Below are 144,179 nucleotides of genomic sequence, written 5' to 3'. Positions count from 1 at the left end.
CAGATTTACCTACTTCAGGAGAACCACTACATAACTGTGAAACATTAGTGTCCATGGCAGAAAAGCCTCGAGATAATCTCTTGGACACTCCCTTAGACAATGCAGATCTGATCTTATTTACCGATGGTTCCTCTTTTATGAGGGATGGCATACGTTACACTGGAGCTGCCGTAGTCTCAGAATTTGCCACTGAATGGTCAGCTTCACTACCTTCTAACATTAGCGCTCAAGGAGCAGAACTCATAGCTCTAAAACAAGCTTGTATAATTGCCAAGGATAAAAAGGCAACTATTTATACAGATTCTAGATATGCTTTCGGCATTTGTCACTCAGTCGGGATGCTATGGCTCCAAAGAGGATTTTTAACCTCAGCTGGAAAATCCATAGCTAATGCAGAAATTATTAATGAAGTTCTTTCTGCTCTCAAACTGCCTAAAGCCCTAGCTGTAGTTCATTGCTCTGCCCATACAGGTGGCTCTGACCCTGTCTCTAGAGGAAATGACCGAGCAGATGCCGCTGCAAAACTAGCAGCCATAGAAGGACCTGGATTAATTTTAACATTAACAACCACTGATAATTTAAATTTATCACTCTCCTATAATGAAAAGGAAGTGGAAAAATGGAAACAAAAATTTAAAGCAAAACAAATTAATGGAGTATGGGTGTCATCTGAAGGAAAACCCCTGCTCCCTAGAAGTTTCTATAACCAAATTTGCCAATCTATTCATAAAAATGGTCATTTTGGCACCCAGGGCATCGTGGACTCTGTCAAGAGAGTATGGATAGCCCCTGGTATAACTACTGTAGCCTCTAAAGTATGTTCAGCCTGCCCTATTTGCCAGGCATATAACCAACATGCATATCGTGGAAAAGCCTTTGGGGGACGTCCTCTGGCTTACACACCTTTTGAACACCTACAGATAGATTTCATAACAATGCCAAAGGCTGGACGTTATAAATTTTGTCTAGTAATTGTAGATCAACTAACCAGATGGCCGGAAGCATTTCCTACAACCCGAGCCACAGCAGATTTTGTTGCAAAGATACTTTTAAAAGAAATTATCCCTCGTTTTGGCCTACCAGCACGTATTGACTCCGATAGAGGGAGTCATTTTACCGATTCTGTCTTAAATCAAATATATTCTTGCTTGGGGATAACTCCAAAATTCCATGTTCCATATCACCCCCAGAGCTCAGGCCAAGTGGAGAGGATGAATAAAGAACTTAAGACTATGATTGGCAAATTATGCACTGAGACCCATTTAAAATGGCCTGAAATTCTCCCTCTGGCCCTATTTTATCTTAGAAGCAGGCCTAGAGGAGACTTACATATTTCACCATTTGAGATGCTTTTTGGACATCCGCCTATACAGGCTAAGCCTTTCTCCCCGGCTTATACATCGCTATTAGGGGGAGATATTACTATTGCTTCCTATATACAGGAGTTACAGCACAAACTACGCGAACTTCATGAATCCGGAGCTGCAGTACAAGCTGGACCATTAGACTTTTCTCTGCATGACCTGAACCCAGGAGATAAAGTTTATATCAAGAATTTCAAGCGAACTGGAGCAACTCAACCTTCATGGGAAGGACCATTCCAAATATTATTAACTACTCCAACATCTATAAAGATTGGAGAAAGAGACTCTTGGATTCACTGCTCACATGTGAAGAAAGCATCTTCTGCTGAGACTGATTGACTCTATCCTATCATATGAATTGTGACTCTATCTTATCATATGAATTGGAGATAATAATCCATAGACAAATGGATGTTTTTTTTTCAAGAATATATTGAATTACTGATTTTTTTTCCTTATTTTTTCTTATTTCTTTTTATTTTTTGATCAGAATATTTGATTTTTTTTTCTCATTTTTTTGTACTGAAGGTACACATAATTAATATTAATATTATTTTTTTCCCTGCAGTAATACAAGTTAATATATATACTCTTGCTATAATATCAATATATGCCTAAAAGCTTTAAACTATGGGAACCTGCCATTTATTGATAAAATATTATAGGACTGTGATTAATGTTTGTGTCTGATTCCAGGAAAAGGGATAAAAACAAGGAGCACAGACTAAACCTGAATAGTGACAATAGAGCACACATGAAATATTAAAGTGAGACTCAAGGTTGCGACGCTTAACTTATGTTTAAGTCGTAGGACTTCCTTGTATCTACACTCCTTTCGAAGTACTCAAACAAGTACAAAGCTTGACTATCATGCTGGCTCCCTATATCTCTGAAGGAAAAAAAATCAGACAAGGGAATGACATTTCCCCATCAAAATAGAATTCTAATTCTTTCCTTCTTATATTATGGCAACTTCCTGTAGTCTTGGCTACAAATGGCTAAGTGAAATATTACTGCATTCTGTCCTACATACTTGTGGGATAGAAATTACTTTAAACTGGACCTATACAAGGTCTATTTTGAATTTTTCTTATGTTTTTGATTATTTTTCTATTCTTTTGATAATTGACACATACACCCCCATAACTGAACATTGCATTCTGAGCTAAACTTGATATATTTTTTTTAAAATACTTACTTCAGGGGGGATTGTATTTTAATTTAAAATCTAAGAATTTTTGAATTTTTTTGTTTGAGATTTTATTTTTATAAAAATCCAAGACTTTTGTTTAAGATTTTACTTTTATAAAAAATTCAAAGATTTTGATTTTGTTCAAGAAAAGATCTTCAAGAAAGAAGCTTGAAACTTTTATATCCAGAGAATGAACTGTTGCAGAAAGATGCCAAAAACCTACACTTCATCAAGAAGATCAAGAATGAACTTTGGATGTGATTGATTGGACTGAACTTTTGATTGAACATTTATTGTAACATTTATGCCAAAAGGGACTGCCCCTAATTTGGCTTTCTGTCAATGCGCCTAGCAAACATTGGTTTTGCTTTCTTTTCTTTTCTATTTCCTCTCTCACTATTCTAATTTCTCTTAGAAAATTGAATATTGTGTATATCTTTAGTTAGAAGTGAATTTAGAACTACAAAATGATTATGTTAAATGATCAATGGGGAGACTAGTCTCCCAATGATCATCAGGGGGGATTGTAAACCTCAAAATTTCCTTAGACTTATAAATGTTGGAAATTTCACCATTGGGATATTTCATACTTGGAAAATTTCTTACTGGTAGTCTATTGGAATGGGAACTCCATTGGCATGGGAGGTTCCTTCTCTTCCCTTCTTAAGATTACTTTAGGACAGAAAACCTTTGCTGAACAATGGAAAGGACTTTGACCTATGCTTGAGCATAGAACAGGAATTTCTTTGAGTCTTGATTGATTTTAGAATTGATACAATGGAGATACTTGGAATAAATCTCCACCCTATTCAGTCCTAACAGGATTGAGTAAGGGCTGCAGCCTAGATCAAAATTTAATTATTCCAATCTCTACCATACTCAAGTTAACAGGATTTAGAAAGGGCTGGAACAAAGGAGTAAAGATTTAATCATTTGAAAAATATGACCTTCAACAGACATGTGCAAAAGCCAGAAGCCTCTGGGCGGTCCTGGGTTAAGCGAGAGCCTCCATTGACAGGGAAATTGATGAAGAGTGATTGGTAGATGTGAGGACTGAGGGGAGGCAACTTGGATGGTGTCCTTAAAGATAGGAGGGTCTGGAGACTCGAGAGGGAGAGAGGTGGTTGTTGAGTTTTTGGGTCGGTGTGGTTGCTGGGCTCTGGGGAAGTTTGCTCTGAAGGAAGCTGAAGGTGGGGGCCTCTGAGACTGTTTCTCCATTTTGGACACGTGAGTAATAGGGACTGATCTCCTTTCTTTGCCCCAGCTATCTAAGGGCTTGGGCCTTTTGGCCCAGCCTAAACAGAAGGGGTATTTAAGCCCTATTCCCTTCTCTCCCCTCCCTCTCTCTATATATATCTCTAATTCCCTTCTTACTCCTATTGTAATTAAACTCCAAAAAAGGCTGACGGCTGACTTGAGTTTTTCATTTAGGAATTACATAGCTGATTCCTGGGCGACCTTAAATTAATATATATCAGTCTTTAAAGTGATTCCCTTGTAACACACCAGGCTGGGGAGGGAGCCTGACTCACGGCGGGCCATTGGGGGAGTCCTGGGAAAGGCCGGGTCACTCTCGGCGGCTCTCCTCAGCCCTCTGTGCACATCATGGCCCGCGGCGCTCTGCCAGGGCTCGTCCTCATCTTCCCGGGCATCTTCCTGCCAAGGCCTGGCACAGCCAATGCGGGACCTGAGAAGCAGCCCCCCAGGACACGGGCCAGCCAGGGAAGCAGAGTCGGGTCCGAGGCTGGGAAGTTTGTTGGAGCGGGAGGTTCGGGGGAGCCGTAAAGAGCTTCTCCAGGCCAGCTTGGTTTCATTCTGTGCCTGAGCTGAGCAGCAGAGCCTTGAGTGGTGATGGGTCTGTTGCTGGATCTCCTCACTGTGATAAGAGCCCCCAAACATGTTCAGAGCCTGCTCTGGGGCTGAGTGGCGTCTACAGGTTCCTCCTGATTTTCTCCACTGGGGAGGCACCCATCGTGGCCAGTCCTGTGTTCAGGTACTTTGGGCTCTTCTGGTCTACCAGGACCACCCTCAGCCCTGAGACAACAAGGACGCCCGCCTGGCTCCGATGCTCTTCTGGCCTAGTAGGGGGACACGAGACAGACTCAGGAAAACACATCAAAATCAGTACGAACTGGGGCCAGCTGGGGGGCTCAGTGCATGGAGACTCGGGCCCAGAGACAGCAGGTTCTAGGTTCAAATCTGCCCTCAGATACACACTGGCTGGGAGACCCTGGGCAAGTCACTGAACTCCCTTAGCTCGCCTTCCTCCTCTGCTCCACACGACTGCTTCTAAGGCAGAGTTTAAAGAAAGGAGCCCAGAGTCACTTGGGGAGAGGAGAGGAGGCCCTGGGAGCCGGGATTGTCTTGTAGGAGGGGGTGTTTGAGCTGAACTTTGAGGGCAACAGGGAGCTATAGAGTCAGGGCTGCAGAGGGACAGCATGGAAGGCAGAGGCGACAGCCAGGGCAGGAGACAGGAGAATGCTGTGTGTGAGGAATGGCAAGAAGGTTCAATGGGCTGCTATGTGAGGGCCAGCTAGGCGGTGCAGTGGGCAGAAGGCCAGGCCTGGAGTCACGGAGATCCCCCTTTTGGAGTTCAAATCATGCCTCAGATACTGATTGGCTTTGTGACCCTGGGCATGTCACTTCACCCTGCTTGCCTCAGTTTCCTCATCTGTCAAATGCGTTGGAGAAGGAAATGGCCAATTCTCCAGTGTCTGCCAAGAAAACCCTGAATGAGGTTGTGAGGAGTCGGGCAGGACTGAAGAAGGGAACAAGGAAAGCCGGAAGGAGTCCCGGCTGGGCCCCCGGTGTCTCAGCCCCTCTCATTTCAGGGTGCTGCTCCTCCCCCTGTGCTCGGGATCCCCAATCCTTTCACAGGGAGCCCGATCCTCCTTCCCCTTGCCCGGGGCCCTCTTGGGGGGGGGTATGGGGGCGGCGGCCGCCCGCACGTCTGACGCGGCAGGGATAACCTTAGCAAGGGGCGGCCGCCACCCGGTGGCTGGAGACCCAACCCAGCAGGGAGGGACAGCAAGGATCCCTCCCTCAGCCTCAGGATGGTTCTAGACTTTTACCTCCTGCCTCAGTGGCACCCCGCCCCCCCCCCAGGGGGAAAGCTATAAAGGGGGAGGGGAGGGGGCTCCCGCAGCCGCCCCCCCCTGGCTCTCAGGGAGGCCGCCCCGCCTCATCTTTCTCATGGTGCTATAGCTCCGGTGCCTCCCGGGGAGTGAGGGGAGCGGGGGCCAGCACAGCCAGCCGGGGCCCTCGGCCTCCCCACCCCGGTCCCAGGGATTGCGGACACTGGGTGACGGGCAGTTTGCAACTGGTTTTTTAATAAAAGTCTTCTTGTTAAGCCTGCCGGCTGCGAGGATTTTTCGGGGGGCCCCTCAGATCTTCCCGGGGAACGTCCCCTCCCGGATCTGGTCCGTCCAGCGCTGCAGCTACGGGGAGGCAGGCAGGGACTGAGGCAGGCGGCCCTCCAGAACCTGGGCCCGCCCCTCCGCAGCCCCGCCCCTTCCCCCTCCTCACCCAGCTGAGCGGCCACAGGGAGTGGTAGACCTTGCGGTAGTAGTCGCAGGGGCTCGAGTCCTTGCCGGGCCTCTTCAGGATCTTGGTACAGCGGTGAAAGTCTGGGAGGAGGCGCCGGGGTCACGCCGGGGTCACGCCGCGGAGCCCCGCCCCCGCCTCCCCTGCTGCGGGTTCCGGCCCCGGATGCCCCCCCACCAACCCCGGAAGTTCTGGTAGCAGTTGCGGGTCAGGTTCTGGTAGGGAAAGCGAGGGTCGAAGGGCGGGGTCGAATGATTGCTAATCGCGCTCTCTCGATCCTGGGAGGAGGCAGAGACCGCCGGTAGCCTGGCAACCCCGCCCCTAAAGGCAGCCCCGCCCACCCCTAACGGCAACCCCGCCCACCCCTAACCGCCGTCCCTCCCCTGTACCGCTCCACCCCGAACTGCAGGCCGGGACCCTTTCTGGGACCTCCCCCCGGCAGCTCCACCTCTCGGGGGGCCGCGCTTCCCTCCTCGCCCCCCATAGGCAGCCTCACCTGGTACCCTCACCCGCGCTGTCCCACCAACCCTGCTGGTGCCCGCCGGCAGTCTTCCAGTCCCTGCTTTGAGATCTCTAGGTAGGAGGGACTCCATTCCACTCCCAGCCAGAAAGGGAGAGCCCCCGGGATTCGGGGAGGCCTGGGCCCTTGAGCCCCTGCAGCGGGTGCCGCCCCTCTTCTGCGGCCGCCCGCCTCTGTGGCTAAGTGCCCCGGCAGCTCTCAGGGTGGCCAGCTCCCCTGGCCTTTCCTCCGCCGCATACCGCCCCCCCCCCCCCACACCTTTGCACCCCCCTTCGCCTGGTTTCCATGGCAACGCCCTCGCTCCTCGCCCCTCCCCGCCCCCCTTGATATTCTCAGGGTCTTTGGCTTCATCTTCAGCGGTTAGACCAGATGGACGTGGTCAGGCCCGAGCCTCTCAAACTCTCCGCCGTGCCCCTCCCTCTCTCCCTCCCTTCCCCGTTCCTGTGGCTCCCCCCGGGGCCCATCTTCTCTGCCCACTCGCTCCAGCCGTCCCAGGGACTTCTCTGGCTTCCAGGTCTCTGGGTTCAAGAGAGAACCTGCCCCCTCCCGGGCCTCCGCTGCGCGCGTCCTCCAAGGGCCCCCTGTGGCAGCCCTCCGGGCTCTCCTCGCCCTTCCCCCATTCCTGGCAGCCTGAGCTGCGCCTGCGAACCCACAGGCCGCTTTCTCCTCCTGGGCCTGAGTCCCGGGCCTCCTCCAACCTCTTGGGACAGGCCATTCCCAGCACCCTCAGCCCCAGCGGGCTGTTCGGGTCCCCAAACTGCCTGAGCCTTTGGTTCCTCTTCTCTACCTTTGGAGGGGTCATCCACGCTCACTTGTGAAACACCTACTGGGCGCCAGGGCTGGGCGAACAAGCAGATACTTGTCTTCAAGTGGCGGACCTTCTGGGGAGAGAACCAGCCTCTCTCCGTCTCTCCGTCTCTCCGTCTCCCCACCCCTGCCCCTGCGTCCCTGCGTCCTTCCGTCCTTCCGCCCCTCCATCCCTCCTTCCCTCTGTCTCTCCTCTCCATCTCTCCATCTCTCGGTCCCTCCTACTCTCCCTCTCTCTGTTGCTCTGTCTGTCTGAAATGTACACTATTCTGTTCGCCTAATTTTCTTAAAGTTTCCTTCTTTCTGTTCGTCATTCACCCATTCTGAGTTCATCTTGGTGTAGGCTGTGAGGTGTTGATCCAAACCCAATCTTTCCCACACTGTCCTCCAATTTTCCCAGCAGTTTTTATGAAATAGTGGATTTTTGTCCCCAAAGCTGGGTTCTCTGGCTTGGTAGTATACTGTCCTGCTGAGGTCACTTACCCAGCCAGTACCAAATTGTTTTGATGACCGCTGCTTTATAGTATAGTTTGAGATCTGGGACTGCAAGGCCCCCTTCCTTATTTCCCTGGATATCCTTGATCTTTTGTTCTTCCAAATGAGCTTTGTTTTGATGTTTTCTAAATCAGTAAAAAAAAATTTTGGAAGTTCCACGGGTATGGCACTAAACAGATAGATGAGTTTGGGTAGGCTGTTCATTTTTATTATATTGGCTCGTCCTACCCATGAGCAGTTAATGTTCTTCCAATTGTTCAAGTCTAGTTTTAGTTGTGTGGAGAGTGTTTTGTAGTTGTGTTCATATAGTTCCTGTGTTTGTCTCGGGAGGTAGATTCCTAGGTATTTTATTTTGTCTGACGTGATTTTGAATGGGATTTCTCTTTCTAGTTTTTGATGCTGAGCTGTGTTGGAGATATATAGAAATGCTGATGACTTATGTGGGTTTATTTTGTATCCTGCAATTTTGCTAAAGTTGTTGATTATTTCCATTAGCTTTTTGGTTGAATCTCTAGGATTCTTTAGTTAGACCATCATGTCATTTGCAAAGAGTGATAACTTGGTCTCCTCCTTGCCTATTTTGATGCCTTCAATTTCTTTTTCTTCTCTAATTGCTACTGCTAGTGTTTCTAGTACAATGTCAAATAGTAGAGGTGATAATGGGCATCCTTGTTTCACTCCTGATCTTATTGGTAATGCATCTAGTTTATCCCCATTGCAGATGATATTAGGTGATGGTTTTAGATATATACTGTTTATTATCTTTAGGAATGACCCTTCTATTCCTATGCTTTCTAGTGTTTTTAATAGGAATGGGTGTTGTATTTTATCAAAGGCTTTTTCTGCGTCTATTGAGATAATCATGTGGTTCTTGCTGGTTTGCTTGTTGATGTGGTCAATTATGTGGATGGTTTTCCTAATATTGAAGCAGCCCTGCATCCCTGGTATATATCCTACTCGATCATGGTGGATGATCCTTCTGATCACTTGCTGGAGTCTTTTTGCTAGTATCCTATTTAAGATTTTTGCATCTATATTCATTAGGGAGATTGGCCTATAGTTTTCTTTCTCTGTTTTTGACCTGCCTGGTTTTGGAATCAATACCATGCTTGTGTCATAAAAGGAGTTTGGTAGAACTCCCTCTTTGCTTATTATGTCAAATAGTTTATATAGTATTGGAGTTAGCTGTTCTCTGAATGTTTGATAGAATTCACTGGTGAATCCATCAGGTTCTGGGGATTTTTTTGTTTGGAAGTTCTTTGATGGCCTTTTGGATTTCTTTTTCTGATACGGGATTATTTAAGAAATTTATTTCTTCTTCTGTTAGTCTAGACAATTTATATTTTTGTAAATATTCATCCATATCACCTAGGTTGGTATATTTATTGCCATATAATTGGGCAAAGTAGTTTTTAATGGTTGCCTCAATTTCCTCTTCATCAGAGGTGACCCTCCCCCTTTTCATCTTTGATGCTGTTAATTTGCTTTTCTTCTGTCCTTTTTTTTCTCTCCTCAGAATCCTCTTTTTCTCTTTTTTTTTATTTATTTTTTTTAAATATTATTTTATTTGGTCGTTTTCATACATTATTCACTGGAAACAAAGATCGTTTTCTTTTCCTCCCCTCCCCTTCCCCCCCCCCCCCCGCCTTTCCCCCTCCCATAGCCGCCGCATGATTCCACTGGTTATCACATGTGTTCTTGACTCGAACCCATTTCCCTGTTGTTGGAGTTTGCATTATAGTGTTCATTTAGAGTCTCTCCTCAGTCTTATCTCCTCCAACCCTGTAGTCAAGCAGTTGCTTTTCAGCGGTGTTTTTACTCCCACAGTTTATCCTCTGCTTGTGGATAGTATTTTTTTTTTAGATCCCTGCAGATTGTTCAGGGAAATTGCATTGATACTAATGGAGACATCCATCACCTTCGATTGTACCACAATGTATCAGTCTCTGTGTACAATGTTTTCCTGGTTCTGCTCCTTTCGCTCTGCATCACTTCGTGGAGGTTGTTCCAGTCTCCATGGAATTCCTCCACTTTATTATTCCTTTGAGCACAATAGTATTCCATCACCAACATATACCACAATTTGTTCAGCCATCCCCCAATTGAAGGGCATCCCCTCATTTTCCAATTTTTGGCCACCACAAAGAGAGCAGCTATGAATATTTTTGTACAAGTCTTTTTGTCCATTATCTCTTTGGGGTACAGGCCCAGCAGTGCTATGGCTGGATCAAAGGGCAAACAATCTTTTATCGCCCTTTGGACATAGTTCCAAATTGCCCTCCAGAATGGTTGGATCAATTCACAACTCCACCAACAATGAATTAATGTCCCCACTTTGCCACATCCCCTCCAGTATTCATTACTTTCCATAGCTGTCATGTTAGCCAATCTGCTAGGTGTGAGATGATACCTCAGAGTTGTTTTGATTTGCATCTCTCTGATTATAAGAGATGTAGAGCACTTTTTCATGTGCTTATTAATAGTTTTGATTTCTTTGGCTGAGAACTGCTTGTTCATGTCCCTTGCCCATTTGTCAATTGGAGAATGGCTTGATTTTTTGTACAATTGATTTAGTTCTTTATAAATTATAGTAATTGAACCTTTGTCAGAGGTTTTTATGAAGATTTTTTCCCAATTTGTTGCTACCCTTCTGATTTTGGTTACATTGGTTTTGTTTGTACAAAAACTTTTTTAGAATTAATAGACATATGGAGAAAAATAAATAGGGACAAAAAAGAATACACCTTCTTTTCAGCACCACATGGCACATTCACAAAAATAGATCATACACTCTGGTCATAGAAACATGGCACTCAAATGCAGAAAAGCAGAAATATTAACTGCAGCCTTTTCAGATCACAAGGCAATTAAAATATTGATCGGCAAGGGTACATGGAGACCCAAATCACAAATTAATTGGAAATTAAATAACATGATACTCCAAAATCGGATAGTTAGAGAAGAAATCATAGAAACAATTAACAATTTCGTTGAAGAAAATAACAACGGCGAAACATCCTTTCAAACCGTATGGGATGCAGCCAAGGCAGTACTTAGAGGAAAATTCATATCCCTGAGTGCATATATTAACAAATTAGGGAGGACAGAGACCAAGGAATTGGAAATGCAAATCAAAAAACTTCAGAATGAACAAATTAAAAACCCCCAGAAGAAAACCATACTAGAGATCCTAAAAATTAAGGGAGAAATTAATAAAATAGAAAGTGACAGAACTATTGAGCTAATAAACAAGACTAGAAGCTGGTACTTTGAAAAAACAGACAAAATAGACAAAGTACTGGTTAATTTAATTAAAAAAAGGAAAGAAGAAAGGCAAGTTAATAGCATCAAGGATGAAAAGGGGGATCTCACCTCCAATGAAGAGGAAATTAAGGCAATCATTAAAAACTATTTTGCCCAACTATATGGCAATAAATATACCAACCTAGGTGATATGGATGAATATTTACAAAAATACAAATTGCCTAGACTAACAGAAGAAGAAATAGTTTTCTTAAATAATCCCATATCAGAAAAAGAAATCCAACAGGCCATCACAGAACTTCCTAAGAAAAAATCCCCAGGGCCTGATGGATTCACCAGCGAATTCTATCAACATTCAGAGAAGAGTTAATACCAATACTATACAAACTATTTGACATAATAAGCAAAGAGGGAGTCCTACCAAACTCCTTTTATGACTCAAGCATGGTACTGATTCCAAAACCAGGCAGGCCAAAAACAGAGAAAGAAAATTATAGACCAATCTCCCTAATGAATATAGATGCAAAAATCTTAAATAGGATACTAGCAAAAAGACTCCAGCAAGTGATTAGAAGGGTCATCCACCATGATCAAGTAGGATTTATACCAGGGATGCAGGGCTGCTTCAATATTAGGAAAACCATCCACATAATTGACCACATCAACAAGCAAACCAACAAGAACCACATGATTATCTCAATAGATGCAGAAAAAGCATTTGATAAAATACAACACCCATTCATATTAAAACACTATAAAGCATAGGAATAGAAGGGTCATTCCTAAAAATAATAAACAGTATATATCTAAAACCATCACCTAATATCATCTGCAATGGGGATAAACTAAATCCATTCCCATTAAGATCAGGAGTGAAACAAGGATGCCCATTATCACCTCTATTATTTGACATTCTACTAGAAACACTAGCAGTAGCAATTAGAGAAGAAAAAGAAATTTAAGGCATCAAAATAGGCAAGGAGGAGACCAAATTATCGCTCTTTGCAGATGACATGATGGTCTACTTAAAGAATCCTAGAGACTCAACCAAAAAGCTAATTGAAATAATCAACAACTTTAGCAAATTTGCAGGATACAAAATAAACCCACATAAGTCATCAGCATTTCTATATAATTCCAACACAGCTCAGCAGCAAGAACTAGAAAGAGAAATCCCATTCAAAATTACCCAAGACAAAATAAAATACTTAGGAATTCTGTCCTTTTTTAAATTAGATTGACCAGTACTTTGTCTATTTTGTCTATTTTTTCAAAGTACCGGCTTCTAGTCTTGTTTATTAGTGTAATACTTCTATCACCCTTGATTTTATTAATTTCTCCCTTAATTTTTAGGATCTCTAGTTTGGTTTTCTTCTGGGGGGTTTTAATTTTTCTTTTCAAGTTTTTTGATTTGCATTTCCAATTCATGGATCACTGCCCCCCTCCCTAATTTGTTAATATATGCACTCATGGATATGAATTTTCCTCTACGTACTGCTTTGGCTGCATCCCTTAGGGTTTGAAAGGATGTCTCACCATTGACATTTTCCTGAATGAAATTATTAATTGTTTCTATGATTTCTTTTCTAACTAACTGATTTTGGAGTATCATATTATTTGATTTCTAATTACTTTTTGATTTGGCTCTCTCCATATACCCATACTGATCAATATTTTTATTGCTTTATGATTTGAAAAGGTTGCATTTATTATTTCTGCTTTTCTGCATTTGAGTGCCATGTTTCTGTGACCTAGTGTATGGTCTATTTTTCTGAAGGTGCCATGTGGTGCTGAGAAGATGTATTCCTTTTTGTCCCTATTTATTTTTCTTCATATGTCTATGAACTCTAATTTTTCTAAGATTTCATTCACCTCTTTTACCTCTTTCTTATTTATTTTTTGGTTTGATTTATCTAAATTTGATAGTGGTTGGTTCAAGTCTACCACTAATATGGTTTTACTGTCTATTACCTCCTTCAATTCTCTTAATTTCTCCATTAGAAATGTGGATGCTATTCCGTTTGGTGCATACATGTTGATTAATGATATTTCCTCATTGTCTAGAGTCCCTTTTAACTGAATATATTTACCTTCCCTCTCCCTTTTGATCAGGTCTATTTGTGCTTTGGCTTTGTCAGATATCATGATTGCAACCCCTGCCTTCTTTCTATCAGTTGAGGCCCAAAAGGTCGTACTCCATCCTTTAATTCTAACCTTGTAAGTGTCAACCCGCCTCATATGTGTTTCTTGAAGACAACGTATGGTAACGTTTAGGGTTCTAATCCAATCTGCTATTTGTCTACGTTTTATGGGTGAGTACATCCCATTCACGCTCAAAGTTATGATTGTCACTTGTGGATTCCCTGGCATTTTGATATCTTCCCCTAGTTCTGACATTTCTTCCCTAGCTATATCCTTTTGAACCAGTGATTTACTTTAGGTCAGTCCCCCTAGTCCCCTCCCTTGGTATGCTTCCCTTTCTAGCTCCTCCCTTTTTGTCCTCCCTTCCCCTCCCCCCTCTTTTTCCCTCCCTTTTTATACTCCCTCCCCCTCCTCCTCCTTAATTTCCCTTTCTTTCTTACTCTGGTGGATAAGGTAGTATTCAGGATCCCACTGGATATAGATGTTCTTCCCTCTCAGAGTTGATTTCACTGAGAGTAAGGTTTAAGTAATACCACTTCATGCTCTCTTCCTCTCCTTCTCATATGAGAGATCTTCCCCTCCCCTTCCAATGTATATCTTTGTATGGGAAAGGTTATTCTATTTAGGTCCCCCTCCTATTTCTTGAACAAATCTTAGTATTGTCGACACTTCCCCCCCCTTCCCTTTTCCTTTCTTTGTCCCCCCTTTCACCAAATCGTCTTGATGCCCCAATCTTTCCCTATGCATGATTCTTCTAACTACTCTTATGGTGCATACAATTTTTGACAGTTACACAATACATTTTCCCCACATATTAATATATATAATTTGATGTAAATGTAGTCCTTATAGAAGAGAGTTTGACTTAAAGAAAAAGATAAGATTTATCTCCTTTTCCCTTTCTTTCATATTTCCCTTTTTATGTTTCTCTTGCTTTCTGTGATTGGATATCAAATTTTCCACTAAGTTCTGGACTTTTCATAGCAAATGCTTGGAAGTCTTCTATTTTGTTGACTTCCAATACTTTCCCCTGGAAGTATATAGTCAGTTTTTCTGGGTAGTTGATTCTTGGTTGGAGACCCCGCTCTCTTGCCTTCCTAAATATTGTGTTCCATGCTCTGCGGTCTCTTAGTGTGTTAGCCGCCAAGTCATGTGTGATCCTTATGGGAGCCCCCCTATATCTGAAGCTCCTCTTCTTGGCTTCTTGTTGGATATTCTCCTTTTCTTAGAAGCTCTCGAATTTGGCGATTATATTCCTGGGGGGTTGTCTTTTGGGAATTTAGCATAGAGGGTGTTGTATGAACCCTTTCTATTACTATTTTTCCCCCTTGCTCCAGAACTTGTGGGCAATTTTCTTCTATAACCACCTGTAGTATAGCATCAAGGTTTTTGTTTATCTCTGATTTTACAGGCAGACCAATAATTCTCACATTATCTCTTCTTCCTCTGTTTTCCAGGTCTGTGACCTTTTTAGTGAGATATTTTGTCTTTTCTTCTAATTCATAAATTTTTTGGCTTTGCTTTATTAATTCTTGCTGTGTTGCATGCTCACTGTCTTCCAGTTCCTTAATTCTGGTCATTAGGGACTGGTTTTGCTTTTCAGCTTTGTCTGCCCTTCTATTAGATGCTTCCAGCTCTTTCTCCAATTGTGAAGTCTTGTCTCTCAGACTGCTCTCCCATTTTTCTTTCCAGAAGTTTTCCATCTTTTGGGTAAGCTCCAATTTGAGTTCTTCCAGAGCTTGTGGATAATTTCCATTTTGGGAGGCATATTTTGATTTTGTTTGGGTTTCATCCTCTTTTTCTTCTTTTCCTTGGGTACTACCTCCATAAAGTTTTCAATAGTCAGACCCCTAGAGGTACTACACTCCTTTCTTTTGATGCCTGACTCCCCTTTAAATTTGCTGGGGAGGGACCTTCTATGCAAACTCAGAGCCACCATAACCTGCTCCCCAGATGGCTCATTATCATTAGAAGTACCAGAGGAATCTTTAAATTTACTCCCTGTACTTCTCTCCGAAAACCAGGAGGCAAAAGTGCCTTCCACTTTTGAAATACCTAAAGATATACTGGAGTCTCTTTGGGCCACATCTTCTTTTGATGTAGGGTTACTAAAATCTGCTGTTCCTGTGCAGATAAAAACTAAATCTAGCCCACCTCCTTCTATCCTTCAGTATCCCCTCTCAAAGGAGGCAATTGAGGGTATTACACCAGTTATTAACTCACTAATAGAACAGGGAATAATAATCCCTTGCAAATCTGAATACAACACGCCCATCCTGCCAATTAAAAAACCAAAAAGAGGGCCCGATGGCAAGCACCTCTATAGATTCGTACAGGATCTAAGGGCAGTGAATAATCACGTTATAAAGAGACACTCCGTAGTTTCTAACATACATACTATTATTTCATCTATTCCCAGCACAGCTACATACTTTACAGTAGTAGACTTGTGTTCAGCTTTCTTTTCCATACCAATACATGAAAACTCCAGACATATTTTTGCTTTCACCTGGAAGGGCTCACAATATACCTGGTGTCGGCTGCCACAGGGTTATGTCGAAAGTCCGAGCTTATTTGAGCAAATTTTGAGCCAAGACACAGACAATATAACATTTAAAAAGAGCAAATTAATCAAATGTGTAGATGATCTACTCTTGGCTTCAACAGATGCAAAAACATGTCAAGAAGATAGCAAAGACCTTCTTTTGGAATTGCACAAAAGAGGACATAAAATCTCTAAGGATAAAGTTCAATGGTGTCCCCAAAAAGTAGAATATTTGGGATTCATCTTGACTGCGGGTGCTCGTTATATTTCTCCAAAACGAATTGAGAACATTCAAAAATTGAGTGCTCCTACCACTAAGAAACAGCTGAGAGCAATTTTAGGAGCAACAGGGTTTTGTAGACAATGGATTCCTTGCTATGGGGAAATCACTAAACCCCTTATAGCATTAACAAAGGATTCGGTTCCTGAACCCCTCAAATTAGAGCCTGAACACTTGTCAGCTCTATCAGATCTAAAAAAGGCTATCATGTCTGCCCCTGCTCTAGGCATCCCATCTTACAACAAGCCATTTACTTTATATGTGCATGAGCGAAGAGGAGTGGCCTCTGGTGTGTTAACTCAGACTTTGGGACCTTCTCAGCGCCCAATTGCTTATTATTCTGCCCAACTAGACCCAGTAGCAGCAGGAGCACCACCATGCCTTAGAGGAGTAGCTGCTACAGCCTTACTAGTAACAAAAACCGTTGATTTAGTATTGGGATGTCCATTAACAATAACGTGACCACATGAGATAGAAGCATTATTGATAAAACATAGAACACAGGCATTCTCGGATCAGAGAATTACAAGGTATGAAATAACCTTATTAAATAGTGAAAATATTACCTTGAAAAGCTGTTCAACTCTTAACCCTGCCACCTTGCTTCCAGATTTACCTACTTCAGGAGAACCATTACATAACTGTGAAACATTAGTGTCCATGGCAGAAAAGCCTCGAGATAATCTCTTGGACACTCCCTTAGACAATGCAGATCTGATTTTATTTACCGATGGTTCCTCTTTTATGAGGGATGGCATACGTTATACTGGAGCTGCCGTAGTCTCAGAATTTGCCACTGAATGGTCAGCTTCACTACCTTCTAACATTAGCGCTCAAGGAGCAGAACTCATAGCTCTAAAACAAGCTTGTATAATTGACAAGGATAAAAAGGCAACAATTTATACAGATGCTAGATATGCTTTCGGCATTTGTCACTCAGTCGGGATGCTATGGCTCCAAAGAGGATTTTTAACCTCAGCTGGAAAATCCATAGCTAATGCAGAAATTATTAATGAAGTTCATTCTGCTCTCAAACTGCCTAAAGCCCTAGCTGTAGTTCATTGTTCACCCATACAGGTGGCTCTGACCCTGTCTCTAGAGGAAATGACCGAGCAGATGCCGCTGCAAAACTAGCAGCCATAGGAGGACCTGGATTAATTTTAACATTAACTACCACTGATAATTTAAATTTATCACTCTCCTATAATGAAAAGGAAGTGGAAAAATGGAAACAAAAATTTAAAGCAAAACAAATTAATGGAGTATGGGTGTTATCTGAAGGAAAACCCCTGCTCCCTAGAAGTTTCTATAACCAAATTTGCCAATCTATTCATAAAAATGGTCATTTTGGCACCCAGGGCATTGTGGACTCTGTCAAGAGTGTATGGATAGCCCCTGGTATAACTACTATAGCCTCTAACATATGTTCAGCCTGCCATATCTGCCAGGCATATAACCAACATGCATATCGTGGAAAAGCTTTTGGGGGACGTCCTCTGGCTTACACACCTTTTGAACATCTACAGATAGATTTCATAACAATGCCAAAGGCTGGACGTTATAAATTTTGTCTAGTAATTGTAGATCAACTAACCAGATGGCCGGAAGCATTTCCTACGGCCCGAGCCACAGCAGATTTTGTTGGAAAGATACTTTTAAAGGAAATTATTCCTCGTTTTGGCCTGCCAGCACGTATTGACTCCGATAGAGGGAGTCATTTTACTGATTCTGTCTTAAACCAAATATATTCTTGCTTGGGGATAACTCCAAAATTCCATGTTCCATATCACCCCCAGAGCTCAGGCCAAGTGGAGAGGATGAATAAAGAACTTAAGACTATGATTGGCAAATTATGCATTGAGACCCATTTAAAATGGCCTGAAATTCTCCCTCTGGCCCTATTTTATCTTAGAAGCAGGCCTAGAGGAGACTTACATATTTCACCATTTGAGATGCTTTTTGGACATCCGCCTATACAGGCTAAGCCTTTCTCCCCGGCTTATACATCACTATTAGGGGGAGATATTACTATTGCTTCCTATATACAGGAGTTACAGCACAAACTACGTGAACTTCATGAATCCGGAGCTGCAGTACAAGCTAGACCATTAGACTTTTCTCTGCATGACCTGAACCCAGGAGATAAAGTTTATATCAAGAATTTCAAGCGAACTGGAGCAACTCAACCTTCATGGGAAGGACCATTCCAAATATTATTAACTACTCCAACATCCATAAAGATTGGAGAAAAGGACTCTTGGATTCACTGCTCACATGTGAAGAAAGCATCTTCTGCTGAGACTGATTGACTCTAATCATATGAACTGATTGACTGTATCTTATCATATGAATTGGAGATAATAATCCATAGACAAATGGATGCTGTTTTTTTCAAGAATATATTGAATTACTGATTTTTTTCTTATTTTTCTTATTTCTTTTCTTTTATTTTTATTTTTTGATCAGAATATTTGATTTTTTTTCTCATTTTTTTGTACTGAAGGTACACATAATTAATATTAATATTATTTTTCCCTGCAGTAATACAAGTTAATATATATATTCTTGCTATAATATCAATATATGCCTAAAAGCTTTAAACTATGGGAACCTGCCATTTATTGATAAAATATTATAGGACTGTGATTAATGTTTGTGTCTGATTCCAGGAAAAGCGATAAAAACAAGGAGCACCGACTAAACCTGAATAGTGCCAATAGAGCACACAAGAAATATTAAAGTGAGCCTCGAGGTTGCGACGCTTAACTTATGTTTAAGTCGTAGGACTTCCTTGTATCTACACTCTTTTCGAAGTACTCAAACAAGTACAAAGCTTGACTATCATGCTGGCTCCCTATATCTCTGAAGAAAAACAAAATCAGACAAGGGAATGACATTTCCCCATCAAAATAGAATTCTAATTCTTTTCTTCTTATATTATGGCAACTTCCTGTAGTCTTGGCTACAAATGGCTAAGTGAAATATTACTGCATTCTGTCCTACATACTTGTGGGATAGAAATTACTTTAAACTGGACCTATACAAGTCCTATTTTGAATTTTTCTTATGTTTTTGATTATTTTTCTATTCTTTTGATAATTGACACATACACCCCATGACTGAACATTGCATTCTGAGCTAAACTTGATATTTTTTTAAATACTTACTTCAGGGGGGATTGTATTTTAATTTAAAATCTAAGAATTTTTGAATTTTTTTTGTTTGAGATTGTATTTTTATAAAAATCCAAGAATTTTGTTTAAGATTTTACTTTTATAAAAAAATTCAAAGATTTTGATTCTGTTTGAGGAAAGATCTTCAAGAAAGAAGCTTGAAACTTTTATATCCAGAGAATGAACTGTTGCAGAAAGATGCCAAAAACCTACACTTCATCAAGAAGATCAAGAATGAACTTTGGATGTGATTGATTGGACTGAACTTTTGATTGAACATTTATTGTAACTGTACACATTTATGCCAAAAGGGACTGCCCCTAATTTGGCTTTCAATAGTCACCTTTTTCCCTTTCTTCCTGGAGGCTTGATTTTGGGCCATGTGAGCCATGCCATGGTGGTTTTATTCCCCTTTCCTTTTTGGTCTGGGGTCTGGGTGATATGGGCGGGTTTTTTGTGAATTTAGGTTGCCTCAGACTAGTTCTTCCCAGCCTCCGAGGTTTCTTAGAGTGCAGGCACCTTTGCTCAGCGCGGCCTCCCCTTTCCTCAGCACAGCCTCTCAGCGGGGCTGTCCCTTTGCTCAGTGCAGGATTTTCCTGAGAAACGCCCTGAGAGTTCGTTTCATTGCAGTATTTAGATCCCAATGACCCTGGTGTGCACCCCCAGACAGAGATGCTCCTGACTCACTTGCTGTCCCATTGAGAGCTCTGATACCTTACTCTGGTTTGGGGGGGGGGGGAGAGGGGTGGCTCAGTTCATGTTTTTGTGCAAGCCTTTCCTCCTCCTTATAGTGTGGAAATGTTCAAGCCCCACGTACCTTCATTTCTGTGGGATACTGGAGAGTCCCGCTGTTCTTCCAAAGGTGATTTTTATGCTCTTTTGAGGTACTCTATTTCGTTTGGTGCTGAGGAGAGGAAGAGATTCACGTCTAGATTGCAGCCATGTTAACCCGGAAGTTCGCTCACAGCCTTCTAATAGGTAAATCCAGGGGCCACGAGCCCTTCAGCAGTTCCAAACGAGTGTCTGATTCTTTTCTTCCAGTGAGCTGACAGGGAAAGGAGGCATTTCCCCAACACCAAGGAACCTATATGGAGAGGAGAGGGAGAGGGAGCGGGTCTGGATGCCCAGGTCCTTCAGGAAGACCAAGACTCTGGACACTGGAAGGGAGTAAAGGCCTGGGGACCTGGATACCTGGGCCCTAATGGGGTTTAAACCCTGGGTGTCTGTCAGGATGGTTAAGTAGCACAGTGACTTGGGAGGACCTGGATTCCAATATGGTCTCAGACACTTCCTAGATGGGTGACCGTGGGCAAGTCCCTTCACCCCCATTGCCCAGCCCTTGTTACTCTTCTGTCTTAGAATCAATAAGAAAACAGAGTCTCCAAGGGGACAAAAGGATGGAGACTTGGCATCCTGGGATCATGATCACTCTTTCCTTAATTCCGGTTCCTACTATGGACTCGGTGACAATGAGTCCTGGGTCTGAGCTAGGGTGCACTGGGGAGGGAGAGAGGCAGAGAGGAGCCTTGATGGGCTGGGGATTTGGGGAGAGGTATTTGGTGTCAGAGACAAGTGAGAACCGAAGAGGGGGAAGCTGAAATGCTGTGGGGGTGGGATGGATACCTGGGCGCAACTCTTACCAGCACTCCTGGAGGCTGGTCTCCAAACTCACTCTTGCCTTGCATTTTAAGGCAGGGCCTGCCCAGAGATCCTGGCCAAGATGGACAAAAAGGAGATGGGGCAGCTATGAGTTCACCATTCAGATCCAGCTTCCTCCTCGGCTGGATTCTGAACGGAAAGATAATCCCGAAATGTGGGACCCTTTGAAACTGACAACTCTCCTGTGCTTCCCGCTCGCTATTAGGGTCCTCCTCTGGTGCTTTGTTCCACGATGGTGATTGCATACATGTGTGGGTTTGCAAAAGGACACCCCAATTGTAGTCAGGCTTGTGGGTCAGGGAAGTCTCAGTCTGTATGGAAACGCGAAGAAGAAGAAGGAGGAGGAGGAGGAGGAGGAAGGAGGAAGGAGGAAGGAGGAAGAAGGAAGAAGGAAGTAAGAAGAAGAAGAGGAGGAGGAGGAGGAGGAGGAAGAGAAGGAAGAGGAGGAAGAGGAGGAAAAGGAGGAGGAGGAGGAGGAAGAGGAAGAAGAGGAAGAAGAAGAGGAAGAGGAAGAAGAAGAAGAAAGAAGAAAGAAAGGCAAAGAAGAAGAAGGCTATTTCCATCCTTATCTACCTTCCCATCATAACAGGTTCAAGAAAAAAAATGGCTTTAAGTGTTTAAACTTACCTAAAATGGTTTTTTATAAAAAATTGATCATAAGTGGTTTGCTCCTTCGCCTGTCCAAAGGCTGGCTTTAAGGTTTACTGCACTTACAGGGCTTTCCATCTCAGCATTGCAAATAGACCCTGGAATACTCAATGCTCCATGAAATTCTTTTGGAATATGTTACTTGAGCTGCTGCTAAAACATGTTTTTTAAGTATCGTTTGGATGTAAACAAAAGCTCATTTTCAACCTGAATGTACCTTAGATTCTTGTTCAATCCCCAGTGGTTACCTCAGTTTACCAATTTGTTCCATAAACTGAAATGTACTGATGAGTACTAGCCTAAGATCCAGTGATTCCATGATGGAGTCCTTGCAATCCTGATTCCTTTGGGTTATGTGACATGGAAATCACTTTAAAAGACTGATATATATTAATTTAAGGTCGCCAAGGAATTCAGCTATGTAATTCCTAAATGAAAACTCAAGTCAGCAGTCAACCTTTTGGAGTTTTTATTTACAAACAGGAGGAAGAAAGGTGAGAGAGAGAGAGAGAGAGAGAGAGAGAGAGAGAGAGAGAGAGAGAGAGAGAGAGAGAGAGAGAGAGAGAAAGAGAGAGAGAGAAAGGGGAGAGAAGGGAATAGGACTTAAATACCCCCTCTCCTTAGCTGGGCCAAAGGCCCAAGCCCTTAGATAGCTGAGGCAAAGAAAAGAGATCAGTCCCTATCACTCACGTGACCAAAATGGAGAAACAGTCTCAGGGTCCTCCACTTCCAGACTCCTTCAGAGCAAAACCTCTCAGAGCAAAACCTCTCAGAGCAAAAATCTCTCTTCCCTCTGTCCTCAGACCCCGCTATATGTAAGGAAACCATCTAAGTTCCCTCCCCTCAGTTCTCACATCTACCAATCACTGTCGATGTCTCCCCTGTGCCAATGGTGGCTCTAGTTTAACCTAGGACTGCCCAGAGGTCTGTGGCTTTGCACATGTCTGTTGAAGGTCATATTCTCAAATAATTAAATCTTGATCTTTGCTGCAGCCCTTCCTAAATCCTGTTATTTTAAGTAGGGTGGAGATTGTATTTTCCAAGACCTGGTTCTGTCATTCCAAGTATCTCTATTGTATCAATTCTAAAATCAATCATGACTCAAAGAACTTCCTGTTCTATGCTTAAGCATAGGTCAAAGCCCTTTCCATTGTTTAGCAAAAGGTTTCTGTCCTAAAGTAGTCTTAAGTAGGGAGGAGAAGGATCCTCCCATGCCAAGGGTTTTCACATTCCAATAAAGTTCTTACTATCAGTAGGAAATTTTTTCCAGTATGAAATTTCGCAATGGGGAAATTTCCAACATTCTTAAGTCTAAGAAATTTTAAGGTTTACAGTTACCAATTAGCAATTCAAGTGATACCAAATGGAAAAGGAAAAGCAAGTCAGAGAAGAAAGAGGGACTTTGATCTAAAGTCCATAGTGCTTGAGTATGCAAAGGGAGAGGCAGAGAGAGATAGAGACACTGACAGAGAGGGAGAGAGACAGAGACACAGAGAGACAGAGAGAGAGGGGAGAGAGGGAGAGAGAGAAGAAAGAGAGAGAGAAGGAAAGAGAGAGAGGAAGGGAGAGGGGAGGAAGGAGAGAGAGGGAGAGAGAAAGAGAGAGAGGGAGGAAGAGGGAGAGAGAGGAGAGAGAGAGGAGAGAAAGAGAAGGAGAGGGATAGATAGCAAAATAGAGGAGGGAGAGAGAGAGGGAGGGAGAGGGTGAGAGAGAGGGAGAAAGGGGGAGAGAGAGAGAGAAGGAAAAAGGGAGAGAGAGACAGAGAGGGAGGGAGAGACAGAGAGAGAGACAGAGAAATCGAGAGGGGGGAGGGAGAGATCAGATAGAGATTCTCCTCTCATCATTGGATCTTTAACTGAGGCATAACTTCTAGAATGGCTGAAGGTGGCTTTGGAAAATCACAGAGGATTCTGGGATGGCTCTGGAAAGTTGCCCTTCAGAGATTCCAAACTGACCTGTCTACGCGCTTTCAGATGGCCAGGGGACAGGATAGGGTCCAGCCCTGACGGCGGGCCATGAGGGACCACAGCCCAGAGCTCTCCGGATCTGCCCCAGGATCCGGGGAAAGAGAGTCGCCTGTAAACTGCGGTCGCTCCAGCGAGCCTGGATGCCACACTGAGCTGGACGTTGCCAAAGGATCAACGGAGGAAGCCGGCGCGAAGAGGCGCTCTGGAGATGGCGGCTGCGGCTGAGACCCCCAGATGCTGATGCTGAATGGCGCATCTGCTGGACTGATCTCTGTTCATGGCTGTTGCCCCAGTCCTGCTTTCTCTGCTTCTGCCTTCGGGACTGACTGTCCTCTTTGTGACGGGTCAGCCGGTTACAGGAAGCAGCGGCTCGATGTCCTTCAGCTCCCCACATTCCCTGAGGATGTGCCCCTGAAGACCCCCCTCCCTGTTATCTTTTTTTTAAACTCTTACCTTCCATCCTGGAATCAATACTGTGTATTGGCTCCAAGGCAGAGGAGTGGTAAGGGCTAGGCAAGGGGGGTCAAGTGACTTGCCCAGGATCACACATGTAGCAAGTGTCTGAGGCCATATTTGAACCCAGGACCTCCTGCCCAGGCCTGGCTCTGAGTCCACTGAGCCACCCAGCTCCCCCTCCCTGTTATCTGAGCCCCTCTTTTGTTAGCTCAACTACCTGCCCCATAACTATCCCTTTCCTTACATTCTGGGCCTTTTCCTGTGTTTTAAATCACGGATGGCCAGCCATCCAGACAGATAACTCTCTGATCCAGCACAGGGAAGCAGCCCCCAAAGCAGAGAGAACCCCAGGCCTCTATCCCAAGGACTCAGTGCCTTCGGGGCTTACCCCAAACCTGAGGCTTCCAGGAGATTCCATCCACCCCAGTTCTGGCTACTCCCCTGTGAGATGCTATCCCAGCCCCCGCAGCCAGGCCTCCCCCTCTGCTGAGGACAGGCAGGGACAGCCTTGAAGAAACTACAGAAGACTGAGGAGGTCATCACCCCCATTCCCTTAGATATTTGGGGGGGAGAGATGGTGGGGCATTGCACCCCCAGCACTCAGGCAGACTGTCAGCAGGGAAGTTCTTCTGCTCCCTCACACCCTTGGGACCCCCAACCCCAAAGTCTGACCTGGAGGATCCACCTCCTTGGATTGTCCTGTTGGTTTGAGATGGACCAAGAGACACCCCTCGTCCATCTGTCCACCGCCCTGCCCTGTGGGAAACCTTCTGCCACCCCCTGCTCCAGTCACACCCTCACCATTGTAGAGTATAAAATCCCCAGAACTGATGGCCTGGAAGGGGGGGGGGGGGGAGACACAGCTCTTATACCCAGGCTCTTCCCCCTAGGAAGCAGGCTTCCGCCTAGGCTGCCCTCCTGGCCACATGCAACATTTCTCTTTTTTTAAGTTAAGTTTTGGGGTCTTGTATTCTTGCAAAAGGCCTCCTTCATGTCTGCATCACAGCCCAAGCACGGATGGCTACCTGGGCACTTTAGGTGCCCAGCCTACCTCAGGGAGTGCCAACTCGATTTAACATTGGTTAGAGCCAAGCCCTTCTTCATGCCCTGGTAAGTGGGGATGAAGGAACTGTTTCATTTCATAGGCCATTGACTCAAGCTCAGAGAAATGAGAGGAGATGTTTGCCATCAAAACCTCCAGGGCAGGGGTCCCCAAACTTTTTACACAGGTGGCCAGTTCACTGTCCCTCAGAGCATTGGAGGGCCAGACTATAAAAACAACCCAAACTCTAAGCCTAACCCTAACCCCAACCCTAATGCTAACCCTAAAACTCTAAGCCTAACCCTAACCCTAACCCCAACCCTAATGCTAACCCTAAAACTCTAAGCCTAACCCTAACCCCAACCCTAATGCTAACCCTAAAACTCTAAGCCTAACTCTAACCCTAACCCCAACCCTAACGCTAACCCTAAAACTCTAAGCCAACCCTAACCCTAACCCCAAAACTCTAACTCTAACCCTAAAACTCTAAGCCTAACCCTAACTCTAACCCCAACCCTAATGCTAACCCTAAAACTCTAAGCCTAACCCTAACCCTAACCCCAACCCTAATGCTAACCCTAAAACTCTAAGCCTAACCCTAACCCCAACAATAATGCTAACCCTAAAACTCTAAGCCTAACTCTAACCCTAACACTAACCCTAAAACTCTAAGCCAACCCTAACCCTAACCCCAAAACTCTAACTCTAACCCTAAAACTCTAAGCCTAACCCTAACTCTAACCCCAACCCTAACGCTAACCCTAAAACTCTAAGCCTAACCCTAACCCTAACCCCAAAACTCTAACTAACTAACTAACTAACTAACTAACCCTAAAACTTTAAGCCTAACCTGTAGCATACAGGACAAGGGAAAGAAAAGAATTTGCTCTCATCTCATGCGTGATATAGTACTTTTCTTTATTAAAGGTCTGACAACTTCTTATAGTTCTGACTGTACATGGGTAAAATGACATATTAATGTACATGTCCTGTGGACTATGGAACTGATATCACATTAATTCAGGATCACTAAAGAGTGAAGATCATTTTATTATTATTTTTTTATTGATGTTTGATAAACTTTTTACATTTGACTTTGCCAGATGAGGTAAAAATTCATTTTTATCTTCTCATTTTTACAGGATTATTTCTAAGTTAAGATAATTTTTATTTTTATTATTGGTCTTTCATAATTTTTAATTTTAATTTGGCTATTCTATTTGGAATTCATTTTGATTAATTAATTTTACTCCACTCACTACCATTTTTGTTTTCGATTGAGTTTATAATTTTTATTTTTCTGTTAACATAATATAGTCTTGCTTTAATTTTTAAACAAAAAGGGGATATGTAGCACACCAGGCATCTTAGCATCTTGGAAGTATGATTGATGTACATATGTAAATAATCTCTGTAAATAATATATATACTATAAGAAGGTTAGTAATGTAGTGGGAGGGCCTATAAATATGTAACATAGCATGTATATACATTGTACATAAGATTAGGTTATAGACTAAGGACTTAGAGAATAGTTATAATAAGTAGGGAATAGATTAGGAGTAAGATAAATTAAGCATAGCATACACAGTTATACTTAGGAATAGATTGAAGCTACATTTGCAGATAGTGCACTTTTAATTGTTTATTGTAAAGCTGATACTGAAATTGTGTTTAATGGACAGATATAGAGATAAAATAGTTTGCAAATAATTATAGGTAAATAAAACAGGAAAAATGTTTGTACTAGTTTAACTTAGCAAGAGTAAGTAATATTAGCATTGCAATTCAAATTTCTTTGTAATGGTTTTGTTCAAACATTTATTGTACTGAATTTATTGTAAAACCCCCAAACTACCCACTTACCCAAAACTTTCCTGCATAAAATTCCTTAGATTAGATAAGATTAGCATAGAATAGATATAAAGGGAAGTTTATTGTTTGGGGAGGGGGGAGTAGGTAGAAAGTAGATTTAGTAGCTTGGTAAGCATAATAAATATAAGTGACCTTGGGACGGTCACAACAAAAAAAAGGGGATTGTGGAAAGGAAAACTGAATTAAGCTTTGGCATTTCTGTCACTGAGGTGGAGCAGACAGAAGTTGGAATGTTAGAGTGAAGATATTGACAGCGAAGGCAGTTGGTGGGGGTTGGGGGAGACTTGGAGAGTGACAGTTGCTCTTGAGGGGACTCTTTCCTGGCCATTGGACTAGAAAGAATGCTTTCTCCATGTCTCGGGGTAGAAGTACCTCTATTCGTAGATTTTTCCCAACTGTGTACTCTACCTGGATTCCTATGGATCGTGTCATCAAGCAAAGGGATTTAAGGGGAGCAGCTTGAACTTAAGGCCGGTCTTTAGGGGTGCTAGCCTGAAGAGACAGGCCCAACCAGCTCTGAAAGTCAGAATATTTTCTTCCTCTTGCTGTCTATTGCTAAAGACTTTGAACTTAAGAAACCTAGCATAGATGAGCATAGACAGGAATAAAAGAAACCCTCCACCAGCCTGCGAGGCCTGACCTCAGTTCAAAAGCTGAGAGAGACTCAAACCCAATCTGTGACAAAGTATAGGGAAATCCCTATTCCCTCTACCCTGATACCTTCCCAATCTAAACTTGTTATTAAATTCATCTTTAGTTAAATAATGCAGTCAGATATCTTTGTAAGAGTGAGAGGCCCCGGAAGAGAGTATGGGTTTTTGGGGGGAGGTTCTCTGTAACCTCAAGTACCCCAAATTTTGAGGTGCCCATCTTTGCCTCTCCCCACTTTCACCTCTGGTATATTATCTGTCATCAGAGGGTTTTCTTACAGGGTGAAGTGACTTGCCCAGGGTCACATAGCTAGGAAGTGTCTGAGGCCAGATTTGAACCTAGGACCTCCAGCCTAGTCTAGGCTTGACTCTATCTACTGTGCTATCTAGCTCGAAACTTTGCTAATCTTAATAAATTTAACACTCTGTGAAGCAGTTAGCTGACCAAATGCACTAGCTCCATCTTATAAGTGCAAGGACAGAAGCAAAGAAACATGCTAGATGGAGTATCTATTCTAAGGCAGAAGGTAAAAAAATTTTTTAAAACCCACAACGGGATTCCATCACCATAATTTACCACAATTAGTTCAGCCATTTCCCAGTTGATGGACACCCCTTCAGTTTCCAGTTCTTTGCCACCACAAAAAGAGCTGCTAGAAATATTTGTGTCCACATGTGTTCCATTCTCTCTGATGTCTTTGGGATACAGACCCAGGAGTGGTATCACTGGGTCAAAGGATATGCTGTTTGATGGCCCTTTGGGCCTGGTTTCAAACTGTTCTCCAAATTGGTTAGATCCGTTGGCTCCTTCATCAGCAGTTCCTTAGTTTACCTATTTTTCCATTACTCCTTCCAGTGTTTGTCATTTCTGTTAAGTGTGAGGTGATACCTCAGAGGTGTTTTAATGTGCATTTCTCAAATCAGCAGTGATTGAGGAACAGTTTTCCCCATGATTCTAGATCACTTGGAGTTCTTCCAAACCTCCCTGACCTTCTTCTTTGACCATTTAACATTTGGGGAATGACTTGTCTTCTTGTATGTTTTGTGTCAAGGAAGTTCATTCCCTCCCCCTTCTGAGTCACTTGACCCGTCCATCAAACATTCCTGAGATAATACAGTTGTGCCAGGTTCGGGCCCTCTACATGCTAGGGTAGGTCAAGAAAAGTCGAGGCTTTGGGGCTTGAGAGGGAGAGAACTGAGAAGAGAAGGAGTTAGGAAGAAGCCGGGAACAGGTGAAGGGAAGGAGGAAGAGGCTTGCAGGCTAGGGCGCACGTGGTCAGGTTACTTAGAGGAATGGCTGTCTACCCTTTCCAATAAACCTTATAAAATATATAATATCTGGGTAGAAAGATGAGGCACTCGCCCGCGAATGGCTCAAGAAGAGAGAAAGGAGAGTAGTTTGAATTCCGCCGGGGCGAGACGAATTGAGTCAGAAAGCATGCCGGATTGATTTTGATGGAGCCCACAGCACCCCTCCCACCACTGAAAATCTCAAAGGAAAGAACCATCCAGGCGTCCACAATTAACACCACTCAGGTCAGAGGAATGCTAAAGCTTAGCTGAGAAATTAGCCTAGGTTCCTTGGGCTAGTTGCCAAGCAGGAACCCTATGGCTGAGAGAATAGGGTGTAGATAATAGGATGAATTAGAAAGAGCTAGGTATTAGCATTGGAAAAGGAAAGTGCCTGGCCAAAGGCCAGGTCCCAGGTGAGAGAGAAGAGGAGGAGAGAGAGAGACAGTGTTGCGCAAGGCCTGAGATCCAAGAGAGAGAGGGAGGTGCCTGTGGGCTGCTGCTTTTAATGTCTTTGATATGCAAAGATGTGGAATGCATAATCAGGAATACAGAGTGCACTGATTGGTAGATTGGAACAAGGTAAAGGTGGAGTTTATCCCAGGGTGGATAAGACAAAGGGATCTAAGTTTCACTCCTTAACCTTAGCAATGCTGGGATGGGAATTCATTGCCATGCACAAGAATGGCCATGTGTCCACACGCAAGCCTTACATCTTAATTATATATATGGCCTGGACTGCTACAAAAGAGTATTCAGTCCTTACAGTTTGCAAACCAATTCTCTCGTCATTTGAGACACGAGACCTTTCTAGGTCTAAGAGGCAGGCTGTTCTGTGCTCCCCTAATCTGCGTGTCGTGTCCCCTTTTCTGTCTAAGTCATGCCTACACAAGTTCCAACCTGTGGACTCTGGACTGCTGTTCTTATTGCTGCTCCAAATGACCCAGGTCAGTGGAGCTGCCTCTGGTGCTTCTGGGAAATGTGACTTTCTCTCTCTGTCTCACACACACACACACACACTGGTGGGAGTGGGAGGAGACACACGCATGGGCCTCTCCTTTGTTCTCATTCACAGCCTTTTAATAGGTGAATCCAGGGGCCACGAGCCCCTCAGCAGTTCCAAACGAGTGTCTGATTCTTTTCTTCCAGTGAGCTAACAGGGAGAGGAGGCATTTCCCCAACACCAAGGAACCTATATGGAGAGGAGAGGGAGAGGGAGCGGGTCTGGATGCCCAGGTCCTTCAGGAAGGCCAAGACTCTGGACACTGGAAGGGAGTAAAGGCCTGGGGACCTGGATACCTGGGTCCTAATGGGGTTTAAAGCCTGGGTGTCTGTCAGGATGGTTAGGTAGCACAGTGACCTGGGAGGACATGGATTCCAATATGGTCTCAGACACTTCCTAGATGGGTGACCGTGGGCAAGTCCCTTCACCCCCATTGCCCAGCCCTTGTTACTCTTCTGTCTTAGAATCAATAAGAAAACAGAGTCTCCAAGGGGACAAAAGGATGGAGACTTGGCATCCTGGGATCATGATCACTCTTTCCTTAATTCCGGTTCCTACTATGGACTCGGTGACTATGAGTCCTGGGTCTGAGCTAGGGTGCACTGGGGAGGGAGAGAGGCAAAGAGGAGCCTTGATGGGCTGGGGATTTGGGAAGAGGTATTTGGTGTCAGAGACAAGTGAGACCCGAAGAGGGGGAAGCTGAAATGCCGTGGGGGTAGGATGGATGCCTGGGCGCAACTCTTACCAGCACTCCTGGAGGCGGTCCTTCGGGTAGGCCTAAAGCCATTGGGCAGAGAGCTCTCCAGGCTGGCCAGGCTTCACGAGGCCAGAGTGGAGTACAGCCTTGGTGGCAGGGGAGGAGGAGGCTCTGCTGGGCGGTAAGGAGAAGGGTGAGGTGGAGCTCTTGCTCTTTGGGCTCCCAGGAGGCTGCTCCCAGGAGGCTGCTCGGGGGAGGCCTTGGCAGGGGTGGGGGAGGAAGACTTTTTGGGGTGTTTGTGCCTGGGGTACACTGTGCACATGAGCGAGCAGTTGTAAACCTTAAAATTTCTTAGACTTATGAATGTTGGAAATTTCACCATTGGGAAATTTCATACTTGGAAAAAATTTCCTACTGATAGTAAGAACTTTATTGGAATGTGAAAACCCTTGCCATGGGAGGGTCCTTCTCCTCCCTACTTAAGGCTACTTTAGGACAGAAACCTTTTGCTAAATAATGGAAAGGGCTTTGACCTATGCTTAAGCATAGAACAGGAAGTTCTTTGAGTCATGATTGATTTTAGAATTGATCCAATAGAGATACTTGGAATGACAGAACCAGGTCTTGGAACTTACAATCTCCACCCTACTCAGAGTAACAGGATTTAGGAAGGGCTGCAGCAAAGATCAAGATTTAATTATTTGAGAATATGACCTACAACAGACATGTGCAAAGTAAACAGACCTCTGGGTGGTCCTGGGTTAAGCTAGAGCCACCATTGGCACAGGGGAGACATCGACAGTGATGGTAGATGTCAGAACTGAGGGGAGGGGACTTAGATGGTGTCCTTAAAGATAGCAGAGTCTGAGGACAGGAGGGGGCCAGAGGAGAGTTTTTTGCTCTGAGAGGTTTTGCTCTAAGGAGAGGTTTTGCTCTGAGTGAGGTGGCTCTGAAGGAGGACTGAGGAGGTTGCTCTGTGGGAGGACCAGGAGAGAAGGCTGGCTCTGAAGGAGAAGAATTCTCTGGAAACATTTCTTGAAAGGAGGCTCTCTTGAAGGTGGAGCCTGAAGTTGGCATGAGAAGCCTTACCTAGAGAGATCTTGGGTGAGTGATAAAACCAACTGACTGATTTATTCATTCATTCCTTTCTTACTTTCTCTCTTTTTCTATTGATTAATCAGTGTATTATATATTAGATTTCTCTATAAAACCAGTTGGCTTGGGCATATTCATAAATTGGGAATATATTCCCTGGCGACCATCTTATATTTATATAAAACCAAGACACAGTAGAAAACATATTTCAGCGGTCATAATTGATATATATATTTCCCTTGCTCCCAAACATTTTAATTATCACAGTTTATGGCTCCCACTCTCTTATCTACAACTATTTAACACAAAACTATTTTAAATCTAACGCAGTGGGGACTTCCAGTCAAGATGGCGGCTTAGAGAAAGCTAAAGTTCAGATCTCCGGAAAACCCTTTCCGACCGATCCTAAACTATAAGCTTCTAAGGAGCCGAAATTCAAAACGATCAACAGCATAGACCCTGGGAATCCTCCTCCTGGACCCGGACCTGGATCAAAAGGTAAGACCCCCCTCAAAAGCCAGAACCCGAGATCACTCGGACCTAAGGGGTAGGAGCGCAGAGTCCAAGGCTCCGGGAAGCCGCAGCCCCTCCCCGCTCAGAGAGCAGGGTCGTCTGAAACAACAGCAACCCTCAGGGCGGGCAAGACAGCCTCACCAGCTGGACCCTGCTATCCAGGTCTCAGTGAAAGTCACTGCCCTCGGAGCTCCGGGAAGCTGCGACTCCTTCCCCCGCAAAGAGCAGGGTCCTCTGATACAACAGCAACCCTCAGGGCCGAGAAAAGAGCCTCACGGCCAGCTATTCTGAAGGCAACTTCCGGAAAGCAACCCGACCCAGAAAGCCGGGGGAGAGTGTGGCCCCCTGGTCCGACCCTTCCATTCCAGTTCCAGTGAGGCATACTCAATTTAACCCAGGGAAACCTCATAGAACCGACAATCTGCCCAGGACTAAAGCCTCTGAACACCAGACAGAGATAAGAAAAGCTAATCCTCCCCATTCAGAGATGGCAAACTCCACAGAAGCACAGAAGCCCCAAAATCCCAAGAAAAATAAGAAGAAAGGGGCGACCTTGGACACATTCTATGGAGCCAAAATACAAAATACAGAAGAGATAGAGGACGATATGCAAGAAAATGCTCCGAAACCTTCCAAAGGAAATGGAAACTCTCCACAAACCCATGAAGAATTTGAATCGGAAATGACCAAAAAGATGGAAGCCTTCTGGGAGGAAAAGTGGGAGATAATGCAAAAGAATTTCACACATCTACAAAACTGGTGTGACCAAACTGAAAAGGAAAACCAGGCTTTAAAAAGGCCAGAATCAGGCAGCTGGAAGGCAACGATCGTGTAAAAGAGCAAGAATTAATAAAGCAAAGCCAAAATACCAAGAAATTAGAAGAGAACATAAAATATCTCACCGACAAGGTGACAGATCTGGAAAATAGAGGGAGAAGAGATAATTTAAGAATAATTGGACTTCCAGAAAAGCCAGAAATAAACAACAAACTCGACATTGTGATACAAGATATAATCAAAGAAAATTGCCCAGAGATTCTAGAACAAGGGGGCAATACAGCCACTGACACAGCTCACAGAACACCTTCTACACTAAACCCCCAAAAGACAACTCCCAGGAATGTAATTGCCAAATTCCAAAGCTATCAAACAAAAGAAAAAATCCTACAGGAAGCCAGAAAAAGACAATTTAGATATAAAGGAATGCCAATCAGGGTCACACAAGACCTTGCAAGTTCTACTCTGAATGATCGTAAGGCATGGAACATGATCTTCAGAAAGGCAAGAGAGCTGGGTCTCCAACCAAGAATCAGCTACCCAGCAAAACTGACTATATACTTCCAAGGGAAAGTATGGGCATTCAACAAAATAGAAGATTTCCAACTTTTTGCAAAGAAAAGACCAGAGCTCTGTGGAAAGTTTGATACCAAAAATCAAAGAGCAAGGAATACCTGAAAAGGTAAATATTAATGAAAGGGGGAAAAATGTTATCTTCTTCTTTTACTCAAACTCTCTTCTATAAGGACTACATTTCTATCAATCTATGTATACTAATATGTGGGGAAAATGTAATGTATAAATAGGGGGTAAAGAAAGACCAAATAGAATAAGCTTTCTCACACAAAGATTCACATGGGAAGGGGAGGGGAAGAAAACTCCTATAAGGAGAGGAAGAGAGGGGTTTTTTACTTAAACCTTAATCTCAGGGAAATCAACTCTGAGAGGGAAAAACATCCAGATCCATTGGGATCATGAATTCTATCTTACCCAACAAGGGTAGGAAGAAGAGAAAACCAAGGGGGAGATGGGGGAGAGGGTAAACAAAAAGGGAGGGAAAGAGAGGGGGGAGGGGGAGGGAACAAAAAGGGAGGGACTAAAAAGGGAAACATCAAGGGAGGGGACAAGGGGGACTGATTCAAAGTAAATCACTGGACTAAAAGGTAGAGCCGAAGAAGAAAAGGTTAGAATTAGGGAAGGATATCAAAATGCCAGGGAGTCCACAAATGACAACCATAACTTTGAACATGAATGGGATGAACTCACCCATAAAACGTAGACGAATAGCAGAATGGATTAGAATCCAAAACCCTACCATATGTTGTCTTCAAGAAACACACATGAGGCGGGTTGACACCCACAAGGTCAGAATTAAAGGATGGAGTAAGACCTTCTGGGCCTCAACTGATAGAAAGAAGGCAGGAGTGTTAATCACGATATCTGATAAAGCCAAAGCAAAATTAGACCTGATCAAAAGGGATAGAGAAGGTAATTATATTTTGTTAAAAGGGACTCTAGACAATGAGGAAATATCATTAATCAACATGTATGCACCAAATAACATAGCACCCAAATTTCTAATGGAGAAACTAGGAGAATTGAAGGAAGAAATAGACAGTAAAACCATATTAGTGGGAGACTTAAACCAACCATTATCAAATTTAGATAAATCAAATCAAAAAATAAATAAGAAAGAGGTAAAAGAAGTGAATGAAATCTTAGAAAAATTAGAATTAATAGACATATGGAGAAAAATAAATAGGGATAAAAAGGAATACACCTTCTTCTCAGCACCACATGGCACATTCACAAAAATTGACCATACATTAGGTCACAGAAACATAGCACACAAATGCAGGAAAGCAGAAATAATGAATGCAGCCTTCTCAGATCACAAGGCAATAAAAATAATGATTAGTAATGGTACATGGAAAACCAAATCTAAAACCAATTGGAAATTAAACAATATGATACTCCAAAACCGTTTAGTTAAAGAAGAAATCATAGAAACAATTAATAATTTCATCAAGGAAAATGACAATGGCGAGACATCCTTTCAAACCTTTTGGGATGCACCCAAAGCGGTAATCAGAGGTAAATTCATATCCCTGAATGCTTATATTAACAAACAAGGGAGAGCAGAGATCAATCAACTGGAAATGCAAATGAAAAAACTCGAAAGCGATCAAAACCAAACTAGAAATCCTAAAAATTAAGGGAGAAATTAATAAAATCAAAAGTGATAGAACTATTGATTTAATAAATAAGACAAGAAGCTGGTACTTTGAAAAAACAAACAAAATAGACAAAGTACTGGTCAATCTAATTAAAAAAGGGAAGGAAGAAAAGCAAATTAACAGCATTAAAGGTGAAAAGGGGGACAGCACCTCCGATGAAGAGGAAAGTAAGGCAATCATTAGAAATTACTTTGCCCAATTATATGGCAATAAATACACCAATTTAGGAGAAATGGATGAATATATACAAAAACACAAACTGCCTAGACTAACAGAAGAGGAAATAGAATTCTTAAATAATCCCATATCAGAAAATGAAATCCAACAAGCCATCAAAGAACTTCCTAAGAAAAAATCCCCAGGGCCTGATGAATTCACCAGTGAATTCTATCAAACATTCAGAGAACAGTTAATCCCAATACTATACAAACTATTTGACATAATAAGCAAAGAGGGAGTTCTACCAAACTCCTTTTACGACACAAACATGGTACTGATTCCAAAACCAGGCAGGCCAAAAACAGAGAAAGAAAACTATAGGCCAATCTCCCTAATGAATATAGATGCAAAAATCTTAAATAGGATACTAGCAAAAAGACTCCAGCAAGTAATCAGAAGGATCATTCACCATGATCAAGTAGGATTCATACCAGGGATGCAGGGCTGGTTGAACATTAGGAAAACCATCCACATAATTGACCACATCAACAAGCAAACTACCAAGAACCACATGATTATCTCAATAGATGCAGAAAAAGCCTTTGATAAAATACAACACCCATTCCTATTAAAAACACTAGAAAGCATAGGAATAAAAGGGTCATTCCTAAAAATAATAAACAGTATATATCTAAAACCATCAGCTAATATCATCTGCAACGGGGATAAACCAGATGCATTCCCAGTAAGATCAGGAGTGAAACAAGGATGCCCATTATCACCTCTACTATTTGACATTGTACTAGAAACACTAGCAGTAGCAATTAGAGAAGATAAAGGAATTGAAGGCATCAAAATAGGCAAGGAGGAGACCAAGTTATCACTCTTTGCGGATGACATGATGGTCTACTTAAAGAATCCTAGAGATTCAACCAAAAAGCTAATGGAAATAATCAACAACTTTAGCAAAGTTGCAGGATACAAAATAAACCCACATAAATCATCAGCTTTTCTATATATCTCCAACACAGCTCAGCAGCAAGAACTAGAAAGAGAAATCCCATTCAAAATCACCTTAGACAAAATAAAATACCTAGGAATCTACCTCCCAAGACAAACACAGGAACTATATGAACACAACTACAAAACACTCGCCACACAACTAAAACTAGACTTGAGCAAATGGAAAAACATTAACTGCTCATGGATAGGACGAGCCAATATAATAAAAATGACCATCCTACCCAAACTTATTTATCTATTTAGTGCCATACCCATTGAACTACCAAAATACTTCTTCACTGATTTAGAAAAAACCATAACAAAGTTCATTTGGAAGAACAAAAGATCAAGGATATCCAGGGAAATAATGAAAAAAAACACATATGATGGGGGCCTTGCTATATTACAAAGCATCAGTCATCAAAACAATTTGGTACTGGCTAAGAAACAGAAAGGAAGATCAGTGGAATAGACTGGGGGAAAGTGACCTCAGCAAGACAGTATACGATAAACCCAAAGATCCCAGCTTTTGGGACAAAAATCCACTATTCGATAAAATCTGCTGGGAAAGTTGGAAGACAGTGTGGGAGAGACTAGGAATAGCTCAACACCTCACACCCTACACCAAGATAAATTCAAAATGGGTGAGTGACTTAAACATAAAGAAGGAAACCATAAGTAAATTGGGTAAACACAGAATAGTATACATGTCAGACCTCTGGGAGGGGAAAGGCTTTAAAACCAAGCAAGACATAGAAAGAATCACAAAATGTAAAATAAATAATTTTGACTACATCAAACTAAAAAGCTTTTGTACAAACAAAACCAATGTAACTAAAATCAGAAGGGAAACAACAAATTGGGAAAAAATCTTCATAGAAACCTCTGACAAAGGTTTAATTACTCATATTTATAAAGAGCTAAATCAATTGTACAAAAAATCAAGCCATTCTCCAATTGATAAATGGGCAAGGGACATGGATAGGCAGTTCTCAGATAAAGAAATCAAAACTATTAACAAGCACATGAAGAAGTGCTCCACATCTCTTATAATCAGAGACATGCAAATCAAAACAACTCTGTGGTATCACCTCACACCAAGCAGATTGGCTAAGATAACAGCAAAGGAAAGTAATGAATGCTGGGGGGGATGTGGCAAAGTAGGGACATTAATTTATTGCTGGTGGAGTTGTGAACTGATCCAACCATTCTGGAGGGCAATTTGGAATGATGCCCAAAGGGAGCTAATAGACTGTCTGCCCTTTGATCCAGCCATAGCACTGCTGGGTCTGTACCCCAAAGAGATAATGGACACAAAGACTTGTACAAGAACATTCATAGCTGCGCTCTTTGTGGTGGCCAAAAACTGGAAAACGAGGGGATGCCCATCAATTGGGGAATGGCTGAACAAACTGTGGTATATGTTGGTGATGGAATACCATTGTGCTAAAAGGAATAATAAAGTGGAGAAGTTCCATGGAGACTGGAACAACCTCCAGGAAGTGATGCAGAGCGAGAGGAGCAGAACCAGGAGAACATTGTACACAGAGACAAACACACTGTGGTATAATCGAACGTAATGGACGTCTCCATTAATGGCGTTGTAATGTCCCTGAACAATCTGCAGGGATCCAGGAGAAAAAACACTATTCATAAGCAGAGGACAAACTGTGGGAGTGGAAACACCGAGGAAAAGCAACTGCCTGAATACAGTGGCTGAGGGGACATGACAGAGGAGAGACTCTAAACGAACACTCTAATGCAAATATTATCAACATGGAAATGGGTTCGAATCAAGAAAACATGTAATGCCCAGTGGATTTACGCGTCAGCCATGGGGGCGGTGAGGGGGAGGAAAATGATCAATGTCTTTAATGAATAATGCTTGGAAATAATCAAATAAAATATATTTTTAAAAAATTAAAAAAAATTAAAAAAAAATCTAATGCAGTTAGGTGGCCTGGGCAGGGGATTAGCTGGAGCCCCTGGTACAGGTGCAGACCACCTTTTTGCCCTGTTGCCATGCTCTGGTGAGCCAGCTCGGTGGCTTCTGGATAGCCTTCCTCAGAGCCTTGAAACTGGCGCAGGGCTGTGAGGCCTGGGTGGGCTCCGGCCCGTCCCTCGGTTTGTCCTTGGGCTGCTCTGTGGCGACCCGGGACCAGGCCGACGCTGCTTCTCGAGGCAGGCAGAGAACCCACCCGTGATGCCTGGCATCCCAGGCCTCTAATTTTTTAAATATAACTTCGGCCAGGGTTCTGGGCTCCCATGAGGAGTCACGCTCCTTAGGCCGGCTGGTCCCCTGCAGCTGGTCTTGGGAGAGCTCCTGGGGCTTCAGCTGGTCTTGGGGGAGCTCCTGGGGCTGCGGCTGCTCTTGGGGGAGCTCCTGGGGCTGCGGCTGCTCTTGGGGGAGCGGCAGCTTGTTGGCAGTGCCCGGCTCCTGGGGGTGCTCTTGGGAGGGTGGCCTGGAGGGCCCTGAAGAGGACGTCTCCGCTGGTGAGGCAGCCTGGCAAGGGCAGGGGGGAGGAGTCACGCCGGGCCTCTGGGCCGGGCCCAGCTGGCCTGACAGTCAGTCCCAGCCTCCCTAGTACCTTAGACAGGTGAGACCCGGAAATTGTGGAGAACAGGGTCCGGATGGTGACTCTCGGCTGCCCTGGGGGGTTTGGGACCGGGTTAGGCCTCTGGAAGAGCCCCGAGCCAGAGAGCAGGGGAGCAGGGGGGAGGGGGGCGTCCTTTACCTTCCACTTCCACTAGGCTCCCCGGGGTGCTCCTCCTGAAAAGGGTGGGCTCTGATCTAAGGAAGCAACCCACCGCACTCTGGCCTGCTGGGTGTCCAGGACCAGCCCTCCCTCTCCTCCAGGCCCTTGTGCCCGCCCCCGCCCCCGCCCCCGCCCCTTCCCCCCACCCCCGCACGCTTGGGGCCACGCCCACTTCTGCTCCTCTTCTCTCCTGACTGGGAGCTTCTGCTGGGACCGGAAGGGCATGGGGGCGGCTTCCGCTCTCGACATCACTTCCGACATCACTTCCGACATCACTTCCGGGAGGGCCGGGGCGCTCTGCTGGTCCATCAGTTGGGAGAGCGGCCCAGGGTAGTGCAGTGCTTTGTCCCAGGTCCAGCCCGGGCTCCCCTTGGTCCTCGGGACGGGGTACTGGGGAGGGAAGGCCACCTCCTTCCGTTTGGGGGGGGCCTCTGTGGAGGGACCAGAAGGGCCTCAGAAACCCAGAGCCAGGCGGAGGCGCCGGGGCAGGAGGCAGGAGGAGGGTTTTCTCACCCGCTGCGGACATCGGGGCGCTCTCGTCCTGGGGGAGAGGAAGAGTGGGGGTCACGGGCCGCCCGCGCCGCCTCCCGGCGTCAGAGGGGGCTCCGGGCGGCCCTCACCTGGGCGGCCTGCTCGTCGGGGCTCCGGGCCCAGGCCGGGATGGGCCCCTGCATCAGGTAGATCAGGAAGCGCCAGCGGTTGAAAAGGAGGGCGGCGGCGGGGGGGGCGGGGGGGGGCGCCAGGCGGAGGTCAGGGTGCTCCCGGCTGCCCCGCCCCGCCCTCCCCAGGTCACCAACAAGGGGGAGCCTGTCTTCCTGCACAAGAAGGAGAACCCGGTGACCATGGCGGTGGCCTCCTTCTTCCCGGGGCTCCTGCTCCCGGACCTCGTCCTGCTGGACCGGCCCGTCCCCTGCTGCTCATCGCGCTCTCTCGATCCTGGGAGGAGGCAGAGATCGCCGGTAGCCTGGCAACCCCGCCCCTAAAGGCAGCCCCGCCCACCCCTAACAGCCATCCCTCCCCTGGACGGCTCCACCCCGAACGGCGGGCCGGGACCCTCCCCGGGACCTCCCCCCGGCAGCTCCACCCCCGCGGAGGGCCGGGCTTCCCTCCCCGCCCCCCATGGGCAGCCTCACCTGGTACCCGCACCCGCGCTGTCCCACCAACAGCCCTGGTGCCCAAGGAGGAAATGCGGCCCCTGGCGGCCCCGGGGCCGGAGGTATTCCTCGATTGGCTCTGCCCGCGGCCGTCCCGCCAATGGGATCCCACCACACGCGGGGAACTTTCTAGAATAGTGGCCTCCCCTGCCGCCCCCTTTAGGCAGGCGCACCCCGAGGCAGCGGTGCCCAGCCCGGGCGGCCACCTCGCCGGGTCTTCCCGTCGGTGCTTTGAGACCTCTAGGTAGGAGGGACTCCATTCCACTCCCAGCCAGAAAGGGAGAGGCCCCGGGATTCGGGGAGGCCTGGGCCCTTGAGCCCCCGCAGCGGATGCCGTCCCTCTTCTTTGGCCGACCGCCTCTGTGGCTAAGTGCCCGGGCGGCTCTCAGGGCGGCCAGCTCCCCTGGCCTTTCCTCCGCCGCATCCCGCCCCCCCCACATCTGCACCCCCCTTCTCCTGGTTTCCATGGCAACGCCCTCGCTCCTCGCCCCTCCCCCCCCTTGATATTCTCAGGGTCTTTGGCTTCATCTTCAGCCGCTAGACCAGATGGACGTGGTCAGGCCCGAGCCTCTTAAACTCTCCTCCGTGCCCCTCCCTCTCTCCGTCCCTTCCCCGTTCCTGTGGCTCCCCCCGGGGGCTATCTTCTCTGCCCACTCGCTCCAGCTGTCCCAGGGACTTCTCTGGCTTCCAGGTCTCTGGGTTCAAGAGAGAACCTGCCCCCTCCCGGGCCTCGGCTGTGGGCGTCCTCCGAGGGCCCCCTGTGGCAGCCCTCCTGGCTCTCCTCGCCCTTCCCCCATTCCTGGCAGCCTGAGCTGCGCCTGTGCACCCACAGGCCGCTTTCTCCTCTTGGGCCCGAGTCCCGGGCCTCCTCCAACCTCTTGGGACCCAAACAGCGAAAGCAGGCCATTCCCAGCACCCTCAGCCCCAGCGGGCTGTGCGAGTCCCCAAACCGCCCAGCCCTTTGGTCCCTCTTCTCAGCTTTTGGAGGGGTCATCCACACTCGCTTGTGAAACACCTACTGGGCGCCAGGGCTGGGCGAACAAGCAGATACTTCAAGTATCCGACCTTCTGGGGAGAGGACCAGCCTCTCTCCGTCTCTCCCTCTCTCCGTCTCTCCCTCTCTCCGTTTCTCCATCTCTCTTGGTCTCTCCCTCTCTGTCTCTCTCCCTTTCTCCCTCTCTCTCCCTCTGTCTCTGTCTCTCCTCTCTCTTTCTCTGTCTCCCTCTCTCTCTCCCTCTCTGTCTTTCCCTTTCTCTCTCTCTCTGTCTCTATGTCTCTGTCTCTCCTCTCTCTTTCTCTGTCTCCCTCTCTGTCTTTCCCTATCTCTCTCTCTGTCTCTATGTCTCTGTCTCTCCCTCTCTCCGTCTCTCTCTGTGTCTCTATGTCTCTGTCTCTCCTCTCTCTTTCTCTGTCTCCCTCTCTCTCTCCCTCTCTGTCTTTCCCTATCTCTCTCTCTCTCTATGTCTCTGTCTCTCCCTCTCTCCGTCTCTCTCTCTCTGTCTCTATGTCTCTGTCTCTTTGTCTCACTCTCTCAAAGACTTTTGGCCTTACTGATTTTTCCCACTTTCCACTATAGCTGGGATTTTAGAACCCCGTTGGAGATCTTTAAGGCAAAGGTTTTTATATTCCAAATTATCTGCTCCTATTTTTATGCTAAGATACATCCCTCTTAATGCAGCCCCAATACCCTCAGCGCCCAGACCCTCGGGATACCTGGGCACACACATTTACGTATATACTGTAAATCTTGAAATTTCTCAGACTTGTGAATGTTAAAAATTTCCCCATTGGACTGGAAACATTCCCCATTTTGATGAGAAAACTCCTTGCTATGGGAGGACCTCTACTCCACCCGTACTTAAGACTGCTTTAGGGGAGAAAACTCCTTGCTAAACAATGACATGCTTAGGTGGGCCAAGGAGTTCTTTGAGCCAGGCCTGTTTTTAGAATTGATACAATGGGATGCTAGGTACCTGAAAGGGTCGGGCAAGTTTTCTCTTAATGAGATTAGTTGACTCAGCTGTGTTTTCTCTAGTTCAGACTTACTGAGGAGATTAGTCGACTTAGCAGGACTTCATATGGACTGTCCTTTTAGAAATCATCTACGGTGATTGGTAGTTGGAAGAACTTAGGGGAGGTGACATAGGAGAAAAACCCCTATATAAGAAAAAGCAGAATCTCTTGAAAAGGAATCCTTTTGGAGGATCTCTGATGAGTATCGCTTGGGAAGAATCTCTTGAAGAGAGGCTCTGGAGAAGGGAAGCTCTTGGAGGACAAGCTCTAAGGAGGTCTCGCTGGAGCTCCTCTGAGGGGACTCTGTCCCTCTGGAGGCTCTGGAGAGAGGCCCTTTGGAACAGTCTCTGACTGGAAGGCTCTTTGAGGAGGACTCTCTCTTTGAGGAGGACTTTGAGGCTGGAACTCTCTCTGGTGAAGTCAGCTGAGATGGAGCTGGCCTGGTGTCACTAGACATCCTTGCTTAAGACAAATCTTGTGGTGAGTGATAAAAAACTGACTGATTCTCTCTCTCTTAAGACTCAGGTCTAGGCCATGTTGGCTTAAGGCCCTTCATACTTATACTTTTCTCTCTCTCTCTCTTTCTTTGATTACTCATTGTATTGTTAATTAAAATCTCTATAAAACCCAATTGACTTGGGTATATTCATAATTGGGACTTGTGAATTTTAAAAGTCTCCATCTTGGTCTAGCACCCAAAAATTGTGCACACCCACACTACACGGGTATGTGCTAGTCAATGACAAATCAGAAATAACTGACTGACCACCTGGGTTGTCCTAAGCCAAGCTAGAGCCAACCATTGGCACTTGTGAGACACAGGAAGTGAGGTAGAGAACAGCCTCTGGAATTCGCTCACTTCCTGTGGAGAGAGCTAGACGCGAGTTGGTGTTAGGAGCTTGGATAGGGAGGACGCCCGCAGACAGCTTTCCTTCAGATCACTCACGTGAGTTAAGGACTGATTCTTTCCACCTTGGCCCTTTGGGCCTAAAACTCCCTCTGCCTTGGTCAGAGGTTGAGTAGCCCCTTTCCTTTTTCTCCTCTCTCCTTCTCTCCCTCTCCTTTCCCTACTCCCATTGTGATTAAACCTCCATAAACTCTATTCTGACTTGAGTGTTTCATTTTAGGAATTTCATAAGTAAATTCCTTGGCGGCCATTGTTCAATATTACATCAATCTTAAAAAGGTGACATTTTCACCATTACAGACTATATTCCCTGGCAACCACCTTATATTTGATTTAAAAACCAAGACACTGTAGTGAAACATATTTTCTGCGGTCAAATTTACTCACCCTCTCTTATATCTATCACAATTTATATCTTCCACCATTTTAACTCACTACAGTTTACAACATCAACCATTTTAAATCTGACAGTTTATGGCTCCCACTCTTTTAAATGCCACAATACATAGATATAGTGTTCAGGTCTACACGTTTAAATTTGGCTCAAGAATTTCTTTCCCAATTACACAACAGTTTTAACATTTGTTTAATACAATTTCAAATTCCAAATTCTCTCCCCCTCCTCCCCATCATCCCATTTGATATAGCTTGTACACGTCCAGTTGGTCCTGTCATGGAAGAAGACTCATTTCTAAAATCCCCCAAAGAAAATCAAGTGGAAGATGGCCTGCTTCTGTCCACAGTCACACTCCATCAGTTCTTTCAGCAGAGGTCGGTAGCATTTATCCTCTTGCATGCTTTGGAGGGGCTCGGATCATTGGATTTTTGCTGTCATTCACAGCGATTCATCCTACGGTTGCTTTTACTGGGTACTGCGATGCATTCCTGCTTTTGCTGACTTCACTTCTCATCAGTTCATGGCATTCTTTGGAGGTTTTTTCTGAAATCATCCTATTGGTCCTTTGTTATGGCACAACCATAAACCACCAGGTATTTAGCCATTCTCCAATGAATAGGCATCTTGCTAATTTCCAGTTCTTTTCCATCACAAAAAGAGCTGCTGTAAATATTTTTGTACACCTTGATCCTTCCCCTTATTTTGAAAATCTCTTTGGAACCCAGAACCAGCGGTGGTTTGGTCAGAATAAAGAGTGTAGTAGTGGTAGTCTCTCGGTGATCGAGAATGACTATTGTCTTTGTGCAGTTTCATCTACGGTGTATCCTCATGTGGCTTTGGAGTTCAAAGGCTGAGGCGCAAAGTTTGTGGCACATGGGGCATGGGACTCCAGTTGTTATGGGAGGTGCAGTTGTGGCCTGGTGTCGGCATTCAAGCGCAGCGGCAAGACGTCGACGTCGCTCATCTTCAAAGGTGGTGGCCGCATGGTTAATATGGGTTCGCCAGCTGCTTCTGTCAGAGGCAGCGAGTTCTAGTTGCTTTGGTGTAATGCCAGCCCACTTCAAGTTGAACTTTAGCTGATCCTTGAATCTTTTCTTTGGTCGGCCTTGTTTCCAGAGTCCAGCTGACAGTTCCCCATAGAATACCTGTCTTGGTATTCGCTGTGGGTCTGTGGGGATGACGTGTCCAGACCATCATAGCTGGGTTTTGAGGACCATAACTTCAATGCTGGTGGAGTTGGCTCTTTCAAGGACTTCCTGATTGGTGATTCGGTCCTGCCATCGGATCTTCATGATTGACCGGAGAGAACGTTGGTGGAATTGCTCCAACTGCTTCATGTGCTTCCAGTACAGTGTCCATGTCTGACAACCGTGCAGGATCAAGCTGAGGACCGCTGCATTATATTATACACTTTGAGCTTCGTCGCAGTGCTTACACCTCTGTGTTGGAGGACTTTGCAGCGCAGCCGCCCAAGTGCTTGGCTAGCCTTTTGTATCCTGGCATTGATCTCATGGTCTAGGGACCCGTCGTTGGCGATGGTGCTGCCCAGGTACTTGAAAGTGTTGATGTTAGAAAGCTGTGTGCCATCGATTGTAATGCACAGCTGGTTCGTTGGCCTCCCTGGTGCAGGTTGGAACAGTACCTCTGTTTTGCTGAGGCTGATAGTCAGGCCAAACAGTTTTGTTGCGGTGGAGAACCTGTCCACAATGGCTTGGAGATGATTTTCTTGGTAGGCCATGAGAGCACAGTCATCTGCAAAGAGAGCTTCCAGGATGAGTGTCTCTGTTGTCTTTGTTTTTGCAGTCAGGCGGCGAAGGTCAAATAGTGAGCCATCCAGTCAGATTTTGATGTAGACGCCCAGGTCTAGATCCATCACAGCATGTCGTAATACTTGGGTGAAAAATAGGTTGAATAGTACCGGAGCGAGGACACAGCCTTGTTTCACGCCATTGGAGATGTTGAAGCAATCAGAAGTCTCTCCACTGTAAACCTTAAAATTTCTTAGACTTATGAATGTTGGAAATTTCCCCATTTCCAACATTAGGTAGGGAGGGTCCTTCTCCTCCCTACCTAAGACTACTTTAGGACAGAAACCTTTTGCTAAACAATGGAAAGGGCTTTGACCTATGCTTAAGCATAGAACAGGAAGTTCTTTGAGTCATGATTGATTTTAGAATTGATACAATAGAGATACTTGGAATGACAGAACCAGGTCTTGGAAAATACAATCTCCACCCTACTTCGAGTAACGGGATTTAGGAAGGGCTGCAGCAAAGGATCAAGATTTAATTATTTGAGAATTTGACCTTCAACCAACATGTGCAAAGCCACAGACCTCTGGGCGGTCCTGGGTTAAACTAGAACCACCATTGGCACAGGGGAGACATCGACAGTGATTGGTAGATGTGAGAACTGAGGGGAGGGAACTTAGATTGTTTGCTAAAAGATAGCGGGGTCTGAGGAGAGAATGGAGGAGGTTTTGCTCTGAGCAAGGTGGCTCTGAAGGAGGCTGGAGGTGGAGGCCCCTGAGACTGTTTCTCCATTTTGGTCACGTGAGTGATAGGGACTGATCTCTTTTCTTTGCCTCAGCTATCTTAAGGGCTTGGGCCTTTTGGCCCAGACTAAACAGAGGGGGTATTTACGCCCTATTCCCCACCCCCAACCCTCTCTCTCTCTCTCTCTCTCTCTCTCTCTCTCTCTCTCTCTCTCTCTCTCTCTCTCTCTCTCTCTCTCTCTCTCTCTCTCTCTCTCTCTCTCTCTCTCTCTCTCTCTCTCTCTCTCTCTCTCTCTCTCTCTCTCTCTCTCTCTCTCTCTCTCTCTCTCTCTCTCTCTCTCTCTCTCTCTCTCTCTCTCTCTCTCTCTCTCTTTCTCTCTCTCTAATACCTTTCTTCCTCCTGTTTGTAATGAAAAACTCCATAAAAGGTTGACTGCTGACTTGAGTTTTCATTTAGGAATTACATAGCTGAGTTCCTTGGTGACCTTAAATTAATATATATCAGTCTTTTAAAGTGATTTCCTTGTCACACCACCAGATAGGACTTCCCCTCTCATGTTGACATGAAAGAGCTGGATCAGTTTGACGAATTTTGCTGGGCAACCGAGCTTGCTGAGGATCACCCACAATACGTCCCTGTTCACTGTGTCGAACGCCTTCGTCAGGTCTATGAAGACAATGTAGAGACTCAGGTTCTGCTCAAGGCATTTTTCTTGCATTTGCCTCACCGTGAAGACCATGTCAATGGTGCTGCGATCTGGTCGGAAGCCACATTGTGATTCAGGCAGGTTCTGCTCTGAAACAGGTGACAGGAGTCTGTTGAGTATAACACGGGTGAGGATCTTTCCAGCAGTGGAGAGTAGTGAGATGCCTCTGTAGTTGTCACAGGCTGCTCGTGAGCCTTTGTTCTTGTATAGGGCTACGGTGGAGGCATCTCTGAGTTCTGGGGGCATGTCTTCCTCTTCCCATATGCTGGTCAGCACTATGTGGAATGCCTGGAGCGCCTTTCCATTTAAGGCCTTGTACACCTCGGTTGGGATCCCGTCTTTACTGGATGCTTTGCCTGCACTCATTTGTTTAATGGCTTTTTGGACTTCCTCTATTGAAGGAGGGACTTCAAGTTGTTCAATGGTGCGGTTTGGGAGGATCTGGTCAAGGGCGCTTTGGTCGACTGAAGAAGGTCGGTTGAGAAGCTGACTGAAGTGTTCTTTCCACCTGTTGCTGATGCCTTTTTTATCTTTTATGAGGGTGTCACCGTCAGCGGATAGCAAGGGAGAGGTGGTGGGTTTTGATGGCCCATAGACAGTCTTGAGGGCACTGAAAAATTGTTTGTAGTTTTTCGTATCAGCAACGCGCTAGATTTCTTCTGCCTTTTTTCCCACCATCGGTCTTGCATCTTCCTGATCTCACGCTGCACCGTCGCTTGGAGAGACTTGAATCTGTCCTTTTTAGGAGCAGAGTTTAGGTTATTTTGCCACTCCATAAAGGCTCCAAGGGCAGAGGTCCGCTTCCTAGGGCGCACTGTCCCAGCCTTGGTTTGAGGGAAAGCGGGGGGCCTGGCAGAGGGTGGAAGGAGGGGGTCTAAGCCACAACCTTTGGGGCCATGTAGCAGCCAGCTCTGGAAGTCTACTGGGCAAAGGCTCCCAGCCAAGAGATGCAGGGCTAAAGCCCACTGTGGGTCTGAAGTCTTGCCTGGGCCACGATGTCTCTCCTGAGAGACAGGGAGCTCCCAGAGGGCAGGGACATTTTCATCTCTGTGTCCCTGTGCACAGCAGAGGGCTCGGAAAGGACTATTAGACCCTGAGGGAACAGTCAACTATGGGCACTTATTAAGTGACTGCAGTATGCCGAGCACAACTTCCTGGAAGGGGCGGCCTTCCCAGCACTTCCACTCCAGCAGCTGCCTCTGTGGGTGCTGGGTCAGTGCTTGGGGTCCGGGGTGAGGGGTCCTGGGAGCTGGGGGGTGTCAGGGAGGGCTCAGAACTTCCAAGCAGCCAGGACACCAGGAAGGGGCCAGAACCAAGTCCTGGAGAACACTGGATGAGAAGGGGGCAGGCAGTATAGACTGAGGCTGGTGGTTGATGTAGAGTGACTGGAGGAGACAAATGGGAAGGAAGTCATTGTGGGGAGGCTCTTCTTACCTGCCTGGGTTTGTTCTATCCTGGGGGGCACTTTGGAGCCCCTGAAGGTTCTTGAGGAAGGGAGGAGTATGGCAGAGGCTTGGCAAGAAGAAAATGGAAGAAGGGCTCACCCTGGCCCAGATGGGGAGGGGGCTCCTCCTGCCCCAGAAGAAGGTGGTGACCCAGAGCTAGGAAGGGTTGTCCAATGGGTAGCGCCACCCTCTGAGTCAGGGAGGTCTGGGGTGTGCCTGAGGAGCCATCCATAAAATGGGGGAAGGGGCCTTCCCAGTGCAGGCTCTGAGCATTGATTAAGGGTATGCAGGAGAGGAGCAGCCACAGCCCAGGGAGTGGGCCCCATTGGAGGCTCCCCCCAAAGAGGGCCTACCCTGGGCAGCTGGGGAGGGAGATTCAGGGAGTCTTCAAGGGTGGGACTTGCCTGGCTGGGCTGGAGATGGGAAGGTCCGAATTCAAATCCTACCTGGGGTGCCCATAAGCTAGGTGACCATAGACAGGTCCCTAGACTACTGCCTGTCTCGGTTCCTCAGCTGTAAATGGGGGAGGGGCCAGGATTGGCCTCTACGGGTCCTGTTGGGTGGAAGTCTGTGATTCTGTGACTTTGTGTGAGTCACTTCCAGACACCGTCCTCTCCTCCCCAGGTGCCCCAAGGAGCCTTGAGGACCCCCCCTCCCATTTTTCAGGAGACTTCTTGCCTGACCCTTAACCTCTTTCTCCATGTGCTCATCCCCGTATAAAATGGGGATAATAGTGGCTGCCTCTAGAGCCTTTCTCAGGCCTGAAATTTCTATGGAATGCCAGCGGTGCCCAGCACCCTCTGTGCTCCTTCAAAAAGCAGCCTTCACCGCCGGGCGGCTCGTCCAGGACAGCAGACTCCTCTGCCTGGTGGCCTCCTCTCTGGCTCACTGGTCATGTCTGGCCCCACAGAGTCCTGGAACAGGAGGAGCAGGTGCAGGCGCAGGCTTGGCATCTACTCTATCCCCACACAAGGTCGGTGGACAGGCACTAGGCATCCTCTCCCAGGCTTGCTAACAGAATCTCCTGGCTTGGTGCAGTCCTGGGAAACGGCCCTTGGCAGCTGGTGGATCTAGAAACCACCCGATGTCACTCCTGGTTAGGAGAAGGACTGCTTTCTGGTGCTCCTTGTCCAGGTTCAGATGGGATGGCACAGGTGGGATTTGGCTGGTGGCTGCCATTGCCCAGGCTTAGCTTGGAGTCCCAAAGCATTGCTGGAACGTCGAGGTCCCAAGGAGCAGAGACCCACCTGGGAAATGGAGGCTCGAGCCAATCGAGCACATTCTGGCAGTCCTTTTCCTGCCATTTTCATACTCTCTTGTGAAGAATGTTGGGCACCTCCTTGGACCGTGTGTGTGTGTGTGTGTGTGTGTGTGTGTGTGTGTGCCCACATGTGTGGTTGTCCCCTCCGGATGCCTGGTTATCTACATGCGGGCCATCTTCCCTGATGGGGGCTTCAAGGAGCCAGGCGCCCAGTTCTGGCCATGCTTGGATCTCCCCCAGCTCCTAGCACAGAGTGCTCCCTGTTGGCGGCATTCTAGGTCTTCCTAGCCCAGAGGCACCTTTCGCACTGAGTCCCTTTCCCACCTTCCAGGGGAGGCGATGCTCTGGCCACTTTGCTGAAGTTTGTCACCTGCCTGGATCCCTGAGGACTCCCCCAGGGTCTAGAGCAATAGCAATCTCCCATCAGGCTATCATTAAATATTTATCAGGCCAGAGATGACCGCCCCTCTGGCTTGGTGGCCTGATAAATATTTAACGACTTTGAGGTTTCTCCTGCCTTATTAACATTTCCTCCAGTAGAGCTTTAGTGTCTACAATCCATCAAACCCAATCGGGGTCTGCTGCTGATTTCCCAGAGGTCCATGCTCACGGCAGCCCGGCTGAGAGAAGCTGGCTCCAGCTCACTCTTGGCACAGGGATCAGGGGCCTCGCCCAGTGGTTCTCTGTATCCCCACGAAGTTCTGGGTAGCCCGGGCCTTCCTCGCTGGCTCCTCACACTTCTCCTTCGGCATATCCCACCTTTCTGAGATTGATCTTCCCCCTCCTTGGAGGAGGAAAGAGAACCTAGAACTTAACACAGAAGCAGCCCAGACAAAGGCTGATCCAGGCTTTGGGGACTTTTTTCTGTGAAACTGAAGACTCGCCTGCGACTGCGCAGCATCCCAGGGCAGACCACACCAACTACGGGCAGCTCCTCCTATTCCAGGATGGAGAAGAGAGACAAGATGGACCAAGGATAATCGTCCAAAGGAATGCCAGAGACGTTTGGGCACCGGAGCAAAGCTAAAAACCGAATTCAATGCAATAGAATGCGCTGAGGAGTTACACTTTGCCCAGCTAATCTGCGTAGGCATTTTTGGAGTGTCAAATCCGGTGGTGCCTGGCCTGTGGGAAGCCTCTTCCTCCTCTCCCCTTTTTTGGTTGTTCGTCAGTTGTTTTCAGGCATGTCTGACTCTTCTTGACCCCATTTAGGGTTTTCTTGGCCAAGATACTGGAGTGGTCTGCTGTTTCCTGCAGCTCATTTGATAGATGAGAAAATTGAGGTCAACAGAGTTAAGTGACTTGCCCAGGGTCACACGGCTGGAAAGCGTCTGAGTTCAAATTTGAACTCGGGAAGACGCGTCCCACCCTAGACTTAGTGCTCTATGCACTAGCATCACCGAGCTGCCCCTTGCAGGTGTCATCTTTTTCTTTCATTGGCTCTACATAAGCACATCAAATGTAGGAAAGCCAGCAGTAAAATGGCGTGTGCTTCTCACCACCAGAGAATACAGACTGGAGCAAAGTCCTGGATTATAAACGTGGAAAAGCCTCCAGTCACCCATCAGAGGGCTCAAAGTGACAAGAAAGTGGAGCTGGGGAAACGCTCAGCTCCAACCAATAGAATCCAGACTAGAGAGAACCCTGTTGGTGGGATGGGTAACAGCTCCAGCTCAGAAGAGAACGTAATTGTCCAACAATTATGTTACCCAGCAGAGAATTCCTACCAGAGAGAAATCCTTGGTACGTGATGAAAGCAGGGAAGCATTCAGTCATCATTCGCACCTCTCTTACAGAGAATCATTCAGCCTGGAGAAAGATTCCACAGAAGCCATGAACCCAGGAAACCCTTTGGTGAACGTCTGCCAACAGGACATTCCAAGAGGAAAGAAATCATGGAAGAGGAAAGCAGGTCCTTGAAGCCCCCGGGACGCTGTCGGGGATCCCCAGAATTCCCCCACGTTAAGGTTCCTGATGGAAGGAACGGCAAAGACGGGTCTCTTGAGTCGGAGAATCGGCAGCGGCAAGCAGGCCTTTGATCTGCATGAAGGTGCCAAAGCCTTTAGGAAGAAGGAACAAGAGAATTCACACTGGAGAGAGCCATTTGAATGGGGTAACTGTGGGAAGGGCTTCAACTGGAAGGAAAATCTTAGGGCCCATCACAAAGTGCAATTAAACCCTCCGTGTGGGTGTTCAAACGTCTAAATGAGAGCAGAAAGCAAGAAGCCTGCCAACGGCCCCCCTCAAACTGTAAACTCTCCTATCGGCTATTTGTACACGGGCTCATTGTGCATCCACGTGTGCGTCTACATTATCTGGATTGCTTTATTTTAAGGTTTGGTTTGGTTTCACACTGGAGTCATTTCCAGACAGACCCCTCCTACCTCTCCTTGGGAGTTTTCCTTTGTATAATAATGATTCGGGGGCCCACTGTCTGAAAAGCTGATGGACCATTTTTCACCGAGGCCCAGTGTTCTCCGTTACCCTGAGGATTGGGGGGTGTTCACTGGTTTGGGGGATCCAGGCACCCCTGTTCCATTTAAGTCCCGAACAAATTTGCTTTTACCAAGGAATCTTGAATTCCAAGGTATAGCAACGGTCTCCCCACCACCTGGGGAATCCAATCCCGTCTCCACTGTAGTCTATAAAGAAGAGGATGGTTAGGTTCCTGGTTTAGTGCAGGTCCTGCATAACTTTAGCTCCACCCGGTCCAAAGTGCCTCCCCACCCCAACCCCAGGCGCATCCCAGGACCCTGGCTCCTCAGGCCTTCCTCGCAGGACTGCTCACTGGCCTGGAATCCTGGGCTCTCAGGTCCCCTGGTTCAAGACCCTGAGTTGGAGACCTAGAAAAGACCAAAGGACAGAAGATCCACCCTAGCCTGCTTCTTAGAGCCAGAGGGCCCAAGAGAAGGAGGAATGGCCTCAGACCCTCCCTACCACCGTCCACTGCTTTGTGTCCCCGTTAGGGAGCAGTGGTCCTTTCACCCTTGGCCACTGCTGAAGGGAGAGGAAGCCTGTGACAGACAATTTCAACCCTGCCCCCACTAGAGAGAAGCCAGTGAAACATATCTAAGCCCAGCCCCTCCACCGCCCCCTGCCTCCCCATCTCTAGTGCTGCAATCCTGGGTGCTCCAGGCGCGGGCCAAACACCCCATCGATTGTGACTAAGAAGAGAATGATGGCTAAAAGAGAAGAGTACAGGGCCTGACACTGTCTGAAACACTCCCTGCCCTCAACCAGTCAGAGAAAGGAGGAAGGGCATTTCCTCATTGCTTCCCCGGGCTGAAGTTTAGGCATAATTACACATTTAGTTTTGCTGTAGGCTTCAGAGGTGAACCCCTGGGGCTCGGGATGGAGACCTTTTGCAAGAATGCAAGACTCCGAAACTTGGCTTAAAAATAAAGAGAAATTTATTTATTTGGAAAGTCATGTTGAATCTGACCAGGAGGCAGCATAGGTGGAAGCCTGCCTCCTAGGTAGAACAGCATGGCTAGAAGAGCTGCTCCTCAGGAGGACAGCAAGACAGCACCAGTGGCACAACATGGAGGGTGGCTCCCAGAATGCCTCCATTCTGGAGTTTTTATATTCTTTTACAGCAGTGAAGACATGACTCTGGGGCAAGGGGTTGGGGAGGAGGTTTGCCTGAAGGCATGGGGTGGTTCTCCTGATTTGGAGGACAGATGGATGAAGTGAGTCTTTATTCATCTCCAATCAATGGGACAATCAAAGGAGGAGAATCCTCCCAGGGTCAGATGTTTGGGGTTGGGAGTCAGAAGGTGTAAGGGAGAAAAGGAACCCCCCCATAAGAGTCTGCCTGAGTTTCTGGGGGTGCAGTGCCCATGCCATCTCCCCCCTCTCCAAATAGCTAAGGGAATAGAAGTGATGGTCTCAGATTTCTGTAGCTTCTTCAGAGCGGAGAATGGTTGTAGAGCTGTCCCTGTCTGTTGTCAGGAGAGAGAGGTATTGGCTGTAGGCAATGTCCAGGGGTTCAGGCTGGGAAGGTTGCAGGGTTGCAATGGCATCCCAGTGACTCCAATGGGAGCTTTCACCCTAGAAGCAACTAGAGAAGTGACAAGGTTACAAATCAGAATTATTTGTCCAGCTGGCTTGACATGCATGATTAAAAACCAGGAAAAGACAGAAAGTATAAGAAAAAGGATAGTCATGGCTAGAGCAAGAAAGGTTTAAAATAACAAGGGGGACAGGGATGAATCGAATGACTGAATGGAGCCCCTCCCATCAAGGGGTTAGCTGGTTTGATCCACTCCACATTTTCAGGTATAACAAATCTCCTGTTAAGACTGGGTGGAGGGATTCCTCCTTCCATCTGGCACCCAACATTTTTGGCTACCCAAAAGATGAGTACACAGCTTCTCAAGTAAGGAGTCGTCTTTCTTGGACTCCTGAAACCCCCATCTTTTGGGTGACATCTTTGAGACCTTTCATGCTCTCTCTCCCATCGGCCCCCAGATGTCAGTCTAGTTTGGCCACTGATCTGGGGCTATCGGCTCCTATTTTTCATACTAGAAGATGTTCTGGTAAAGGGGAGACTCTTGCCTCACATGAGTGCTATAGGTTGGGCAACCTCTGTGGAAGCACAGTCGTTGACCCTTGGTGTGGAATCAGTCATTCTGCATCAGAATGGGACAGAGACAGACTGTACTCTGAGATTCCCCTTTGGGGTGTATACTTGAAAATTGGGGGAAATTGGATCTATACAACTTGAAAAAAAAAACTAATTTCTTTTTGTAATGTTAAATGGCCACATTATATCCTTGATAAGCAAGAGGCATGGCCTATCCATGGCACCCTAAATTTTAATACAATCCAACAATTGGACTTGTTTTGCATGAGGAAAGGGAAAAGAACAGCACAACCCTATATTTCAGTATTTATTAAACTCAGTCTGAATCCTGAGCTTAGGAGGGGTTGCTGTATATACCTTACTGCACCCTTGCTGACCCCTACTGGGAAAAGCCCTCCAGAGGACATTTTGGATGATTCAGCACTCAATGGCAAATTTGTGGCCCAGAGGAGAGGGGAGATAAGAGCTCCCCCACCGGCTGAGGTCTGACCACAGCCTTCCTCTCTCCCAGTCTCCTTAGAACTAACATTCACTTCAGGATCTCCTCCTCCAGGTTCAACTGTTTCCTCTTCTCAACCCTCTGCTCCAAAACCCCCACCTTACTCTCCAGGCTCAGAACCTGAGACCATTCCCATCTCCCAAGCCACGCCCTACCATAATATCCTGTTGTACCCGCCACAGCCTGATAATGTGACCTCAACCATCCCCCAACCAAGCCCACTCCACACCCGGAGTGGACTGAGTTATGGTGACAGAGTCCATCTCCTCCCTATGAGAGAGGTGCCCTTGCCAGAGGGGCTGGCTCGGGTTCGTGTCCCTTTTTCTATGACAGATTTAGCCCAAATTAAGGAGAAATTAGGCCGCTATTCAGAGAATCACCCCAAATTCATTGATGGTTTTAAATCCCTCACCCTGCAGTTTGACCTGTCCTGGACAGATTTACACATTATCTCCACCTGTTGCACCCCAGATGAGAAAAAGAGGATCTGGGATTTGGCTGTAGAAATAGATGAGAAGGCTCAAGGCGGCACGTGGGCATTAGTCCCTGGCACTACCATTATCCCAGGGCAAGATCCCAGGTAGGACTATAGGAAGGAAAGACATAGACAGCATAGAGATCACATGGTTGACTGTCTCCTTGAGGCCATGCAGAAAGGGATGAGGAAGCAGTTTGCCCTCAGGGTTTTAGCCCAGTACTTAGGACCTGATCTAAGGCCCCTGGTTTACTCCTCAAAAAAATTAGATCCCATTAGCCAAGGGTGGCCATCATGCCTGAGATCAGTTTCTGCCACAGTCCAGATGCAGAAGAGGCATCTAAACTAACCCTGGACCAACCCCTAGAAATTCTGACACCCCCCCCCCCTCCTTGGTATTCTGGAGACTTCTGGTGAAGGCCACCGATGGCTTACTGAAGGCCACCTCACTAAATACCAAGCTCTTTTACCTGGCCTTACCCTAAAGGTAGGCAGGACCCTGACTCCAGCTACCCTCCCCCCTCTTCCAGGAGACCCCATCCTCCAGGACTGTGAGGAGTTGATAGACCACACCTTTTCCAGCTGACCAGACCTTAAAGATTCTCCTCTCCCTGAGGCAGGGATGGGCTGGTTCACAGATGGCTCCTCCTTTATGGAAAATGGGATGAGGAAAGCAGGTTACTCAGTATGTCACAGACAGCCATAAATCACCGTGGAGGGCACTAAGGTCTGGATTCCAACATAAGCCGAGGGAACCACAGGGCAGGCCTAGCCGCCAAGCCAAGAGAGCTGCACGAGTCACTTCCTTGACTGCTCTGGCCCTAACTCCATTTCCCCCTCATATACTAAGAAGGAAACTGAACAGGCAAAACTCCAGGGATTTACCCTTGAAGACAGCAGGTGGCGGCGTTCTCTGGACCACTGCTCCTCCCAAAGAACTTAATGTGGAAATTGGTTATGGGGCTCCATAACTCCACACATTTGGGCAGAGAAGCATTAACCGTTTTGATAGTCACTTTTCACAGGCAAAGGCATCTCTAAAACCATTCGGGAGGTCTGCAGATCCTGTGCCCTCTGTGCCCAAACTAACAGCATGGGAGCTCTTAGGCCACTTCCCCTCCTTAAACCCATCCAAAGGAGAAGGGAATCGCCAGGTGAGGATTGGCAGAGTTCACCCACTTGCCACCTTGAAAAAGGTACAAGATCCTTTTAGTCTTTGTCGACACCTTTACAGGTTGGCCCAAAATGTTCCTCTTGAAATCCGAGAAAGCAGAAGATGTCACAAAGCCTTACTTAATTGAAATCATTCCAAGATTTGGCCTTCTGAAAATGCTCCAGAGCAATAATTGTCCTCCCTTAATTTCACAAATCACACAGATGTTTTCCAAGGCATTGGGCATCACTTGTCATTTACACTCAGCCTGGCATGCCCAATCTTCAGGAAAAGAAGAATGTATGAATCGACTCCTAAAAAGAGCCCTCGCCAAACTCTGTGAGGAGATACAGATTGACTGGGCCCAAGTTCTCCCAATTGCCCTAACCAGAATCAGGGTGGCTCCTCAGGCAGATTCAGGGCTGAGCCCATTTGAACTGTTGTATGGGAGACCTTTTCTAACCTCTGATGTTCTTTTAGATACAGAATCCACAGCCTTGTTGGGTTTTCTAAGCAACTTGGCCCAATCCACCAGGTTTTGAGAGAATGCCCTAATCCTATCCTTCCCAAGCCCCCAAGAGAGGATAAGGAGGAATCCCTCCACTCAGCCCAAACAGGAGATTTGGTTTACCTGAAAGTGTGGAGTGGATCAAACCAGCTAACCCCTTGATGGGAGGGGCCCCATTCAGTCATTCTATCCACCCCCTTCCTCCTTGTTAATTTAAACCTTTCTTGCTCTAGCCATGACTATCCTTTTTCTTATACTTTCTGTCTTTTCCTGGTTTTTAATCATGCATGTCAAGCCAGCTGGACATATAATTCTGATTTGTAACCTTGTCACTTCTCTAGTTGCTTCTAGGGTGAAAGCTCCCATTGGAGTCACTGGGATGCCATTGCAACCCTGCAACCTTCCCAGCCTGAACCCCTGGACATTGCCTACAGCCAATACCTCTCTCTCCTGACAACAGACAGGGACAGCTCTACAACCATTCTCAGCTCTGAAGAAGCTACAAAAAACTGAGACCTTCACCCTTTCCCCTAGATATTTGGAGAGGGGGGAGATGGCATGAGTATTGTACCCCCAGAAGCTCAGTCATGCTTATCAGGGAAATTCCTTTTCTCCCTTACACCCTCTGACTCCCAACCCCAAACATCTGACCCTGGGAGGATTCTCCTCCTTTGATTGTCCCATTGATTTGAGATGGACAAAGACACACCTCATCTGTCTATACTCTAAATCAGGAGAACCACCCCATGCCTTTGGGAAACCTCCTCCCCAACCCCTTGCTCAGGGTCACCTCCTCACTGCTGTAGAAGAATATAAAACCCCAGAACTGAAGCATTCTGGGAGCCACTTCCACATGGTGCCACTCATGCTGTCTTGCTGCTTTAAGCTAAGTTTCAGAGTCAAGGTCTCCTTCCCGAACCCCAGGGGTGCATCTCTGCACCCCACAAGTTTCACCAGTGACTGTTGATTTATTTTACATTCGTGCTGTTTTCCTGGTCCCCTTACTGTGTTCTTCATTTGGGGAGCTTCTTCTCTCAGAGCTTGTCCTCCTCATTCTTCCTGTGCTAATATATTCTGTTATGTGTATATTAGAATGTCATTCCTTTTCCCCAAAGCTTTCCTCCTACGAATCCTCCCCCTCCCCTTCTTCCCCAACCAGCAGAGCTCAGAGCCGCCCCGCCCTGTGTCTACTTGGTGGTGGCGGTCCAAACTAAGTAAGGAAACAGCCTTCTAGAGAGTAGAGGAGGCTGCCTCTCTCCTTTCCAGAGGATGCTCAGGGATGACTACATTTCCCAGAATCTTCGCGCTCCCCCTCGTGGCGTGTCAATTCGACTTGGGATCCTGGGAATTGTAGTTTTGTGGCTCCCTCTATGCGGGCGCAGTTTCCCCAGTGCCGCCCCAAAATGGGAGGGAGGGTATTTGCACACGCGCAGCTCGGGACGCTATGTGCGTCAGCCATAGAAGCCTCCGCAGACAATTGAATCGTTCCACCGAGAAGCTCGTGCAGCGCCTAGGGGGCGCATGGCCCAATGGCCCCTCAAGTCCAAGGTCCCGAGGCCTTCTGGGAACGGTAGTTTACAGTGTCCGGGCGCGCAGGCGCAATTCTCACGGTTTCTGCTTTGCTTCAATGGTTCTCGGCCGGAGTGAGTGCGCATGCGCCTTAGGGAGCGACTCCTGAGTAAATTGGCAGGTGAGTGGGCGCAAGTGGGGCCTGACTCGCTCCCCTGCCCCCCACCCCACCCCGGGGCCAATGGGGGGGCCCAGGCGGGACCAGCCGGTGCAGTGAGCCCTCCAGAGGTGCCCAGGCAGGGAAACTGAGGCTCAGACAACCCCTCCATTGTGTGCCCCTTGAGTCCAGCGAAGTCCGAGCGGACCTTCGCCCACACGGGTCTTCCTGCTTCCCTGCCTTCTCTTGGCATACTTGGAGCATTCTCATTGGCCGCCTGCCGGGAGCCCCTCCAATAGCCTCAGAGCCCCCCCCTTTTATCTCGTCACGCGGAATTCCGGGGGCCTCAGCCACGGGGACTGGGTGATCCCGAGAGCCCAGCACCGGCGCTTCTCTAGTAGGTGGAGGCTGTGGCTGGGCTGTCCTCGGGAGGTCTACAGGCCCTCCTTTGGGCCTGTGCGAGGCTCCCTTTCATCCTGGCGGTCCGGTCTTAGCCCCTCCCCCCCAGTGGGTGTGTCCCTCCCTCTGTCTGACCTCAGCTTCCAGGAGGAACAGCGTGCCGGCTGGGAAAGGGGAAGCTCCCTGGTTTCCTTTCATGCCTGTGGCTGGGTCAAAGCCCTTAAGGTCTAACCCACGCCCCGCTTCCCCCAGTTCCCCCCCCCCCCCCCGCGGTAACCTACCCGTTCTTTCCCTCCCCAACCTACAAGACATGGGTCTCCCGCCCCTGCAGTGGGGCCACTCTGCGGCGTCCCGGCTGGGAAGCCTCCTAATATTTCTCCCAGCTCGGTCCTGGCCCGGTTCTTGTGGCTGGTTGGCACCTGGCCTGCCTTTGGGGCTTCATGGGGGCAGAAAGTGCCGCTGGGCTCTGGGTTCTTCCTCTGCCTCAGGGCGGCCCTGGGTCAGGGAGGTTGGTGACCCGCCCACCGCCAGGCCTGTGGGATGAGGCGGAACCGAGCTGCTCCCAGGAGCTCTTCTCTTCTTGGCTCTTTCTCTTCTCTTCCCTTTTTCTCTTCTTTTTCTTCTCTTCTCGGCCTTTTCTCCTTTGAGCCTGGACCATTGCCTGCTGGGGTGGGCGCGGCTCCTGTTCTATGCATTTGGGAGGAAGCCTGGAGGCGGAGCCCTTGCTCTCTTCTGTTTGCTCATTTTGACTCTCTGCTGGCCCTGTGCCATCACCGTGTCCCCAGCATCCCCTCCAATCCGGGCTCTTCTGTTCTGCCAAGAACTTTTCCAGCGCTATGGATCCGTGGGGAGCAGGAGTTCCCCAGCCCACCCCTCCTTTCACATCTGGTTTTTTGGAGCTCTTAGGCAGGGCTTAGTAAACTATGGCCTGGGCCAGTTTTTGTACTGCCCCAACTATTTGGAAATATGAAGATGGGGGCGGCTAGGTGACCCAGTGGATGGAGTCAGGAGGACGTGGGTTCAGGTCTGGCCTCAGACACTTTCTAGCTATGTGATCCTAGGCAGGTCATTTACCCCACCCACCTATCCCTTGTCCTTCTGTTTTACTAAGATGGAAAGTAAGGGTTTAACAAAGAAGACTATAAACATAAAAACAATTTTTACCTTGAGGACAGTTCATAGCCTTTGCCGCTGTAGTTTGCCAACCCCTCTCTTGTTTTAAATCCTTGCCTTCTGTCTTAGAATCAATACTGCCTATCAGTTCCAAGGCAAAAGAACAGTAAGGACTAGACATTAGGGATTAAGTGACTTGCCCAGGGTCACACAGCTAGGAAATGACTGAAGTCACATTTGAACCCAGGACCTCCTCTCTGTAGGCTTAACTCTATCCATGGGCCATTCCCATCATCATCTTCCCCCATCCAACCCCTCTTTTCTTGTTTTTTTTTTTTTAACATTTTATTTGATCATTTTTAAACGTTATTCATTAGAAACAAAGATCACCTTTTTTTCCCCACCCCTCCCATTGGTGATATGTGATTCCTCTGGGTGTTACATGGGTCCTCAACCTGAGCCCCTTTCCATGCTATTGGTTTCCATAGTAAGGTGTTCATTCAGAGTCTCTCCTCAATCATATCCCCTCCATACCTGTAGTCAAGCTGTTGTCCTTCCTCCGTGTTTTTACTCCCACAGTTTGTCCTCTGCTTGTGGATGGTGTTTTTTCTCCTAGATCCCTGCAGATTGTTCAGGGACATTGCATTAACACTAATGGAGAAGTCCATTACGTTCGATTATACCACAGTGTATTAGTCTCTGTGTACAATGTTCTCCTGGTTCTGCTCCTCTCGCTCTGCATCACTTCCTGGAGGTTGTTCCAGTCTCCATGGAATTCCTCCACTTTATTATTCCTTTTAGCACAGTAGTATTCCATCACCAACATATACCACAATGTGTTCAGCCATTCCCCAATTGAAGGGCATCCCCTCGTTTTCCAATTTTTGGCCACCACAAAGGGCGCAGCTATGAATATTTTTGTACAAGGTTTTTTTCCTTATTATCTCTTTGGGGTACATACCCAGCAGTATTATGGCTAGATCAAATAGTCCTTTAGCACCCTTTGGGCATAGTTCTAAATTGCCCTCCAGAATCAACCCCTCTTTTCGAGAATAGTGCCTTTGCCACACGAGTTATCTTCAGAAATTGAGAAACCATCTGCCAAGCTCCCTGTACAGAGATAGCCCCAGTACCTAAGCCAGGGGACAAAGCACCGACCAATATCATTAATGGATATTGATTAAAATACTAATGCTGACGTCCTGGCAAAAAGCCAGGTCATTTATATAAGAATATTCCTTATGACTTTGGCTTTATGTTATGGTTGCAAAGATGGGTCAACATTAGAAACCAACAGGATCATATTAAAAACAAAAACATCCCAAAGCACGGGGTTATCTCAGTAAATGCAGAAAAGCCTTTGGTCAAGCGCATTACTCATGCTCAAGAAAAAAAACAAAACCCAATAGAGTATAGGCATAAGGCATTCACAGGAGATGGGGATTTAATCTGACAAAATCTTTCCAAAGAGCAAGGGGGAACATTCTGGAAGCTTTCCTAGGGGGCAATGGCACAGCCTCCTTTACATAGAGGACCAGTGAGGATGCAGGGTGACGTCCTGACACCCATGTGAATTGGATTTCAGGGAGACGGATTTGCGCAAAGTTGTCCACTTCAAGCTCTCTTCCAGAGTCCCTGAAGTCCAGTGGCAAGTCAAAAGTCAGAGCATCTGGACATGGCCCAGAATACAGGGATCTGACCAAGCTCTGGGCCCTCCACAGCCCTGGCTCAGCTGCCTTCACAGTTGCCACAAATTGTCCTCATCTGCCCATTCCCTGGGGAAGGAAGGCCTCATGTGCTTGGGGTAGACACTCCCTAACTCACTACTGGGCTTGGGGGCCATTGGTTTCCCTCAACCTGACTGAGCCTGTCTGCCAAGACCATTTTCCTGGGGTGCCCCCTGAGAGTTGGGTGAAAGGTGGGCACCAAAGGTTTGGATAAGCCCCACTAGGGTGCTAATTCTCCCCGAACACCCCATAAACCCCAGCTTTCCCTCTAACTGAGGGGTAAATCAAGGGTGCCCCCTTCCCTGTTATTATATACAGAGATAATAGCAGTCTCAATAGAATAAGAGAGAAATTAATGGCATACAGAGAAAAACTCTCTTGGTTGCTGACCTCATGGTTTACTTAGAAGATTGACAAAGAAATGTAGATGCTAACTAAATGACCTGCTATAGAATAAACCCCTAGAAAACCAACAGCTTCTCTATGGAATAATACAGTCCATAAGGCACAACCAAAAGGTAGTCCTAATCCAAGTGACCAAGAAGACGTGAAATAGCCAGTCACATCCCTGGGACTACGTCCAGACAAGACGGCCAAGGGCCCCTTCAAGAACTAAAGAGCACCTGAAATAGCTAGAAGAATGTTCAGTGGCTGTGTATGGGCCACACTGATATGGAAAGGAGCAACACTATCAAAGTTTATGTCTGGTCTCATACTGCCAAAGAGCCACTTCCCATAGCTACACAGAATAACAACATGCACAGAAGACCTAGACTAAGAAAGGAAATAATGAAAAGAAGCACAAAGGAGTCTGAGATCTCTAACTATACAGAAGCACTAATCAAAACCATTTTGTACTGGTTAAAAATAGGAGACTCTATGGTGGGAACAGACTAGATAAGGATGAATCAGAAATAATTTTACTCAGCCCAGTGTTCAGTAAAATCTAAAATGTTTTACCTAGGAAAGAACTCCCTAACCATGAAAAAATTAGAGGAGAAAGGCGATCATATACTGTTTACAGAAGGAGCTCAAAGATAAATTCTTAAGCAAACAAGGGACAGAATTAATAATAATAAATAAAATAGATCATTATGATTATATGAAATCAAAAGGCTTTTATATAAAATGATCTCATCTAGGATAATGGAAGAAGTTACGTAAGAAGAGAAAACTTTTTTTTTTTAAATCAAATATGTCTAATGAGGATCTGCTATCCAAGATATATAGAGAATAGAAAAGAACATGACTGAACAGTTCTTAAAAGAATTGCAAGGGATTACCAGCAAAATGAAAGAATACTCCAAATCAATAACAAGAAGGATGCAAATCAAAACACCTCACACTACAAACTGGCAAAGATGACAAAAGATGGGAATAGGTAAGACTGGAGGAGTAAGGCAGACACACTAATACATTGTTGGTGGAGCTGCGAATTGTTAAAACCATTCTGAATTTGGAATGATGGGGAAGGGGGGATGGCCAAAATGCCCAAGTTCTTTGACCTCAAAACTTCATTGTTAAGACACATGTCTGAAGGAGGTTACTAGTAAAAAATAATTGACAATTCAGTGAGCCAGTGTGAGTTCTGGCAGTCTTAGCCTTGTGTGCACTGAAGGTTCTCATTGGATTCTTCAGTGTCTCCTGGCTCTTTGGATTTTGGCTTCCTAATTTGGACTTTGGATTCCAGTGAGATTCGCTTTTGGATTAGCATTTGCAGTCTGGAGACAGGGTTGAATTTAGGGTGTTTTGTAGGTAGTATAAGGACTTAAATTTATGGTTTAACTAAATATATATGAGAATTCTAAGATAATACTGTGGTTGATGATTTTAAAATATTATAGCTCAAGTCAAAATGATTTTTAGAAGCTTTATTTACAAAGAGATTAAGAGTGAAAGTAGAGAAATGTAAGAAGAGAGTAGAGAAAATGTCTAGCCTATCACACTCAATGTTGCTCTGCTGTCTGGAGCAACCAAGGCAGGGCTTGTTAACCCTCAGTGAGAGAACCCTGTGGTGTTTTAAACAAGGGTTCTACCCACACAGCCTGCTCCAAGAAAGGGAGGCCTCTCTGGAACCAATCTCTCCAGAAGCTAGGAAGGGAAGGCCAGCTACTCACTCACCAGGAAAAGATCCAAGAGAAGTCCTCCCAGAAACAGTCCAAGAGCCAAAGTCCCAGTCAAAACTTGGAGAAGTCGCAAAGCCAGGCTCCGAGGTCAAAGCCAAGGTCCAAGTCCAAAGCCACTTCCAAGAGACAAGTCACAAGTCGAAACTCCTTAGACAAGAAGTTCAGGACTTTTTATAGTCCCTTTCCCACATCACTTTCTGTCCCTTCCCCTCTTCACAGGGGCCAATCACAGCTTCCAAATTGCTTAACACTGCCCAGGGGGGCAGTATCTGTGGGATCCACCTCTCATTCTCTGAAGGTATAAACTCTTATCAAAGGATTCACAAGTTTCTGACTGATTAGGTTAAAAGGGTGGAGCTCTCCAAGTAAGTGGCTGTGAACTTCCTTAGTATTAAGTAAGGGTGTTTTAAATTTTTTGGTTGATTAATTCAAAATAGAATAAAGAATTCCCTTTCACATTAGGAAGTACTTTGTTTCTTTATATTTTTCCACTTTCACTCTTTCCACTTCTTTGTAAATAAAGCTGCTAAGTCATTTTGACAATATTACTTTAGAATTCTCATATTTAGCATAAAACCTAAATTTAAATTCTCATAATAGAAAAGCAAAGGTACCAGTAAGAATCTATTTTAAAAGAATGCTTCTACTCATGAATGTAAAAGGAATTTCCGGGGGCAGCTGGGTTGCTCAGTGGATTGAGAGCCAGGCCTAGAGACGGGAGGTCTTAGGTTCAAATCTAGCCTCAGCCACTTCCCAGCTGTGTGACCCTGGGCAAGTCACTTGACCCCCATTGCCTAGCCCTTACCACTCTTCTGCCTTGGAGCCAATACACAGTATTTACTCCAAGATGGAAAGTAAGGGTTTAAAAAAAAAAAGGAATTTCCTTAAAGACGGCAGTTTATTGACTTGCCCAGACTCATACAGATAAGTATTTGTGACCTAATTTGAACTCAAGTCTTCTTGCTGTCTACTCTGGCACTGTACCATATCCATCTCCCTACCTCCTGGTTTAAGTATCCAGGCTACCTTTGTCTTGGAGAAGGACTCTGGTAGGGGTCATCTCTGCCTAGTTTTGCATACAAGTTACACAAAATTGGAGCCAATTGGTTTTTTAAATGGTAGAATCTACTTGGAAATTCAGCTAGGGCTGGGGAGTTTTTCTTTGGAAGCTCATTGATGGCTTGTACCTTTTTTTTCCCTCTCAGATTGGATTCCTTTAGTTCTCTAATTTTTGTTCTAACCCTTGGTATTAGATATTTTTGTAAACAGTCACGTATTTTATTTAAGGAACTGCTAGGTGGCACAGGAGGCAGAGTGACCAGGAGTCAGGAAAACTCATCTTCATGAGTTCAAATCTGGCCTCAATTTGCTAGTTGTGTGACCCTTGGCAAGTCACTTCACTCTATTTGCCTCAGTAAATCAACAGTAGAAGGAAATAGCAAATCATTCCAGTATCTTTGCCAAGAAAACACCAAATGGGATCCCAAAGAGTCAAATATGACTGAAAGAACTGAACAACAAAATTTTATTTATTAGTTTTGTTGGCATATCACGGGGCAAAGTATTTTTTTCCTAATGATTTCTTTAATTTCCTCATCTTCTATGAATTCCCTTTTTTCAGTTTTGATTTTTGACAGTTTGGGTTTCTTCTCTATTTTGAAGTTAGCTAAAATTTTGTCTTTGGTGCTTTTTGTAGCTTAGTTGTTTTTTTGTTTTGTTTTGTTTTGTTTTGAAGCTGTACGTACAATTCACTGATCTGTCTTTTCTCTCTCTCTCTCTTTTTTAAACCCTTACCTTCCATCTTGGAGTCAATACTGTGTATTGGCTCCAAGGCAGAAGAGTGGTAAGAGCTAGGCAATGGGGGTCAAGTGACTTGCCCAGGGTCACACAGCTGGGAAGTGTCTGAAGCCATATTTGGACCTAGGACCCCCCATCTCTAGGGCTGACTCTCCATCCACTGAGCCACCCAGCTGCGCCCTCTTTTGTTCTTTTTGGTATTTTCAAAATATAAATGTTCCTCTAAGGAATGATCTGGTAGCGTCCCAAAAGTTTGTGTTACCTCATTATTTTCATTGAAGATGTCTATTATTGCCATGGTTTGTTCTTTAACCCACCATTTCTTTAAATTTCTTTGACCTGCCAGTTCCTTATTTAGCATCCATTTAAGTTTTATTCCTTTCTTTAACAGAATTTTATTCATTGTAGTTTTATGGTGTCCCAGTCTAAAATATGTTTAATATTTCTCCTTTTCTGCACTTATTGCATTTTTCTTCCTAGAACATGGTCAGTTTTTGTAATGATGCTTGAACAGCTGAGGAGTATGTATGCACTTTCTTATTCTCATTTGGTAATTGTAAGAGCTTTTATATCTACCTTTTCCAACAGATATTCTCGGATCTCCCTTTCTTGTTTACCGTTTTGTTAACTGTCTCTAGTTTTGAAAGTGATATGTTAAGTACCCCAGCCATTATAATGTTGCTATGTATTCATGGTCTATTTCTCATTGAATTTAATATATTTCTACACCAAAACCATTTGTGTGTTCAGGTCATCTTTAAGTAAGAATAACGTCCATGAGAAACGTTCTACACTTACCCCATTTTTTACATTTGTATATTCTTGTCATTTTGTGATCTCCATTGTGACCGTGAAAAATGTGGTTTCAAGACTGTGAATTGCCAAAACTGAAAGTTTCAGCCAAACTGTAAAGATAATTTTAGTGTCTTGATTTTATATTAAAAATCAGTGGTCGCCATGGGAAAATTCCCAAATATGAAAATACCCAAGTCAGCTGGATTTGTATGGAGATTTTAATTAATACAAATGAAGGAATTAAGGGAAGGGAGAGAGACAGAGTAAGAGGAAATAGTAGGAAAGGGCCTAGGCCAAATGGCCTGAGCCTTAAGAGACTAGTCAGTCTTTTCTCTACTCACCACAAGATTTGTCCCAAGCAAAACTCCAGCTAAGTTCAGAGAGCCAGCTCCTCCACACTAACTCCAAAACTCCCACCCCTCTGAACTCCCCCTAAGTTCAGAGAGCCAACTCCTTTTAAAGAGAAATTTCTCTTATGTAACCTCCCCTAAATTTTCACATCTACCAATCACAGTAGACATTTTCCCCAGGATTGACCATTCTTAGTTCACATTCTTCTTTTTTCACCTTCTCTGGGTAGACTAAAACTTCACACCTCTTTTGTTAAGCTTGCCTTTTGTAAGTTGCTTGACCTTTTAGTGATTGATTTAACCTTTATAGGTACTTAGCACCCTTTTGCAGTAGATCTAAAAATAGACCTAGCTTAAGGTTCTAGCTTTACTATAAGTATGAGTTAGGGACTTTTTCATTGTTCAGTAAGGAATTTTACAACTTTATCTTCCCCTAAGGTACTGTCTGAGCAGGGCAGAGTAATTTTAAAGTTCCCAATACATTCCTGATCAAGTACCTCCATTGTTTAAAATGGGGAATAGCTTAATCAAATCTTATGAAGTAGAGTCTGAGCAGTTTTTAAGATTCACAATCCCCCCTGATGATCATTGGGAGACTAGTATCCCCATTGATCATTTAACCTAATCATCTTGTAGTCCTAAATGCACTTCAAACTACAGATTTATACAATATTCAATTTCTAAGAAGAAATTATACAGTTAGGGGGGAAAAGAAAAGAAAGAAAGCAAAACCAATGTTTTGCTAGGCGCATTGACAGCCAAATTAGGGGCAGTCCCCTTGGCATAAAAGTATACATTTACAATAAATGTTCAATCAAACTTCAGTTCAATCAACCACACCCAAAGTTCATTCTTGATCTTCTTGATGAGTGTAGGTTTTCTGGCATCTTTCTGCAACAGTTCATTCTCTGGATATTCTCTGGATTTAGGAGTCATCAAGCTTCTTCCTTGAAGATCTTTCTCAAACAAAAAAGTCAAAAATCTTGGATTTTTATTAAAATACAATCTCAAACAAAAAAAAATATTGGATTTTAAATTAAAATGCAATCCCCCCTGAAGTAGGTGTTAAAAAACATCCAGTTCAGCTCAGGATGCAATGTTGAGTTATGGGGTTGCATAAGTTAATTATCAAAAGAAGAGAAAAACAACAAAAAACATAAGGAAAAAATTCAAAATAGGCCCTTGTATAAGTCAAATTTAAAGTAATTTCTATCCCACAAGTCTATAGGACAGAATGCAGTAATATTTCACCTACCCATTTGCAGCCAAGACTACAGGAAGTTGCCATAATATAAGAAGGAAAGGAACTAGAATTCTATTTTAATAGGGAAGCATCATTCCCTCTTCTCCTTTTTGACATTCTCAGGGATATAGGGAGCCAGCATGATAGTCAAACTTTGTACTTGTATGAGTAGTTCACAAAGAATATAGATACAAGGAAGTCCTACGACTTAACATATGTCAAGCGTCGCAACCTCGAGTCTCACACTAATTTCGACTCCTTTCATATTGGCATAGAAGGTCATCAATCCCACATGGATTGGTTTCATTTTGACCTGTGTGCTCTTTTTGGCACTTTTCAGGTTAAGTCTGTGCTCCTTGTTTTTATCCCATTTTCTAGAATCAGACACAATCATTAATAATAGTCTCATAATATTTTATCAATTAATGGCAGGTTCCCACAGTTTTAAAGCTTTTGGGTATTCCTTGACATTATAGTATTGATAATATAGATATTATATATATTATATTATATATAATATAGATATTATAGATATTATATATATATTATATATATAATAAATATAGATATTATATATATATATATAACTTATACTGCTGCAGAAAAATATTGATTGTATTTTTTAGTACAAGAAATGAGAAAAATAAAGAAAAAATCAAATATTTTAATCAAAAGAAAAGAAAAGCAATAAAAATAAGAAATAAAATCAGTAATTCAATGTGTCCTCGAAAAAACAGCATCCACTTGTTTCTGATTATCTCCAATGCATGTGATAGGATACAGTCAATCAATCTCAGCAGAGATGAGTTGATGCACGCATGTTGATGAAGCAATGAATCCAAGAATCCTTCTCTCCAACCTTTATAGATGTTGGAGTAGTTAACAATATTTGGAATGGCCCTTCCCAGGAAGGCTGAGTTGTTGAAATTCTTAAAATACACTTTATCTCCTGGGTTCAGGTCATGAAGTGAAAAGCCTAGTGGTCCAGCTTGTACTGCAGCTCCAGATTCATGAAGTTCACATAGTTTGTGCTGTAACTCCTGTATATAGGAAACAATAGTAATATCTCCCCCTAATAGTGATGTATATGCAGGAAAGAAATGTTTAGCCTGTATAGGTGGATGTCCAAAAAGCATCTCAAATGGTGAGATGTATAGGTCTCCTCTAGGCCTGCTTCTGAGATAAAATAGGGCCAGAGGGAGAATTCAGGCCATTTTAAATGTGTCTCACTGCATAATTTCCCAATCATAGTTTCAAGTTCTTTGTTCATCCTTTCCTACTATTTGGAGGGAAGACAAAACTGAAAAAGGTTAATTAATATCAACAAAATCAATAGAGTCTAAGAAGAACCACCTTCATTATATTTGGGATGTTCCTTGGGCACCCCCCTGAAGGACACCCCCCTGAGGGGCATTAGAACTTTGAATATTTTTTGGATGAGCACCATTTCTTATATATTGTTGTTGGGTTTTATCATTTTCTTCATTTGGAACATTGCCATTATTTTCCCAATTCCTATTTCTAAAATTTTGGTTTCTAAAAGTTCTTATTTCTATAGTCATTATAGTTATTTCCATAATTTCTAAAATTCTGGTTTCTGTGATTATCATCATTTCTATAGTTATTATTTCTAAAGTTGTTATTAAACTGCGTATTCCTTCCAATAATCTTGAGAAAAGTTCTACATTCTATCATTCTGTGGCCCTTCTTCCCACAGAAGTGGCAGGTTACTGATTTATCTGTGGATTCCTGCAAAGGGGCTATAGTTTCTCCCTTATTTTTCAATTGTCTCCTTAACATTTCAATTTCTTTCCTTAAGTCTTCCACTAACATATTGTGTTCCTCAGGTCTTTTTACATGACCCTTATAAACATAGGTTGGTACTCTCCTCAATTCTTCAAGGTCCATAGAGTCCCAATTAGGACAGCTAGTTTTAAAGTAGTCTTTCACCACTGAACAACAATTCTCAACGAATTGCCTATGTATTTGCCTAATGTCCCTTTCTCTGTATAAATCAAGGTCCATATATGTATTTCCTACGTCAATAAGTCTATCCATAAAATGGGAGGGGGTCTCATCAATTTCTTGTTGGGTTCTTTCAAATTTTGACCATTTTCCAGGTCTATCCGAGCATGCTCTCATAGCTGTCAATAATGCTTCTCTGGCCTGGTTTAGTTTTGTGTGATCTAGTTCAACATTGGGGTTCCAATGTGGATCTTCAGTTGGCCAATAATGTCCTCTTCTACCTCTTTTCTGATTAGCCAGAGAGATATTTTTTTTTCTCTTTTTGTTAAAAATGTCTCTTAACAAATTCTCAGTATCCATCCAAGTGGGGTTAAAAGTTCTGAATATGTTCTCTAAATTTTTAATAATTAATATTGGTTCTTCCTCAAATGATGGAATATCTTCCTTAAATTTAAATCTTCAGGGTTAAAAGGTGTGTGATGTCTTACAGATACCACGTTTCCATCTTTATTAAAAGTGGGTACTTCCCTTAAAGCAAATAACCTATCTGAATTATTTGGTACTCCTGTTTCTGTTTCTAGGCTTCTTAATTCATTCTCATTGGGGTAGGTATGAGAAAAAGAAGGTTTGGGCACATTGAGGGAGAGGGTTTGTTGTTGTCCCATAGTGCCAGAAGGATCAGAGGTGTTAGGGTTGGATGAATGAGTAGGGTGTGAACTTAAGGTGGAGGCATTAGGATGGTCAGTATGGGTGGGGTGTGAACTCAGGGTGGAGGAGGTAGGGTCAGAAGCATGGGTGGGGTGTGAACTTAGAGTGGAGGGTGTGGGATAGGAAGCATGGGCAGGGGGACAGGTGAGTTGGTTTGGAACAGGGTTTTCTGAGGCTGAGGGGGTAGGGGTAGGGGTGGGTTGGTTAGGAGAAGGGGGTTCTGAAGCTGAGTTGGCAGGTGGAGCAGTGGGTTGACTAGGAGGGTTAGTGTTTTTCATAAAAGCTATGAGTTCCCCCACACTTTTCTCTAACAACTCAAGCTGAGTATTTAGTTCAGCATTTTGTTGAATATTAGAAGGAGCAATTGGTTGGTTTGACTGAGAAATGAGTTTTTTAAGGAAATACAATATTACAGCTAAAACAATCAAAACCTCATGGGAAAGTAGTATGTCAATTGGACTTTGCCATAAGCTCCATGGGATGAGCTATTTCAGAGAGACAAAGAATTCTATATTTACAAGTTTGGTCATGGAGCTGATGAGCCAGTTGTTAAGTACATTATGAACTGGCTGTATCCACATATTTCTAAAGTAAACACATGGGGAGCAGGACTGGGCCAAAAGCTTTCCCCAGGTTTCCCTTAATCCTAATCTAGGCAGTTGTTCCCTAAAGGAAAGGGTATTTAGAAACAGCTCTCCTAGCCAGGACCTTAGGGCCCTGTTGCTAAGATTTAAAACAGCTGTGTTCTATTTAATTTAAGGAGAAATCGAAATGTTTTTTACTCACCCGCTCTTGCAGCTGTGTTTTGAAGCCGAGTTAGCACGTTTAAAAAGATTGACTGACAGAGCAAGTAATAAAGAGAGAAAGAGATTTCACAGAAGTTTTTTGAGAGTTCTTGTTACAAAAAATAGCAAGTTCTTCCACCTTTATCTTTTCCTTTGAATGTTCCTTTTTCCTTACTTTCCACCCCCACCCCCCACCCCCGGTTAAAAAACAATATGGAACCAAGCTACCCCCAGGTTCTTTTTTCTTTTTCCCCTTATAGAAGCCAGTGGAAGTTTAAAGGATCACTCGTCCATTCTCTTCCTATTAAAATGTTCCTACATAATTATGATCATCTTGCCTGTTACCATTGTTTATTTTTTTTGAAAATTTTATTTAATTAATTTAGAATATTTTTCCATGGTTACAAGATTCATGCTCTTTCCCTGTTTTCCCCCCAAACCCCTCCCATAGGTGAATTCCTCTGGGTTTTACATGTGTCATTGATCAAGACCCATTTCCATACCAGTAATATTTGAACTAGGGTGATCATTTAGAGTCTATATTCCCATCGACCCTTGTGATCGAGCAGTTGTTTTTCTTCTGTTTCTATTCCTACAGTTCTTCCTCTGAATGTAAATAGTATTCTTTCTTATAAGTCCCTCAGAATTGTCCTTGATCACTGCATTGCTGCTAGAAAAGAAGTCCATTACATTTGATTGTACCAGTGTATCAGTCTCTGTGTACAATGTTCTCCTAGTTCTGCTCCTTTCACTCTGCATCAATTCCTGGAGGTCATTCCAGTTCACATGGACCTTTACCATTGTTTAAATTAGTTTACTTGAATAGGTTTCCCTTATCTCCTATGCTTGTATTTCAGAGATTCTGCCAATCTCTGATCTTTCAGGAATACTTATCCCTATTCTACAAATAGAATAGAATACTATACACATTTCTTACCTAGCTGAATCATATTCAGTTTTATAGGGTTTGTAATCCTTGGTTGTAAGTCTATCTGCTGCCTCTTAGAATATCATACTTCAAGATTTTCTCTCCTTCTTAGTAGTTGTAGCATAGTCTTATGTGAGCCTGGGGACTTCGATTCAATTTCTAGCTGCTTATGGTACTTTTTCTCTTTGACCTGGATGCTCTGGATGTTGGCCCTGATATTCCTGGGAGTTTTCCATTTAAGGTTTCTTTCAGGAGAGGACTAGTCCATCCTTTTTGTTTTCACTTTGCTTCCTCATAATAGATCTGAGAAATTTTCTGTGTATGATTTCTTGAGATATATTAAGTTTTTTGTTTGTGGTTTTCAGGGAGTTCAACAATTCTTAAGTTGTCCATTTTCCAGGTCAGTTGTTTCTGGTATCAGATAGCTAACATTTTCTCCCTTTCTCCCCCTAATCTTTTGACTGTGTTCTAATATTTCCTGTTGCCTAATAGAGTTCACTATTTGGGAAATATTTCCATCTTTTGTTTCATTGTTAATTTTTTTTTCACTCCAGAGTTCTTTTTTCAGTTCTCAGGTTCTTTTTTTTATGCCGTGCTCTATTTCTTCCAGACTTTCTCATTGTCTTGGGATCAGGTTGATTTTTTTTTTCCCTGAGACTTTATTCATACATGTCTTGGGGGCCTCCCTTCTAGGTTTGCCAGAATATGCTGTCGGGTTCTGTACTTTCTTCTCTTTTCTCATCTCTCTAGCCTTAGTTCTTAGACTGGAACTTGAAGCGAGAATCCAACTGCTTTGTCCTGTGTTCCTGGATAGGCTGGGCAGTCCTTTTCCCATCATGGCCCCTGGACTGGAAGCCCCCTCTCTATTGTCCTAGCAGTTTTGAGGACCAACAGAGAAAGCTCTGCCTGTATTAGGAATCCCTGGCTTGGCTGCTAGCAAGTGCCTTTCAAGTTCCCTGCGGGGGCTTCTTTGACTTGGTACTAAACTGATCATGGCTTTGGCTGTGGCTCTGACCCTGACTGCCTGAGCACTTGGGCACTGCCTGCTTGGGGCTGCAGCTCTGACCCCGACTGCCTGGGCACTGCCCGCCTGCGGCTGGGGCTCTGACCTTGACCCTGGCTGCCTGGGCACTGCCAGGCTTCCAAGGATCAGGGATGTCATGGGGCCTCCTTTGGCTTCTCACTTCCATTTGATGTGGAAGGTCTCTCAGACATCCCCAGGACCAAGGTGAGGCCCCCTGTATCTCCCCTGCTGAGTCCGGGGGCCTCATGCTGTCCGGACACCCGGGTGATTTCTCTCTTCCCTGCAGCTCTGCCTTCAGAGGCCTCTGCCTGTCCCCAGGATCTGTGCCCAGTGGGAGAGGAGGTGGGGAGAGAAGAGATGTCTCCAAAGCTCCCGACCTCGGGACACCAGGTGAGCTCGGGCTTCTCCCCTTATGGATGCAAGTGTGGAAACAGCCCCTTTAGCTTCCCTCCCATCTGGTTATTCAGACTTGTTTTGGCCAGAGGCTCAGGTGTTCTCTTGGCAGCTCAGGCCATTGGAACTGGCCTGAGTCAGGGCTGATCAGGCCTTACAGATAGGCATGGTGGTGGGCACGGTGGCAGGCCGGAATCTCAGGGCTCCGGAGCCTGGCAGAGCCTTGGAGGTACCGTGTACAGGAGAGAATGCAGAGGGGAGAGCTGTGCCCGGCTCTGCTCTTGACCTCCCCTGTGAGCCCCGCTCAGGACGCGTCTGGCCTTGCAGGAGTCGCTGACGTTCCGGGACGTGGCGGTGCTCTTCACGTGGGACGAGTGGCGCCGCCTGGGCCCCGCGCAGAGGAGCCTCTACCGCGAGGTGATGCTGGAGACCTTCGAGCACCTCGTGGCCCTGGGTGAGGCCCAGCATCCACCCAGAGGGGACCTAGGCAGGGAGGGGGAGAGCGCATGGGGAGGAGGATCCCAGGAGCCGGGGAAGGTCTCAGCCCATCCTGGTGGGGTCCAGCCCCTCCGTCCTCAGCCTCCAGGCTCCCTGGGGTCAAGGGTTCTCCGTCTGGCCTGGGGCCCCCGGAGCCTCAGGTGGGTGGGAGAAGGCCCTCTCCTCTGGACCTCTCAGAGGCCTTTTCTCCCCTGAGAGAAAGGGTGCAAGAGGATCGCACCGCAGAACTCCCTTCTCTGCCACCTTCAGGGCTTCCAGGCTTCAGGTCGGATGTGATCTCCCGCCTAGAGAGAGCTCTGTGGATGGGCCGGGGGCCCGGTGAGTGACCCACGGGGCAGCCAGGGGGATGGAGGGGAGCCACCCTCACGCCTTGCTCATGGCTGTAGCCGAGGGCTCCTCCCCGGAAGCCCCCGAGACTCCCAGAGCCCCGGCCTGGCCCCTCTCGCGGGGGCACAGAGAGCTGCCCAGTTTGTGCCCATTGTTGGGGCCCAGAGCCAGGCCCAGCATGGAGCTGCTCTGCCCCCCCCCCCCCAGGTCTCCCCTCTCACCTGGCCCTTCTTCATCTCCTCCCCAGAGAAGTCGGTGGAGGACTGCGGGAGCTGCCCAGGGGTGCAACACGGGCCGGCATTGGGGCTGCCCCAGCGTCCCGCCCAGTTTCACAACTACCTGGTGGAATGCTTGCAACCCTCCTGGGGTACAAGGGGTTATTTCTCCATCTTTACAGATGAGGAAACTGAGGCAGTGAGTTCAGTGACTTGCCCAGGGTCACATGGCAGGGATGTATCTGAGGCTGGATTTGAACTCAGGTCCCCGGCTTTGTGCCTGTGGCCTCCCTGGCTCCAAGCTCTCCTGTGGCAAGTCTCGGGGCCTCCGGGGTTGGGGGGGGGGCCTCGGTGGGATGAGCGGTTGGGGGCGCTGCGCAGGCTGAGAGGGGACAGTGCGGTCAGCAGCCACTGAGTCCTGCCGGGCTGACCGTGGGGGTGAGGCAGCCCCTTCCCCCCGGAGCCCCCCAAGTGGCCGAGGCTCCCTGCCAGCCTCCCCCGTGTCCTTCCCCGCCACATCGCAGCCCGCTGGCCGGCAGAGTCGGAGGAGGCTTCGGGGTTGGAGCCGGCCCGGAGCCGGAGGGAGGCTCTGGTCCAAGCGGGCCTCAGACCCTTCCCAGCCGGGGGAGCCTGGCTGAGCCCCTCACCCGAGGCCCCGGCCCGGCCCCCGCGGGTTCTTTTCCAAGCCTTCCCCTCCCCCCTTCCGACAGCAAGAGGGAGTCTTGGGCACAGCAGAAGCCAGCAGCCCCCGGATAGCCCTTCCCTCCCTCTGGAGCCCTTCCGGGTGAAGCGGCTGACCCTGGCGGCGGGGGGGAGGGGCACACAGCAGGGAAGAGAGGCCCCGCCCCTGGCCGTCCTGGGCTCCTCAGCTATTGGCCACAGAAGAGGCCAGTAAAATCCGCCTGCCGGGGATTCTGGGAAAGAGCCTGAAGCCTGCTGAGGCCCATCCCGGAAGGCTGCTGGCAGGCGCTCTCCTAGAGAAGGGAGGAGTGCCCCATATGAGGTGATACAAAGAATAACTTTTGGATAAAAGCTCCTGTTATTCTCCGGAAACAGAGGCAGCACTGCAAGAAGCCTCTGGGGGGAAGAACGCCCAGTGCCACGAGTGGTCATCCCGACAAGGACGTGCCTCTCCTTGGGCCACGATCAGAGCCATCCTGGCCAATGTCGCCATTTTCCAGAGGGGGAAACTGAGGCAGGCGGGGTGGCCATGTGTGGGAGCCACAGGCAGGTCTGAGGCCCTGACCCAGAGGGCCATCCTGGAGTTCAAAAAAGTAAAAAGGGGGAAAAGAGGTTCTGAAATCCAACCAGAAAAGCTTGTAAGTGCTTTTGGAGAGGCCCAATAGAATTCACTTCCAGTCCTTGTTTGCCATTTCTCCCTCTGTCCCACAGGCTGGAACCTCATTCTGGTCTTCTTGGCAGCCTTCCTAGGGTGGAGGGGCCATTCCCTCCTCCAGCTAGTTTTGGGGAGGCGACAACCAAGAAGTGACTTGCCCAGGGTCACACAGTGAGGAAGCCCCTGGGGCTGGATTAGAACTCAGGACCAGTGTCTTCCAGGCTCTAAGCCCAGGACTACAGGTCCCCCCTCTACTGTCTGGTACAGTCTTCTTCCTCCCTCTGGCCTTTTGGTCTTCTTTCTTGATGGAAAAATCAGACTCAAACACCCCTATACAGAGGGGTTCTTTCTCCTTCCAGATGCAGCAATGACATGTGTTTTGCCTCTTTCAGGTTCTTTTCCTGATGAAATACCTGAAACCAAAGTTCCAGGGCCAAACCAGGGCATTTCTGAGGGACCATCATCCAAGGAAAGACTGCAGGAGGTGGGGTCCCACCAGCGGAGCCTAGGAAGAGGGGGAACTGGGGTATCCCTCTACAGAAGAGAATGGGACCTGGGGTGTCCCTCTAGAGAAAAGGAAGCAATCAGGGTATCCCTCTAGAAAAGAGAAAGAGAACCTGGGAACTGGGGTGTTTCTAGAACCTGGGAGAGGGCCCCGGAAGGAAGATACTTTGGTCTGATTATAATCCATTCATGAGAAATTGGGAGGAGGGGGAAGAGTTAAGTCCTCATAAATATAATGTATTTGAGGAGGCATCACTCATCTACTAGAGAATGTTTTTTTTTTTAATAGTATTTTATTTGATCATTTCCATGCATTATTCATTAAGACAAAGATCATTTTCTTTTCCTCCCTCCCACCCCCCTGTAGCCGACGCGTGATTCCACTGGGTATCACATGTGTTCTTGATTCGAACCCATTGCCATGTTGTTAGTATTTGCATTAGAGTGTTCATTTAGAGTCTCTCCTCTGTCATGTCCCCTCAGCCACTGTAGTCAGGCAGTTGCTTTTCATCGGTGTTTCTACTCCCTCAGTTTGTCCTCTGCTTATGGATAGTGTTTTTCCTCCTAGATCCCTGCAGATTGTTCAGGGACATTACACCGCCACTAATGGAGAAGTCCATTACGTTCGATTATACCACAGTGTATTAGTTTCTGTGTACAATGTTCTCCTGGTTCTGCTCCTCTCGCTCTGCATCACTAGAGAATAAGTTTTTGACAAGAAGGGATAAGAGAAAGCCCTCCATTAAAGAACATTCCTTGCTTAACAGCAGGAAGGTGGAATAGTAGATGGAGCTCTAGACCCTAGAGTGCTAGAAAGACTTGTCCAAGTTCAGCTTTATACACTTACAAGCTATGTGATCTTGGGCGAGTCATTTCACCTCTACCTTGGTCTCCTCATCTGTAAAATGGGAATATTATAGTTACCTCCCAAAGTTGTTATGAGGATAAAATGAGATGCTTGTAAGGAACTTTGTCAGTCTTTAAGGGCAACATATATGCTAGCTATTATTATCAGATTATATATTATTATATATATATTATATATATATAATATATATATATAATATATATATATTAGAAAGAATCACCAAATATACTATTGAATATAGAAAAGCCTTTAGTCAATGGATAAGATTAAATCAGAGAGCTCCCATTGGAAAGAAACCCTTTTAATGAATCTTGGCAAACTTTAAGCCAAAGTTTTTTACTTCTGCCTACCAGAAAATTCATACCAGAGATATAACTTTTGAATGTGATAAATGTGAGAACATCTTTTTAATAATAATTCTTGCCTTCTCTTGCAGCAAGGAACTCCTTCTAGAGACAAACCCAATAAATGGAATGAATGTGGGAAAGCCTTTAGCCAGAATGCACTTTTTATGTGTCATGAGAGAGTTCTTTCAGGGGAGAAACCCTGTAAAATTAAAGAATGTGGGAAAGCTTTTTGCCCCTTGGGAAGCCCTAATGATTATAAGAGAATGTATTCTCAAAAGAAACTCCATATTTCTAATGAAAGCAGGAAAATTTTTACTCTACATCCAAGAGTTCCCTCTGCAAAGGAACCTTTTTATTGTAACGAATGTGGAAAAGCCTTTAGATGGAGGTGCAAACTTAATACACATCAGAGAATCCATACTGGAGAGAAACCCTTTGAATGTAAAGAGTGTGGAAGAGCTTTCCGTGACAAATCTTACCTGCTACTACATCAGAGAATTCATACTGGAGAGAAACCCTTTGAGTGTAGTGAATGTGGGAAAAATTTCAGCCTGAAGTCATCACTTATTTTACATCAGAAAATTCACACTGGGAAGAAACTCTTTGAATGTAACGAATGCAGGAAAGCCTTTCATTATAAGTCTTGCCTTACTCTCCCTCAGAGAATTCATACCAGAGAAAAACCCTTTGAATGTAATGAATGTGGAAAAGCCTTCATGTGGAAGACCCAACTTAATAAACACAAGAGGATTCACATTGTAGAGAAACCCTTTGAATCTGATAACTGTATAAAAACTTTCAGTCTGAAAGGAATCCTTACTGAACATCAGAGAATTCCTATGGAAGAAAAACGATTTGAATGTAATGAATGTGACAAAGCTTTTAGATGGCGGTGTAAGCTTACTGCACATCAGAGAATTCATACTGGAGAGAAACCCTTTGAATGTAGAGAATGCAGGAAAACCTTCCGTGAGAAATCATGCCTTACTCTACATCAGAGAATTCATACTGGAGAGCAACCTTTTGAATGTGATGAATGTAGAAAAAACTTCAGCCAGAGGTCATCACTCATTTCACACCAGAGAATTCACACTGGAGAAAAACCATATGAGTGTAATGAATGTGGTAAATCCTTCATGTGGAAGAGTCAATTTAATAAACACAAGAATATTGCAAATGGAAAGAAATCCTTTGAATGTAATGTATGCAGGAAAATTTTCCATGACAAATCTCACTTTACTGTACATCAGAGAATTCATACTGGAGAAAAGCCTTTTGAGTGTGTAGAATGTGGGAAGAACTTTAGCCAGAGATCATCGCTCATTTCACATCAGAGAAATCATATTACAAAGAAACTCTTTGAATGTAATGAATGTAGGAAAGCCTTCTGTGACAAGTCCCACCTTACTGTACACCAGAGAATTCATACTGGAGAAAAACCTTTTGAATATAAGGAATGTGGGAAAACTTTTAGCCAAAGTTCCTCACTTAGTTCACACCAGAGAATTCACTCAGGAGAGAAGCCCTTTGAGTGTAATGAATGTGGGAAAGCCTTTCGGGACAAATCTCATCTTACTGTACATCAGAGAATTCATACTGGAGAGAAACCCTTTGAGTGTAAGGAATGTGGGAAAAACTTCACCCTGAGATCATCACTTAATTCACATCAGAGAATTCACACTGGGAAGAAGCCTTTTGAATGTAATGAATGCGAAAAAGCCTTCCGAGACAAATTTCACCTTATTGAACATCAGAGAATTCATACAGGAGAGAAACCCTTTGAGTGTAAGGAATGTGGCAAAACCTTCCACAACAAATATCAGCTTTCTGTACACCAGAGCACTCATACTGGACAGAAACCTTTTGTCTGTATTGAATGTAAGAAAACTTTCATATCAAAGAGTCAACTTAATAAACACAAGAGAATTCACACTGGTGAGAAACCCTTTGAATGTGATAACTGTGGAAAGGCCTTCACTCGCAAGGACCACCTTACTGAACATCAGAGGATTCATACTGGTGAAAAACCGTATGAGTGTGCTGAATGTGGGAAAAACTTCAGCCAAAGGAAATCCCTTACATTCCATCATAGAATTCATTCTGGAGAGAGGCCTTTTGAGTGTACTGAATGTGGGAAAAACTTCAATTATAAGAAGTCCTTTCTTTTTCATCGGAGAACTCATATGGGAGAAAAACCCTTTGAGTGTAATAAATGTGAAAAAGCCTTCCACAATAAATCTCAGCTTACTGTACATCAGAGAATTCATACTGGGGACATATCCTTAGAGTGTAATGAATGTGGAAAATCCTTCCATAAGAGATCTCAGCTTGTTGTTCATCAAAGAATTCATACTGGAGAGAAACCCTTTGGGTGTCATGAATGTGGGAAAGCATTCTACAATAAATCTCAGCTTAATGTACATCTGAGAACACATACTGGAGAGAAACCCTTTAAGTGTAATGAATGTGAGAAAGCCTTCCATCACAAATCTCAGCTTGTTGCACATCAGAGAATTCATACTGGAGAGAGACCCTTTGAATGTAATGAATGTGGAAAAGCTTTCTACAACAAATCTCAGCTTACTGTACATCAGAGAATTCATACTGGAGAAAAACCATATAAGTGTAATGAATGTGGGAAAAGTTTCAGCCATAGAAAATCATTCATTTTCCATCTGAGAATTCACACTGGAGAGAAACCATATGAGTGTAATGAATGTGGGAAAGCTTTCCACAACAAATCTCACCTTACTGTACACCAGGGAATTCATACTGGAGAAAAACCATATGAGTGTAATGAATGTGGTAAAAAATTTAGCCTGAGCTCATCCCTTACTAAACATCAGAGAATTCATACTGGAGAAAAACCCTTTGAGTGTAATGAATGTGAGAAAGCCTTCCATCACAAATCTCAGTTTGTTGCACATCAGAGAATTCATACTGGAGAGAGACCCTTTGAATGTAATGAATGTGGAAAAGCTTTCTACAACAAATCTCAGCTTACTGTACATCAGAGAATTCATACTGGAGAAAAACCATATAAGTGTAATGAATGTGGGAAAAGTTTCAGCCATAGAAAATCATTCATTTTCCATCTGAGAATTCACACTGGAGAGAAACCATATGAGTGTAATGAATGTGGGAAAGCTTTCCACAACAAATCTCACCTTACTGTACACCAGAGAATTCATACTGGAGAAAAACCATATGAGTGTAATGAATGTGGTAAAAAATTTAGCCTGAGCTCATCCCTTACTAAACATCAGAGAATTCATACTGGAGAAAAACCCTTTGAGTGTAATGAATGTGGGAAAAACTTCAGCCGGAAGTCATCACTTATTTTACATCAAAGGATCCACACGGGAGAAAAACCCTTTGAGTGTAATGAATGTGGAAGAAACTTCTGCCAGAGGTCATCACTGGTTTCACATCAGAGAACTCATACTGGAGAAAAACCCTTTGAGTGCAATGAATGTGGCAAAAATTTCACCCGAAGGTCCTTACTTAGCAAACACAAAACCATTCATACAGGAGAGAACCCCAAGTAATATGATAAATGTGGGAAAGCTTTGCCATGCAGAGTTAGTAAAGGAGAATTTATGCTGGAGGGGAGGCTTGAAACCTTTGAAACAGAGTTCATGCTTGACTTGTTATCAGAGACCTCCTATTGACAAATTTGAAAAACAGCAAATGCAGAAAAGTCTTCAGCCAAACTGGATGCTTTACTGACTGTCTGAGAGTGTGTGGTGAGAAATCCCCTAGGGCAATAAAATGCAGGGAGGTCTTTGGTACTAATGAACACTTTAGAAGGCTCAGACAATTCCCACAGAAGAAAAAGTCATGAATACAGTAACCATGGGATGATTTTCATGGCATATAGTTCCTTCTTATTTAATAGCATAGACTTGGTGCTGGAGATGAGTTGCAGCAATGTGCTAATGGTGGGAGCCTCCTAACAGCTGGCTGCCATTTGTTTGATGCTGGAGTGCCAAGATCACTGACTTGGTCACAAGCCACACTACTTTGTGGTGTTTTGAGAGAGGCAAATAATGATTTTCTTTGTTTCTCCTGAACTCTAAGCAGTTTCTACTGGTTACCACCAGATGGCAGTGGAGTCGTACTGGTTAGCACATCTCCAACAATTATCTGAAAAAACGTCTTTTATTTTTAACTCCCAGGCATAAGTTATAGGCATTCAGATGCATAAGAAACCTCAGTCTGAAAGGTTTATATATTGTTGTTTTTTTAAACCCTCACCTTCCATCTTGGAATCGATACTGTGTATTGGTTCCAAGGCAGAAGAGTGGTAAGGGCTAGGCAAATGGAGGTTAAGTGACTTGCCCAAGGTCACACAGCTGGGAAGTGTCTGAGGCCAGATTTAAACTCAGGACCTCCCGTCTCTAGGCCTGGCTCTCAATTCACTGAGCTACCCAACTGCCCCCTTGTATATTGTTTTTTAACATAGTCACAAAAACCATCAGAGCAAAATGGGAAATATATTTGTGCATTAAATACTTTCTTCTTTCATTAATTTATTTATGTTTCATAATAAGTTTTATTGATGCCTTTTTCCCCCCATCATGCTCATTTCTCCACAAAGCTTTACCCCACTCCATCTGCTTCTCATAAAAGTCTGGTGTCCAGCATCGATGCCAATTTATAACAATAGGAACAGTGATTCAATAGGCAAGTTCTAGTGAATAGGCAGATTTAAGATAGAGAAATACAAATTATCCTCACCATATGAAAAAAACATGAAAAATCGCTATGATTCTAAAATGTCTGAGATTCTTTTCAACACTCATAGATTTCTCAAATATTTTTAATGGTGAAAAGATCTGATGTTGGCGTGGTTATGTCAAAAAGAGGCATGCTTTTATGCTGCTTGTGGAGTTGTGAATTATTTGAATGACGCTACTAAAAATATTCCATGTAAAACTCCTAAAATATTACATATTTTCTTAGTTATAAGTCACTCTTTCCCTTCCTTCCAAAAATATCATTGATAACTTTTGTACATCATGTTCATTTCCCATCATATTTCCTCCCTATCTCCTATAAGGGACTTTCTTTTTACAGATGGAAAAGAGTTAATGGTTGGGCTACACCACTGTGACAAAAATAATATGACTTTAGTTTACACAGTTGGTGCTTTGCCAATGGAAATCCCAAGGAACGACTTTTGGGCCCTATGCACAATAGTAACATTAATTTGGAGGGACAAAAGGTCTAGAAGAATAGAGGAATTAATGGGGGATCAAATGTAGGAATGAAGGAGACATAGTCCTTCTAGACCCAAACTATATACCAGAGTAGTCTAAGTCATCAAAAGTATTTGGTACTGATTTAAAAAGCATATCAGTGGAACAGATGAGAGAAGACAGAATCAGAACCAGTTAACATTCGTAGCTATTAGTGGGGCCAGTTAAGCTATGACCCCCAAGTCAAACCATGGTGTACTATGGGTACCATGACTTTATTTTCAATATGCATAATGATCTATTTGTTATTTAGGGTTTTATGATTGTAAATACCTTCCATTGGTCTTTCTGTTTGCTTCATTTGCTCATTCATTACTTATTAGACATGATTTTATAATCTCTTCCTCAAACTGTTCCTCCATAAACCAAAAAGACTGATTATAAGCATGCACAGCACAGCACAACGCATTCCCAGACTGACCACGTGACCAAATGTATGCCCATCTGCATTCTAAGTTTGGCACCTTTCCAGCAGGAAGTGAGTGATGTGTTTCATCTTTAGTCTTGTGACATTGCATTGATTCTTCCTTTACGTAAATGCATTGATTTTGCTTGTTAGAGCAAAATCAGGAGAACCACATCTGGACATTGCTAGATTAATGAGTAAGGCTCCTCCTCTAGTCATAGGCTCTTGTGAAGATTGTTTTTCTGCTAGATAAAGCTCCCCTCTCCCACCATCTAATAAGCATTCCTATATAGAATCCCAAGGTAAACCTCTAAGGGCAGACCGTGAGCCAAGGGCCATTGCTCTCTCATTGGACAGCCTCATATCCTAATGCTATCTCCTGGCAATGGCCACGTCATTCCGAGACTTCAAGAATTCCCTTGAACCATGGTACCCATACTCAACTGTGCAAGCCTGGATAAATTTGCTTCTTTCCCCCCCTTATGCCCCTAAGGTAGATGAGGTCTCCTGCTGGTTCTGGAGTTATGGTTTGATAGATTTATCTACTTGGGTCCAAAACGATGCCCCACACCAGAGTTTACAAATGCGATGTCAGCGTTCCTTGTTAACATAACTTTCCTAGGGACAGGGGAAATGAATGTTCCATTCCTTTCCCCTTTATCCCCTATAATATATTATATACTCTCAAGGACCCTAAACTATAGTTTGGGGAGTGAAGGAAGCATACTTTGCTTTTCTAACAAGGGTTACCATAGCACTCCAAGGAGTAGTGTGAAGTGCAGCTGTGCCCTTTCCTGTAAAAAAGGTGAAAGTTGAGAAGCCATCTTTGGAGCCCCACTCCTGTGAACTCATTTGTCATCGATCTAGAGCTTTGCAGCATCTCAGTCTACTAGGACTCTCTTCCTGAATCTTCAACTGACTGGATGGAATGTACTCTTCAAAATCTGATGTGGATACGTGTCTTGGCCATGGGGTCTTGCTTTCCCCTCCCTGTAGCATGGACACTGATTGACTAAAAATAGTCACTCATTTGGAGAGGCATTTGCTGCCAAGTATAGAAATAAAATGGGTATTTAACAGGATCTATTCTTTTTGTTTTAATGAAGGAATCTTAGAGACCTAGACAAACAGCACTGATTCACTAGCCAAGTGTACAATAAACCCAGGACCATAAACTGCTTATGGAAGAACTTCTTCTTTGGTAACAACTTTTGGGAAAACTGGAAATCCTTTAGCAGAAGATAGAGCTGGAGTAATACTTGGGCCACATACTACAATGCCTTCTAAATGGATATTAGCTAAATGTCGTATCATAAAGAAATAGAAGAGAAATACCTTTTAACAGTTAATGTAGCATAATAGTTTAAAAAAATTTTAACCTTACCTTTTGTCTTAGTATCCATTCTAAAACACAAAAGCATCAAGCTTAGCAATGGGGGGTGGGGGTGGGGGTGTAAGTGACTTGCCTAAGAGGCTAGATTTGAACCCAGGACCTCCCAACTCCAGAGCTGGCCCTTGGCTGTGTTTCTTTGCTACCCCTGTAATTCTTAATCAATCAAAAAAATCCTCTTTTATGAAAGAGGAGAGAGACAATTCTGACTATACAAAATTAAAAAGGCTTGCACAAATAATGAAACTCATTCAGTGTTATCCAAGAGGGACAGGTCATTGTAGAGAGCTCTGACAAAAAGTGATCCACTGGAGAAGGAGAATAGCAAACCACCACAGCAATATCTTTGACCAGCAAACCCCATGGGAAGATAGTTCATGCAATCATGAAGAGTATGACCAAATGACCAAACAAGAAGCAGCACAAACAAAAGCAGTGCAGCTAGGTCCAGAAGGGGAAGTGTTAAATAGGGAAAAATCTCTATGAAATATTTCTGATTTTAAAGTCCGATATTAGAGACAAAGAAGACCAAAGCCATTCACTGGGAGATAAATGGTGAAAGGATATGGCAGGAAAGCTGTCTTCCAAGGAGGATTATAAACTATCGATTTTGGCTTGATGCAGATGACATGGGCATTGTACCCCCAGAAGCTCAGGCAAACTATTATCAGGGAAATCCTTTGCTCCCTTACATCCTCCTGATTCCTAGCCTAGAATATCCAATGACCCCTATAGGACACTGAGATGACTGTCCTCCTTTGATCCTCCTTTAGATTTAAGATGGACAAAGAGATGCACCTCCAGGCTACACCTCGATTCTATCAGGCTGTATCTCAGACATCTACCTATCTCCTAAAACTAAGGAAACTTTCATGAGGGGTATTCCCTATCTCTCCCGGCAGACCCCAGTCCCACGGAATGCTTGAGTGGCTACCACTCTACAATCATGTCCACGCTATGACACAGCATTTAATGTAAGAGTATAAAATCCCCAGAATTGATGGGTTCTGGGAGCAGCTTTCTATCTTGCTGTTTCACCCATTCCTCCAGGCCCTTCTCAAAATTACTAAATTAATAAATCTCTCTTTTTATTTTTAAGCTAAGTTTTGGAGTCTTGCATTACTGTAGAAAGGTATCCTTCCTGAACCCCGGGGGTGCACCTTTTTACTCCCCGCAACTCAGGGACAGACTTCCTGATCTTCAGAGTTACCTGGCAGTGAAAGGGGATATGTCTGGACATCATGTGCTCTAGTAGGGCTTCCCTCACAACCTTAATGATGGTTTATCAAGTCTGTTGTAAAGGGCCTCTCGTTAGGGTTTGGGAGCAGTATGGATTGGATCCTTCCAACTCTGGTTTTGTGGGCAGAGACTGTCCCTGAGCAAGTACAGAAATTAGCCCTGGTGTTAGCTGAAACATAGTGATTCGATCCACAGAGCATTTATGAATGCCCTAAATGTGCTGGCTCTGAACCTGTAAAGGCAGAGAGGAAATAGTGCGTTTCATGGAGGAAATAAGTCAGTACAGAATCTATTCAGAATACAAAAGAGTGGAGGGAATTAGAAGCTGGGGAGGTTGGATAGGCCTCTTGTAGGAGGGGGAGCTTGGCCTGAGCCTTTTGGGGAATGAGAGGTTCCGACAGGGTAAAGAAAATGGATGCTCCCACCTGAAATGAGAGGCAGGCACAGAGAGAGGAGACAGAACACTAGAAGAGAAAGAACTGGAAGGTCACAAAGAATCTGGTGCATGATGGGAGTGACATGGTCAGACCACTGCTTTCTACATGACTATTTCTTGCTCCACTCTGGCCTATGAAAGGTCGAGCCTCACACTCAATGCTGCATTTTTGCTCCTGTCTCTACATGTAACTTTAGGGAGCCTTGAAACATGAAGAAAGCATAGCTCTTCTACTCTAGGGAGCCAGGAGAGAGAGCAAGAGCCCCATCATAGCTGTTTCTGCCAGAAACCAGTGAGGAATGAGGTTGTACTGGAGCCATCAACTCTTTCTCTTTTTCAAGAATTTCAAGAATTGAGAGCCCGGGGGGATCTTGGAAATCATTTGTTGTTATTCAGTCATTTCAGTTATATCCAACACTTCGTGACTCCTTATGGGGTTTTCTTGGCAAAGATGCTGGAGTGGTTTGCCATTTTCTTCTCCAGCTCATTTGACAGATGAGACAACTGAGGCAAATAAGGTGAAGCGACTTGCCCAGAGTCACACAGCTAGGAAATGTCTGAGGTCAGCTTTGAACTCAGGAAGATGAGCCTTCCTAACTCCAGACCCAACACTCTACCCACTGCACCACCTAACTTCCCTTTCTAATTTATTTTTTTTGTTTTACAAATGAGGATAGTGCTGTGACAAGGGAATCACTTTAAAAGACTGATATATATTAATTTAAGGTCGCCAAGGAATTCAGCTATGTAATTCCTAAATGAAAAACTCAAGTCAGCCGTCAGCCTTTTTTGGAGTTTAATTACAATAGGAGCAAGAAAGGAATTAGAGATAGAGAGAGAGCAAAAGGGAGAGAAGGGAATAGGGCTTAAATACCCCTTCTGTTTAGGCTGGGCCAAAAGGCCCAAGCCCTTAGATAGCTGGGGCAAAGAAAAGAGATCAGTCCCTATCACTCACGTGACCAAAATGGAGAAACAGTCTCAGAGGCCCCCACCTTCAGCTTCCTTCAGCGCAAGCTTCTCCGAGTCCACCGCAATCACCCCGACCAAACTCCTCAACCCCCCTCAAGTCTCCAGACCCTCCTATCTTTCCGGAAACCATCCAAGTCCCTCCTCTCAGTTCTCCCATCTACCAATCACTGTTCATCAATTTCCCTGTGCCAATGGAGGCTCTAGCTTAACCCAGGACCGCCCAGAGGTTTCTGGCTTTTGCACATGTCTGTTGAAGGTCATATTTTCAAATGATTAAATCTTTGATCTAGGCTGCAGCCCTTACTCAATCCTGTTAGGACTGAATAGGGTGGAGATTGATTCCAAGTATCTCCATTGTATCAATTCTAAAATCAATCATGATTCAAAGAAATTCCTGTTCTATGCTTAAGCATAGGTCAAAGTCCTTTCCATTGTTCAGCAAAAGGTTTCTGTCCTAAAGTAATCTGAAGAAGGGAAGAGAAGGAACCTCCCATGCCAATGGGGTTCACATTCTAATACACTATCAGTAAGAAATTTTCCAAGTATGAAATATCCCAATGGTGAAATTTCCAACATTTATAAGTCTAAGGAATTTTGAGGTTTACAATCCCCCCTGATGATCATTGGGAGACTAGTCTCCCCATTGATCATTTAACATAATCATTTTGTAGTTCTAAATTCACTTCTAACTAAAGATATACACAATATTCAATTTTCTAAGAGAAATTAGAATATTGAAAGAGGAAATAGAAAAGAAAAGAAAGCAAAATCAGTGTTTGCTAGGCGCATTGACAGAAAGCCAAATTAGGGGCAGTCCCTTTTGGCATAAATGTGTACAGTTACAATAAATGTTCAATCAAAAGATCAGTCCAATCAATCACATCCAAAGTTCATTCTTGATCTTCTTGATGAAGTGTAGGTTTTCGGCATCTTTCTGCAACAGTTCATTCTCTGGATATAAAAGTTTCAAGCTTCTTTCTTGAAGATCTTTTCTCGAACAAAATCAAAATCTTTGAATTTTTTATAAAAGTAAAATCTTAAACAAAATTCTTGGATTTTTATAAAAATACAATCTCAAACAAAAAAAAAATTCAAAAATTCTTAGAAAATACAATCCCCCCTGAAGTAAGTATTTAAAAAAAAATATCAAGTTTAGCTCAGAATGCAATGTTCAGTTATGGGGGTGTATGTGCCAATTATCAAAAGAATAGAAAAATAAGAAAAAAACATAAGAAAAATTCAAAATAGACCTTGTATAGGTCCAGTTTAAAGTAATTTCTATCCCACAAGTATGTAGGACAGAATGCAGTAATATTTCACTTAGCCATTTGTAGCCAAGACTACAGGAAGTTGCCATAATATAAGAAGAAAAGAATTAGAATTCTATTTTGATGGGGAAATGTCATTCCCTTGTCTGATTTTTTCCTTAGGGATATAGGGAGCCAGCATGATAGTCAAGCTTTGTACTTGTTTGAGTACTTCGAAAAGAGTGTAGATACAAGGAAGTCCTACGACTTAAACATAAGTTAAGCGTCGCAACCTCGAGTTTCACTTAATATTTCTTGTGTGCTCTATTGGCACTATTCAGGTTTAGTCTGTGCTCCTTGTTTTTATCCCTTTTCCTGGAATCAGACACAAACATTAATCACAGTCCTATAATATTTTATCAATAAATGGCAGGTTCCCATAGTTTAAAGCTTTTAGGCATATATTGATATTATAGCAAGAGTATATATATTAACTTGTATTACTGCAGGGAAAAATATTAATATTAATTATGTGTACCTTCAGTACAAAAAATGAGAAAAAAATCAAATATTCTGATAAAAAATAAAAGAAAAGAAATAAGAAAAAATAATAAAAAATCAGTAATTCAATATATTCTTGAAAAAAAATCAGCATCCATTTGTCTATGGATTATTATCTCCAATTCTTATGATAAGATAGAGTCACAATTCATATGATAGGATAGAGTCAACCAGTCTCAGCAGAAGATGCTTTCTTCACATGTGAGCAGTGAATCCAAGAGTCCTTTTCTCCAATCTTTATAGATGTTGGAGTAGTTAATAATATTTGGAATGGTCCTTCCCATGAAGGTTGAGTTGCTCCAGTTCGCTTGAAATTCTTGATATAAACTTTATCTCCTGGGTTCAGGTCATGCAGAGAAAAGTCTAATGGTCCAGCTTGTACTGCAGCTCCGGATTCATGAAGTTCACGTAGTTTGTGCTGTAACTCCTGTATATAGGAAGCAATAGTAATATCTCCCCCTAATAGCGATGTATAAGCCGGGGAGAAAGGCTTAGCCTGTATAGGCGGATGTCCAAAAAGCATCTCAAATGGTGAAATATGTAAGTCTCCTCTAGGCCTGCTTGTAAGATAAAATAGGGCCAGAGGGAGAATTTCAGGCCATTTTAAATGGGTCTCAGTGCATAATTTGCCAATCATTGTCTTAAGTTCTTTATTCATCCTCTCCACTTGGCCTGAGCTCTGGGGGTGATATGGAACATGGAATTTTGGAGTTATCCCCAAGCAAGAATATATCTGGTTTAGAACAGAATCGGTAAAATGACTCCCTCTATCGCAGTCAATACGTGCTGGTAGGCCAAAACGAGGAATAATTTCTTTTAAAAGTATCTTTGCAACAAAATCTGCTGTGGCTCGGGTCGTAGGAAATGCTTCCGGCCATCTGGTTAGTTGATCTACAATTACTAGACAAAATTTATAACGTCCAGCCTTTGGCATTGTTATGAAATCTATCTGTAGATGTTCAAAAGGTGTGTAAGCCAGAGGACGTCCCCCAGAGGCTTTTCCACGATATGCATGTTGGTTATATGCCTGGCAAATAGGGCAGGCTGAACATACTTTAGAGGCTACAGTAGTTATACCAGGGGCTATCCATACTCTCTTGACAGAGTCCACGATGCCCTGGGTGCCAAAATGACCATTTTTATGAATAGATTGGCAAATTTGGTTATAGAAACTTCTAGGGAGCAGGGGTTTTCCTTCAGATGACACCCATATTCCATTAATTTGTTTTGCTTTAAATTTTTGTTTCCATTTTTCCACTTCCTTTTCATTATAGGAGAGTGATAAATTTAAATTATCAGTGGTTGTTAATGTTAAAATTAATCCAGGTCCTTCTATGGCTGCTAGTTTTGCAGCGGCATCTGCTCGGTCATTTCCTCTAGAGACAGGGTCAGAGCCACCTGTATGGGCAGAACAATGAACTACAGCTAGGGCTTTAGGCAGTTTGAGAGCAGAAAGAACTTCATTAATAATTTCTGCATTAGCTATGGATTTTCCAGCTGAGGTTAAAAATCCTCTTTGGAGCCATAGCATCCCGACTGAGTGACAAATGCCGAAAGCATATCTAGCATCTGTATAAATTGTTGCCTTTTTATCCTTGTCAATTATACAAGCTTGTTTTAGAGCTATGAGTTCTGCTCCTTGAGCGCTAATGTTAGAAGGTAGTGAAGCTGACCATTCAGTGGCAAATTCTGAGACTACGGCAGCTCCAGTATAACGTATGCCATCCCTCATAAAAGAGGAACCATCGGTAAATAAAATCAGATCTGCATTGTCTAAGGGAGTGTCCAAGAGATTATCTCGAGGCTTTTCTGCCATGGACACTAATGTTTCACAGTTATGTAATGGTTCTCCTGAAGTAGGTAAATCTGGAAGCAAGGTGGCAGGGTTAAGAGTTGAACAGCGTTTCAAGGTAATATTTTCACTATTTAATAAGGTTATTTCATACCTTGTAATTCTCTGATCCGAGAATGCCTGTGTTCTATGTTTTACCAATAATGCTTCAATCTCATGTGGGCACATTATTGTTAATGGACATCCCAATACTAAATCAACGGTTTTTGTTACTAGTAAGGCTGTAGCAGCTACTCCTCTAAGGCATGGTGGTGCTCCTGCTGCTACTGGGTCTAGTTGGGCAGAATAATAAGCAATTGGGCGCTGAGAAGGTCCCAAAGTCTGAGTTAACACACCAGAGGCTACTCCTCTTCGCTCATGCACATATAAGGTAAATGGCTTGTTGTAATCTGGGATGCCTAGAGCAGGGGCAGACATGATAGCCTTTTTCAGATCTGATAGAGCTGACAAGTGTTCAGGCTCTAATTTGAGGGGTTCAGGAACCGAATCCTTTGTTAATGCTATAAGGGGTTTAGTGATTTCCCCATAGCAAGGAATCCATTGTCTACAAAACCCTGTTGCTCCTAAAATTGCTCTCAGCTGTTTCTTAGTGGTAGGAGCACTCAATTTTTGAATGTTCTCAATTCGTTTTGGAGAAATATAACGAGCACCCACAGTCAAGATGAATCCCAAATATTCTACTTTTTGGAGACACCATTGAACTTTATCCTTAGAGATTTTATGTCCTCTTTTGTGCAATTCCAAAAGAAGGTGTTTGCTATCTTCTTGACATGTTTTTGCATCTGTTGAAGCCAAGAGTAGATCATCTACATATTTGATTAATTTGCTATTTTTAAATGTTATATTGTCTGTGTCTTGGCTCAAAATTTGCTCAAATAAGCTCGGACTTTCGACATAACCCTGTGGCAGCCGACACCAGGTATATTGTGAGCCCTTCCAGGTGAAAGCAAAAATATGTCTGGAGTTTTCATGTATTGGTATGGAAAAGAAAGCTGAACACAAGTCTACTACTGTAAAGTATGTAGCTGTGCTAGGAATAGATGAAATAATAGTATGTATGTTAGAAACTACGGAGTGTCTCTTTATAACGTGATTATTCACTGCCCTTAGATCCTGTACAAATCTATAGATGTGCTTGCCATCGGGCCCTTTTTTTGGTTTTTTAATTGGCAGGATGGGCATGTTGTATTCAGATTTGCAAGGGATTATTATTCCCTGTTCTATTAATGAGTTAATAACTGGTGTAATACCCTCAATTGCCTCCTTTGAGAGGGGATACTGAGGGATAGAAGGAGGTGGGCTAGATTTAGTTTTTATCTGCACAGGAACAGCAGATTTAAGTAAGCCTACATCAGAAGAAGATGTGGCCCAAAGAGACTCCAGTATATCTTTAGGTATTTCAAAAATGGAAGGCTCTTTTGCCTCCTGGTTTTCCAAGAGAAGTACAGGGAGTAAATTAAAGATTCCTCTGGTACTTCTAATGATAATGAGCCATCTGGGGAGCAGGTTATTGTGGCTCTGAGTTTGCATAGAAGGTCCCTCCCCAGCAAATTTAAAGGGGAGTCAGGCATCAAAAGGAAGGAGTGTTGTACCTCTAGGGGTCCTACAGACACCATTCTAGGAGGAAGTCTTTTAACTCTTTCGGTTATTCCTGATACTCCCATTACATTCTCTGAGCCAATAGAATAACATTGTAAATCAGGTTTTCTCTTTAATACAGACCAGGAAGCTCCGGTGTCTAATAGACAATCATAATAGGTGTTACCCACCTTTAAGGTAACATGGGGTTCATTAGTATGGGGAGGGCAGTGGATAGGGACAACGGGTAGTAGGACATCAGGGTCTGGGAAATCAAAGGTTGTATCCTCTGATTCCTGTGCCCCAGCCCCCCCTCGGACACCATCATTGTGTTTGGGATATTCCTTGGGCACCCCCCTGAAGGGCACCTCTCTGAGGGTCATTAGTACCTCGAGTATTTTTTGGACGAGCTCCATTTCTCATATATTGTTGTTGTTCATTATCATTATAATTGTCTTTAATTTGAGCATTGTCATTTTCCCAATTCCTATTTCTATAATTCTGGTTTCTAAAGTTCTTATTTCTATATTCATTATAGTTATTTCCATAGTCATTATTATCATTTCTAGAATTCTGGTTTCTATAACCATTATCATCATTTCTATAGTTATTATTTTTAAAACTATTATTAAACTGTGTATTCCTTCCAAACATCTTAAGAAAGGTTCTACAATCCATTATATTGTGGCCCTTCTTCCCACAGAAGTGGCAAGTAATGGATTGATAATTGGATTTCTGGAGAGGGGCAATTGTCGTTGGTTCATTATCATGCCCACTTTCTAATTTAGTTATCCTATCTATTACAGATCTCATTTTTTTCTTCATTTCCTCCATGTCATCATTATTTTCTTTCTCCTTTTCTTCGTTTCCCTTTAAAACATATATAGCTGATTTCGCAATTCTTCAAGGTCCATATCTGACCATCTTGGGCATTGTGTTTTAAAATAATTTTTAATTGCTTTGCAAGAATTGTTTACAAAGATTCTTCTAAGTTGTCTTAAACTATTCTCTTTAGTTAAGTCCCAATCTAAGTATCTGTCCCCAAACTCGATAATTCTGTCCATAAATCTGGAGGGTGTTTCTTCGTCCTTTTGCTTAATTTTTTCCAGTTCCATCCACTTATCTCTACTGTCTGCACATTCCTTCATGGCCGTTAGGATGGCCTCTCTACAACGGTATAGTTGTAGATAATACTCAGGATTGTTATAGTCCCATTCGGGATCCTGAGATGGCCAATGTGCTGCATTACGCCCCTGGGTTTTGTTGACATGAGCAATTATTTTATTTTTTTCACATTCACTTAAAAAAGCCTGGAGTAAGCTCTCAACGTCCTTGTAAGACGGATTATACTGAAAAAATATGTCTCCCATCTTTTTTGTTACTAGAAAAGGATCTTGTTCATATGTGGGGATATTTCGTGTAAATTCATTTATTTCTTGGGGAGTAAACGGTATCCTATGTCTTAAAGTCACCACATCCCCATTCCGTCCTATTTCAGGTACTTCTCTTAGAGGAAACAGGCCTCTAGTTGAATTTTGTACCTGTGGGTCAGTTTGACAAGGACAGGTTTCTCTAGGAGGACAAGATCTCCCTTGCATTGGAATTTGGTTTTCTGTAGGAGAAGGAATATGAGAAGCTGGGATTGCAGGGGAAGGGTTTTGGGGATTAAATTCAGACAAGATTTGCACTACACAAGAGAAGCAGTCTGTTAACTGGGCTATAGGGAAGGTGTTTTCCATCTCTATTTCAGGGAAGGAAATTTCCTCATTCAGAGGTTCAGAAACAGGTCTGTTTCTGGTAGAGTGGTTGTTTGCCAATTGATCCTGTAAGAACCTTTTTAGATCTTCTAATTGGGCTTGCATTTTATCCTCAATTTTTCTTATTTTATCATCTCTAAATATAGTATTGAGGATTACAAAAATGACAGTACCTATTAATATAGAAATTTGGAGGTATCCTTCATTCCTCAATGCCCCTACTTCTTCAGCTGCCATATAATTGTCAAAGAATGTAGTACTCATTTTTATATGTATATTTTGTAGTTTCACAAAACACCTGGGGAGCAGGGCAAAGCAACAAACTTTCCACAGGTTTTTTTTTAATCCAGGAAGTTGTTCCTTAAGGGAAAGGATATTTAGAAACAGCTCTTCCAGCCAGGAGTTTAGAGTCCTGTTGCTGAGATTTAAAACAGCTGTTTTCTGTCTATCAGAGTCACACAGCTGGGAAGTGTCTGAGGTCCGATTTGAACCCAGGACCTTCTGCCTCTAGGGCTGGCTCTCAATCCGCTGAGCTACCCAGCTGTCCCTTAAGATTAAAGGGAAGAAAAAGAAAAAACTGCTGATTCCTATTTAACTTAAGGAGAAAAGAGAAAAAGTTTTTTATACTCACGTGTTCTAGCAGCTGTGTCTTTAAGCCAAGTTTTTTGTTAAAAAAAAAAAAGAGGGACTAAGTGGTGAGGCGGTATAGTAAAAAGGCAAGGAATTTCAAAAGTTATTTCAGAGGATTCTTTAGGCTCCCGTGTGGTCAGCCACAATGTGACAAGGGAATCACTTTAAAAGACTGATATATATTAATTTAAGGTCGCCAAGGAATTCAGCTATGTAATTCCTAAATGAAAACTCAAGTCAGCCGTCAGCCTTTTTTGGAGTTTACAATAGGAGCAAGAAAGGAATTAGAGATAGAGAGAGAGCAAAAGGGAGAGAAGGGAATAGGGCTTAAATACCCCTTCTGTTTAGGCTGGGCCAAAAGGCCCAAGCCCTTAGATAGCTGGGGCAAAGAAAAGAGATCAGTCCCTATCACTCACGTGACCAAAATGGAGAAACAGTCTCAGAGGCCCCCACCTTCAGCTTCCTTTGGAGCCAGCTTCTCCGAGTCCACCGCAATCACCCCGACCAAACTCCTCAACCCCTTCTCAAGTCTCCAGACCCTCCTATCTTTAAGGAAACCATCCAAGTCCCTCCTCTCAGTTCTCCCATCTACCAATCACTGTTCATCAATTTCCCTGTGCCAATGGAGGCTCTAGCTTAACCCAGGACCGCCCAGAGGTTTCTGGCTTTTGCACATGTCTGTTGAAGGTCATATTTTCAAATGATTAAATCTTTGATCTAGGCTGCAGCCCTTACTCAATCCTGTTAGGACTGAATAGGGTGGAGATTGATTCCAAGTATCTCCATTGTATCAATTCTAAAATCAATCATGATTCAAAGAAATTCCTGTTCTATGCTTAAGCATAGGTCAAAGTCCTTTCCATTGTTCAGCAAAAGGTTTCTGTCCTAAAGTAATCTGAAGAAGGGAAGAGAAGGAACCTCCCATGCCAATGGGGTTCCCATTCCAATAGACTATCAGTAAGAAATTTTCCAAGTATGAAATATCCCAATGGTGAAATTTCCAACATTTATAAGTCTAAGGAATTTTGAGGTTTACAGTGCAGATCCAAGAATGGGCTGCCACATAACTAACTCAGAATGGCAGAGGAAGGACTTGACCCAACTCTTTTGACTCCCTTCAGAAACGCCCTAGGTCTGTCATTTTCTGTCCAAGCCTCCTGCTCCACTAGTCCATTCAGAGGACTTTCACAAAAGCACACGTAGACACATGTATACCCACACAACCATACGAACACACAGATACCCATACACCCCCCCTTAGCTGTCATTGCTGTCCCACAGGTGATCCTGGGTTTGCAGGTGGAAAGGGGTGGCTAGAAGGGTAATTCTTGGTCAGGACCTTGGACACAATCCTAAGGTTACCCAGGGTTGGAGCCTTCAGGAAACCTTTGGAGTCCACTCAACAGTTGCCCACCTTCAGCAGCTCACTTGTCCTTCTTTGAGGAAGCCCTAGTTTATTCCCATTGCTGAAAGGCAGAAAGCACTAATGTCCACACAGCAGTGTTTGGAGGGCCTTTCTTAGATGAGTCCTTAGTTTAGGCATTTGAGAAGTGTGAGCAGGATTTGTGACGCTAGAGTAAAGTGAAGGTCCTCACCACCCAGGCTCACCCCAGTGATGCTGGCTACAAAACCTGGGGCTCTAGTTGGCTTTGCATCTTGCTGAGTCTTGATAGAACCCAAAGGCCTTCCAATCCTTGAGGAAGAAGCAATGGGTCAAAGTGCTGGTTACTGACGATGGACGGCTTCCCTGACTCTCACATTTTCTGGCTGTCTCTGGCTATATTCTTGGGCCAGACCCTACATTGTACCCTTGAGGCCCTCATGGAACTTGGGATCAGGAGCTGATTTCCTTCTTTTTCTTTTGTCAGTTGTTTCATTGTTTCTAGCTTAGCCCCAATTCTGTGTTACCCCCAATCACAACGGAGTGGTTTGAGGCACATCTGAAAAGGAAGTCCAGGGCTTTGGTCATGTCTTTTAGATTCCAGAGTTTCTCTTGATTTTTTCTTCCTAGGAATGGATTTGGCCATTTGTTTAGCACATCTATTCAAGATTACCTGGAAGGCAGCCCATTTTGACAGGGTTCCAAGCAGGAATAGGCCTTGCAAAGAATAGGGCCACTATCCAAGCTACCCTCCTTTTGGGAACCTTTGACTCTGCTGCTCCTATGGTAGACCAGGTTGCCACATGGAGTTTGTGATAGGTGCCCATGAGTCAAATACAATGGTATCTCCTTTGGGATTCTGAACTTTGAGGCACTAATTGCTTCTCCTGAAATCTCCAAATATAAAGTTAGGCAAGAAAATCAAAGTCCTGCCATCATATGGAAAGAGTACATGGAAGAAATGGTCCATGGATGTTGGGGAATGTATGATTAAAAAGCTGTTAACCCTAAAAAAAGAACTACATATCCCAAGAGCCACTGACTTCCTGTCATTACATACTTCCTGTAGACAGAGGATAAAGGGTGTGGGCTTTGGAGGCTCCTTCTCTCGGATGTAGAATCAGCATTGATGGTGGTGAGTGGGGCTGACTAAAAAATGGCTAACCAGCCATGGGCACGTGGTCTTTATTTTGTATCTTCTTTATTCCTTGATTTCTAATGATCCTTAATAAATCTCTTAAAATATAATATCATTATTGAGGTTTAATTTTAACTTTTACAGGAACATATAATCAGCTAACTTTGTGAGTAAGGCACACATTAGCCCCTATACATATTGGATGCAAAGTCCCTCTCTTTCCAAGTCCTCCAATCTAATCTAGTAACTGCTTTCTTTCTGATGATCACCTAACTCCTGTAGAACAAACTAAGGCCTGGTTCATTGATAGCAAGTCATAGCATATTGGCATAAATCATTGAATGCTTATTCCTCAAAAGTACACTCGGAAGAACTAAATGTCTGTTCCACCATATGAGAGGGCCAGTTCTTAGTAAGAGTCTATACTGACTTCTGGGCAGTAACCAATGGTCTAGCTCAGATATCAACAAACTCCAGCCCACCACCTGTTTTTCTATGGTCCCAAGCTTAGAATGGCCCTGATGACAGAACTGGTGAATCCATTTCCAGTCTTCATCTTCCCTCACCCTCCTATTCTCTCCCACAGAAGTGACTTGTCTCCTAAACCCAATTTCTTTTTTTTTTAAAATATATTTTATTTGATCATTTCCAAGCATTATTCGTTAAAGACATAGATCATTTTCTTTTCCTCCCCCCAAACCCCCCATAGCCGACGCGTAAGTCCACTGGGCATTAGATGTTTTCTTGATTTGAACCCATTGCTTTGTTGATAGTATTTGCATTAGAGTGTTCATTTAGAGTCTATCCTCTGTCATGTCCCCTCAACCTCTGTATTCAGGCAGTTGCTTTTTCTCGGTGTTTCCACTCCCATAGTTTATCCTTTGCTTATGAATGGTGTTTTTTTCTCCTGGATCCCTGCAAATTGTTCAGGGACATTACACTGCCACTAATGGAGAAGTCCATTATGTTCGATTATACCACAGTGTATTAGTCTCTGTGTACAATGTTCTCCTGGTTCTGCTCCTCTCACTCTGCATCACTTCCTGGAGGTTGTTCCAGTCTCCATGGAATTCCTCCACTTTATTATTCCTTTTAGCACAATAGTACTCCATCACCAACATATACCACAGTTTGTTCAGCCATTCCCCAATTGATGGGCATCCCCTCGTTTTCCAGTTTTGGGCCACCACAAAGAGCACAGCTATGAATATTTTTGTACAAGTCTTTTTCCCCATTATCTCTTTGGGGTACAGACCCAGCAGTGCTATGGCTGGGTCAAAGGGTAGATATTCTTTTGTCGCCCTTTGGGCATAGTTCCAAATTGCCCTCCAGAATGGTTGGATCAGTTCACAGCTCCACCAGCAATGAATTAATGTCCCTGCTTTGCCACATCCCCTCCAGCATTCATTACTTTCCTTTGCTGTTATGTTAGCCAATCTGCTAGGTGTGAGGTGATACCTCAGAGTTGTTTTGATTTGCATCTCTCTGATTATAAGAGATGTAGAACACTTCTTCATGTGCTTGTTAATAGTTTTGATTTCTTTATCTGAGAACTGCCTATCCATGTCCCTTGCCCATTTATCAATTGGAGAATGGCTTGATTTTTTGTACAATTGATTTAGCTCATTATAAATATGAGTAATTAAACCTTTGTCAGAGGTTTCTATGAAGATTTTTTCCCAATTTGTTGTTTTCCTTCTGATTTTAGTTATATTGGTTTTGTTTGTACAAAAGCTTTTTAGTTTGATGTAGTCAAAATTATTTATTTTACATTTTGTGATTCTTTCTATATCTTGCTTGGTTTTAAAGCCTTTCCCCTCCCAAAGGACTGACATGTATACTATTCTGTGTTTACCCAATTTACTTATGGTTTCCTTCTTTATGTTTAAGTCACTCACCCATTTTGAATTTATCTTGGTGTAGGGTGTGAGGTGTTGATCTATTCCTAGTCTCTCCCACACTGTCTTCCAATTTTCCCAGCAGTTTTTATCGAATAGTGGATTTTTGTCCCAAAAGCTGGGATCTTTGGGTTTATCGTATACTGTCTTGCTGAGGTCGCTTTCCCCCAGTCTATTCCACTGATCTTCCTTTCTGTTTCTCAGCCAGTACCAAATTGTTTTGATGACTGCTGCTTTGTAATATAGTTTTAGGTCAGGGACTGCAAGGCCCCCATCATATGTGTTTTTTTTTTCATTATTTCCCTGGATATCCTTGATCTTTTGTTCTTCCAAATGAACTTTGTTATGGTTTTTTCTAAATCAGTGAAGAAGTATTTTGGTAGTTCAATGGGTATGGCACTAAATAGATAAATAAGTTTGGGTAGGATGGTCATTTTTATTATATTGGCTCGTCCTATCCATGAGCAGTTAATGTTTTTCCATTTGTTCAAGTCTAGTTTTAGTTGTGTGGCAAGTGTTTTGTAGTTGTGTTCATATAGTTCCTGTGTTTGTCTTGGGAGGTAGATTCCTAGGTATTTTATTTTGTCTAAGGTGATTTTGAATGGGATTTCTCTTTCTAGTTCTTGCTGCTGAGCTGTGTTGGAGATATATAGAAAAGCTGATGATTTGTGTGGGTTTATTTTGTATCCTGCAACTTTGCTAAAGTTGTTGATTATTTCAATTAGCTTTTTGGTTGAATCTCTAGGATTCTTTAAGTAGACCATCATGTCATCCGCAAAGAGTGATAACTTGGTCTCCTTCTTGCCTATTTTGATGCCTTCAATTCCTTTATCTTCTCTAATTGCTACTGCTAGTGTTTCTAGTACAATTTCAAATAGTAGAGGTGATAATGGGCATCCTTGTTTCACTCCTGATCTTATTGGGAATGCATCTTGTTTATCCCCATTGCAGATGATATTAGCTGTTGGTTTTAGATATATACTGTTTATTATTTTTAGGAATGACCCTTCTATTCCTATGCTTTCTAGTATTTTTAATAGGAATGGGTGTTGTATTTTATGAAAGGCTTTTTCTGCATCTATTGAGATAATCATGTGATTCTTGCTAGTTTGCTTGTTGATGTGGTCAATTATGTGGATGGTTTTCCTAATGTTGAACCAGCCCTGCATCCCTGGTATGAATCCTACTTGATCATGGTGAATGATCCTTCTGATCACTTGCTGGAGTCTTTTTGCTAGTATCCTATTTAAGATTTTTGCATCTATATTCATTAGGGAGATTGGCCTATAGTTTTCTTTCTCTGTTTTTGCCCTGCCTGGTTTTGGAATCAGTACCATGTTTGTGTCGTAAAAGGAGTTTGGTAGAACTCCCTCTTTCCTTACTATGTCAAATAGTTTGTATAGTATTGGGATTAACTGTTCTCTGAATGTTTGATAGAATTCACTGGTGAATCCATCAGGCCCTGGGGATTTTTTCTTAGGAAGTTCTTTGATGGCTTGATGGATTTCAATTTCTGATATGGGATTATTTAAGAATTCTATTTCCTCTTCTGTTAGTCTAGGCAGTTTGTATTTTTGTATATATTCATCCATTTCTCCTAAATTGGTGTATTTATTGCCATATAATTGGGCAAAGTAATTTCTAATGATTGCCTTAATTTCCTCTTCATCGGAGGTGCTGTCCCCCTTTTCATCTTTAATGCTGTGAATTTGCTTTTCTTCCTTCCTTTTTTTAATTAGATTGACCAGTACTTTGTCTATTTTGTTTGTTTTTTCAAAGTACCAGCTTCTTGTCTTATTTATTAAATCAATAGTTCTATCACTTTCGATTTTATTAATTTCTCCCTTAATTTTTAGGATGTCTAATTTGGTTTTCTGCTGGGGGTTTTTAATTTGATCGCTTTCGAGTTTTTTCAATTGTATTTCCAATTGATTGATCTCTGCTCTCCCTTGTTTGTTAATATAAGCATTGAGGGATATGAATTTACCTCTGATTACCGCTTTGGCTGCATCCCATAAGGTTTGAAAGGATGTTTCACCATTGTCATTTTCCTCGATGAAATTATTAATTGTTTCTATGATTTCTTCTTTAACTAAACGGTTTTGGAGTATCATATTGTTTAATTTCCAATTGGTTTTAGATTTGGTTTTCCATGTACCATTACTAATCATTATTTTTATTGCCTTGTGATCTGAGAAGGCTGCATTCATTATTTCTGCTTTTTTGCATTTGTGTGCTATGTTTCTGTGACCTAATATATGGTCAATTTTTGTTAATGTGCCATGTGGTGCTGAGAAGAAGGTGTATTCCTTTTTATCCCTATTTATTTTTCTCCATATGTCTATTAATTCTAATTTTTCTAAGATTTCATTCACTTCTTTTACCTCTTTCTTATTTATTTTTTGATTTGATTTATCTAAATTTGATAATGGTTGGTTTAAGTCTCCCACTAATATGGTTTTACTGTCTATTTCTTCCTTCAATTCTCCTAGTTTCCCTATTAGAAATTTGGGTGCTATATTATTTGGTGCATACATGTTGATTAATGATATTTCCTCATTGTCTAGAGTCCCTTTTAACAAAATATAATTACCTTCCCTATCCCTTTTGATCAGGTCTATTTTTGCATTGGCTTTATCAGATATCATGATTACCACTCCTGCCTTCTTTCTATCAGTTGAGGCCCAGAAGGTCTTACTCCATCCTTTAATTCTGACCTTGTGGGTGTCAACCCGCCTCATGTGTGTTTCTTGAAGACAACATATGGTAGGGTTTTGGATTCTAATCCATTCTGCTATTCGTCTACGTTTTATGGGTGAGTTCATCCCATTCATGTTCAAAGTTATGATTGTCATTTGTGGACTCTCTGGCATTTTGATAGCCTTCCCTAATTCTAACCTTTTCTTCTTCGGCTCTACCTTTTAGTCCAGTGATTTACTTTGAATCAATCCCCCTTGTCCCCTCCCTTGATGTTTCCCTTTTTAGTCCCTCCCTTTTTCTTCCCTCCCCCTCCCCCCTCTCTTTCCCTCCCTTTTTGTTCTCCCTCTCCCCCATCCCCCCCTTGGTTTTCCCTTCTCCTTACCCTTGTTGGGTAAGATAGAATTCAAGATCCCAATGGATCTGGATGTTTTTCCCTCTCAGAGTTGATTTCCCTGAGATTGAGGTTTAAGTAAACCCCCCCCTCTCTTCCTCTCCTTCTTATAGGAGTTTTCTTCCCCTCCCCTTCCCATGTGAATCTTTGTGTGAGAAAGCTTATTCTATTTGGTCTTTCTTTACCCCATATTTATACATTACATTTTCCCCACATATTAGTATACATAGATTGATATATATGTAGTCCTTATAGAAGAGAGTTTGAGTAAAAGAAGAAGATAACATTTTCCCCCTTTCCTTAATATTTACCTTTTCAGGTATTCCTTGCTCTTTGATTTTCGGTATCAAACTTTCCATAGAGCTCTGGTCTTTTCTTTGCAAAAAGTTGGAAGTCTTCTATTTTGTTGAATGCCCATACTTTCCCTTGGAAGTATATAGTCAGTTTTGCTGGGTAGCTGATTCTTGGTTGGAGACCCAGCTCTCTTGCCTTTCTGAAGATCATGTTCCATGCCTTATGATCATTCAGAGTAGAACTTGCAAGGTCTTGTGTGACCCTGATTGGCATTCCTTTATATCTAAATTGTCTTTTTCTGGCTTCCTGTAGGATTTTTTCTTTTGTTTGATAGCTTTGGAATTTGGCAATTACATTCCTGGGAGTTGTCTTTTGGGGGTTTAGTGTAGAAGGTGTTCTGTGAGCTCTGTCAGTGGCTGTATCCCCCCTTGTTCTAGAATCTCTGGGCAATTTTCTTTGATTATATCTTGTATCACCATGTCCAGTTTGGTGTTTATTTCTGGCTTTTCTGGGAGTCCAATTATTCTTAAATTATCTCTTCTCCCTCTATTTTCCAGATCTATCACCTTGTCGGTGAGATATTTTATGTTCTCTTCTAATTTCTTGGTGTTTTGGCTTTGCTTTATTAGTTCTTGCTTTAAAGCCTGGTTTTCTTTTACAGTTTGGTCAAACTGGTTTTGTAGATGCGTGAATTTCTTTTGCATTGTTTCCCACTTTTCCTCCCAGAAGGCTTCCATCTTTTTGGTCGTTTCTGATTCAAATTCTTCATGGGTTTGTGGAGAGTTTCCATTTCCTTTGGAAGATTTTGGAGCATTTTCTTGTATATCTTCTTCTATCTGCTCTTTATTTTGTATTTTGGCTCCATAGAATGTGTCCAAAGTCGCCCCTTTCTTCTTATTTTTCTTGGTATTTTGGGGCTTCTGTGCTTCTGTGGAGTTTGCCATCTCTGAATGTGGAGGATTAGCTTTTCTTATCTCTGTCTGGTGTTCAGAGGCTTTAGTCCTGGGCAGATTGTCGGTTCTATGAGGTTTCCCTGGGTTAAACTGAGTATGCCTCACTGGAACTGGAATGGAAGGGTCGGACCACAAGGCCACACTCTCCCCTGGCTCTCTGGGTCGGGTTGCTTTCCGGAAGTTGCCTTCAGAATACCTGGCCGTGAGGCTGTTTCGTTGGCCTGCGGGGGGATGGGCTGCAGCTTCCCCAAGCTCCGAGGGCAGGGACTTTCACTGAGACTTGGATACCAGGATCCAGCCCGTGAGGCTGTCTTTCCCGCCCTGAGGGTTGCTGTTGTTTCGACCAGCTCTCTGCAGCGGGAGCCCCAGGCAGTAACTTTCACTGGGACTTGGATAGAAGGCCCTGAGGGTTGTTGTTCTGAGGACCCTGCTCTCTGAGCCGGGCCGGGCTGCGGCTTCCCGGAGCCTTGGACTCTGCGCTCCTACCCCTGAGGTCCGAGTGATCTCGGGTTCTGGCTTTTGAGGGGAGCCGTACCTTTTGAACCGGGTCCAGGTCCAGGAGGAGGGTTCCCAGGGTCTGTGCTGTTGATCGTTTTGAATTTCGGTGCCTTAGGAGCTTATAGTTTGAGATCGGTCGGGAAGGGTTTTCCGGAGATCTGAACTTTAGCTTTCTCTAAGCCGCCATCTTAACCAGAAGTCCTGTAATAACTTTTACGAAGAAAATTTTATATCCAAGAATATTTGGTTTGTGTGGTCATTTAGGCTTATCTTTGTTTATATCCATTATTTGATCTAAAAGCGAAATAATATTTTATTGTATTAACATAACAGCTTATTCAGCTAGTCTTCTCCATTTTTATTAGGACAGAAATGTTTCTATGAATATTTTAAGTGAAGTATCCCCATAAAGACCAAAGATGAAAAAATTATCCCTGTCTACATTTTTAGGGGACAGACCTGGTTTTTCCTTCCCTCCAGAAGGACAAGATGTTTGGGCAGATAACAAAATGCTTTCTGCTTAGTTTGGGTGGCAAGAGACAAAAGAGGAATTTCAGGAATATCAAAGGGCCAGTGAACTAACATTTGACTAAGTGAAGATAAACACCCCTCGGATAACATCCCCATCATAAATCTAAGAATTGTTCCCCCCACATTCCTGTGTTAAGGTTTGTTAGATAAGAACTCTTTAATGTATATAATCTGGTCTTTAATGTCAAACCAACACAGTTTTGCATTAGGGAATTCTGCCCCAGCTGGTAGGTTTTCATTTCTCTCTTTTATTAATAAATTACGGTTCTAATAATTGAAATTCTAGGTGTTTTAACTCATATGTGAAGTGTTTCACTTCAGTTGGAGGCCCCAGCGAAATCTCAACCTGCGGGACCAGGAGGTAAGGACTTTGGAGAGGGCTGCTGTGAGAGTGTGTGTGTTTGTATCGTATGCTTGTGTGGGGTCAGGTCTCTGGGTCTGCGGCTTATGGCTGAACAGCTTGGGTTGTAACCCAATTTATACTTAGGCAGCTTTTGCTATGCTGGGGCCTGTGAAGGAGACTTGAACCCTTATCCCCTTCTGGGGTGTTTATGAGTGCGGACTTGGTGATTATGAAGTTCCCAACTCCTGTGAGCAACTGGGTCAGAAATCCAAGGAAGTGAATGGTGTCCTCTCCGAAGCCTGCCCCTGGTTCTGGTATTTGAGATTTTGACCAAAATTTAGGCTGGTTTTTGGAACCATCTGTTCTGTTCCATTCTGTTCTATTCTGCTTTGATAAGTTAGCTCTCTTTCTTTAGAATTCTGTTTTGTTTTGCCCCATGGCCTGTTTTACTCCAGGAGTCTGCCTGCTAAAAGGTTCGGTCTTCAAGTTCTGTTTGGACCTCAAGCTACTTTAGGAGTCTGCCTGCTTGAAGTTCTGTTTGGGCTCTAGAGTCCTGTTGGCCATGGAGTTTTGTTCTGTTCTGTAAATCCAGATTCAGTAGAAGCTGTTGGGTTGCTGGACACAGCTTAGTCCCACAGTCAGGTCACTAAAGAGACGTCTTTCATTGACTTTGGGGAACCTTTGGGTTCAAAGGTGTATGGATGTGTGAGAGAGTGTGTCCTAGAGGTCTCTGTTGAGCCTTTGTTGTTTTTGTGTGGCTAAATGAAACAAAGAAATAGGCAAAAAGAGTTTAAGATGCCTGCTCCCTCCAACTGCATCCCAACAGGGCAGACTATGGGGGAAGGGCTGGGCTGTGTCCCACGGCAGACTTCTAAGCAGGGGAGAGAGTCTGAATAAGAGGGGATTTACAAGTCCCTTCCTTGAGAAAACCAGCCATCCTCAGGGAAGCTCACCTCCAACCCAATTGGGAGAAGATAGTTTTGTCCAGACACTAGAAGAGCATTTTGTTAGAAATCAGTCAAACAAAGTCAGTTTTTGATAGATCAGTTCAGAGAAATCTAGGGAACAAGAGCATCAGCTCAGCCAATCAGATGACTTAGCTCATTGTAGCTTCCCCAGGTATGCTGAAACTGTTTTAATGAATTTTCTCCCTGAAAATATTTTTTTCTTAAGAATGGATGCAAAAACACCTATATTTTCCTCTCAAAGCATGCTTGTCACAGAATTGTATGTTACTGTTTATCTTTGTCTTTGTAACAGTCTCATCTCTATGTAAAAAGGGGGGGAGTAGAAGCTTGAATTTTCCACTGTCAAATATCCTCAGCAGAGGACAAAAGCAAATACCTGTTCAATTATATTTCCCTCTTTCTTCTTTTGGATGAGCCCCCAAAGGAGTGAAAGAGAGAAATTCAGAGCAGAAAAGGGAGATTCTTACTCCACAGTTAGCAATTTTCACTTAAAACTAATTCTCAACTTGGGAGTATTGGCTAATGATTTTGAGATGGTACAAATGTAATGTAATGTGGTTACTGTTTGTCAGTTAAATGTGATATGTTAGCCAGATCTTATTAAGCACAAAAACTCATGGTTAGAGGTCTGTTTTGTTAAACCTTGCAATGCATAATGGTTTCAGTGAATTTGAGAATTGTCTAAATGTAACTGATAGCCAGCATGACATAGAGAGAAATGTTTTATTCTACAAGGACAGAAATTTTACTGGTTAATTTATAGATGTAAAAGTCATTCAGAAAAAGTTGTTATGTTGTTGAGAAGAATTTATTCTAGAATTTAAAATTGGGAATCTTTCAAATCAGATTTATTTTAATGCATATGCTGTCTGAACTAGCAGCAAGAAATCATGTGACACAAAGAAGTTTTAAAAGTGGTTAATCTGTGCATGGGATTTAATAATGTAAGTGTTAAGAATTTTGGTATTTTGCAAAAGAGAATTTATAAAAGGTGTTGTCTTTGACTCAGGTTATATAAATTATTTTTTTTAATGTGCACAATGTACAGAAAGGAATTTGTGATCTAGAGATGAGCATGTATTCAGATACAAATTCATGGAAAGTAATGAAGTTAATACAAATTATGTGTGCATTCATACTATAGAGAGAATTAAGTTTTACACCTAAATAGGTTAGGGGTATATGATATGCAAACTGTATGTCCTTAACAAGACAAACTTGACCAGCCCTGAAATCAAGAAGGGCTTGTCATGAGGATTAAATACAATTCAGTACAGTACCTTTCCTCTACTTATAATAATGGCAAAGAGGAGGAGCCAGAAGAAATAAGAGTAAGGGATAGAGTTACTAGTTGATACTATGAATTCTAGTGTGAAATAGACACAACAAATTATAAATTGGAATAATGTTGATGGACTTTAATTAGGAATGTGGCAATGTTTTGAGCTAAAAGAAAATTAAACAGGAGGTTCTATTCTACTTTAGACAGGTTTAAGGAGTACAGGTAAATGCTTTGCACTTCAGTTTGGTTTCACTGAAACATTTATTTTAATCAGACTTAATCAGAGTTATTTGGAAGTGTGGAGTTCAAACTGAAAACCACTGAGAATAAATTATTATGAAAAGGGTTTGATACATTCAAACTTTTAAATTATAGTGAGTTCACTGGTTAAAGAAGAATGGGACAAGGTTGCTAAGTAATAAAATCTAAATCAAGCCAATGTTAAGATTAAGTTTCTCTGTCAAGGAATATTATACTTTATGAGGTTTATTTAAGATTAAGAGTTTAAGAAAATACAAGTAAGAAAGCACATGTCTAGGTGGGCCAACAGGCCCATTCAACCTCACCTACATCATAAGATACCCCTCTGCTTGCCAGCTGAAACAGGAAAGAGAGCCAGCCATAGGCAGAGACTCTTTAAATAATGATTTGCACTCGGCCCAGGTGAGAATTAGGTGCATTAACAAAGCATCCTGGGAAGTAGAGCAAGGACTTCTGGGGGTTGGAGTCCTAGGTTCAAATCTCCATTTTTTGCATTTCTCCGTTTGATCCTCTGGGAAAAAGGGTTTTTCCCAAAGGATCATGAAAGCATAATCAACTTAAAGATTACAATAACTTGAGGATAAGAGGGAAAAAAGAACAAAAGCAATAATTGCTGGACGCATTGACAAAAAGCCAGTTAGGGGGCAGTCCCCTTTGGCATGAAAGTATACATACAAATAAATGTTCAATCAACTACATCCAAAGTTCAATTCTTGATCTTCCTTTGCAGCTCATGGTCTGGAGGTTTCTTCATGGTGGCTTCTCCAACAGTTCAGTTTCTGGATTCAGAGAGGTTGCATCTTTCTTTACCTAAAATTCTTCCCAAAAGGAATTTAAACTTTGCAATTTAAATAATGACATTTTTACATTTCCCCGTGTTGTGGGTGATTGAAAAACACAGGATCACTTAGGGATACATGGCTGAGTTATTAGGTATATGAATCAATTGCTAAGAGAAATTAAAAAAAAACATCAGAAAAATCCAAAGAAAAAAGAAAATGTTCTGGATGAAAATATAGACTATCAAAGTCTTATGTGTAAAAATTCTAAGTAAAAGAAAAATAAATCTATAAAACAGGTCTTTGAATCAGGACCCAATTAAAATGATCTAAGCAATGATGCATTTACCCAGTCAGTAGCCAGGAATACAGAAAGGTACCACACTATAAAAGACAGAAAAAAAGGGACCAGATTATAGAAGCCAAGTAGGAGCCAAGGTTTGGGAGACTTATCTGTAAGTATTTTCAGAGTGAATGTGGACACAAGGAAAGCCTATGTCGTAACAATGTTAAACATAGTAACCTCGCGTCTTCACACAAGGTTCAAGACCTTTGCATTGGCTTAGAAGTGCATCAGTCCATCCTGGATTAACTTTTCTTTGGCCCTATGTAATGGCTCTTTTGTGTATATCTTGTCTTGGAATCAGACAGAATTATTAAGTAAAGTCCCATAATATTTTTTTTAATAATTAGTGGCGTAATTTTTATTGTCTCAAGCTTTTGGGGCATGCATTGACAAATGTATCTTAAACTTATAGTTCTGCAAAATCAAAAAGTTAAAGAAAAATCTTAATACTTGTAACATGTGCTTCAAATATAAAAAAGAGAGAAAAATAAAAAAAATGAAATAGTGTATTGCAAATGCAAGAAAATATAATGAAAGAGTTTTAAAAATTCAAAAATGTAGCTTATAATCATTGATACACTGTGTCAGGTAAGAAAATGTAGAATACAAGGCTTTCTCACCGAAAATGAGATGCATTTCCTCTTCATATCTGGCCATAATCCACTGTGAGTATGAGCAAATGAATTGAGAAGTAGTACAAATATGTAGTTATCAACATCCCCAAAATTCTCAATAGCCCAATTAATCACAATAGCAAACAAACACTATCATATTTCACATAAGTTGCTGCATGACATTTTAAAAAAACCTATGAATTGATGGATATTTGTCACAATTTTTACAAATGTAGCAATCTTTCAACCTCAGTGAATATATTTTTTAAGCAAAGTAAAACTCATTTTTGGGTTTAGAACATCATCAAGAAATCTAGAGATCATTCTGATGGAAGTAAAGTAGTGAGTTAAAGAGTATAAATGAGAGGTGCTCCTTTTTTGGAGACTTTTTAGGGGTACAAAGGCCCTGAGATTAACTGCCCCAACTTCCATTCACACACTTAGAAATGTGGGAAGGTTGGGGGTTATATAATATATTTCACTTCAGCTACTAGAATGGGCCTTACACCTCGTGTTAGGGGCAGGCAAAAATGATCAGAGATTGTTAAGAAAAAATTCTAAAAATCATGTCTAGAAAACCCTTAAAATCAGTTGAGATAATTAGCACATTAAATTTCCCAAAGTTGTTATACAATTGTAACCAGTTCTGATGAAGTCCATCTATCCTCTATGTGACAATTTACAAAGTCAAAAAATAGAAAAGCTGTTTTTTATATGGGCTTACTCAATGTTTGTTCATTCAGTATGCTTATAGGGGAAAAGCAAGATAATTTAACATCAGTCAAAACTCAGTACATTAAAAATTATCTAGTGTAATAATAGAATAGTATTGAATGCAATAATATATGAATTTAAAATCACAAAGTTAAATCTTAAACAAAGCAAACAGTAAAATGCAATAGAATACAGAGTTTTGTATAAACCATTGGAGTCTGAAATGCTTTAAAAATATATCCTCCAGTCTCTTTAAAATCCTTTGGGTGTTTATCCATTTAGATGCCTATTGTTGGAAGGCAGAGTGATAAGGTGTAGGCAATGGGGTTCAAATGACCCGCTCAGGGCCACACCGCCAGCAAGTGTCTGAGGCCAGATTCCAACCCAGGACCTCCCATCTCTAGGCCTGGCTCTCAGTTCACTGAGCCACAGAGTTTCTCCCCATAGTTAGATAAATAGTTGTAGGGAGCTGATTTTTTCCCTGACACACAGGTGAAGTCAATAAAAGGATCAATGCAATTAAAAGATATCCTTGTAAAATAGCCATGCTTTTAAGTTCCTGTTTGGAAAAAACCTTTCTTCTTCCCCTTTTTCTCTCCCCTCCTATGATACTCCCAGTCAACATGGAGGCTTAGCCTACGGAAAAATTACCCCATTTGTTACCAGCTGGTTTTTGATCCTGAAGAAATTGGGTGTGCTACCAGAGGCCGGGAGTGGGGGGCAGCAATTGCTGAGGCCAGGCAAGCGGTAAACAGGTCTGGAGAGGAGGCAGGAACGCAGGCAGGGAGGAAGGAAATCAGGCAGGGAAAGGCCGGGCTGGGAGCCAGTGACCTAACTAATGGATGGAACAAGCAGCAGCATTGCGAGGGTAAAAAACCTTGGCCAGAGAAACATGGCTTAAAAAAAAATCTAGGCAGTAGCTATGAAAAGCTGAACTTAGTAGAGAAAAGAATCAGAAGATTGAGATATTTCATTTTCCAAACTGTGATATTAAAATCACTTTAAAAGACTGTTATGATATTAATTTAAGTTCGCCAAGGAATTCACTTATGAAATTCCTAAATGAAACACTCAAGTCAGAATGGAGTTTTATGGTGGTTTAATTACAAAGGGTGTAAGAAAGAAGGAGAGGGAGAGAAGGAAAGAAGGGGAAAAGGAAACGGGTTAACACAACCTTCTGGCAGAGCCAGAGGGAGTTTAGGCCTGGAAGGCCAAGGTACAGAAGAGAATCATTCCTTGACTCACGTGACCGATGTGAAGGGAAGCTGTCTGCAGGCCTCCTCCCTGCTCCAGCTCCTCGCACGAACTGGCGCCTTGCCCTGTACCCAGGAAGTGAGTGAACTCCAGAGGCTGTTCTCTACCTCACTTCCTGTGCCTCACACGTGCCAATGGTGGCTCAAGCTTGGCTTAGGACAACCCAGGTGGGCAGTCAGTTATTTCTGATTTGCCATTGCCTAGCACATGCCTGTGTAGCGTGGGTATGCAAAATCTTGGGTGCTAGACCAAGCAAGATGGAGATTTAAAAATCAATCCCCCTGATGATGATTGGGGGACTAGTCTCCCCAATTGATTACTAAACATAAGCATCCTACACCCCAAAAACTTCTTACTGCAAGTGCAATAAACAGTATTGTGTACGTCATCTCAGCTCCCATGTCTCCTGCCTTTGGATTTCTGGTGGACAAGATGGGCAGGAACATCTTGTGGGTTCTCTTTGTGGTGGTGGCCACGCTGACTTCCCACGCCATGCTGGCCTTCACCTTCTGGAATCCATGGATCACCATGTGTCTGCTCAGTGTCTCCTTCTCGCCTCTGGCCTGTGTGCTGTGGCCAATGGTGGCGTTTATCATTCCAGAACACTGGGGACTGCGTATGGCTTCATGCAGTCCATCCAGAACCTGGGCCTAGCCATTATGGCCATTGTTGCTGGTGAAATCTTGGATCACTGGGGCTATTTGTATCTGAAGATATTCTTCATCGCCTGCGTTTCTGTATCCCTTTGTGGTTGCCAGACTTTTAAGATTAAGTTTCTCTGTCAAGGAGTATTATATTCTATGAGGTATATTTAAGATTAAGAGTTTAAGAAAATACAAGTACGAAAGCACGTGTCTAGGTGGGCTGAGAGGCCCATTTAACCTCACCTACATCATGAGAGACCCCCCCTACTTGCCAGCGGGAACAGGAAACAGAGTCAGCCGTAGGCAGAGACTCTTTAAATAATACTTTCTAGGCCCAGGTGAGAATACAGTGCGGTTACAAAGCATCCTAGAAAGTGGAGTAAGGACTTTTGGGGGTTGAAGTGCTAGGTTCAAATCTCCATTTTTACACCAGGCAGCCTTAGGATAAATTGCTCAGAAGCTATTAACCGCTTCATTTCACACAGGGAGGAGAAAGAGGTGCTTATAATTTTTCCACACTGATACTTAGTGACTGAAATAGGGACCTCAAAAGTTTGACAATCACTGTGTGATAGAACTTAAAGATGAGTATATTTTTATTGTATATTTTGGAGGTTTTTAAGGTGCTCAAGCAAGCAAATATTGCCAGCCTTGTCTGACCAAAAAGTTTGTTTGAAGCTGTGTAATCTTACTGCAAACATTCCATGTCCAGAGTGAGTTGAGTGATATGTGATTGATAAGTTATATCACACGAGATTTAGGGATGTGTTGGTTGATATTTTGATTACATTTTTGATCTGTATAAATATATTTGTGGCAAACAGCAGCCAAAGAGTGGGTAGGATGTTAAAAATGGCATGTATGTGAAAAATGCTTGCTCAGAATTTTACAATTGTTATGTGAGTTGCTGCTAAAATATATGTTTTAAGTATTGTTTGGATGTGAACAAAAGCTCATTATAAACATGTGTCAAAGATTTTGTTCAATACTAAGTGGTTACCTCAGTTTACCAATTTGTACTATGAATTGAAATTTATAATGGATGAGCACTTTGCTAAAGATAGTGTTTCAATGATGTAATCCTTTAAATCAGAATTCATTTGGGTTACTAATTAGCAATTTAAATGATCCCACCAGTATGTTTGTTTGACTTAAGTTAGTCAGAGAAGGTGGGATGGTGTGTTGGATTTGAATTTGGAAGAAAGGGACTTTGACCTGAAATCCATAAAGCTTTAGTATGTGGATTTGTAAAGGAAGAATGGAAGTTGTGTTCTGCTTTTTAAGCAGAGGGGTTTTGAAGGAAGAGAGAGAGAGAGACAGAGACAGAGAGAGACAGAGACAGAGACAGAGACGACAGAGACAGAGAGAGACAGAGAGAGACAGAGACAGAGAGAGACAGAGAGAGAGAAAGGGAGAGGGAGAGAGAAGGTGAAAGAAAACAGATAGATGTTCTTCTCTTATGACTGTATCCCTGACCTAGGGATAATCTCTAAAATTAATGTATATATTGTAGGAAAATCACATATGATTCTTTAATTTCTCTGGACAATTGCCCTGAAGTGATTTCTGCATGGCCTTGTCTTAGTCTTTCAGATGACCTAGGTCCAAGAGATGATACAGCTCTGATTTATATTACTATGGAGCTACTCAATTCAGCACTCATGTTCTTTATCCCAAGTTTTGTGGCTAACGTATGATGTGTAAATTATTGCCAAAATACATGAGAAAAATTGAGTTATCAGTCTTGTAGGAATATAAAAGGCTTGTTTGGGCATATGGAGATTTGTTTCTGGAATGCTGATAAGCAGAATTTCTCTCAGCTGAAATGGGTGAGACTTGTCTTTTAAAGCAAATGAAGTCTTCCGGGATTTAATGGTGACAAAGTACACAAAGGACAGAGAATGTCCCGGAATGGTTACAGAGGCGTGTTCTGGGCTCACCTAGGAATGGACCTTTTCTGACCATCTAGGCTATTAATTACCTGCATGTGAAGCCACTCACTGTGTCCTTTGGGACCTGAGGAAATATTTTCCTTGGTGACGATATCCCATGATGAGCACATAATGCAAATTGTGGAATTAAAGTTTCCATTTCCTCAAATAACCCTAATAATTGAAAATTCTTAAATTGTTAGGAACATACTTTGAGAAGTAGGTGAAGTTTATTCCTAGATGGCTTGTATTTTCAGCCTTTATTTTCCACAGTTGAAGTTCGGATCTTGAGCTTGGAAATATAGCTTAAAGCTTTCTTGAATTTCCCCCAGAATCTGGACTAAAGAAATACATCTATAAAATATTGTTACTCAAGTGTTTATAGATGTTTATAGTTAATGTGTGCTTTGCAAAAGGATATTCTTTAATAGAGACATCACATACCAGCTCTGCAAACAACTCAGGAATCCGATTCCCTAAAGGGATCTATTCCTATCAGAAGATGATTTCTGAAGATGAAGTCTGTTGGCTAAGATACCCAAATTCAAATGTGGAATGCCAATTACTGTTGTACTAATTTTCTGTTTCTATCTGGTGTTCTAGTGTTTGCCTCAGTTCTTGTTGCTACACTTATCTTAGGGGCTGACTCTCCCCCTTGTGACCTGTCTGCCAATTGGTGGAAGCAATGCCTGGACACCCTTCAGATCTCCAAGCAGGTCTCCACTGACCTGGGAGCCCGACATTCACTGAGAACACACCCCTAAAGACTCTGTGTCTGCAGCCTTTCCCTCCCTGTTCAAGTTTTGGCTACTCTCCTGTAGGATATGTATTCATCTGCATTTGTAACCTCAGCAACCACTCTAGCCTGGAGCCCTGGACATTGCCTATAGCCAATCCCTCTCTCCTGGCCAGATGCAGGGATAGCTCTATCCCCACTCTCAGCTCTGAAGAATCTACAGAAGACTGAGAGCATCGTCCTTTCCCACTTAGATATTTGCAGAGGGGAGGGGATAGGCTTTCAGGGGGCACTGAACCAGGAGGGGTTCCTCAGTGCTGGTGCAAAGATATCCCGAGTGGGACTGTGATTCTGGCCCTCCTGGAGGCTGTGTGGTTCCCCTGCGGATGGCTGGGCCTGCCAGATGGCAGGACTCACTTACCAGAAGCAGTGGGGAGTCATCTAGAAAAAAAGAATACAGGACACCACACATAGGGGAGGCACAAAACTGAGTGAGATGCTGGACAGAGGCTTTTTCTTTCATAATACGCACCAAATCTGCAAAGACGTCACTTAAAGATGTGAAACATCTGCGTGGGTTAATAAAAAGGGAGGACCAAAGGAACCAGGGGGCACCAGGTTAGGAGGGCTGGAGCCAGAGTGATTTTTAAATCTCCTCCATCTTGCTGGGTCTAGCACCCCAAAACTGTGCACACCCACTACATGGGCAGGTGCTAGTCAGTGACAAATCAGAAATAACTGACTGCCCACCTGGGCTGTCCTAAGCCAAGCTGGAGCCACCATTGGCCCTTGTGAGGCACAGGAAGTGAGGTAGGGAGCAGCCTCTGGAGTTCTCTCACTTCCTGTGGACAGGGCGAGGCGCCAGTTCATTCTAGGAGCTCGAGCAGGGACTGGGGATTGAAGTCCAGGGTTCAAATCTCCATTTTTACACCAGGACAACAGTGGGAGGTAGACTTTACAGAAATCAAGCCAGGGACAAATGGGTCCAGGTGTCTTTTAGTCCTGGTAGACATCTTTTCAGGTTGGGTAGAAGCCTATCCAACAAAACATGAAACTGCCTCAGTGGCAGTGAAGAAATTAATGTCAGAGATCATTCCTAGGTTCGGGCTCCCACTGGGAATGGGGTCAGATAATGGGCCTGCTTTGGTAGCCAGGGGGACTCAGCACTTGGAAGGAGACCCTGACAAAACTGGTCCTAGACTCCGGCGAGAACTGAGCAAGCCTCCTCCCCTTTGCCCTCCTGAGGGCCCGGTGCACCCCACATGTACAAGTATTACCCTTTCAGGTAATTCACCGATGGGTCATCGGTAGGACAAGGGATGGGAAGGAATTCACTAGTGACAGACCAACCCGGGAGGAGGAAACCCCCCAAATCCTTTTTGATTTGTGTGATTTATTTGGGAGTGAATGGACAGAGCCCTCAGACCCTTTCACGCACAGCCCCATCGGGGACTCTGCATCTATCAGAAGACTATGCTTGCCCAGCTAGAGGGCCACCGTCATGCAAATCACAGGGAGTATTTTATTGTGCAGCCTGGGGATGTGGAACTGTTGGCCTGTGGCGGCAGGAGGACCCTGATATGCTACAAAGGGAGCGAGGCAGGGCCTGGGACGTCCCCCTCGATTTCAGGAATCCCCTTTCCCTGACTATTAAAAACCCAGAAATGTTTACTAGGCTGGATGTGGGAGGCCAGGACCCAGGAATAGAATTTACATTACAACGAATAGCTGACAAAATGCAACCCTCACCAGTGGACCTTGATCGGGACAGTGGCAGGACCACTCCTCTTGGTAGGACCCTGCCTGATCAAGCATCTTGTGACCTATATCCATCAGCGTCTTCAGGCTATTAAGCTTTTGGCCTTAAGATCACATTATTCTCCTCTGATGAGTCAAGGATTGGACTCCCCCCCAACAGAAAAAGGAGGGAATGAAGTAGCCCCAGAAAGAGCAAAGATGGAAAAATTACCCCGTCCGCATTTTTAGGGGACAGACCTGGTTTTTCCTTCCCTCCAGAAGGACAAGATGTTTGGGCAGATAACAAAATGCTTTATGGGTGGTAGGAGACAAAAGAGGAATTTTAGGGATATCAAAGGGCCAGTGAACTAACATTTGACTAAGTGATGATAAACACTCCTTGGATAACAGCCCCATCGTAAATCTAAGATTTTCCCCCCCACATTCCTGTGTTAAGGTCTGTTTGTTAGATAAGAACTCTTTAGTGTATATAATCTGGTCTTTAATGTCAAACCACGCAGTTTTCCATTAGGGAATTCTGCCCCAGCTGGTAGATTTTCATTTCTCTCTTTTATTAATAAATTACGGTTCCAATAATTGAAATTCTAGGTGTTTGAACTCATTTGTGAAGTGTCCCATTTCATAAGTCTATGATGCCTTCATTTTTGTGATTGATTTCTTTCGAGTATCAGAATCTAGCAATGTTACACACAATCTAATTTTTTTTTTCCTGGAAATTCTAAATTAATCAAGAAAAGGGTTCTTTAGATTAACATCTCCAACTAAGAATTTTTAAAAACGCAGACTTTCCAGTAATAGTTCTTATCATCTTTTACAAAACATAAAATTTCATGAATTGTTAATTATCCATATGTGTGATTCTGGGAAATTCACTTTAACTCTCAATAACTAAGGAAGATTTAAAAAAAAAAGACAAATTGCAAAGAAGAGGCTGGCTAGCATTAGTAGAAGGAATTTCCTTAAATCGGGATATTCTCAACTAACAAAATAAAAAATCCATCATATTACTATACACATCACTGAAAACTATCATATTTTAATAAGAGGTATCATACTTATTATTTTTCACATACATATTGATAGGTGACATGAAATCTATTTATTTATATCTCTGACTCCAGATCACTATTTATTAATTAAAACATATCTGGAATACTATGTTCTGTTATGGATGCATATATTTGTGTACTAAGGATATGGACTTGTCCAAGTAAATCCAGAGATAAAAAGAATAATAGGAAATATTAAGGCAAAGTTATAGACAGGTAAACTGAGGAACCTGGTCATTTTTAGATGAATAAGGGAAAAACTCTAGGTCAGACATTTGGTTTTCAGGTATTTGAAGACCTTCATGTGGAACGGCTATTAGGTAACTAGTTAGCTCTCTTAGGGTGGGTTGAAAAGTCTACCTGTAGATAGTCCTTCAATCTCTCAAATTTAACAATGATCTGACTAATCATATACTATATGACACTTCCTTCCATCTTTGGAGTCAAACTGAAATATAAATGTTGGTCAGTAAATTGTATAGAAGGATCTCTCCCTGCAAGCTACATATTGACAGGAAACCACATATAATGTTTCCTAGTTTTCCAAGGTCTTTTCATTTAATTTATTAAACATTTCATAATTGTACTTTAATTTCCTTCATGTTGCACTCTAGTGTTAATGACTGTTATGTATCCTACAACCCTATATGATATTGCTGCTTTTTATAAAATATTTGCATTGATTTCCTGTCAATTTCCTTTTTTAAAATTTATTTCATTGCTTAATTTAGAAAATTTTTCCATGGTTGCATGATTCATGTTCTTTGTCTCCCCTCCTCCCTTCTTCCTCCTATAGCCAATCTGCAAATCCATTGAGTTTTACATATGTCATTGATCAAGACCTATTTCCATATTATTGATAGTTCCAGTAGGGTGATCATTTTGAGTCTACATTCCTAATCATATCTCCATCAACCCATATAGTAAGGAAGTTGTTTTTCTTCTGGGTTTCTGCTCCCACAGTTCTTTTTCTGAGTGTGGATTGTCTTCTTTCTCATAAGTCCCTCAGAATTTTCCTGGGTAATTACATTGCTGTTAGTAGAGAATTCTATTACAATTGGTTTACAACAGTGTATCCGTCTCTGTGTAAAATATTCTTCAGTTTCTGTTCCTTTCACTCTGCATCAATTCCAAGAGGTCATTCCAGTTCACACGGAAGTCCCCCAGTTCATTATTCCTTTTAGCACACTAGTACTCCATCACCAATAAATAACACGATTTGTTCAGCCATTCCCCAATTGAAGGGCATCCCCTCATTTTCCAATTTTTTTTGCCACCACAAAGAGCAAGGCTATAAATACTTTTTGTTCAACTCTTTTTCCTTATTATCTCTTTGGGGTATCAACCCAGCAGTGCTATGGCTGGATAAAAGAGCAAGAAGTATTTTAAAGCCCTTTGAGCATAGTTCCAAATTGCCATCCAGAATGTTTGGATCAATTCACAACTCCACCAGCAATGCATTACTGTCCCAATTTTGACATATCCTCTTCTACCATTATTACTTTCCTTGCTTTCATGTTAGTCAATCTACTAGGTGTGAGGTGGTACCTCAGAGTTTTTTTTTTTTTAACTCTTACCTTCCGTCTTGGAGTCAATACCATGTATTGGCTCCAAGGCAGAAGAGTGGTCAGGACTAGGCAATGGGGGTCAAGTAACTTGCCCAGGGTCACACAGCTGGGAAGTGTCTGAGGCTAGATGTGAACCTAGGACCTCCCATCTCTAGGCCTGACTCTCAATCCACTGAGCTACCCAGCTTCCCCCACAGAGTTGTTTTCATTTGCATTTCTCTAATAATAAGTGATTTAAAACACTTTGTGTGCACTTATTGATAGTTTTGACTTCTTTATCTGAAAATGGTCTGTTCATGTCCCTTGCCCATTTATCAGTTGGGGAATAGCTTAATTTTTTGCACCATTGATTAAGCTCCTTATATATTTAAGTAATTAGAACTTTGCAAGATGTGTTTGTTATAAAGATTTTCCCCCAATTTGTTGCTTCCCTTCTAATTTTGGTTGCATTTGGTTTTGTTTTTACAAACCCTTCTTCATTTGATGTAATCAAAATTATTCATTTTACATTTTGTGATTTTTTTCTATCTCTTTCTTAATTTTAAAGTCTTTCCTTTCCCAATAATTTGACATGTATACTATTCTGGGTTCACCTAATTTGCTTATAGTTTCCTTCTTCATAAGCAAGCTATTCAGCCATTCTGAGGTTATCTTGGGGTAAGGTGTAAGACATTGATCCAAACCTAATCTCTCCCACACTGTCTTCCATTTTTCCCAGCAGTTTTTATCAAAGTGTGGATTTTGCTGCCAAAAGCTGGGATCCTTGGGCTTATCATAGACTGTCTTGCTGAGGTCACTTACCGCAAGTCTATTCCACAGATCCTCCTTTCTGTCTCTTATCCTGTACCACATTGTTTTGATGACCACTGCTTTATAGTATAGTTTGAGATCTGGGACTGCAAGGCCACCTTCCTTTGCATATTATTTTCATTTTTTCCCTGGATATCCATGATCTTTCATTCTTCCAAATGAACTTTGTTATGTTATTTTCTAATTCAGTAAAAAATATTTTTGGTAGTTCAAAAAGCTTTTATTAGAATTTTTCAGTTAAGGAAAAGAGAGTCAAGGAATAACATTTTCAACAGCTATATTGTTGTTTGACTTAAAGGTAATATTAACCTTATTCATCTAAGTTTTTTTTCCAGATTCCAAAATAAAAGATAGATTTTAGCAATAAAAATCATCAGCTTGTTATTTAATACATGATAGATTGTATAGGACAAAGTTGCTCACTTTTAATATGATGGTGGAGACCAAAGAGTATCGAGAGATACAGTGATATATTTATGTCAACTATATTAATAAGCAATTAGCTGGGTTAGGAAATGTACCTCTTAATGGGAATTTCCCAAAGGGTCTCAAATCACATTATATTCCTAATATTTCAAAGAATCAAAGTATGGATAACTTGACAATAAAATACCCACATCCAGATAATTCCATGGTAGATACTTCTTCATTTATAGTAAGATATGTTGACCTAAATGCAAGGATTCAACTACAAAACAGATTTGATTTCATGCCATTTATAACCAATATTCTTGATTAATGAACTTCAACAGATTACACAAAAGGACATTTTAGTGAAAAAGACACAAAATACTTTCTCTGATCTAACTAGTACCAGTAGGAATTACTTGTTTGTGTGATATGGTAATTATAATCGTATTTTAAATAAAGGAATACCTTTCTTTGGACTATTATGCTTCTTCAACTAGCCAAGAACGGAGACCTTGATGTTACTCTTTCAGTCTTTCATCTAATGATTATACATGTAATTTTTAGCTAACTGGATGATGAACAGGCATTGGACCTTGAAGCTCAATACAATCATACCTCACCATTTATTTCATTGAAATAGATCCTACGTTTCTGTTTTCTGTTGATCATTCTATTATTATCTCTTAGGCCAAGGAATAATCAGGTAGCTTTGATTTTTCATTTAGATTTTACTCTGATATTTTGAGATAAAATTGTTGCCACATGGCCCTTTATTTTATTATCATTCTTTGTTTTTAATCATTCTGAAATTAAACACTAAAAGCTTTTCTTTATACAAATTATAACTTTAAAGTTATATGTAATGTTGACATATATTCCATACTGCTTATTAAAAATAAGATTTCTTTTCTAAAAAAAGAAAGGTCAACCCAAAACTGATCTTTAGGGATACCCCTAAAACCTTGAGGTGGAAATGAACTCAGCTTTGCTAAATTGACCAAAATTATAAATGTGGGTTAGAATTGAAAAAAAAAAGCCTTTGAGGCATATGTGGCAATAATTATATATCATATGCAGTGCAGGCAAAGGCTCTAGACTAGGAAAATTACATGATTTGTAATTTTGATAGGCTCCAAATCATCATAATTCTGCTGATACAATGATAGTAAAGTCAATTCTAAAGAATTTTAACAATTTTGAATAGTCATTCATTTGTAGCCATCAATTCACAAATACCAAACCACAAACCCACAAAACACGCAAAAATACATCTTCAGCTGAGTGCTTTCCTCAATGGATCAACTAGATTGAAAAATACTGAGAAGGAACTACCATTTATGCTTTATTTCATAATAAACATGGTTCTCTTTATTAATATTCTCATTGCATCTTTTATCTGCTTATTCCGTAGACTATATATAATGGGGTTCAGAAAGGGTGGGATTACAGTATAAAATACAGAAGGAATTATATCCTTAAGAGATTCAGAATCTGAAGGTGGTTGAGAATATACATAAGTGGCTGAAATAACAAATAAAGAAACCACACTGATGTGGGGGATGCAGGTCGAGAAGGCTTTTTTCTGGTCTTCTTTCACTGGAAACTTGAGCACGGTGGAAAATATACGGACGTAAGATGCAGTGATGAAGCCATAACAGCCAACTCCAACCAGCAGTGCAGAAGCAAGTAGGGATAACTTATTGCTAAAAGTATCAGAGCAAGAGATCCTTAGCAGAGAGGGGATGTCACAGAAGAACTGATGGACCACATTGGAATGGCAGAAGGACAAGCGAAACGTGTAGCCAGTGTGGAAAGCTGCGTATACGAGGCCAGTCAACAAGCAGGTTAAGGTCATCTGCAGGCAGACTCGGGGACTCATGATCACTGGGTAGTGCAGAGGGTGGCAGATGGCCATATAACGGTCACGAGCCATGACGGTGAGCAAAGTTACTTCTACATATGCCATGAAAAGCACTAGGAATACCTGAGCTGCACAGCCTGTAACTGAAATAATCCTGTTGTTCACCAGAGAGTTAAAAGATGCCTGGGGAACAGTTATTGAGAGGTAGCAGGCATCCAGCATGGCCAGATTCCTCAGGAAAAAGTACATGGGGGTGTGGAGCCTCCTGTCAATGGTGGTGATGATGACAATGAGGAGATTCCCCATCAGGCCTGCACAGTAGATGAGAAACAGAAGGAAAGAATACAAGATCTGGAGCTCTCGGATGTCAGAAAATCCCATGAGCAGAAATTCAGTTGCAGTGGTGAAATTGGACATTTTCAGGCTTGTTCATCGAGGAAGTAACCTAGGTAGGACAAGGAGCAATCAGTCAGTTCATCAATTAGCAGTTATTGAGGACATCCTTGAGATTTTGACAGTCAGCATGATCTGTGCTCTGTTTTGATTGTTTGCCCTTGAACAAGTTCAATCACTTCTCAAGGAAAATCTCTAAGAGTTATAGAGGAAATGCAGAAATGACCTGTTTAAGGAAGTTTCTATTCCTGAGAATTCAATCTATTAAATCTTTTCTTTATCTTGTATTGATTACTTAAGACTGAATAATCATTGCAGATAATTTGTCCTGGGTCAGAAGCCACCAATGAAAATATTTTTTTTAATCTTTCATGAATTGTCTTTGCATCTCCCCACATTCCTTTCATGACCATTTCATCTTTTTTTTGAATATGTAAGAACAATATGGAAGTGAAAGTCAGAAAGTTATTTAGTCTTAGTTTCAAATATTCTCTTGCTGCTAGTGGAGAGCTGACTAAACCTTTTCCTCCTCCCACTATCCTCTACACATGCTCCAAATTGGTGAAAAAAATTATAAGTAAATAATTGTCATATATTCAATAGGATTTTCCTCAACCCAGGGGCAGGAGGATGATGAAGGCTGCAGCCCTAGCCTGATATTCTCTCTGCTCCTCTGAATACTCTCACTTCATCTAATTTGAATGATAGCTGCTCATCAGCTCTTCTAATCTTATCAACTATATTGTCTTCCATTAATAGCCATCAAGTAATCATCATGAGTGGATATCATGCTCAGCTCCACCCTTGACTGGGGAGTTACTGACCTGGAATCCCATTCCCTGATCTCAAATGGGCATCAAAGCCTCTTTCAAGTTTAAATAACCAGGCTTTTCAGACAGTCTTAGCTGGCTTTGACACAGGAGATATGGTTCAACAAATCTAGATATAGAAATTAAAATACATTTAGATGTAGATATCAATGTTTTAAAATATTAGTGCTCTAAATTTAATCCCACTTTCTTCCTCCTCTGCCAACCACTGAGGTGAGAGAAACAAAATCAATTATTTTCTGTATAGATATACAAAAAATATTACCATAGTAGTTAGAAGTTATAAATAGAGAAAAAGAAAGAAAGAAAGAAAGAAAGAAAGAAAGAAAGAAAGAAAGAAAGAAAGAAAGAAAGAAAGAAAGAAAGAAAGAAAGAAAGAAAGAAAGAAAGAAAGAAAGAAAGAAAGAAAGAAAGAAAGAAAGAAAGAAAGGAAGGAAGGAAGGAAGGAAGGAAGGAAGGAAGGAAGGAAGGAAGGAAGGAAGGAAGGAAGGAAGGAAGGAAGGAAGGAAGGAAGGAAGGAAGGAAGGAAGGAAGGAAGGAAGGAAAGAAGGAAGGAAGGAAGGAAGGAAGGAAGGAAGGAAGGAAGGAAGGAAGGAAGGAAAGAAAGAAGGAAGGAAGGAAGGAAGGAGGAAGGAAGGAAGGAATAAGGAAGGAAAGAAGGAAGGAAGGAATTAAAAAAGAAGAAAGAAAGAATAAGAAGGAAAGAAAGAAAAAGAAAAGAGGAGGAAAAGCAAAGAAATTATATCATTCAAACTTAGTGTATCTTAATTTGGACAGGGCACCATGCTGTTAACTTACCTAACTTGAGTTTCTCAGAAATGTTATTATTGAATTCCTCTGGCATGGCAAGGAATTCCAAAATTTTTCTAGCTGAGGCTGTATCACCAGACCATTATAAAAATTGTTTAATGGACCTTATAATTCTATTCTGTTTCTTTGAGAAGTAATCTTCCCACTCGCAATCATCCCTATTATATTTGGAGCTTTGGTTAATTAGCTTGTTTAATGTGGGAACCCCAATGGATAAACTTTACCTTTGTAGAAATTCCCTGAGTTGCCTTTGGGGCAGTGTCCCTCATGTCCAGGAAAATTCAGAGAGCCAGAGATGATGACACTGAGGCAATTATTTCTGGGTTGGGAAGGACATGGTGGAAAATTAGGTCCTTTTAGAAGAACTGCGTTTGGAATTCTAGAGACATTAATTATTGTTTATATGTGTAAGTATATTTTATGGCTGAGGAAATCATTATCTTGCTGACTCCTTCTAGAGGATAGAAGTTCTATTCGATCATAATTTAAAAGCTTCCAAATGAGAAATTCAAAATCTTGGGCAGTTGTTTCACTTATTAGCTCTGCTGACAGACATACACAATGAGTCGTGCATTAGGTCTGACTGACAAAGCATTGTGGGAGCTTATTATAAAATGTTTGCAACTGTATTTCACTTTTCAAATGACATTTTTACCTTCTCATGACAAATCAGATTACTAAGGAAATCCACCAATAAAATAATGATATCTGGTAGATAACGTAATATTTTAAACACACAGTCCCCATTGTACTAACCTTTAATAAGAAATTTTTATACACTAAAGTATTTGGTTTGTGTGGTCATTTAGGCTTATCTTTCTTTATATCCATTATTTGATCTAAAAGCAAAATAATAGTTTCTTGTGTTAACATAACAGCTTATTCAGCTACTTTTCTACATTTTTATTAGGACAGAAATGCTTCTATGAATATTTACATCTATGTTACCTTAATTTCTGTGATTGATCTTTCTTATATGTACCTATTAAGAATGTTACACACAATCTAATTATTTTTCCTGGAAATTATAAATTAACCACGAAAAGAGTTGAGTTGGTTACATTAGAATCTCCAACTAAGATTTTTAAAAAACGCAGACTTTCCAGTAATAGTTCTTATTATCTTTTATAAAACATAACATTTCCTGTCTTGTTAATTATCCATATGGTATGTGTGATTCTGGGAAATTTACTTTAACTCTCAGTAACCAAAGAAGCTCTCTTAAAAGTGTAAATTGTAAGGAAGAGGCTGACTAGCATTAGTAGAAGGAATTTCCTTAAATCAGCATTTCTCAACCAACAAAATAAAAAATCCATCATGTGACTATCCATATAACAGAAAACTGTCATATTTTAAGATGAGGTATCATACTTGATATTATTTTTCACATACATATTGATAGGTGACATGAAATCTATTTATATCTCTGACTCCAGATCACTATTTGTTAATTAAAACATATCTGGAATACTATGTTCTGTTATGGATATATATATATATATATATGTTTGTGTGCTAAAGATATGGACTTGTCCAAGTAAATCCAGAGATGAAAAGAATAATAGGAAATGTTAAGGCCAAGTAATAGGAAGGTAAACTGAGGAACCTGGTCATTTGTAGATTAATAAAGGAAAACCTCAAGGTCAGATATTTGGTTTTCAGGTATTTGAAGACTTCCATGTGAAAGGGCCATTAGCTTACTAGTTAGCTGTCTTAGGGTGGATTGAAAAACCTCCCTGTAGATAGTCCTTCAATCTCTCAAATTTAACAATGATCTGACTAATCATATACTATATGACTCTTCTTTCCATTTTGGAGTCAAACTGAAATATAAATGTTGGTCAGTAAATTGTATAGAAGGATCTCTCCCTGCAAGCTACATATTGACAGGAAACCACATAGAAATGTCTCCTAATGTTCCAAGGTCTTTTCATTTAATTTATTAAACATTTCCCAATTGTATTTTAATTTCCTTCATGTTGCACTCTAGTGTTAAGGACCAATATGTATCCAAAAACCCTATTTGATATTGCTGCTTTTTATGAAATATTTGCATTGATTTACTGTCAATTTCCTTTTTTAAGATTTATTTCATTGCTGAATTTAGAAAAGTTTTTCCCATGGTTCCATGATTCATGTTCTTTGTCTCCCCTCCTCCCTTCTTCCTCCTATAGCCAATCCACAATTCCACTGGGTTTTACATATGTCATTGATCAAGACCTATTTCCATATTATTCATAGTTCCACTAGGGTGATCATTTAGACTTTATATTCTTAGACATATCTCCATCAACCCATGTAATCAAGAAGATGTTTTTCTTCTGGGTTTCTGCTCCCACAGTTCTTTTTCTGGAACTGGATTGTGTTCTTTCTCATATGTCCCTCACAATTGTCCTGGGTCATTGCATTGCTGCTAGTAGGGAATTCTATTACAATTGGTTGTACCATAGTGTATCCATCTCTGTGTACAATATTCTTCTGTTTCTATTAATTTCACTTGGCATCAGTTCTTAGAGGTCATTCCAGTTCATATGGAATCCCTCCAGGTCATCATTGTTTTTAGCACACTAGTACTCCATCAACAACAGATACCAAATTTTTTTTAGCTATTTCCCAAACAAAGAGCATCTCTGCATTTTCCTTTTTTTTTTGCCACCAAAAAGAGAGAGGCTATAAATACTTTTTGTTCAAGTCATTTTCCATATTATCTCTTTGGGTTATCAACCAAGCAGTGGTATGCCTGGATCAAAGATCAAGCAGTCTTTTAAAACCCTTTGGGCATAGTTCCAAATTGCCATTCAGAATGGTTGGATCAATTCACAACTCCACCAGCAATGCATTAGTGCCCCAAATTTTCAACATCCTCTCCAGCCTTTAGTACTTTCCTTTGCTGTAATTTTAGGCAATCTCTTCAATTTAATGTGGTACATCAGAGTTGTTTTGATTTGCATTTCTCTCATAATAAGAGATTTAAAACACTTTGTGTGTACTTATTGATAGTTTTGATTTCTCTATCTGAAAATGGTATATTTATATCCCTTGCCCATTTACCATTTGGGGAATAGCTTGATTGTTTTGCAAAATTGATTTAGATCCTTGCATATTTAAGAATTAGACTTTTGTAACATGTTTTTATTATAAAGATTTTCTAATTTGTTGCTTCCCTTCTCATTTTGGTTGCAATTGTTTTGTGTGTAAGAGAAAAAAAATAAACTTTTTAATTTGTTATAATCAACCTATTTATTTTACATTTTTCTATTTTTCCTAATTCTTTCTTGGTTTTAAAATCTTTCTTTTCCCAAAGATCTGACATGTATACTATTCTATGTTCACCTAATTTAACTATAGTTTCCTTCATTATACTCACGTCATTCACCCATTCTGAGTTTATCTTGGGGTTGAGTATGAGATGCTGATTCAAACCTAAACTCTCCCATACTGTCTTCCAATTTTCCCTGCAGTTTTTATCAAAGAGTGGGTTTTTGTCCCAAAAGCTGGAATCCTTGGGCTTTTCATAGACTGTCTTGCTGAGGTCACTTTCCCCAAGTCTATCCCACTGATCCTTTCTGTCTCTTAGCCAGAATAATATTGGTTTGATGACCACTGCTTTATAATATGGTTTGAGATCTGGTACTACAAGACCACCTTCCTTTGCATATTATTTTCATTTTTTCCCTGGATATCCTTGATCTTTTGTTCTTCCAAATGAACTTTGTTATATTTCTAATTCAGTTAAAAATGTTTTTGGTAGTTCAAGAAAGTTTTATTAGAATTTTTCATTTAAGGACAACAGAGTCAAGGAAGTAACATTTTCAATAGTTATATTATTGTTTGAGTTAAAGGTAATATTTATATTGTTCATGTAAGTTTTTTTTTCCTGATTCCAAAACAGAAGATTGTTTTAGAAATAAAAATCACCAGATTGTTATTTAATACATGATAGATTGTATAGGACAAAGTTGCTCACTTTTAAGATGATGATGAAGACCAAAGAGGATCAAGAGATAAAGTGATATATTTATGTCAACTATATGAATAAGCTATTAACTGGGTTAGAAAACTTACCTCTTAATGGGAATTTCCCCAAAGATGCTCAAATCATGTTATAGTCCTACTGTTTCAAAGAATCAAAATATAGAAAATTTGACAACTCAACACCCATATCCAGATAAATTATGATTCCATGGTAGATACATCTTCATTTATAGTAAGATATGTTGACCTAAATGCAAGGATTCAACTACAAAATAGATTTGATTTCATGCCATTTATAACCAATATTCTTGATTAATGAACTTCAACAAATTACACATAAGGACATTTTAGTGAAAAAGACACAAAATACTTTCTCTGATCCAACTAGTACCAGTAGGAATTACTTGTTTTTGATACATATTGGATTATATTGATATTTTAAATAAAGGAATACCTTTCTTTGGACTATTATGCTTCTTCAACTAGCCAAGAACGGAGACCTTGATGTTACTCTTTCAGTCTTTCATCTAATGATTATACATGTAATTTTTAGCTAACTGGATGATGAACAGGCATTGGACCTTGAAGCTCAATACAATCATACCTCACCATTTTTTTCATTGAAATAGATCCTACATTTCTGTTTTCTGTTGATCATTCTATCATTATCTCTTAGGCCACGGGACAATCAGGTAGTGTTGATTTTTCTCTTTTATATTATTCTCATATTTTGAGATGAAATTTTTACCATACATTCTTTTATTTTCTCATTCATTCTTTTTTATTCATTCTGAAATTAAACACTAAAAGCTTTTCTTTATACAAATAATAACTTAAAAGTTATATGTAATGTTTTCACCTATTTCATACTGCTTACATAAAAATACTAAGTTCAGCAGACTTTTTTTCTAGAGAACAAAGATCAATCCAAAACTGATCTATAGGGGTACCCCTAAAACCTTGAGGTGGAAATTAACTCAGCTTTGCTAAATTGACCAAAATTATAAATGTGAGTTAGAATTGAAAAAAAAAGTGTCTGAGTCAAATGTGGCAATACTTATATATATATATATATATATATATATATATATATATATATATATAATAGTAGTCTCTTGGTGACCGAGAATGATTTATATATCATATATCATATGCAGTGTAGGCAATGGCTGTGGACTAAGAAAATTACATTATTTGGAATATTAGATAGGTTCCAAATCATAATAATTCTGCTGATATCAATTATAGTAAAGTCAATTCTAAAAGATTTTAACAATTTTGAATAGTCATTCATTTATATTCATCAATACAAAAATAGCAAACCACAAATTTTCAAAACATCCAAAATACATCTTCAGCTGAGTGTTTTCCTCAATGGATCAACTAGGTTGAAAAACACTGAGAACTACTGTTTATGCTTTATTTTCTAATAAAAATGGTTCTCTTCATTAATATTCCCATAGCATCTTTTATCTGCTTATTTCTTAGACTGTATATAATGGGGTTCAGAAAAGGAGGTATTATGGTATAAAATACAGAAGGAATAATATCCTTGAGAGATTCAGAATCTGAAGGTGGTTGGGAATATACATAAATGCCTGAAATAACAAATAAAGAAACCACACTGATGTGGGGGATGCAGGTCGAGAAGGCTTTTTTCTGGTCTTCTTTCACTGGAAACTTGAGCACGGCGGAAAATATACGAACGTAAGATGCAGTGATGAAGCCATAACAGCCAGCACCAACCATGAGTGCAGAAGCAAGTAGGGATAACTTATTGCTAAAAGTGTCTGAGCAGGAAATCCTTAGCAGAGAGGGGATGTCACAGAAGAACTGATGGACCACATTGGAATGACAGAAAGACAAGCGAAACGTGTAGCCAGTGTGAAAAGCTGAATACTCGAGGCCAGTCAACAAACACGTAATGGTCATCTGCAGGCAGACTCGGGGACTCATGATCACTGGGTAGTGCAGAGGGTGGCAGATGGCCACATAACGGTCACGAGCCATGACGGTGAGCAAAGTTACTTCTACATATGCCATTAAAATTACAAGGAATACCTGAGTTGCACAGCCTGTAACTGAAATAATCCTGTTGTTCACCAGAGAGTTAAAAGATGCCTGGGGAACAGTTATTGAGAGGTAGCAGGCATCCACCATGGACAGATTCCTCAGGAAAAAGTACATGGGGGTGTGGAGTCTCCTGTCAAAGGTGGTGATGATGACAATGAGGAGATTCCCCATCAGGCCTGCAGAGTAGATGAGACCCAAAAGGAAAGAATAGAAGATCTGGAGCTCTCGGATGTCAGAAAACCCCATGAGCAGAAACTCAGTCTCACTGGTGAAATTGGACATTTTCAGACTTGTTCATCGAGGCAGTAACCTAGGTAGGACAAGGAGCAATCAGTCAGTCCTTTCAGCACTTATTAAGGACATGCTATGTGCAAAGGCTATTTTATTTCTTTGAGATTTTGACAGTCAGCATGACCTCTGCTATGTTTTGATTGTTTGCCCTTGAACAAGTTAAATTACTTCTCAAGGAAAATCTCTAAAGACTTATAGAGGAAATGCAGACATAAAGAGTTTAAGGAAGTTCCTATTCCTGAGAATTCAATCTATTAAATCTATAAGTAAAGTGATCTTACTAGGGACCTTATACTGCTTTTCTTTATCTTGTATTGATTACTTAAGAGTGAATAATCATTGCAGATAATTTGTCCTGGGTCAGAAGCCACCAATGAAAATAATTAATTTTTTAATTTTTTAATCTTCCATGAATTGTCTTTGCATCTCCCCACATTCCTTTCCTCACCATTTCATCTTTTTTTAAAAAAGTTAAGAACAATGTGGAAGAGAATGTCAGAAACTCTTTAGTCTTAGTTTCAAATATTCTCTTCTGGTAGTTGAGAACTGACTGAACCTTTTCCTTCTCCCACTATCCTCTACACATGCTCCAAATTAGTGAAAAAAATTATAAGTAAATGGTTGTGAGATATTCAATAGCATTTTCCCAACCCAGGGGCAGGAGGATGGTGAAGGCTGCAGCCCCAGCCTGATCTTCTCTCTGCTCCTCTGAATACTCTCACTTCATCTAATTTGAATGATAGCTGCTCATCAGCTCTTCCAGTCTTATCAGCTACATTTTCTTTCATTAATAGCCATCAAGAAATCAGCATAAGTGAATATCATGCTCAGCTCCACCCTTGACTGGGGAGATACTGACCTGGAACCCAATTCACCAATGTCAAATGGACATCAAAGCCTCTTTCAAGTTTAAATAACCAAGCTTCTCAGGCAGTTTAAGCTGATGCTTCTTGGTCCCTAATTCCCCAGTATACCACTATGAAAGGGAAGCAAGCTGGCTTTGATAAAAGAGAGACAGTTCAACACATCTAGATATAGATATGAAAATACATTTAGATGTAGGTATCAATGTTTCAAAAAATTAGTTCTCTCAACTTTGGCCTACTTTCTTCCTCCTCTGCGATCCACTTAGGTGACAGAAACAAACATCAATTATTTTCTGTATAGTCATACAAAAAATATTACCATAGTAGTTAGGAATTATAAATAGAGAAAGAAAGAGAGATAGAGAGAAAGAGAAAGATAGAAAGAAAGAATGAAAGAAAGAAAGAGAGAGAGAAAGAAAGAAAGAAGGAAACAAAGGAAAAAGAGACAAAGAAAGGAAAAGAGAAAAAAATAAAGAAAAGCAGAAAGAAGGAAATAAAAAGTAAGAAAAAAGAAAAACAAAAATGGAGAAATAGCAAAGAAATTACATCATTCAGAATCACTGTATCTTAATTTGGCCATGGCTACAGGGCACCATGCTCTTAACTTACCTAACTTGAGTTTCTCAGAAATTCTATTATTGAATTCCTCTGGCATGGCAAAGAATTCTAAAATTTTTCTAGCTGAGGCTGCATCAGCAGATCATTATAAAAATTACATTGTTCAATGGACCTCATAATTCTATTCTGCTTGTTTGGGAAGTAATCCTCCCACTCTCAACCATCCATATTATATATTTTTGCTTTGGTTAAATAGCACGTTTAATATGGTAGCCCCAATGGACAAACTTCACCTTTGGAGAAATTCCCTGAGTTGCCTTTGGGACAGAGTCCCTGATGTCCAGGAATATTCAGAGAGCCAGAGATGATAGCACTGAGGTAATTGTTTCTGGGTTGGGAAGGACATGTTGCCAAGTTAAGTCCATTTAGAAGAACTGTGTTTGGAATTCTAGAGACATTAATTATTTTTTATATCTGTAAGTATATTTTATGACTAAGGAAGTCATTATCATGCCGATTCCTTCCAAAGAAAAAAGTTCTATTCGATCATAATTCAAAAGCTTCCAAATGAGAAATTCAAAAGTCTTGGGCAGTTGTTTGACTCATTAGCTCTCCTGGCACAAATACGCAAAGACTCATGCATTAGGTCTGACAGACATCAAGGTTAGGGAACTTATTGTAAAATATTTTCAAGTATATTTTACTTTTCAAATGACATTTTTACCTTCTCATGAAAAATAAGATTACTAAGGACATCCGCCAATAAAGTAATGATATCTGATTGATAATTAAATATTTTTAACATACAGTCCCCATTTTCCCTCACAGTCATACATGTGGTTTACAAGTATTTGAAGACTTTCATGTGGAATGGTCATTATTTTACTAGTTATCTGTCTTAGGGAGAATTGAAAAGCCTACCTGTAGCTAGTACTTCAGTCTCTCAAATTTAACAATGATCTACCTAATCATATACTATATGAAGCTTCTTTCCATCTGTGGTGTTATGTGACAAGGAAATCACTTTAAAAGACTGATATATATTAATTTAAGGTCGCCAAGGAATTCAGCTACGTAATTCCTAAATGAAAACTCAAGTCAGCAGTCAGCTTTTTATAGAGTTTAATTACAAACAGGAGGAAGAAAGGAATTAGAGATAGAGAGAGAGAAAGGGGAGAGAAGGGAATAGGGCTTAAATACTCCCTCTGTTTAGGATGGGCCAAAAAGGCCCAAGCCCTTAGATAGCTGGGGCAAAGAAAAGAGATCAGTCCCTATTACTCACGTGACCAAAATGGAGAAACAGTCTCAAAGGCCCCCATCTCTCAGAGCACACTCCAACCACTCAGAAAAACTCCTCAACCCCTCCCCGAGTCTTCAGACCCCTCTATCTTTAAGGAAACCATCCAAGTTCCCTCCCCTCAGTTCTCACATCTACCAATCACTGTCCATCAATTTCCCTGTGCTAATGGAGGCTCTAGTTTAACCCAGGACTGCCCAGAGGTCTCTGGCTTTGCACATGTCTGTTGAAGGTCATATTCTCAAATAATTAAATCTTTGATCCTTTGCTACAGCCCTTCCTAAATCCTGTTAACCTGAGTAGGGTAGAGATTGGAATAATTAAATTTTGATCTATGCTGCAGCCCTTCCTCAATCCTGTTAGGACTGAGTAGGGTGGAGATTGCAATTTCCAAGACTTGGTTCTGTCATTCCAAGTATCTCCATTGTATCAATTCTAAAATCAATCATGACTCAAAGAAATTCCTGTTCTGTGCTTTCCATTGTTCAGCAAAAGGTTTCTGTCCTAAAGTAATCTTAAGAAGGGAGGAGGAGGAACCTCCCATGCCAATGGGGTTCACATTCCAATAGACTAACAGTAAGAAATTTTCCAAGTATGAAATTTCCCAATGGTGAAATTTCCAACATTTATAAGTCTAAGGAATTTTAAGGTTTACAGTTAAACCCAAATATAAATGTTGGCCAGTAAACTGTATAGAAGGATCTCACCCTACAAGCTGCATATTGACTTAGGAAACCACATATATATGTTTCAATAGAGTTCCAAGGTTTTTTCATTTATTTTATTAAGCATTTCCCATTTGTATTCTAATTTGCTTCATGTTGCACTCCAATGTTAATGACTACATCCTACATATTTGATATCACTGCTTTTTATCAGATGTTTGCAGTGATTTCCTGTCAATTTCCTTTTTAAAATGTATTTCATTGCTTCATTTAGAAAAAATTTCCATGGTTGCATGATTCATGTTCTTTCCTTCCCCTCCTCCCTTCCTCCTCCTATAGCCAATCCGCAATTCCACTGGGTTTTAAATATGTCAGTGATCAAGACCTATTTCCATATTATTGCTAGTTCCACTAGGGTGATCATTTGTCTAAAATTCCTAATCATATCTCCATCAACCCATGTAATCAAGAAGTTGTTTTTCTTCAGTGTTTCTGCTCCCACAGTTCTTTTTCTGAAAGTGGATTGTGTTCTTTCTGATATGTCCCTCAGAATTGTCCTGAATCATTGCATTGCTGCTAGTAGAGAATTCTATTACAATTGGTTGTATCACAGTGTGTCCGTCTCTGTGTATAATGTTATTCTGTTTCTGTTCCTTTCACTTTGCATCAATTCCTCAGAGTCATTCCACTTTACAAGGAATTCCTCCAGTTCATTATTCCTTTTAACACACTAGTACTCCATCACCAACAGATACCAAAATGTTTTTAGCCATTCCCCAAATTAAGAGCATCTCCTCACTTTCCAATTTTTTTTTTGCCACCACAAAGAGCCAGAATATACACATTTTTTGTACAAGTCTTTTTCCTTATTACCTCTTAGGGGCATCAACCCAGCAGTGCTATGCCTGGAGCAAAGAGCAAGGAGGCTTTTAAAGCCCTTTGGGCATAGTTCTAAATTGCTATTCAGAATGGTTGGATCAATTAAAAACTCCACCATCAATGCATTAGTGTCCGAATTTGGCCACATCTTCTCCAACCTTTATTACTTTCCTTTGTTGTCATGTTAACTAATCTGCTAGGTGTGAGGTGGTACCTCAGAATTCTTTTGATTTGCATTTCTCTGATAATAAGAGATTTAAAACACTTTGTGTGTGCTTATTAATAGTTTTGGTTTCTTTATATAAAAATGGTCTATTCATATTACTTGCCCATTTATCAATTGGGGAATAGCTTGATTGTTTTGTAAAATTTATTTAGATCCTTATATATTTGAGTAGACTTTTGTAAGAGGTTTTTATCATAAAGATTAGACCTTTGTAAGAGGTTTTTATCATTAAGATTTTCCCCCAGTTTGTTGCTTCTCTTCTAATATTGGTTGCATTGGTTTTGTTTGTAAAATTTTTTTTTTAATTTGATGTAATCAAAAGTATTTATTTTACATTTTTCTATTATTCCTAATTCTTGCTTGGTTTTAAAATTTTTCCTTTCCCAAAGATCTGACATGTATACTATTCTGTGTTCACCTAATTTACGTATAGTTTCCTTCATTATATTCAATTCATCCATCCATTCTGAGTTTATCTCGGGGTAGACTGTGAGATATTGATCCAAACCTAATCTCTCCCATACTGTCTTCCAATTTTCCCAAGCAATTTTTATCAAAGAGTAGATTTTTGTCCCAATAGCTGGAATCTTTGGACTTTTCATAGAGTATCTTACTGAAGTCACTTATTCCAAGTTTATTCCACTGATCCTCTTTTCTGTCTCTTAGCCAGTACCACATTGGTTTGATGGCAATGGCTTTATTGTATAGTTTAAGATCTGGGACTGCAAGGACACCTTCCTTTGCATTTAAAAAAAACTTTCCCTGGATATCCATGATCTTTTGTTCTTTGAAATGAACTTTGTTAGGTTATTTTCTAATTCAATAAAGAAGATTTTTTGGTAGTTCAAGAAAGCTTTTATTAGAATTTTTTCAGTTACAACAAGAGAGTCAAGGATGTATTATTTTCAACAACTATATTGTTGTTTGATTAAAAGGTAATATTAAACAGGTTCATCTGTTTTATTTTTCAGATTCCAGGAAAAAAGATTGTCTTTTAGCAATAAAAATCACCAGCTAATTATTTAATAAATGAGATTGTATAAGACTTAGTTGCTCACTTTTAATATGATGATGTAGACCAAAGAGTACCTAGAGAAACAGTGATATATTTATGTCAGCTATATGATTGAGCAATTAGCTGGGTTGGAAAACCTCTAAATGGGAATTTCCCCAAAGGTACTCAAATCACATTATATTCCTACTGTTTCAAAGAATCAAAATAAAGATATTTTGACAACTCAACACCCACATCCAGATAAATTATGATTCCATGGTAGATACTTCTTCACTTATAGTAAGGTATGTTGACCTAAATGCAAGGATTCAACTACAAAACACACTTGATTTCATGCCATTTATAGCCAACATTCTTGATTAATAAACTCCAACAGATTACACATAAGGACATTTTAGTTAAAAAGTCACAAAATACTTACTCTGATCCATCTACCAATAGGAATTACTTGTTTGTGTTGTATGGTAAATTAGAATGATATTTCTAAAAAAGGAATCCCTTTCTTTGTACTATAGTGCTTCTTCAATTAGCCAAGAACCGAGACATTTATGTTACTCTTTCAGCTTATGCTTACACATGTAGTTGTTAGGTACCAGGATGGTGAAAAGGCATTGGATCTTGAAGCTCAATAAAACCATACCTCACCAATTGTCTCACTGAAACAGATCCTTCATTTCTGATTTCTGTGGATCACTCTTATAGAGGTCCAGATGGGAGGTATAGTGACCCTCCAACTGGGTCCTATAATATCTATCTGTGGGAATAACCTGAGGTGGAAAGAGGAGGCTAAGGAAATGTGTAAACCTCAAAATTCCTTAGACTTATAAATGTTGGAAATTTCACCATTGGGATATTTCATACTTGGAAAATTTCTTACTGATAGTCTATTGGAATGGGAATCCCATTGGCATGGGAGGTTCCTTCTCTTCCCTTCTTAAGATTACTTTAGGACAGAAACCTTTTGCTGAACAATGGAAAGGACTTTGACCTATGTTTAAGCATAGAACAGGAATTTCTTTGAGTCTTGATTGATTTTAGAATTGATACAATGGAGATACTCCACCCTATTCAGTCCTAATAGGATTGAGGAAGGGCTGCAGCCTAGATCAAAATTTAATTATTCCAATCTCTACCATACTCAAGTTAACAGGATTTAGAAAGGGCTGTAGCAAAGGAGTAAAGATTTAATCATTTGAAAATATGACCTTCAACAGACATGTGCAAAAGCCAGAAACCTCTGGGTGGTCCTGGGTTAAGCTAGAGCCTCCATTGGCACAGGGAAATTGATGAACAGGGATTGGTAGATGGGAGAACTGGGAGGAGGAACTTGGATGGTTTCCTTAAAGATAGGAGGGTCTGGAGAGGGGAGGAGTTGAGAGGAGTCTTGGTCGGTGTGGTTCCTGTGGGCTCTGAGAAAGCTTGCTCTGAAGGAAGCTGAAGGTGGGGGCCTCTGAGACTGTTTCTCCATTTTGGACACGTGAGTAATAGGGACTGGTCTCCTTTCTTTGCTCCAGCTATCTAAGGGCTTGGGCCTTTTGGCCCAGCCTAAACAGAAGGGGTATTTAAGCCCTATTCCCTTCTCTCCCCTTTCTCTCTCTCTCTCTATCTCTAATTCCTTTCTTACTCCTATTGTAATTAAACTCCAAAAAAGGCTGACGGCTGACTTGAGTTTTTCATTTAGGAATTACATAGCTGATTCCTTGGTGACCTTAAATTAATATATATCAGTCTTTTAAAGTGATTCCCTTGTAACATTGTGGCGACCACGAAGGGACCACACGGGAGTCTAAAGAATCCTCTCAATAAAACTTTTGAAATTCCTTGCCTTTTTACTATACTGTTTCACCACTTAGTCCCTCTTTTTTTTTTAACAAAAAACTCGGCTTAAAGACACAGCTGCTAGAACACATGAGTATAAAAAACTTTTTCTCTTTTCTCCTTAAGTTAAATTGGAATCAGCAGTTTTTTCTTTTTCTTCCCTTTAATCTTAAGGGACAGCTGGGTAGCTCAGCGGATTGAGAGCCAGGCCTAGAGACAGAAGGTCCTGGGTTCAAATCGGACCTCAGATACTTCCCAGCTGTGTGACTCTGATAGACAGAAAACAGCTGTTTTAAATCTCAGCAACAGGACTCTAAAGTCCTGGCTGGAAGAACTGTTTCTAAATATCCTTTCCCTTAAGGAACAACTTCCTGCATTAAAAATAAAAACCCTGTGGAAAGTTTGTTGCTTTGCCCTGCTCCCCACGTGTTTTGTGAAATTACAAAATATATATATAAAAATGGGTACTACATTCTTTGACAATTATATGGCAGCTGAAGAAGTAGGGGCATTGAGGAATGAAGGATACCTCCAAATTTTTATATTAATAGGTACTGTCATTTTTGTACTCCTCAATACTATATTTAGAGATGAAAAAATAAAAAATATTGAGGATAAAATAAAACAAAATGAGGATAAAATAAAACAAAATGAGGATAAAATAAAACAAAATGAGGATAAAATAGAAAATATTGAGGATAAAATAGAAAATGTTGAGGATAAAATTTAAGAAAATGAGGATAAAATAGAAAATATTGAGGATAAAATAGAAAATATTGAGGATAAAATAGAAAATATTGAGGATACAATAGAAAAAATTGAGGATAAAATAGAAAATATTGAGGATAAAATAGAAAAAATTGAGGATACAATAGAAAAAATTGAGGATAAAATAGGAAATATTGAGAATAAAATAGAAAAACTTGAGGATAAAATAGGAAATATTGAGAATAAAATAGGAAATATTGAGGGTAAAATGGGAAATATGGAAGATAAAATAGGAAAAATTGAGGATAAAATGCAAGCCCAATTAGAAGATCTAAAAAGTTTCTTACAGGATCAATTGGCAAACAACCACTCTACCAGAAACAGACCTGTTCCTGAACCTTTGAATGAGGAAATTTCCTTCCCTGAAATAGAGATGGAAAACACCTTCCCTATAGCCCAGTTAACAGACTGCTTCTCTCGTGTAGTGCAAATCTTGTCTGAATTTAATCCCCAAAACCCTTCCCCTGCAATCCCAGCTTCTCATGTTCCTTCTCCTACAGAAAACCAAATTCCAATGCAAGGGAGATCTTGTCCTCCTAGAGAAACCTGTCCTTGTCAAACTGACCCACAGATGCAAAATCCAACTAGAGGCCTGTTTCCTCTAAGAGAAGTACCTGAAATAGGACGAAATGGGGATGTGGTGACTTTAAGACATAGGATACCGTTTACTCCCCAAGAAATAAATGAATTTACACGAAATATCCCCACATATGAACAAGATCCTTTTCTAGTAACAAAAAAGATGGGAGACATATTTTTTCAGTATAATCCGTCTTACAAGGACGTTGAGAGCTTACTCCAGGCTTTTTTAAGTGAATGTGAAAAAAATAAAATAATTGCTCATGTCAACAAAACCAGGGGGCGTAATGCAGCACATTGGCCATCTCAGGATCCCGAATGGGACTATAATAATCCTGAGGACTATCTACAACTATACCGTTGTAGAGAGGCCATCCTCACGGCCATGAAGGAATGTGCAGACAGTACAGATAAGTGGATGGAACTGGAAAAAATTAAGCAAAAGGAAGACGAAACCCCCTCCAGATTTATGGACAGAATTATCGAGTTTGGGGACAGATACTTAGATTGGGACTTAACTAAAGAGAATAGTTTAAGACAAGTTAGAAGAATCTTTGTAAACAATTCTTGCAAGGCAATTAAAAATTATTTTAAAACACAATGCCCAAGATGGTCAGATATGGACCTTGAAGAATTGCGAAAAACAGCTATATATGTTTTAAAGGGAAACGAAGAAAAGGAGAAAGAAAATAATGATGACATGGAGGAAATGAAGAAAAAAATAAGATATTTAATAGATAGGATAACTAAATTAGAAAGTGGGCATGATAATGAACCAACGACAATTGCCCCTCTCCAGAAATCCAATTATCAATCCATTACTTGCCACTTCTGTGAGAAGAAGGGCCACAAAATGATGTAATGTAGAACCTTTCTTAAGATGTTTGGAAGGAATACACAGTTTAATAATAGTTTTAAAAATAATAACTATAGAAATGATGATAATGGTTATAGAAACCAGAATTCTAGAAATGATAATAATGACTATGGAAATAACTATAATGAATATAGAAATAAGAACTTTAGAAGCCAGAATTATAGAAATAGGAATTGGAAAAATGACAATTCTCCAAATGAAGAAAATGATAATACTCAACAACAATATATGAGAAATGGCGCTCGTCCAAAAAATACTCGAGGTGCTAATGATCCTCAGAGAGGTGCCCTTCAGGAGGGTGCCCAGGGAACTTCCCAGTATAATAAAGATGATTCTTCTTAGATTGTATTGATTTTGTTGATATTAATTAACCTTTTTCAGTTTTTTTTCTCCTCTCCAAGACTATGATTGGCAAATTATGCACTGAGACCCATTTAAAATGGCCTGAAATTCTCCCTCTGGCCCTATTTTATCTTAGAAGCAGGCCTAGAGGAGACTTACATATTTCACCATTTGAGATGCTTTTTGGACATCCGCCTATACAGGCTAAGCCTTTCTCCCCGGCTTATACATCGCTATTAGGGGGAGATATTACTATTGCTTCCTATATACAGGAGTTACAGCACAAACTACGTGAACTTCATGAATCCGGAGCTGCAGTACAAGCTGGACCATTAGACTTTTCTCTGCATGACCTGAACCCAGGAGATAAAGTTTATATCAAGAATTTCAAGCGAACTGGAGCAACTCAACCTTCATGGGAAGGACCATTCCAAATATTATTAACTACTCCAACATCTATAAAGATTGGAGAAAGAGACTCTTGGATTCACTGCTCACATGTGAAGAAAGCATCTTCTGCTGAGACTGGTTGACTCTATCCTATCATATGAATTGTGACTCTATCTTATCATAAGAATTGGAGATAATAATCCATAGACAAATGGATATTTTTTTTCAAGAATATATTGAATTACTGATTTTTTCTTATTTTTTCTTATTTCTTTTCTTTTATTTTTTTATCAGAATAATTGATTTTTTCTCATTTTTTGTACTGAAGGTACACATAATTAATATTAACATTTTTTCCCTGCAGTAATACAAGTTAATATATATACTCTTGCTATAATATCAATATATGCCTAAAAGCTTTAAACTATGGGAACCTGCCATTTATTGATAAAATATTATAGGACTGTGATTAATGTTTGTGTCTGATTCCAGGAAAAGGGATAAAAACAAGGAGCACAGACTAAACCTGAATAGTGCCAATAGAGCACACATGAAATATTAAAGTGAGACTCGAGGTTGCGACGCTTAACTTATGTTTAAGTCATAGGACTTCCTTGTATCTACACTCTTTTCGAAGTACTCAAACAAGTACAAAGCTTGACTATCATGGTGGCTCCCTATATCCCTGAGGAAAAAATCAGACAAGGGAATGACATTTCCCCATCAAAATAGAATTCTAATTCTTTTCTTCTTATATTATGGCAACTTCCTGTAGTCTTGGCTACAAATGGCTAAGTGAAATATTACTGCATTCTGTCCTACATACTTGTGGGATAGAAATTACTTTAATCTGGACCTATACAAGGTCTATTTTGAATTTTTCTTATGTTTTTTATTATTTTTCTATTCTTTTGATAATTGACACATACACCCCCATAACTGAACATTGCATTCTGAGCTAAACTTGATTTTTTAAAAAAAATACTTACTTCAGGGGGGATTGTATTTTAATTTAAAATCTAAGAATTTTTGAATTTTTTTTTTGTTTGAGATTGTATTTTTATAAAAATCCAAGAATTTTGTTTAAGATTTTACTTTTATAAAAAATTCAAAGATTTTGATTTTGTTCGAGAAAAGATCTTCAAGAAAGAAGCTTGAAACTTTTATATCCAGAGAATGAACTGTTGCAGAAAGATGCCAAAAACCTACACTTCATCAAGAAGATCAAGAATGAACTTTGGATGTGATTGATTGGACTGAACTTTTGATTGAACATTTATTGTAACATTTATGCCAAAAGGGACTGCCCCTAATTTGGCTTTCTGTCAATGCGCCTAGCAAACATTGGTTTTGCTCCCTTTTCTTTTCTATTTCCTCTCTCACTATTCTAATTTCTCTTAGAAATTGAATATTGTGTATATCTTTAGTTAGAAGTGAATTTAGAACTACAAAATGATTATGTTAAATGATCAATGGGGAGACTAGTCTCCCAATGATCATCAGGGGGGATTGTAAACCTCAAAATTCCTTAGACTTATAAATGTTGGAAATTTCACCATTGGGATATTTCATACTTGGAAAATTTCTTACTGATAGTCTATTGGAATGGGAATCCCATTGGCATGGGAGGTTCCTTCTCTTCCCTTCTTAAGATTACTTTAGGACAGAAACCTTTTGCTGAACAATGGAAAGGACTTTGACCTATGTTTAAGCATAGAACAGGAATTTCTTTGAGTCTTGATTGATTTTAGAATTGATACAATGGAGATACTCCACCCTATTCAGTCCTAATAGGATTGAGGAAGGGCTGCAGCCTAGATCAAAATTTAATTATTCCAATCTCTACCATACTCAAGTTAACAGGATTTAGAAAGGGCTGTAGCAAAGGAGTAAAGATTTAATCATTTGAAAATATGACCTTCAACAGACATGTGCAAAAGCCAGAAACCTCTGGGTGGTCCTGGGTTAAGCTAGAGCCTCCATTGGCACAGGGAAATTGATGAACAGGGATTGGTAGATGGGAGAACTGGGAGGAGGAACTTGGATGGTTTCCTTAAAGATAGGAGGGTCTGGAGAGGGGAGGAGTTGAGAGGAGTCTTGGTCGGTGTGGTTCCTGTGGGCTCTGAGAAAGCTTGCTCTGAAGGAAGCTGAAGGTGGGGGCCTCTGAGACTGTTTCTCCATTTTGGACACGTGAGTAATAGGGACTGGTCTCCTTTCTTTGCTCCAGCTATCTAAGGGCTTGGGCCTTTTGGCCCAGCCTAAACAGAAGGGGTATTTAAGCCCTATTCCCTTCTCTCCCCTTTCTCTCTCTCTCTCTATCTCTAATTCCTTTCTTACTCCTATTGTAATTAAACTCCAAAAAAGGCTGACGGCTGACTTGAGTTTTTCATTTAGGAATTACATAGCTGATTCCTTGGTGACCTTAAATTAATATATATCAGTCTTTTAAAGTGATTCCCTTGTAACAAATGGTAGAATAATAATGACTCAAAGACAGAAGGAGAAACACATGGGGAGTAATGCAAACTCCAAGGAAGTAGTAGGAACAAGAGGACAGCTGGAGAGTATCAATGCCTTGTTACTCTTATAAGCAGTGGAGTCTGAACAACAATGGGAAGCTTCGGGGATGACTGCTGTGCTAGAAAAGTGAGGGAAGTAACCACTCCTTGCTGCAAAGGCACTGGGGTGACAGGGTCACTAAGAAAGTTGGGAGTCAACTGCTTGGTGCCTACTATCTCAATAGGAGGCACTGGGGTCATTAGGAAAGAGATACAGAGAAGCAAGAGTGGTGAGAGGAGAGGAGGGTAAGGGAGAGAGGAGAGAGAGGCAGCAAAGGCCAAAGGGGCTGGTGAGAGAGCTGGTTAGAGAGAGCAAGAGAGGAGTCAGAAAGGGTAAGAGAGGGGTCAGTAAGAGAGGAGTTTGAGACAGGCATCAAAGGCCGAAGGGAGGAGTCCACGCTTGTCCCCTGGTATTTATTGAGGGTCTTCGGAACATATACATATCATGACATGGGTTTTTCCATTGGTCCAATTGACTATGACAAGATCAAAGAGGTGGAGTTTCATCCATTCCACGCTTTTGTAAATGAAGTCCAAGTTGGCAATGCCCTGATTCGAACAGCACTATGTTAATGACCTTGCTCAGAGCAGAGGCAGTGTGGCTATCTCCATGCCCAGTCCAAGAATTTGCCCATCCTTTGCTAGTGCCTAGGACTGTCCCTTTAAC

At 42.2% G+C, this 144,179-nt stretch overlaps 4 protein-coding genes, 1 long non-coding RNA gene and 1 pseudogene across 16 annotated transcripts; 1 reads left to right on the top strand and 5 right to left on the bottom strand.

The window, feature by feature from the left end:
* Positions 1–38,287: 38,287 nt before the first annotated feature.
* On the bottom strand, positions 38,288–40,272 carry LOC103102381 (cell surface glycoprotein 1-like). Its single transcript, XM_056825868.1, has 7 exons — positions 40,158–40,272; positions 39,772–40,064; positions 39,665–39,692; positions 39,324–39,582; positions 39,131–39,186; positions 38,984–39,045; positions 38,288–38,898 (listed from the first exon to the last, which is right to left on the bottom strand). Exons 1-7 carry the CDS (start codon positions 40,270–40,272, stop codon positions 38,368–38,370), a joined length of 1,344 nt encoding a protein of 447 aa, XP_056681846.1. The 3' UTR covers positions 38,288–38,367.
* Positions 40,273–52,916: 12,644 nt separating this feature from the next.
* Positions 52,917–59,846, bottom strand: LOC130458781 (uncharacterized). Its single transcript, XR_008918166.1, has 2 exons — positions 59,120–59,846; positions 52,917–53,589 (listed from the first exon to the last, which is right to left on the bottom strand). It is a non-coding gene; the product is annotated as an uncharacterized LOC130458781 (long non-coding RNA).
* On the top strand, positions 53,587–84,612 carry LOC100617493 (zinc finger protein 420-like). 12 transcript variants are annotated; one of them, XM_056825421.1, is made up of 7 exons: positions 53,587–56,242; positions 57,091–58,439; positions 73,662–73,765; positions 74,096–74,222; positions 74,516–74,584; positions 76,537–76,628; positions 77,953–84,612. In XM_056825421.1, the coding sequence occupies exons 2-7, from the start codon at positions 58,403–58,405 to the stop codon at positions 81,409–81,411; spliced, it is 3,888 nt and encodes a 1,295-aa protein (XP_056681399.1). In that variant the 5' UTR covers positions 53,587–56,242; positions 57,091–58,402; the 3' UTR covers positions 81,412–84,612. The 12 variants fall into 12 exon arrangements, with proteins under 12 accessions (XP_056681399.1, XP_056681398.1, XP_056681402.1 ...); XM_056825420.1 differs by having other exon boundaries at positions 53,587–58,439; XM_056825424.1 differs by having other exon boundaries at positions 53,587–58,812.
* Positions 84,613–121,783: 37,171 nt separating this feature from the next.
* LOC100619477 (olfactory receptor 14C36-like) lies at positions 121,784–122,719 on the bottom strand. The gene has a single exon (XM_056825419.1). The coding sequence runs from the start codon at positions 122,717–122,719 to the stop codon at positions 121,784–121,786; it is 936 nt and encodes a 311-aa protein (XP_056681397.1).
* Positions 122,720–129,673: 6,954 nt separating this feature from the next.
* Positions 129,674–130,895, bottom strand: LOC100011665 (olfactory receptor 14C36-like). The gene has a single exon (XM_016425430.2). It carries the CDS (start codon positions 130,663–130,665, stop codon positions 129,730–129,732), a length of 936 nt encoding a protein of 311 aa, XP_016280916.2. The 5' UTR covers positions 130,666–130,895; the 3' UTR covers positions 129,674–129,729.
* A 13,012-nt stretch (positions 130,896–143,907) lies between these two features.
* The window catches only part of LOC130453565 (olfactory receptor 14C36-like), a 5,357-nt pseudogene continuing 5,085 nt past the window's right edge, over positions 143,908–144,179 (bottom strand).

Source organism: Monodelphis domestica, chromosome 4 (assembly GCF_027887165.1).
Source record: "Monodelphis domestica isolate mMonDom1 chromosome 4, mMonDom1.pri, whole genome shotgun sequence".
NCBI lineage: Eukaryota > Metazoa > Chordata > Mammalia > Didelphimorphia > Didelphidae > Monodelphis > Monodelphis domestica.
The sequence above is the reverse complement of the archived record's forward strand: the minus strand, read 5'-3'. Positions and strand labels throughout refer to the sequence as shown.

What these genes read in the sequence shown, in the direction of transcription:
- LOC103102381 (XM_056825868.1), bottom strand. Translation starts at nt 40,272, where the DNA reads ATGGGGGGCGGGGAGGGAAGCCCGGCCCTCCGCGGGGGTGGAGCTGCC. An exon ending in CCGACGAGCAGGCCGCCCAG is followed by an intron (nt 39,693 to 39,771) that starts GTGAGGGCCGCC and finishes CCTCTCCCCCAG; the next exon opens with GACGAGAGCGCCCCGATGTC. An exon ending in CGCCCCGATGTCCGCAGCGG is followed by an intron (nt 39,583 to 39,664) that starts GTGAGAAAACCC and finishes GTCCCTCCACAG; the next exon opens with AGGCCCCCCCCAAACGGAAG.
- LOC100619477 (XM_056825419.1), bottom strand. Translation starts at nt 122,719, where the DNA reads ATGTCCAATTTCACCACTGCAACTGAATTTCTGCTCATGGGATTTTCT.
- LOC100011665 (XM_016425430.2), bottom strand. Translation starts at nt 130,665, where the DNA reads ATGTCCAATTTCACCAGTGAGACTGAGTTTCTGCTCATGGGGTTTTCT.
- LOC100617493 (XM_056825421.1), top strand. Translation starts at nt 58,403, where the DNA reads ATGCGCCTTAGGGAGCGACTCCTGAGTAAATTGGCAG. An exon ending in ACTCCTGAGTAAATTGGCAG is followed by an intron (nt 58,440 to 73,661) that starts GTGAGTGGGCGC and finishes TCTTCCCTGCAG; the next exon opens with CTCTGCCTTCAGAGGCCTCT. An exon ending in CGAGCACCTCGTGGCCCTGG is followed by an intron (nt 74,223 to 74,515) that starts GTGAGGCCCAGC and finishes TGCCACCTTCAG; the next exon opens with GGCTTCCAGGCTTCAGGTCG.